At 40.4% G+C, this 112,447-nt stretch overlaps 1 protein-coding gene across 5 annotated transcripts; it reads left to right on the forward strand.

The window, feature by feature from the left end:
• Positions 1 to 2,715: 2,715 nt before the first annotated feature.
• On the forward strand, positions 2,716 to 55,044 carry GPATCH2L (G-patch domain containing 2 like; the record flags this gene model as incomplete). Of its 5 annotated transcripts, XM_081289061.1 has the most annotated exons (11): positions 2,716 to 2,814; positions 3,339 to 3,474; positions 5,041 to 5,712; positions 19,620 to 19,684; positions 24,452 to 24,628; positions 26,368 to 26,447; positions 29,958 to 30,025; positions 31,096 to 31,150; positions 33,199 to 33,284; positions 45,340 to 45,434; positions 51,001 to 55,044. In XM_081289061.1, 9 exons carry the CDS (start codon positions 5,051 to 5,053, stop codon positions 51,159 to 51,161), a joined length of 1,449 nt encoding a protein of 482 aa, XP_081145187.1. In that variant the 3' UTR covers positions 51,162 to 55,044. The 5 variants fall into 5 exon arrangements, 4 of the variants coding, with proteins under 4 accessions (XP_081145187.1, XP_081145186.1, XP_081145185.1 ...); XM_081289060.1 differs by lacking the exon at positions 3,339 to 3,474 and having other exon boundaries at positions 2,732 to 2,814; XM_081289059.1 differs by lacking the exons at positions 3,339 to 3,474; positions 31,096 to 31,150 and adding an exon at positions 31,000 to 31,039 and having other exon boundaries at positions 2,737 to 2,798.
• Between the last annotated feature and the right edge of the window lie 57,403 nt (positions 55,045 to 112,447).

The raw sequence follows: 112,447 nt of genomic DNA on the forward strand, positions 1-112,447 counted from the left end.
TGGCCTGCTTGCAGTCAGCTCAAACTCATCGCCATTAGTGACCTCCTCAATTGCCAAGTGTGTGGCCTTTTCTTTGAACTATTTATTCCCATTGGTTCTTTGGGTCTTCTTTTTCTTTAAACTCTCCCTCCTCTGGCTTTTATCCCATGGTTATCTTCAACTTCCCTCTTCCTTCTGAGCCATTCCCTTAATCCCCTGCAGATTTCCTCTGTTTCCATCCTCTTATGTAGCTCCGCCCATGGCTTCCATATCCCACCAAGGTGGAGCTTTCATTAAAATTTTCTCTTAGGATTGAGGCAAGTACTTTTAATTTCCTGATCCAGCATTTAGTAAACAAGCATTTAGGTTTTTTTGGGGGGTGGGTGGGTGAGTATTGGGGATTGAACCCAAGGGTGCTTAACCACTGAGCCACATCCCCAGCACCCCCCCCCCCCTTTTTTTGTATTTTATGTAGAGACAGGGTCTTGCTGAGTTGCTTAGGTTCTCACTAAGTTATTGGGGCTGGCTTTGAACTTGCAATCCTCCTGCCTCAGCCTCTCCAGCCACTGGGATAACAGGCAAGTGCCACCACGCCTGGCTTAGTTTTTAATCTATTGAGCACTTGCCATATGCAAAGAACTGTGCCAGGCACTGGTGAGAAGGTGATAGTACAGCTGGGCCTCTGGTACAATGGAGGAAGCTTTGCTGTAGAGCTCAGCACTGGGCCAGGTATTTGTAGGTGCTCAGTAAATATTTGCTGGATGAGTGATTTTATTAGGGAGGCAAACTTGCATGTAGTTGCCTCTAATTCAAAGTTGATTGAAGAAAGTGCTGTATAAAGATTCTGGCCCGTGGAGGTGGGGGAAGATTGCTTGCCAAACGAGTGGGAAATCTTCAGGGAAGTGATATTAACTCTGAGCCTTTAAATCACCTCAAATCCCAAGGATGTTCAAGAAGCAGCAAGTGGTATGGCGTGCTGAAGCATGATTCAAGAAGGTTGAAGGGACATGATCCAGACTGTGTTTAGAAAGCTCACTGGGTGCTTATTGTAGAGAATGGCTTTTTTGAAAACAAACAGAAATGGAAAGACCACTGAGGTTGCTGCATCATCCAGAAGAGTGGTTGCTTACCCAGATGAGGCCAATAGCAGAGCAAAAACCAGAGAGAGGATGGATGCAGGAATGGTGTAGGAGTGGAATCTATGAGCTTAGGTCTAGCACTGAACTAAATAAAGGGGAATAAGGAAGAAGAAGGAATCTTTTAAAAATGGTTTTGACTGTGAACCAAAATACCTTCAACTGTCATGTATAACAAATTAGAACAAATAAATTGATTTAAAAAATGGTTTTGAGTTTTCTTATTGAATAGTGGTGGTGAAGTTTCTCAAACAGGAAACAGAGGAGAAGGGGCAGATTTGATAGGAACTATGGTAGAAACTGAGATTTATGTTGATAAATTTCAGAGATGCTGAGGAGCACATAAAATGGAGGCATCTTGCTGAGACCAGAAAATCAAAGCTGGATTTCAAGAAATTGGGAACCTTCAGTCCTCAAGGAGGCAACTGACATCACCGGATCTGATGTCATTTGTGGGAGAGAATATTCACTTAAGCAAAAAAGAGGGTTGCTGGCTGTGGACACCTGTTGAATATTTCCATATTTCTGTCCTGTGGGAGTCGCAAATTCAGCACATGGAAAGTAGAATTAATTACTTGTCACGTCTCCTCAGGCTCCTCTTGGCTGTGACAATTTCTGAGACTTTTCTTGTCTTTGAAGATCTTAACAATATCAAGAAATGCTGATCAGGCATTCTGTAGGCTGTCTCTCTGCTGGGGTTTGATTTTTTTTTTCCCTGCTTGTGATTAGGTTAGGGTTATGGGTTATAGAAGGTAAGTGCCATAAAGTGCCAATCTCATCACATCGAGTTCCTACACTATGATTTAGCACTGTTGACATTAACCTTGGTCACCAGAGTGATAGTGTCTGTCAGGTTTCTCCACTGTAAAGTTACTCATTTTTGCTGCATTTTCACACTGTCCTCTTCGGAAGGAAGTCACTATGCACTATGCACAGCTCACACTTAAGGAGTTGGGAATTATGCTTCAGCGTGGGGTAGCTACATAAATTACTTGGGGGATTTCTCTTCCTCATTTATTTTTTCACGTACTTAAGTCTGTATGGAAGGAAGACTATTTCTTTATACTTTGCTATAATTCAACATTTGTTTTATAGCTCAAGACATGTATTATTTTATAAATTTTTTTTTAGCTGTAGATGGACACAATATCTTTGTTTACTTTTTTTATGTGGTGCTGAGAATCGAACCCAGTGCCTCGCACATGCTAGGCAAGCGCGCAACCACTGAGTCACAACCTCAGCCAAAGACAAATAATTCAATGCAAAATCGCCCCCTCTCAAAGGTCGTATTAACAATTGTTAAGAACAAAGATCCATTTCTTCCCAACCTCACAAACCCTCAGCGTCCAACTTGCTGCCTCCCCCAACAGAGACCAGGCCAGCTCTCATTCTCTTCCCCAAGGCCCCGCAACGCCCCGCTGTGCCTCACCTGGCCATCCAGCTAACCCTATTTGCTCCCTTCTTTGCTCCCTGCCCCACTTCCCAGCTTCCCCGTGGCCCCGCCCACCGAGGGGCGGAAGTGGGAGAGGCCGCGGGACGGAAGCGCTGGTCCTGGGCGGGCCCTTTAGCAACAAACCCCTCCCACTCCGCCACTGCCCCACCCCTCCGGCCCAGACCGGAAATGAGGTCAGAGAGGGAAACCCCGGCGGGGAGACTCGGCCCAAAAAGCGGCGCCCGTTGGAGGTGGCTGTGGCAGCCGGTGAGGGGGAGGCGTGGGTTGAGAGGGTTGGGGTCCAGGGCCAAAGACAGAGGGCATCAGCACTCTGGGATGCGGCTGGGCGGCAAAGGGCGCCAGGGGGCCGCGGTGGCCGGCGGGAGCGACGTGGGTGGTGGGGCCTAGTTTTTCAGGGCCTGTCTCCCCCATCCCAGGCGTTGAGGGTCCGGCGGCCTCCAGGGCAACAGTTTCCGTCTCTCCTCTCTCTATTTCTGTTGGGTCGGCAACAGCGTGGGCGTGGTGTTCTTAGCCGTGGTCGCCCCAGCCCTCGGGGTCGGGTGGGTATGGTGGGGAATCCTTCTAAACATGGTTTTTCACACATATGTGGTCCTTTTGCGGCCCTCGAACTCGGAGGGAGCCCCGTCACCAGCAGTTGCTGTTTGGCAGTTTTTGCCTTAGAAGGGCTGACTCCCGTGTCCCAGGTCCAAATGAGAAGTTACCTTCCTGCCTCCCAACCTCCCACCCCTTGGACTCACCGCTTGGCCCTCTTCTGACTTGCTGACCACTAGCTTCCTATGTGTGATTTGGACGGCTTGCTTCTCCTCCGGGGCGTGCCTGGACTCGGGGTCCTCTCGGGCATCCCAGAGCGATTGGAGGTGTGGGAGTCTCTCTTCTATTACCTGCGTTCCAATTGCAGTTTTTGAGGTAGGGTGGGATTCTGCACAAGCATTTGACTACTTTGGTAATTTCATTCCACGTTTGTTTACTCAGTGCGGCCTGTTTTTAAAGCAGTAGCCCTTTATTGGGGAACGAGATTTAGATGTGCTTTTCCCACTTGTTTATCTGTTTTATATATCTATATCTATATCTATCTTAGGAACAGTTGTCTTCCAAATCCCTATCATGGCATTTAAAACAACTTATTGCTTAAAAGGATATGGCCTTTATATATATGTGGCTTTTGACACTTTAAGAAGTTTTGTTTGGGTGGTACTTTTGGAACTAGTTGTCTCCTTCCTCCCACGTTGGGTCGCATAAACCAGAAGACTTTTCCTGCCTTTGAATTCTTTGGCCATTTATCCAAATAGGAACAGAGTGAGAGTAGGTTTTAGAAAGCCCTTTGCAAAATATAAACTGCATGAACGGAAGTATGGTCTGAGAGTGGTGCCACACAGTTTTAAGCTCTAATTATGGTCTTGAAATACTTTGGGCTTAACAAGGGCTAAGGAGAAAGTGCTAATTTTGTGTGTGTGTGTGTGTGTGTGTATTTTTTTATTAGGTATTGTACAGATTATATTGGACATTTCCTTTTATGAGGCAGTTTTGAAAATTGCCTCTGCCACTCTCATCCCTTCAAAGGTTTGCCTCTGATAGTTTGACAAGAATGAGTAGAAAACTAGGAAATTTTGGAAAGCAGTTAGTTAAAAATTTGAAGAGACTCTGTCCCATCCCTGTCATTTCATTTTTCATTTATTTCCTATTTTTGTGTGATTATGTGGCATTAAAGTACATAATTAGGATGATCAGGTTGGGGAATGGAGCCTAAAAGTTTCTAAGTATCAAAAAATAATAATGACATCTGTAAGGTTTTGTACCCAGTAGCTTCCAGATGGTACCCAAATGGTACCAAACTTAGGCTCTTCTTTCTGTTCTGACTACAAAACTGGGTCGCTACAAATTCTTGAATCACTAAAACTGCAAGCAGTCTTCCTTGAAGTGTGTCCCCAAGTTCTCTCTTTATTCCTGCCACATGCATTCTCAGTAGTGATCCCAGACCACAGAGTAGTTCTTTATCTATTCTCAATATCTTGGTGTCACTGGGTCCCACCCTTGTTCTCCCATCTCTACCATGGTTTTAAAGTTGTCTGTTCTATTCCTATCTGATGAAACATTTTTAATCTTTTTGGGTCTTTTCAACAGATAATTCACTGACAAATTTAGTTGGGGAGAAAGGAGAAAGAGAGTTTGCTTGTTTTTGCTAATATCCCAGTTGCTATCTGGTGAATAGTTGAGTTTTTGAATTTAAGGAAATGTTAACTTGACATTTAACAAAAACAAACACCCATTTTTAATGCCTTAATGGATCATGAATGGTAAGAACAGAGACTTACATGTAGTTAGTAAAAGGTATCTTTATTTTTTATAGATAGATTGGAGATTGGACTCTGAATTGCTGTAATCTGTTTTATAAAATTATTTGAAAACAACAGAGCCTATTCAGGTGTTTTTTTCTTTTCATTTTTTTCAATATTGAACTTTTTTTTTTTGCAGATGTGGCCTCATGGATGAGCTGGTACATGACTTAGCCTCAGCCTTGGAGCAGACATCTGAGCAGAATAAACTTGGTGAGCTGTGGGAGGAAATGGCCCTGAGCCCTCGGCAGCAGAGGCGGCAGCTTCGGAAGCGCCGGGGCCGGAAACGCAGGTCTGACTTTACTCACCTGGCAGAACATACTTGCTGCTATAGTGAGGCCTCTGAATCAAGTCTGGATGAGGCCATTAAGGATTGTCGAGAAGTGGCCCCAGTCACCAATTTCAGTGACTCTGATGACACAATGGTAGTGAAACGGCACCCAGCTCTCAATGCCCTAGTTAAGAGTAAGCAACATTCTTGGCATGAATCTGACTCCTTTACTGAAAATGCACCTTGTCGACCACTCAGGCGCCGGCGGAAGGTAAAACGAGTGACATCAGAGGTGGCTGCCAGCCTTCAGCAGAAGTTGAAGGTATCAGATTGGAGCTATGAGAGAGGCTGTAGGTTCAAGTCTGCTAAGAAGCAACGTCTGTCCCGCTGGAAGGAGAATACTCCCTGGACCTCATCAGGCCATGGGTTGTGTGAATCAGCAGAAAACAGGACTTTCCTAAGCAAAACAGGAAGGAAAGAAAGAATGGAATGTGAAGCAGATGAACAAAAACAGGGCTCTGATGAGAACATGTCGGAATGGTGAGATCTCCCTTGCATGGATGCTGTTTATGTCACATAGTTCATACGTAGATACTGTCCTGTTGCACCACAGTCTCAGTAGAGGCTGGAGTGTGTATGTGTGTGTGGGAAAATGCACAGGTGCCAGGCATATGCAGTTAATAAATGTTCCTGGTATGACGCTTTTCCCCTTTAAAAATTATGGTTTTAGGTACTCTTGAGGTGTAATTCTATGCTCTGCTACTTACAATTTGACTATATTGAGTATATTTTTTGTAGCAGATGTTCAAGTTGTCTGAACACATGGTGGGCTTTAAAAATAACAGTGTTCAGTCCCATTAATCTTAGACCAAATATGTCAAGCCAGAGAAATTTGTCTCCAGTGGGTACATGCTTAAAATATTGGTATGGTTTTGGATGACTTTTAGTTTTTCTATATTTCAGATAGTTGTAGGAACATTAATACTTTCCAGCTTTAATATTAATTTGTGATACCTGTTTCTCAGCAAGAAATGCTACTGGCCTTTGGGAGTGACAGTTCTTTGTGGTGCACTGCAGGATATTTAGCATCCCTACTTTGGTCCATCCAATTTTCATTGTATCAACCCAAAAGAGTTGAGTTTTCCAGGATGAGACTGTTTCTATTCTTATTAATATTGGTTAACGTTTACTAAGCAATAACTGTGTGTGGCAGGCACTGTGCTATATGCTTTGTTAATATTCCTATTTAATGTTCATAGTTCTACTGTATAATAAAATTGTACTATTTGTATTGTATGGAAGAGGAAACTGAGATTAAGACTTTAGATTGTCCAAGATCACCCCGTGCCAAAATGGAGAATCAAACCCGATTTCAAAGCTCATATTTCACCATGTTTTGTGGCCCTCTGAGTTTGTGCCTTTTCCATGACCCTTTTCTGTCTCATCTTAACTTTTATAGCTGTAGAACATATGACCTTTCTTAGTACTTGGCTTCTGAAGTTTGTCTTAAAAACAAAGACATAAATCTTGGGTACCTTGAGGTGAGGCTGTTTTGGTAACAGGATAAGCTATGTAGGTCTGTCTCCATGTTTTATGGGTGGTTTTGATCCAGCTTTTAAACTTTTCCTAACTTTATATTTGTCAGTCTATTCAACTATATTGAGATGGGCTCCTGGTTTGGCTTTCTTCATTTTCCTCTAAGCCTAATTTGTTTTTAGGTCTGCTTACTCAACAGATGTATATTTTTGGATTATAAAGGTATTTTTCTTCCTCATCATGCCTTTTATTTTTTCTCCTGAGAATTTGAACCCAGGGCCTCACCCATGCTAGACAAGTGCTCTTCTGCTGAGCTACATCTCTAGCTCTTTTTATTTTGACACAGGGTCTGCTAAATTATCCAGGCTGGCTTCAAACTTGCTTGTCCTCCTGCCTCAGTTTTCTCAGATAAGCTGGGAATACAGGCCTGTGCCTCTGCGCTTGACTTATCATGCCATTTTTAATCAAACAAGAACTGCTTAGTCAACTTCTATCCTTTCATGATATTGAAACTCTCTGTTGAGATATTCAAGTTTGTTTTAATATGAAGCATATATAGCTTATAATCTTGTTACTATTGAAAATGGCAGTTTTACTCCAGTGCTGCAAAAAAAAGAAAATGGTGGTTTAAAAGAATAGTCTGTTGGCTATTCGAATTTCTTGTTAAACTGTGAAATAATTGTATATGTTAGATACTTTTAACTGTCTACTCTAAGATACATAGCTCCAAATGCAGAGCCTGTGGTTTTACTGTTACTTCTGTCTTTCTTTCTCTGAACCTAGACCATCAATTGTGGTCAGGTTGTGATGATATAAATTCTAGTCATCTGAGAGCTGGAGAAATTGAAGTAGACAGGAGTTCTTATGAAATTGTTAACTGTCTTCAAATTAAGGAGAACTCATTCTCCCATTTGGGCTATCTCTGTGGTCCGTGACTTCAGAGTTCTTTCAGTAATACAGATGCCAGAGTGCTCGTAGCTGTGAAGGAATAATGGGCAGAGTTACAGCAGACATGATCTGAGAAAAAGTCTTTTAAATCTTCTAATTATTTAAGATGCCCAAATTCCCCTTTTATCTGTAGTTACAAAAACAGAAGTGCTTTGTATTTTTTCCCCCTGAATCCATTCTGTAAGGAAAGAGGGGTCATCCTTTTTTATTCTTTGATTTCTTATGATGTTCAGCTTTTATTCAGTAGTAAAGTGGAGCTAAAATCTTTTCATTTTTAAGCTCAGTTATTATTATTTTTTATTTTTTGTGATGCTGAAGATTTAACTCAGGGTTTTGTGCATGCTAGGCAAGTGCTGTACCACTGAGCTACATTCCCAGCCCAGCTAAACAGGACTAGCTTTAGAATGTAAAGTAGATAATAGTTTATGATTTGATATGATTATTCTCTCTTGATGAGTTGATTCTGTCAAAAATTTTCTACTTTCTTTCTCTTGCATTAAAAGAAATACTTTCAAGAACCCTCTTGCTTATTCTCTAATAAATCTGTTTAGATGTGCCACAGTTTATTTACATATAGATCAAAGTGTAAAACTTTGCTTTTTATCAGTGGTGTTGAGAGTTGTCAGAGTCACCATCCATTTTGTAGAATTATTAAGATGAGGTTAATCATTAAGAGTAGCTTTAGCTTGATCAGTAGTTAGAGTTTTCAAAAAAATATATTAGGTGCTTTAGATATGAAAATGTCCATCTTAATCAGCTTATTTCTGATTCCCTTAAATTCTCTTTTTGCGAACTAAACAGAGTAGTTTTAAGTTTATGTATAAAGTTTGGTATATTTGATGTATTTACTTTTCTGTATTTACTTTCTGATGTATTTACTTTTCTGATCTCCCTTCAATTCTATACCAACTAATCCTTCATGGGTTCTGAGGAACTCAGTTATGATATAATAGGTTTTTTTTTAATGTTTGTATAAAGATCAAATTACGATCTATTGAATCTTTGTGTATTTATGTTTGTGAATACTTTAAAATGGGATGACTCTTATAAATGTATTTTTTACTAATCCTTATTCAAATTGTCTGTATAGCACCTATTAATTAGATGCCTGAAGTCTAATTTTGCTCTTTCTTCACTAACATATTATTTGTTTGTTTTCCTTAAATGTAGTTTACCTTCTTTTTCTTTTATAAGCGCATTGGTTGGGTGATGGCCTGAAGTCACATTCAGAAGCCTTTCTTAGGTGATGTATTAGAGGCCTATCTCACAGGAAAGAAAATATTCCCTTCTCTTGGAAGGCAAGTGACAGAGATAGAGTGCTAAACCTCCCCCCTCCTTCTGCAGCCCAAGCTGACCTTCTGCGGCCCCTTGGTGCCTCTTGTTTTCTTATTTTTATAGAAAATCAATATCCTTTCCGACACAAACAATAGCTCAGAAGCAAGAATAAATGGGAGAAAGCTGAGATCTCTGTCTATCACCTCTCACTTGAACTCTCCCAAACTCTTTAATTATGAGTATGCTTTGCTCCAGGTGTTTGTGACAGTGAAATTGCTAAATGAGGACCATTTTAACCAAAGATTGGGTGATCAATAACACTCTATAGCAGTAGCTTGTTGGATCAATAACATTCATTATTTCATGGTTAAGGTAAGTAGCCTCCTTTGCAAGTGGAGGTCATTAATCAGGGGTTCTAGGAGCTGTGGAAAAGAATATATGTAGTAGGTTGAAGATGTTCTGTTTTCTATTCTGTAAATAAGGATGCTGACCAAGAGTGTATTTACCATTGTTGCAAGTGGTAGTATTCACTTCAGAGTATTGAATAGCTAGCTTAGTGTGCATATTTAGATTTAATCAAGGTTCTGCTAGGAACAACTATAAAAGACAGCATGGGAAGTGGTATAATACTACTGTATTTGGAAGTCTCTCTATTGAGAAAAAAGGACTATCCCTTGAAAGTTCCTTCTTGGAAGAAATGTTAGGATTATTCCAGAGAATTAGGACTCTGTGATTAAAAAGTACATAGAGTTAAATATTTGCTTCAGTATAAAATATAACATTCTAAAAATTAGAACTCTGTAAAAACAAAGTGAATTGTTTTACTAAGTAATGAGTTCCAGATCACTAGAGGGAGTCAAGCATGGGCCTGAGGACCCCTTAGTGTTACTTTAGAGTTGAGAAGGCTGAATTGAAATACTTTTAAGGACCCTTGCAACAAAAGGTCCTGTGATTCTTAACAATCACAACTTATTCCCACCTTTGTGACTTCTTAACAGGTATTTGAAGAGTAACCTCAACTTTCTACTACAGTACTTAAAATAAAAAATAAACATTTGCACATTCACATCATCATAAACTAGTACTACTTGACCCATTGTCAAGATTTCTTCAAACTGCAAGGCTAAGAACTGCACTGGAAAATGTAGTTAGAAGCTGATGTTGGCAGTGCTGATCCTGCCATGAAGGTTCGAGACCCTGAGTCCTTCTCCACAGGCAGCCCTTGGTTCAGAAGTACAAGGCCTGTCTCAGTCAGAAAATCGAGTAGTTGCACTTTTGTTCCATCCTGCACTTCCCGATCTGTATCTTTTAGTTTTTGTTTAGAGCCTGTGACTTCCAGCATACCCTTGGGTAGGGAAGTGTAATGTTTTCTGTGTGTGTGTTTGTATTTGGGTATAGCAGGCAGCTGCAGGGTGTTGAGTCCAAGAATAAAGTTTACTATTGGCCTGGCCAGAGAAGGAAAAAACCCTTTTTTTTAGTGAACCTAGAGGTTGTAATGTTTTATTTATTTATTTTTCCACATTTTTATTGGTCCACTATACATAATAGATTTGTTATTTAAAACTTTTCTTTTTTAAATTGAAGATGGACACAATATCTTTATTTTATCTATTTATTTTTTTATGTGGTGCTGAGAATCTAATCCATTGCCTCACACTTGCTAGGCAAGTGCTCTACCACTGAACTATAACCGTAGTCCCTTGTTATTTCTTATTACATATTCATACATGCACAAGGCATATAATAATATAATTTGGTTAATTTTGTTTCCCAGAACTTTCCCTTTCCCTTTCCTCCTCCTTCCCACTGGTCCCTTTCTTCTATTCTACTTGTCTCCCTTTGATTACCACAAGACCCACCTCTCACCTTTCTTTTCCTTTTTCTTCTCTAACTTCCACACGTAAGAGAAAATGTTTATATGACCCTTGACTTCCTGCTTAACATAATGCTCTCAAGTTCCACCCATTTTTCTACAAATGACATAATTTCATTCTTTACGACTGAATACAACTCCATTGTGTGTGTGTGTATCACATTTTCTTTATCCATTAATCCATTGACAGATACCTGGGCTGGTTCCATTGTTTATTTATTAGGAATTGTGGTGCTGTATGCATGGAGGTGCATGTATCACTATAGTTTGATGACATTTATGCTTTAGGGTAAATACCAAGGAGTCATATAACTAGGTCATATGGTGATTCCATTCCTAGTTTTTTGAGGAACCTCCATACTGATCTCTGTAGTGGTTGTACTAATTTAGAAATTATCCTTGAGTGGGGTCAGAATCAGTGAGGGTTTGGAGAAGATTCTGTTGTAGTCTGGCATATCTGCCTAGGGTAAAAGCTCACCAGCAACACTGAGAATTAGGCTAGGGGCTCTGCATGTCTCAGTGAGTTGTAGATCTGAGAAGAGCACATTATCCAAATCTGTGGAAGTAGAGAATGGAATTAATGAGAATCTGCGCACCCTTTTTGTTGGCAAATACAGAGAAACTTTTGAACACATTTTGCAGAATAAAGGCAAGGGAATAGCATTCTGAAATTTCAGAGGAAGAACAAATCTTTGAAGGTGATTGTTGATGGGAACCAGAAGAATACTTTGAAAAATCTTCATTGGGATATAAGAAGATATGATCATGTTGAAATAAGATCAGTTAAAAGGAGAGACAAATGGCTGTTCAAAAATCCAGTAGATTGGGAGAAAAAAATAATAGGGAAATTTAAGATGTAATTACAATATTAAAATGAAAGACAATTCACTCTGCAGAAAATTAAGTTGATGATGTGGAAAACTTTGGAAGCCCTCCCAAAATGCAAAGGCAAGTGATAAAAATGAGAGAAAATTGGGCCTGAAGGATGGAGAATAGAGGCCAATCTGAGTAAGTAAATATTCCCAGGGAAGAAATCAAAACATTGGAAAAAAATTTAAGAGAAATGTTGAAAAAGTTAAATCTAAAGATTAAAAAGGGGCTGGGGATGTGGCTCAAGCAGTAGCGCGCTCGCCTGGCGTGCGTGCGGCCCGGGTTCGATCCTCAGCACCACATACAAACAAAGACGTTGTATCCGCCGAAAACTAAAAAATAAATATTAAAATTCTCTCTCTCCCTCTCTCTCTCTCTCTCTCTCTCTCTCTCTCTCTCTTTAAAAAAAAAATAAAATAAAGATTAAAAAGGAAAACCCTGAAAAGAGACCTCTGCCTAAATATATCCTGTCAATAGTTTTTGCATTCTGCATTGGTGGTGGGAGTGGAGCAAGTCTGAATACAAATCTTAAGGATGAAAATATGACTGGCATTCATCCTTACAGTACTAAATGTGGGGGGCTTTGTTTGTCTATAGAAGTGTTTTTGTTGTTGTTTGTTTGTTTTTATTTTTTAGTACTGGGGGTTGAACCCAGAGGTGCTTTTCCACAGAGCTACATCCCCCCACCCCCTTTTCAAAAAAAAATTTGAGACAGTGTCTAAATTGCTGAGGGTCTCACTGAGTTGCTGAGGTTAGCCTTGAACTTGTGATTCTCTTGCTTCAGCCTCCTGAATTGCTGGGTTTACATGATGGCATATGCCATCATGCCTGGCTTTGCCTGTAGAGTTTTTTTGTTTTGTTTTTTTAAAGAGAGAGAGAGAGAGAGAAAATTTTTAATATTCATTTTTCAGTTTTTGGCGGACACAACATGTTTGTTTGTATGTGGTGCTGAGGATCGAACCTGGGCCGCACGCATGCCAGGCTATTGCTTGAGCCACATCCCAGCCCTGCCTGTAGAGTTTTGAGGAGAAGGGAGTTGCTCTCTCACCGCACCGCATCCTGAAATTTGTGTATAGTAAAGATATATTTCATGTCAAAAGGCAGCAGAAGGACATTCTTAGAGATATAAGACTTAAAAATATATTCTTTAAAAAAATCTGCTCTGGGCTGGGGATGTGGCTCAAGCGGTAGCGCGCTCGCCTGGCATGCGTGCGGCCCGGGTTCGATCCTCAGCACCACATACAAAGATGTTGTGTCTGCCGAAAACTAAAAAATAAATATTAAAATTCTCTCTCTCTCTCTCTCTCTCTCTCTCTCATTAAAAAAATTGTTCTATAAAAAAAAAGAATGGCTCTTTAAAAAAAAAAATCTGCTCTGGAAAGAAATTTCATCCACTTCAAGGTAAATCATTTTTAGCTCGAAGAACTGTAAGTCTTAAAAAGGTAGATGGACTTTTATGAGGCCTATCCCCCAGCTCAACAGCAGAGGCCTGAGGAAGGTCATGAGCTTGGCAAAGTATAACTGACTGTACTCATCACATTGATGAACTTGTAGGCTGGAGAGCTTGTTGCCTTCTTTTATGGCACCACCTGAATGAAACTGAAAAACTCCTTCATTATCCCTTTTCTTAACTTAATGGAATAATTTTGGAAATGGATGAGAGAGATTTCCCTGAATAACTTTTCTTTTACTTCTGTTTACCACCAGATTCAGAACTCTTGATTTCATGTGGTGGCATATGTACCACTTTCACTCAAGGAAAAAATGGGGAGGAAAATGTAAAAGCAAAGATGTCTTGGGCAGTGGATCTAAGAGCAATGTTTTTCTAAATGTGTAGTCTTCTATGGTTAGGAATATGAGAGAATTGGCCAACTCTCAGGTCAGAGGGCAAGCTGTGCTTTCCTTTCTTCTCCCAACTATGGGAATTTAGAGAGATTTGTTTAAACCAGAAGCTATCGTTTAGGAATAGTAAAGGGGAATTATTTATACCATATTACCTATTGTGAGAGATGAATGTCCTAAGACTTAGTAGCTCCAAACAGCAAACATGTTGTCTTCAGTTCCTGAGGTCAAGAGTCTGGGAGTTGCTTTGGTTCAGAGTCTCTCATGAAGTCCCAGTCAGGCAAAACTTGACTGGGGGTGAAGGGTCCTGGTAAGTTCCTTTTCACGTGAGCCTCCACAGTGCTGTCAGTTTCCTAGAGACATGGTAGTTGGCTTCCCCTTGAGTGAGGGATCTGAGAGAGGTGGGTTCAGGGGAGGGGAGTCCAAGATGGAAGCCACATATATCTGATCTCAGAAGTGACATCCTGTATCTTCTGTTGTATGGTGTCAGTTACACAGACCAACCCTGGTGCAATGTGAGAAAGACTGTGCCAGGGTATGGAATAGCTGGGGGCTGGGGTCCAGAAGTCTGGTTACCACAGATGGCTACTGGCTCTCTAAAATTTTTCCCTAATCTAGTATGATGCTAAATTAAGGAATTAGTATCACCTTATCCTCAGGTGATACCTGAAGCCATGGATAATACTGAACCTGATATATTTTTTTTTCTATACATACATACTTATGATAATTCTCATGTTTTGTTTACTAATCTAGGTCAGGATTCTCACTTTGGGCAGTACTGAGATTTTGGGCCACATAATTCTCTGTTGTGAGACTGCCCTGTACATTGTAGAATGTTTAACAGCATCCCTAGTCTTTACCCACTAGATGCCAGTAGTTCAACAGCTCCCCCTCCTACTCCCCCTAAAGTTGTAGCTATCAAAAGTGTTTCCAGACATTGCCAAATGACCCTGAGTTGGGGGCAAAATTACCTCCAGTTAACCACAGTTGTAGATATTTCTGGTATTGAGGTTGTTTTTTTGTTTTTTTTTTAAGAGAAGAGAGAGAGAATATTTTAATATTTATTTTTCAGTTTTCGGTGGACACAACATCTTTATTTTATTTTTATGTGGTGCTGAGGATCGAACCCAGCGCCCGGCTCATGCCAGGCGAGCGCATTACGGCTTGAGCCACATCCCCAGCCCAGTATACTATAGTTTTAAAACTAGAGTTTTGGTTAATTTGAAAAATTATATCCTTTAATTGCTCCTCTAAAGGACAAACAATTCATTTTCAGAACTTGAAAGGAGAACATTTCAGATAAAAGCATTTTTAAGTTAGTACCAGGATTTATAATGTTTGGCTAACATTATTCCTGTTGTCCTTACTGGCTCCATGTTGTTCCTTTTCTGTCTTCCTGACTGAGTTTTAGGGGACCACATATGTGACGGACATTAAAGGTAGGATCAGTTTTTTCTTAAAAAATCTGGGTGGAATTGTTTTATTGGACAAAGGGTGTCTCTATTGTTTTATTGGGCTCCATTCCTGTGATAATGTACTTCTGTGGAAGTGAATTCTGTGCCCAATCATCTGGTCCACTCAGAGTGCCTCTCATTACAAAGAAGCTCTGATGGGAAGGTTAGATGGATAGATGTATAATAAAGTAAAGAAAGCAGAATGTTACTTGTGGAATTGAAATCCTTGTTAACTAACTACTTTTAAACAGTTTATGTGTTTGAAAATTTTCATAATAAAAGGTCTATGGGAGAATCAGCCTTTTGAACTGCTGGTTAAGTTGACTTTTTTTTTTTTTTTTTTTACACTTCTATTATTTTAGTTGGATGTGGCTTAGTTGCTTTTCTTACAGTATTATAGTAATTAGGTAGTAGAATTGGTGGTCCAAAATCTAGATTGTAATTTTGTTTGTATCTTATTTAAATGGTGATTATATTACTGAATAAAGTATGGAAACATTTGAGCTATATGCTTTGTATGGAAGTGTCAAGTATTAGTACTACTTTTATTCATATATGAATATTTTTAAGACATTTCTTGGCTTCTAAAATGGGATGATTTTTCTCAGGACTGTAAAGTTAAATTCTAGGCTTACACCACCCCTTATTAATTGTATAGTGTTTGTCATTGGAAAGCATTTTTCTTCTATCTCTTCATAATCTTTCTTCCACTGTGTTGACTAGTTTTTAATTTTTTAATCAAGAAGTCATTTAAATTGGGAGTGAATGTTTCTTTGTTAGTTTTAAGTGCTGGTTATAGCAGTGTTTGGTATATGGCAAATAATAAATACTTCCTAAATGAATGAATTAAAATTTAGGAGAAACATGGGTGGGAATCTTTCCTCCTCCTTTTTCCTGTTAGAGATTTTTCATTTATTTGTTTTTTATTTGTTTTGGTACTGAAGATATAACCCAGGGGCGTTTTATCACTGAGCCATATCCTCAGCTTTTAAAAATTTAATTATTATTATTATTATTTTAGTTATACACGACAGTAGTATGTATTTTGACATATTGTATACATACATGGAGTATAACTTCCTATTCTTGTGGTTGAACATAATGTGGAGTTACACTGGGCTTGTATTCATATATGAACATAGGAAAGTTATGGCAAATTCATTCTACTGTCTTTTCTATTCTCATTCACCCTCCCTTCCCTTCATTCCCCAGCCCTTTTTGTTTTTTATTTTGAGACAGGGTCTCACGAGTTGCTTAGGGCCTTGCTAAATTGCTGAGGCTGGCCTTGAACTTGTGATTCTCCTGCTTCAGCTTTCTGAGCACTGGCATTACATGCATGCACCACCATGCTTGGTTTGGGATTAGATTTCTTTAAAAAAAAAAAAAGTACACATTTTTGTAAGGTTGAAAATAGTTCTCCAGCATATTTTAGAAGTAGTCTAGGAAGATTTTTGTATGCAAACAATTCATAGGTTAGAAGCTCATAAATTATGAGGCACAGGGAATATGGAACAATTCCTGAAGTAAAGTGGGGAGGCATGGATGCTTCTAGGAGTTGCTGTCATTTTGAGATAGTACAAAGTACAGGATTTCATTACCTGCTGCTGTTGTTGACTCTATCTTGTTCCTTTATATCTAAAGATTCATAATATGTGACCTTATTTGTAACTGAATATTAAATTGAAGTAACTAAATTAACATTTTATAGTTGACTAAATATTAAAATCATACTGATCTGATTTTTTTTTTTTTTAATCATAGTCTAAGAGTCAGGAGTGAGTGAGGGATGCATGACAAGAAACTTGGACTTGAAACTCGGAAGGAAAAATATTTATATTTACCTTTATTTTTTATTTAGTACTACATTTTTGCAAACTTTTTTTATAGTGTTTATGTGCAAGCATGCCATGGAACTCCTCACGTTTTTCCTTAGCAAATCATGTTAACTTTTTTTTTATACATTGATTGCATTTTCATATTATAAATTATTCTGAGGGAATAAATAAAATTAGCAATGCCATCAGATGATGCATTTGTTTCCAGACATTGGTAAAAGGATGGTACTTACTTGCATGGAATAAATTTTATAGAAAAAATTTTTTTGTGAAGAAAATACATATCTCTCTTGATCATAGTCTTAACGTCCTGAGGATAATTCCATGCTATTATTGTCATTAATTTACTATATAGAACAAACTCTTTGAGACAAGTTCATTCTCAAGTTTTTTCAAGAAGATTGATTCTCTTGAAACGCTATTGAGGGGCTGGGGATGTGGCTCAAGCGGTAGCGCACTTGCCTGGCATGCGTGCGGCCCGGATTCGATCCTCAGCACCGCATACAAACAAAGATGTTGTGTCCGCCAAAAACTAAAAAATAAATATTAAAGTTTAAGAAAAAAAGAAATGCTATTGATAAAACAATAAAAAATGTATGCTGACAGTTACTATCACCTTTCTTGATTTAGCAGATATTCTTTGAGACTGCCTTTTTATTTAGAATATTAGGAGAGACTGGATTCCATGTAAAAAGATCTAGGAAGCACTGTATCTTGTAGTACCTACAAGTGGCTGGAAATGAATGGGGAAGAGAATTGACAGATTTTGTGATAGAGTAATTGTTTTAACTTTCTAATGGAAATATTCAAACGAGACCATAGTCATTAAACAAGAATCCACAAACTTTCTCTATAAAGAGATAGATAATAAATATTTTAGGGTCTTCTGGACTATATAATCTCTGCAGATGAGTACAAAAGAGGTTGTAGAAGATGTATTAATGAGTGAGTATGGTTGATTTCAATAAAACTTTATTGACATGTACTGAAATTTGAATTTCACATCATCTCTACACATCACAAAATATTTACATTTTGATGTTTCCCTAACAATTTGCTGTAAAAACCATCCTGAATTCATAGGTCATATAAAAACAGGTGATAGGACATAAGTTTCAGTAGTGATGCTAACTAGTGAAGTGTAAAATATGATGGTGAAATAGCATATATCCCACAACCTAATGTGCTTTGTATCTCTCCTTAAAATTCTTTTTTTTTTTTAAAGAGAGAGTGAGAGAGGGGGGAGAGAGAGAGAGAATTTTTAATATTTATTTTTTAGTTCTCGGTGGACACAACATCTTTGTTGGTATGTGGTGCTGAGGATCGAACCCGGGCCGCACGCATGCCAGGCGAGTGTGCTACCGCTTGAGCCACATCCCCAGCCCCTCTCTCCTTAAAATTCTGAGCATTGCAAAAGAAAATAAAAAATATGCTTTATCCTTGAGGTAAGATGAGAATAATAAAGTAGTAATATGAGAGAGACTGTGTTGTAAGACTTGATGGAATTAGACCACTAGTGATTTTCAGATTTGCTGAAAATACGAATAGCCAGTTTCTTAAGTTCAAGAACAGGCACAGTTCCTTAAATTCAGAAGTAGGAAGAATGTAGTCCTCTATATGGATGCTTCTGGATTTTACTGTAGAGCTCTTTGAGGATTCAAAGGATATAGTGGTATAGTTTTGTGAGACATTTCTTAAAATGACCCTTGAGAATATATAAGTGCACAAGAAAATAAAGTGAAAGAACCTGTATAGAATCCAAGTATGTTTTGGTTTTTGGCTCTTGCTGTGAAAGGTCTCTTGCCATCTGTTATTCAGAAACAAGCTTAAGCTTGTGAGGAAAGCATTGCTACTAATTTAACCAGCATTTTGAGGATTTAGTGTTGGCAAGATATTTGAAAATGTTGCAAAATACAAAATATTTTCAGAGTTTTGATCTAGGACTATAGGTTGGGATTTTGCCAGGCCTGTTCCTTTTTCACCATAGTGAAAATGCTTTTTCCCTTGCTTTGGTTTCTTGCATCGTCTAGAGCAGGTGAAACAAAATTGACTAACTCGGAAGCAAACACTCCCAATCAAGGAAATAGCTAATATTGTAAATAAAGAAAATTTTCTTGAACCAGGTAAAGCACATTTGATGAAGATTGGGTGAAAGAAAATAGCACAAGAAGTGGAATCAATTGTTAGGTCAAAAGTTTTATTTCAGTGAGTCTGAATGGAGTTTGTTTTTTATTTTTATTTTAACCTTAACTCCTTTTTTTCCCCCCAAAATAAGCTTTGTATATCTACTTGATGTCAAGGAAGACATGAAATTTTGGAAAATATAACTGACCATATTAATTTATTTTCTGCTTATGAATGTTTACTGCTTTGCAAGTGGGAGAAATTTTAAGAGATGTTAAATGTCAAAGTTGATTATCTTCATTTGAAATTAATAGTTAGCAATATTTAAAAAATAAAATTGATAAATTTGTGTTGGTTAATATGCCAAACCAGGTTGAGATTACTTGTATGAGTTTCAATAAATATTTTAGATCCTAAACTAACAAAGTAATCTTAGATTTTTTTTTAAGTACTTGTAAATTTTAGCATTTTTCTTTTACATATTTTTTTGTTGTTGTTGTTTGTGGGTAAAGAAACTTTACCTATGGCTTCCCTGTGAAATTTACCTACACAATTGGTTAATGGACTGGAGTGAAATTAGGAAAGCTTGAGGTCTTTTCTTTGGAAAATCAGAAGAATGTACAGTGGTTTTTGACTGGAGTTGATGAGTTCTCTGAGTTTTACTCTGTTTTTTTTTTTTTTTTTCAGTGAAACCAGCAGTGTGTGTAGTAGCAGTGACACTGGGCTCTTCACCAATGATGAAGGACGGCAAGGTAATTTGGATCCCAGCTTTGGGACACGGGTTCATTATTGATGGGAAGATGCAAATGACTAGGGGTGACTCACTGACAGTAGAATGATTGTTTGTGGTAGTGGTTCTCAAGCTTTATGGCATGGAGAGTCACCTGAGGGACTGCTAAAATTGTAGATTCCTGACTTAGAAATCAAGTAGGTCTAGAATTGGCTCTGGAATCTGCATTTTCTTTTCTTTTTTTTTTTTTTTTTTAAATTTTTAATATTTATTTTTTTAGTTTTTGGCGGCACAACAAGCATCTTTATTTGTACGTGGTGCTGAGGATCAAACCCAGGGCTGTGTGCATGCCAGGCGAGCACGCTACCACTTGAGCCACATCCCCAGCCCGGGGAATCTGCATTTTCCACAAGCATGATTTTTATGCAGGTAATTCAGATTTTGAGAATCATTGTTTGGGGGTTTAGAACCAAGAAGTATCCTCATGCACTACTGTCTTTTTTTTTTTTTTTGCTGAGATATATGAGATATTTTTATTACAGAGGGAGAATTTTACTTTATTTATAATGTTTATAGCGTTCCGGGTGAATATATTATATAAAATGTTTTTCTCAAGTTAAAACTCCTGAAGGTTAGTATAGAGACCTATGAAGAAGACTAGTGTATGTTAATTGTCAGTTCTTTATTTTTACTACATAAGTAGTAATTTGAGATTTTGCAGTGGTCTAAGGGTATTTACAAAATTCTTGTTCTCTTGCTTAGTGTGCCAATAAGAATTTCACGTAATCTTTTTGGATAGTTTTCTTAATTTACAATAAGAATTCATAGATTTCTTTTTTAATAGAGAAGAAAGAATTTTTTAATATTTATTTTTCAGCTTTTGGTGGACACAACATCTTTATTTTTAGGTGGTGCTGAGGGTCGAACCCAGTGCCCCGCGCATGCCAGGCGATCGCGTTACCGCTTGAGCCACATCCCCAGCCCGAATTCATAGATTTCTAAAGTCTCTTTTAGTTCTGAAATCTAATAATTTTTCTCCAAGAATTAAGTGTTTAAATAACAGAGGCACAGTGGCCACATTTCTAGGTTGATCCAGTTAGGCTTCCCAGTAACTCAAGCATCCAAGTTCTGATTTTGAAAAGGTACTGTGTTTAAAAAAAAAAGAAAGAAAGAAAAGAAAAGGTACTGTGTGGGGGGCATCTCATTCATACCTCAGAGTAATTGGCATAGAAACAGATGAAACTGTTTTATCCCTGTGGAGTTATTGAGCTTCCTACCATAAGGGAGGTTCTTATGAGTAAATTTCTCTTTCTCTGATTCTGAGGGATAAAGGGTGCCTTAGGAACTGTGTGCATGTACAGGTTGGTTCTAGCTAGGATCTTAATTCTTTTCTCATACTGAGAAAAATCTGGTTGTCTTCCATTCATGATATGGTGATATCATTCAGAGTTACTAATATTTCTCTTTTTTCTTTGCTTTTACTATAGTGCTGTGAAGTAGCATGATATACCTTTTTATGCTTTATTAGTGCATTATAGCTATGTATAATACTGGGATTCATTGTGACATAACATATACCTAGAATGTAATTTCCTCCACTTTAGTACCTGGTACTTCCTCTTTTCCTCCTCTCCTCCTTATCGATTCTCCTTCCTCTAGTCTACTGGTCTTCTTTCTCTTTATTTATTTATATATTTTTAAATTAGTGCTTTATAGATATAACATAAAGGTGAAATTCATTGTGGCATATTTATATATGTACATAGCATAATTTGGTCAATTTCAGTCAACCATTCTTCCCTTTTCCTGTCCTTCCTTCCTCCTCATTAGTCCCTTTCTCTGCTTCACTGATCTCCCTTCTATTTTCATGGAATTCTCTCTCCCTTTTTTCCTTATTTTGATCTGTTTTCCACATATGAGAGAAAACATTGAACCCTTGACTTTCTGAGTCTGGCTTATTTCACTTCGCATGTTTTTCAGTTCCATCCATTTATCAACAGGTGCTATAATTTTATCCTTCTTTATGGCTGAGTAAAACTTCATTGTTAATATATACCACATTTTCTTTATCCATTCATGTGTTGATAGGCACTTGGGCTGGTTCCATAACTTGACCATTAAGTTGCACTGTTATAAACATTGATGTGTGTGCATCACTATAGTATGCTGATTTTAGTTTTTTAGGATAAATACCAATAACTGGGTCATATGGTGTTTCCATTCCTAGTCTTTTGAAGAATCGCTATGCTGCATTCCAGAGCAGTTGTACTAATTTGCAGTCCCACCAAAAGTACAAGAAATAAAACCAAGAATCAGTAAGAGGGATGGCATCGAATTAAAAAGCTTCTGCACAGCAAAGGAGAGGGCCTACAGAATGGGAGAAACCTTTGCCTGCTGCTTCCTGACAGAGGATTAGTATCCAGAATATATAAGGAACTCAAAAAATTTTAACACTAAAGAAAAAAAAAACCCAATTAATAAATGGGCATAGAGCTTAACGGACACTTCTCAAAAGATGCAATGCAGATGGCCAACAAAAATATGAAAAAATGTTTATACTATTCTTTTTAAAGACTATGATACATAATTATACAGAGTTGGAACAAAGTGTGGACCCATTACAGCAGGTAAAGTTTTTGGGCCTTTGAAAGTCTTTCCATTAATAAGAATTGCTTGATTTATCATGAAAGATGTAGAATATTCTGTAGCCCAGCTCTCCACTTTGTCTCTGCCTCAACTTTGCACATTCTGGTGATACTTAGATGTTTAAGAGTTCTCAGCACAAAAAGCCATGTTATTGCCTGCTTCTGTGCCTTTGTTCACATGGGTCTTTCTCTCTGAAATCTCACCCTCATCTTTCCTTGAATGGCTGGTCATCCACCAAGAAAGAGTACTCCTTTTGAGCCCCTCCAGGGCAAAGTCATGGACTGTATCAGTGTCTCGTCTCCCCCTCCCCCAATTTCTTGTTGAGCATCTGCAGAAGTTTAGAGAGAGGTATATGAGATTTGTTGTTATTTATCAAGTTTTTATTGTGATAATGCTACGTAACAGCCCCCAGATATCAGTAGTTTACATTTATTTCTTGCTGTGGGTTTATGGGTTGGCTGTAGTTCAACTGATCTTGCCTGGGCTCATCTTTTTAGGGTAATGGAGCTGGCTAAATGCAGCATTCACTTCTTATGGCAGAAGACAATTGCCAAGTGACCCATCCAGACCATGTTTGTGTGCATAGTTAAAGTCTTTGTTGAATCACGTCTGTTAATGTTCTGCTTCTTATAGCAAGTGAATTGACCAAGTCCAGTTCAGCAGGTTAAGGAAGCATGCTCTGCCCCAGGAGAAGGCACTGTAGATTCCACTGGTGAAGGGCAGAGGACAAGGATAAATTATTCTGTTGTAGGGGCAGTCAGAACTTGGAAAACTACCACATTTCATGATAGCTTTCTCTGGCTCCCTGTTAGGTGGCCTATTGGCACTGATTTTGTTTCTCTACAGAAGAATATCACTCCTGTTTGGCAATGTGCACCAATGGCTACAGTTCTTTCTGTAGTCCTTGTTAACCATTCTTTTCCTTGCCACTCCATGTCGAGTACTTGTAAAATGCCCTTCTGTGCTGGCTCTGGGCTTTAGCATCCCTTGGTGTTTTCCTTATCTGTACATCTATACCTTTGTAAATAGTCACTTCTTTAAATTGTCCTCAGGCACCCAATTTAAATGTGCATGCTTCCTAAAGGATTCTAACTGATAATCTTTATAGTCTTTATGCTCTTGTGGTTCCTTGTATTTATTGCTTTTTTATCATTTGCCATATTAAGTTATTATTTATAGTATTCTTTCCTTTGAAGCTTTCCAAAGGGAGGAATTGTGTGATTATTTGCAACCATAATACCTAACACATTGCCTAGCATATAGGGACTTCCTAATAGTATTGAGAAATGCAGATAAAGAGAGCACTCTCCTTTTTCTTCTCGAAACAGAACTATATATAGAATCTCAAATTATAAGACAGCTGAGCCTCTTTGGTTAAAGCATGATTCCAGAAGAACTGGAGGTTGGTAGCCCAATCCACTCAGCCTCTTCTTATGCCTTGGCAGCGTTCTTTTAGGGAGCTCCTGTGCCAGGCATCTAGTGAACACAGGTTGAAGTCTGCTGGTTTATAGATAATCTCACAAGTTACTTCTAGTTCAGTTTTTTTTTTTTTTTTGTGTGTGTGTGTGTGTGTGTGTGTGTGTCTGTCTATTATTGGAAATCTTGAGCAAATACTTGAGAACCAAGAGAAAAAAAAAATCCTCAGAAACAACTAGTTTGAATTGGATTTTGAGCCCCTAGGTTTATCTATGCCATGGAAAATGGGAAGGGGGCAGTTTATTTTTTTGTGGAAAAGACATCAGGCTTTGGAATTAATTAGGCTTTTGTTTCAAATTCTTGCTTCATCATTTACTAACAACCATAATTTCTCATTGTACGTTAGAGTTAGTGTAGGACTTGGAAGAAATAACATATTTATAGATTTTCAGCATGGATTCTTATAGACTGTAAAGTCTTAGTAAGTGTAGTCTTATTAGTTTTTATTATTAAAGTTGTCCAGTCTAGCATAATATGACATTCAGGGGAACTAGTTTGATGTCCCAGTTTTCATCATAATGTTTTCCAGAACAATTTTTTGGTACTTTGATTTATTTAAAAATATAATAAAAACTGTAGTGCTGAGAAGTCATCTTCCTCCCCGCCCCCCCCCCCCCCCCCCATGGATGTTAAAATTCCAGCTCATGATATGGTCTGTTTGCTTTAGGGGATGATGAACAGAGTGATTGGTTCTATGAAGGAGAATGTGTTCCAGGATTCACTGTCCCTAATCTTCTGCCTAAGTGGACTTCTGATCGTTGCGCTGAAGTAGAAAGAATGGATTCTGGACTGGATAAACTTTCAGATTCCACGTTCCTTTTACCTTCTCGACCAGCTCAAAGAGGTAAGTTTGGAGAAAACTAAAATATAATTCATGCCTTCGTAGTTCTTTTTGGGAGGAATCATGTCATTGTCAAGGATACTCATGCCTCTAAGCATGCGGTACTATCTGAATGGTGGAGATAGTACACCATTCAGGGGTTTCTGGAGGATTCAAGGGTGAGTCTTAGCTTGAGATTCTCTGCATTCTTACCTGATTCAATCTGTGAAGATTCTTAGAATATATATTAACAAGGCATTTCTTCAGCTTGCCAAGCTGCTTGCTCTGCTGTAATGATGGGTTATTGACTATTCATTGGAAATCTGTCTCTTGGAAAAGAACAGATTTCAGTAAGAACATCCACCTACAAGGTGCAATGGTACTTTTTAAATGGATGATTTTTATTTTAATGATTCTGTTATTGCATACTTAAGCATAAATATATGTCCTTTTCTTTTGCTTTTTTTTTTTCAATTGTGAAGGTAGCACAGTGGGGTGAAAAACCCAGCCCAGGACGGGGAGAAGGAAATGTCATGTTATTCTTTGGTACTTTCTGCTACCTCTGTGGTTGCTTCATTTCCTTCAGTTTCAGGGGCCTTGCTTAAGATATGTGAAGTTGAACAAAACTGGTTTTTTTTTTTTTGGGGGGGGGGTTCTTTAGTTCTGTAAATTTATAACTTTAGGATTCCCAGTAACCAATAATCAACCTATTAGTCAGTTATCAAGTATTTGTTGATTATTGTAGGTGGTCAGGGTTACACTAAGAGCTATAAATACCTGTGAAATAGGATTTTATTTTGATGAATTTTGGAGTTTGGTAGACTTTCTCAAAGCAGTGGATACTTGGTAAAGATTATTGCCTGGCTGAGGCACATTCTTTGCTACCCTATTAAATTCTATCAAACATTTCAATGAACATTTCTTTTTTTCTTCTCTTTTTTATTTTTCCTGTTTTATGGTGCTGGAGATTGAACCCAGGGCCTTGTGCATGCTAGGCAAGCACCCTGTCAACTGAGCTATATCCCCAGCCCCCTTCAATGAACATTTCTATAAGTTCTTTTTGGACCACTTAACATAGGCACAAAAAGTAAAAAAAAAAAACAAAAAACAAATGGCTTGCAATCCCAGATCCAGAAACCATGTCATTGATAACATTGTTGTGTGAATTCTTCCTGTTCTTTCTGTGTGGGGAACACATAGAACAGTTAAGAAAATGGGGTTTTTAGGGCTGGGGTTGTGGCTCAGCGGTAGAGCGCTTGCCTAGCATGTGCGAGGTCCTGGATTTGATCCTTAGCACCACATAAAAATAAATAAAATAAGGATATCATGTCTAACTACAACTAAAAAATAAATATTAAAAAAAAAAAAAAAGAAAATGGGGTTTTAGTGTACATTCTCTTTTCACCATTACTTTGTAATATTAGAATGCTTTTGAGATTGTAACTAGCATTTAATTTAAAATTAAAAATTGTTAATATACCTTATATTTACATAGCATTTGCAGTTTATAAAGAACCTTCCATATGCTATTTCATTGGGTCTTCAAAACAACTCTATAAAGTAGGACCAAGTATGTAGGTGCGGATGCCTAGGTAAAAGGTGAATGGTGTGCCTAAGATCATTCAGCTAGTGACAAAGACATGGGAACAAGTCCTTGGCAAATAACATTGTGAAGATCCTGGGTGTAAGGGCTCCAGTGTACTAGAAACATCTCCCTGTGTATGGATTTTCCACATTCAGTAACCGAGGCCTTCTTTTTCCAGGATACCATGCTCGTTTGAATCGTCTGCCAGGGGCTGCAGCACGATGCCTCAGAAAGGGGCGAAGAAGGCTGGTTGGGAAGGTGACAGCTTTCATGGTTTCCTGGGTGCCCTAGGAAGATGAAACTCCCCATGGGATTTGTGTATCCTATTGGTGATCAAAGATGCTATAGAACTCCCTGGTGTTAGGGAAGCCAACTGGAATGTTTGGGGAGTTTGCAAGAGTGAACATTATGTAGGATTTAAGTTTATACACACATAAATGATAAAAATGTAATCCACACAGGAGTTCTGACAAAGCAGATATTCTCTTCACAGCCTCTATTGTGAATGCATCTACAGGCCTGATCTCTTGTCTCTCTGCACTTTTGATTATTCATCATTATTATGGTTTAAGTTAAAATACTCTTGGCCCTTTAACAACTTGTGTGTTAAGGAATGTTTCTTTGTTATATTCTAACTTTGGTCTTTTTATCCTAGAATTCATTAAAACAAAACAAAAATCTCTGTTATCAAATTACAATATCCCTTCCTTGGCCACAAGAGAGGAGTCTCTACGGTCTCTAGTTCTGCTTAGCCAAGACTGTGATAGACACTTGGCTTATTTCACTCCTCCCTACGATCTTGTCAAAATGTTAATAGTTTCTTTTTTTAAAAAAATATTTATTTGGGGCTGGGGATGTGGCTCAAGCGGTAGCGCGCTCGCCTGGCATGCGTGCGGCCCGGGTTCGATCCTCAGCACCACATACAAACAAAGATGTTGTGTCCGCCGAGAACTAAAAAATAAATATTAAAAAAAATTCTAAAAAAAAAAAAAAAAAAAAAAAAATTTATTTTTTAGGTGTAGTTGGACACAATGCCTTTATTTTATTTACTTATTTTTATGTGGTGCTGAGGGTCAAACCCAGGACCTCGCACATGCTAGGCGAGCGCTTTGCCGCTGAGTTACAACCCCAGCCCTGAAAGTTCCTTTTATGGATGAGGAAAACTTAGGTTCAAAGAATTTAAGTAATGTCTGATGTTACCTGGATTGTAGTGACAGAATAGATATTGGAATCCAGAGCTACTTTATTTATTTTTTTTTATTTTTTACTCTAGCTTTGAGACCAAGAGACAGGCAAAGACAAGGGCTAATACTTACTTGAAGATGAAGGTAGGTGAGGGATAAGAAGGAGAGACATTTGAGAGCATTGATTTGTTTGTTCTCTCAGCATTTAGAATGCCTGCTATATAGGCTCTGTGCTGAGCTAGGTATATAGCAGTCGGCCATAGTCTGACTTCTCTTAAGGGACTGGTGCACCCTGCCCCAGTACTGGGGATTGAACCCAGGGGTGCTTTATCACTGAGCTACATCTCTAGTCTCCTTTACATTTTTTTTTTTTTTAAGATGGGGTCTTACTGAGTTGCCCAGGTTCACTCAAACGTGTGATCCTTCTGCCTCAGCCTCATAGCTAGGATTACAGGTGTGTGCCACTATGCCAGGCTTCAGGGAACTGTATTCTGAAATTTTAGCCATGCAAAAGAAATGAGGCTGTTTATTTGTAGACAACTCAGATTCTTACTCCTTATTTTTAAATTCTAATTTGAATCTCACTAAGTAGTAAGATTTGATTATTGGAAGAATGATAACTTGATCTTTTTGGATCATTCACTTTTGAGACTATTAATAGAGTGCTGTGTTTGCTGTTTTGGGAGTTTATAGGACAGCTACTGGAATAGAAGTATATATGGTTGAGGGAGGTAAGAGGTTAGGAGTGGGGAACACTTTTTCTCTTTATTGGTTAGGTTGGACAGATGAGGTTCTCCCTACCACCTGCTTTTCTTTCTTTCAGCTCTTATAAAATAAGAGCCTTCTACTTCCATGGAAGTGAGTCAGTTCATCACCAACTGACTTCAGCTTGCCTGGGAGGGAACTAGGGCCTATTGGACAAGCCTCTAATGATTTCAAATGAATAGGATAATATTTACTTGTTTAATTCATCTTCATCACCTTAAAGGGATATTTGTCATTTCTAGCAGAGGTCACTGCTCTGCCCCCCTTTTTCCCCTTCCCCAGCCTCTCTCCTCTTTTTCTAAATTGTAATCATAAATAATGAGTTTCATTCACAGCTCCTTGCCAGCGAGCTGCTAATTACGCAAAGTACTGCTTGTAATTTACACAGTAATAAACTGTAAATTTAAACATTACGGCATTTTAAGTTAATAATTTTTCTGCTGTAGCAAATGGCTCATTTTTCACCCATCTTTTCCCTTGGCCCCCTACCATTCTGTGTCTGTAAGTTGGAGGTATAGCTGTAGGAATAAGAAATATGAAAAATGCATGTGTGAAACCTGGTCATTTAGCTACACTCTTTTCCAGAATCTGACCTCAGATTAATTTTTCTATAGCCAGGGGTTCTGTTAAAATATGTATCCTAATGTTTAGGCTAGTCCATACACATAATGAGTACAGATAACAATACTTGTCCAGAAACAAATGTGTTTGAGTAACAGTCTTGCCAATCTTGACATTCATGACTCATGTTCTCTTAACACACACAAGTGTGTAACCATTATTCACATAGGGGTTGGTGTCCTTTTTTAGGTAATAGATAGTCATTATGAACGTACTCAAGATCAATGAACAGTGAGTGCCTTCTGCTATTTTCCAATTTTTTGGAGATGATTAGTTTCTGAATTGCTTATAGTGTTATGGGTAAGTGTTCACATTATAGTCTTGACAATCCTGAATTTACAAGTCAGCTTTTACAAGTTTAAGTTTCTGTTTTTACTTTGAGATGTTGTTAAATGGATTAGGTACAGGGTGACAATTTTTATAAATCACAAAAGTCCTGTGATATGTATTCATTTAGTTAGCAGCTATTTAGGGTTTACCAGTGAGAACTCATTTATTTTCCCACTGTGAAATTTTCTCACGTGAGTGGGGCTACACTCACATGGCTGACTCAACTTGGTGTGCTGGCCTGTTAAATATTGGCTGCTGTTGAATTTTCTGCAAAAGTGTTTCTGCTATATACGTTAGTAACCACAGTATGCATAAAGAAACGATGTATACATGTATTGAAGTATCACTATGGTACCTACTAATGTGTATAATTTTTAGGTTGTATATATCAATTAGAATAAAAATCACATTAAACACTATTTATAATGTCTTTGGATCAGTAGAGAATTAATAAGGATAACATGTAATACTTTTCAGATAGATTCCCATTAAAAAAAATTAGAGTTGCTATTGGGTTACAAGATTGACATTTGAACTGGGTCCTATGGCACACACCTGTAATCCCAGCTACTCAGGAGGCTGAGGCAAGAGATTGCAAATGTGAACCTAGCTTGGGAGATTTAGCAAGACCTTGTCTCAATATAGAGAGGGCTGGAAGTGTAGCTTAGTGGTAGAGCATTTGTCTAGCATTGTGAGGCCCTGGGCTTGATCCCCAAGGGTAACAAAAAAAAAAAAAAAGACATTTGAGCTGTTCATTTGAGGTTGCTTCAGGTGGCACAATTATGGGAAAGTGTGAGCTTAGAAACATTGTACTTTGTATATTTGCTTCTGTGGTGGGATATTACTCTTTTTTTCCTTGCCTTTTTAGGAGTCCAGCATAAGTACTCTGGGTACTGAGAGGATAAGCCATATCATCAGTGACCCCCGGCAGAAAGAGTAAGTGCTGAAGTGTTTACTGGCTGTGCACACTGTTCTTTGGAGAAGGAAGTAGAGGAGGTTTTATGAAGCAACCTAGTGTCAGGCTACAGAGCTGAAAGAGGTGATCTAAAAGATACGTTCTTTATAATAGTTAAGATGGCCAGAACCATGACAATGATTTTCTTTCTAGACTAGTTTGTATTTTCTTGGTTTTTATGTTTCTAGGTGTTACATTAATGCCTGCCAACATTTCTACCTCTTGTTTTTAAATGAGTGATTTTTCTCTATTCTGTATTTTTTCCCATTTTCAGAGCTCTTTATAGAGAAAATCTCTTCTGTCTAATCACTTTGATAAGTGCAGTGGAAAGCCTGTATGTAGCTATAGGAGAATCATCTACACATTCTTAATGAGAGCCTTGTCACCTAGCATGGTTGGCTCTGCCATGTTTCTTGCCTGTATGACTTATGGTTAGTACCCAGTTATGATCTTGTAATTCAGCCCAGTCTGATTTTTAATTTATAAAATAGGAAAAAAAAATAGGCAAGATGTGTACATGGTTTATGCCCCTTTAAGCCCCTCTTGAACTGAAACTCCCATTGTCATTGCACAGCAGAGAGAACATTGATGTTGCTCTGTGACCTTGGGTTTATTGTAGTCTGCCCAGTCATTTACATTCCATTATGAGGCTTTGAAGAGTTACTTTTTTTTTTAACCCTTATTTTATTTATTTTTACGTGGTGCTGAGGATTGAACCCAGCGCCCTGCACGTGCCAGGTGGCAGACATTTACCACTGAGCCACAACCCCAGCCCTGAAGAGTTTCTTTCAGCCAAAAAATTCACATATAGTCTTTGTCCTTTCTCCTCCAGTTGTGTCTTCTCCCATTTTCTTTGTCTTCACTTCATTATTCCATCTGTTTATCTTCTCCCCTCTGTAATTTTCTACCACTTCTTTTATTGTTTTCTTCCCTGTTATTCTCTCCCTCTCTTTAGTTTCTGGTTACCATCAGCTGGGAAAAGAGATCGAAATCAGGTAAGATCACTTTTCCTTATCATCTTTATTTTGTCATTTGATTTCCTTTTCTTTAGAAAGAATAAAACATTGGCTTCTGATTTTCCTCACATTTCTGCCTGTGCACAAGAGGTAAGGTTTCCTTTTCCCTACGTTATTCTGACTTTCTCAGAGGACTGTTCCCCAAGAATATCTGATACTTACTGATGAGAATCGTAGACACTTCCTCCTTTTGAGGTTTACCCATGATTGTCAGTTTCTTACTTTTCAAGGGGATTCTGTTTTTATTTTTATTTTTTAATTTGTAGTAAGAAAGTAGAGTGAATCTTATCTGCTTATGGTTTAGTTTAGCACCAGAATCCTGTACTGTGAAGTTGTGAAGTCCTTTACTGAATGAAACCTTGACATCTGAAGCAGAAGAGGGTAGAGCTGCTAGAGTTCACTATCTAAAAATTGCTCATAGTGGCTACTGTTAGGTTTATTCATGTTTGAAACTCTTTCATTTTGGGCGGGATAGGGGTTTCTTTATCTTAGTAATGAGTTGTAGAATTGATGAAGACTGATGGGTAAAAATTTTCAGGCTTCTGTTGCTCAGTGGTTGGTTTGTTTTTTGGACTACTTAGTAGCATACCAAATTGACGTACATTTTAGACTTGGAACTTTCATTGTAAAGTTGCTGTTTCAAAACGTACTAAAGCAGTGAAAGATGTAATCATCTCACGAGTTGATTTCACATAATTTTAAGTTATGTATTCAAAGAAATGTAATCACTACATCAAACTTGTCACTTCTTGGAAACATAGTTAGGACAAGTCCATGTTAAAATAATTGGCATAAAGAAAAGTACTAGGTAAACAGTATGTAGTAGGGAGTCAGGTAAGGAAAAAATCACGAAGGCAACATGTGACAGACTGCTGTTTAGGTATTCTTAAGTTAGAGCTCTGATCATGTTCATATCAGAGAATTCAAAGGCAGAAGGATACCTGTGGTCATCACCTACTACAGATCTGTTAAGTACAAATGAGGAACTGGAGGTCCATGTATTGTAAAATGTTTGCCCAAAGTCATACAGCAAGTAGAACTGGGTCCAGCACCTTTATGGCTTAGTATACATTCTTATATTCTTTGAAGTTGTCATTCAGAGTTCTTCCAATCTTTTTTAGAAATTGTTTTGTAGTTGTAGATGGACAGAATGCCTTTATTTTATCTGTTCATTTTTATGTGGTGCTAAGGATTGAACCCAGTGCCTCTCACATGCTAGGAAGTGCTCTGCCACTGAACTATAGCCCAACCCTCTTTCAATCTTAAGATGCATTAAGTTGCTGACAATGGGCTATTTTGGGAAAAGTCCAAAGAAAGCTAACAAACATAAAGCAAGGTACTTTTACACATACTGTATTCCATTTGACCCTCACAGCCCCCTTTTTGTTTTTGTGCTGGAGATGAACCCAAGGCTTTGCACATGCTAAGCGTGTACTCCACCACTGAACTATTACTCTGTTCCTCATGGCTTACCTTTTGAGGTCAGTAAATGTTTACAGATGAAAAGTTGAAATTATTTTGAAACCTTAAAGCAACATTTCAGTTAGCCTTTAAAAAACAAACAAACAAACAAAAACCCTGTAACATATAATCTGCAGATGAGGATAATACAACTCAAAGAGGCTTTGTCATTTTAAACACTGAGCGACTTGATGGACTGAGATTAGGTATTTCAATTCTAGTGTAGTGTAGTATAGTCTCTTTTTGCTATACTGTGCTGCTGGTCTGTGCTCACTAGTTACTGTTAAAAACATTTGTCAGAATAAAGGAACAAAAAAGGTAATTTTGCACTAGTCTTCTTGGGAAAGGGGGCTGATAAACAGTTGATAATCATTAGATGTAAGTTCCTGTGATGCTAGTTGGGAAAATACACTCTTGTGCCATTTAAATATTTACTGGGTATCAGAAGTTTTTGAAGAACTATTGTTTAACAAGGAAGTTTTTTCTTTGGAGATGTGCTAGATGAGTTATGCCACACTCCTGGGCACACTATTAACTGTGCACAACCTTATGGAATGGTGTCTATGTTAGTACGACAGAGAATTGGATAGTCAAAGAAAAGTAAATAGTAGGCTGCCCTTTGGGAACAGGTCTCTTTCATTTAAACCTTACTAAAAAAATCTTATTTATCCCCACAGTTTAATCCCCTTTCTCCTCTTTACTCCCTGGATGTTCTTGCTGATGCTTCTCATCGAAGATGTTCACCAGCACACTGCTCTGCCAGGTATTGTTGTTTAGTGACTGTTATTTTCTTCTGGACATTATTTTCTTCTTTTATAACACTTCAGATTATAAAGTTTGTATATAGGTCCAATTTTATCCATACAACCTTCAGAGATAAATAGATGTTTTACAGATGCAGAAACTGAGGCTGAGGGCTGAGGTGTCTTTGCTGTGGTCACATGGCTAGTATGTGATTAAGTCTCAACTGTGACCTCAGTCTTCTGGCTCATATTCCATATTATTTCTGCTGCTAAAAGCCCCATCTTCAAAGAACATTATTAATGTTCCTTGCCATGACCTGCAAAACCCTGCATAATCTGATTTCTGCCTACTTGTCCAGCCTCCTTTCATATAATTCTTCCCCCTCTCTGGGGAAGAGATCCATCTGCACTGGAGAGCTCCATTTTGTTCTTCAAAAAGAACAGGCTTTTCCTGCCTCAGACCTTCACTCTTGTTTCTTTTGCTTGGAAATCTCTTCGAGGTCCTACTCACCACAACTCAGTTGTTACCTCTTCAGGGAGGACCACTCAGACCACCTTCCTAAAGGGGCAACCTGCAGTACTCTCTGCTCATTGTGTTTCCTTCCTGTTTAGCTCTTACCACAATCTGTAATGCTTTTACGTATTAGGTGTTTTTTTTTTCCCCCACATGTCTCTTGCACTAGAATAGCAGCTTCAAAGGGCAGGGATCTTGCCTTATTGTCTAATAATTCCCCCTAGCATCTGTGTCTGGCACTTGTTAGGTGTCTGGTATTGTCAAATGAATGAATCTTATGCCTCTCATTGTGAATTTTCTTAATTTAGGTTTCATGGAAAGTACATATAGTTTTATAGAATTCCTCAGCAGGCTTATTGTGGACAAAAGAGCAGCTAACTGGTGGACCTTAGAATTATTATTTCTGGTAACATAAAGAATTTATTTTCAAGTTCTGATGATTTTCCTTCTTTCTAATAAATTCTTAAATAGATATACTCATAAATTTTGGGTGCAGGCTACACAAAGAAGTTGTTCTTTTATAGAAGTAGTTGGAACTGTGTACCATAACCTACTGCCAGCTCTTTCTACTTGGAGAAGTAGCATTTCAGTGGGGAAAAATCTTTTGAAAAGAGACAATTAGGAGTTGGGGTTGTGGCTCAGTGATAGGGCGCTTGCCTACCATGTGTGAGGCACTGGGTTCAATCCTCAGCACCACATAAAAATAAATCAAGATATTGTTTCCATCTACAACTTAAAAAAAAGAGAGTTCATCGTAAATGGTGTTAATAAGAATGTAGAAAATTGTGGGCCTATGTAAACTGCCACCGTAAGGCCTTTCCTTCAGTATCATGCTGTTTACTCATCACTCATTCGTTCAACATTTGCTGACTCCCTACCATGTGCCAGCCTCTTTTTCAGGTACTTCCCTAAAGGAGCTTATATTCTTGTGGGAAAGTCAGTTATAGAAACTGACAGTTGCAATAGTGATTTGTATCTGGATGATACAAAGTACAGAGGAGAGCCCTAACTTAAAGGTTTAGGGGAGATTTTCTTAGAGGTGGTGATGCTCAGAAAGCCTCAAGAGTTCACTCCAAGCCAAGTGTGGTGGCACACACCTGTAATACCCTGAGGTAGGAGGATGGTGAGTTCAAAGTTAGCCTCAGCAACTTAGCAAGTCCCTGAGCAACTTGGTGAGATTCTGTCTCTAAATAAAATATGAAAAGGCTGGGGATGTGGCTCAGTGGTTGAGTGCCCTTGGGTTCAATCCCCAGTAACCAAAAAAAAAAAAAAAAAAAAAAAAGTTCACTGCATGGGAGAGCAGTCCTCTAGCTTTTTGTCTTGATACCAAACAAATTAATGGCTGTGTATACTCTGGGAAGAAGGTATGAGCTTATGAGCTTCACCCTGTCATATCCAGTACTCAAAGCAGATTACTTTGCCCTCTTCCCTTTTCCTCTGCTGCCTAGAGCTGTGCTGTGCTAGGGTCAATATCAGTACTTTCCTTGGATTTTAATTCCTTTAAAAGTCTCAGCCCTCTGGCTGGGATAGGTGGCAGTTTCTTATTTCTTTGTGTATCTCATTATCCACATCATTATCTTCATTCCTTTACCTGGCTTGCTTGTGGATGGGCTTGGAAATACTAGGAAGTCTCAGCCGAGCTTTGGTACACTTGGCTCTAGGGAAATACTGGCTATTGCTTTAGACCACTGCTAAAAGCAAAGGAGAGAAACTGTGAACAATTATGGATAATCTTTGTCCTTACTCCTGGGTAGCATTCCCAGGCTGGTGAGTTCTAAGTTGCATGCAAGAAGTTCTTGAAGGTAGGGGTAAAAAACTTTTTTAAACTTCACATTTATTTATTAGTTTATCTTTGAAGTTTTTTTGTTTTAAACTGTATACCTATTTGTCTACTAGCACATGTTTAATGTGTACGTACATAATATGCACACACATAATGTATTATATATAATAACTATTTCCTCAGAGTTTTTACTGAATGAGGATCAGTCAGTCAAGCTTAGCAACCACTTCTCTGTGGGAAATAATCAGCACAAGTGACCTCTATGCAGTTTCCAGGAAATGTGAATGATGAAAGACTTAAATTCTTGGGGGTACCCCCGCCTAGCAAGAGGTCAGTGGAGAAGGTGCAGTCCATCTCCAGTGTGAGGGACTGAGGAGATTGGACTTGGAACAGGGCAGTGGGTTTTGTGAAGAGGTGACCATTTAACAAAAGCCTGGCCCCAAGGAGGGAATGTAAACGAGGAGTGATGGCAGAGAAGAGGCAGCTGAGTGACTATGTTAAAAAGTGTTTTGAATGGAAATTTTTTCTTTTTCTTGTCCCATTTTATTTGTAGTAAGAAAATATTTCTTTCAAAGCATTTAGGCAGCAGTGGGAATTTTACACCCATCATTAGAACAATTCGTGTGTGTGGTGACTATGTTATCATTAGTGGTATAATTTTATTTTGCAAAGAGAGAAGTGTTTCCTGTTTTATCACAGCTTTCCCCGAGGAGGGCTGGTGTATTAATTTGCTGTATTGCCTCCTGGCTGTTCCCAGGCTGTTTTTCCTCTTCATCATGGAATTTTTAATGGCCCTCATGCCTCTTGGGAAGCATGTGAGGAAGAGTTCCTCCGGGAGAGCTTCCCTTTTTTCACATGCCTATAATTACTCTCCTTTAAGAGCACAAAGAGTCTGATAATCATGCCTGAACTATGAAGGTTCCCTCCTGTCCTGGAACTGAGCTGAGGCTGCTGCTTGCCTGGACACTGCCAGTTGCACTCTACCAAGCACTCAGCTATTGCATGAGAACAAGGCCACCTCAAGATCCACATGTAGCTCGGGGTTCTCAGCATAGGCCTGGGGGCATCTGGAGGGAGGCAGCGATGAATAACCTCTTTTTTAGTATTTCATTGCTATAAACAAAAAGTAATGGGACTGTAATTTTAAGATAACACTATGGATGTATCATTTTAATGCAGCTCAGATGGCCGGGCAGTGGGTGCAGGGGGAATTTTGTGGTCTTTATACCATCTAATAGATTTGTGAATTAAGGGGTTTTCAGAAATACCACTCTAAAAATACTTAGTTTAGGGTTTTCAACCCTGGAATTGCCCTTTGGAATCACCTGAGAAGCTTTAAAAAATATATCCATGCTGGGCCCCACCTCCAGAGATTCTGATTTAGTTGGTCTGGAATGAGACCCAGGCATTGGCATTATTTTAAAGCTCTTCAGGTGGCTAATATGCAGCCAGGGTTAAGAACTGTCATCCCAAATGCATATGGTTTGAATGACGATGCTTTGTAGTTTGCTTAATAAGGACTCACGTTGCAGAATTGGCACAATCTCTGTACTTTGGCATCATGAGCATGACTCCTCACGGGAGGTAGGCCTCTAGACTTCGCTTTGGAGAAGCCACTGGAGATGAAGGAAAGTGTTAATATCTAGCACAGTGCCCAGCACATAGTGATAAATGGGGAGGTTGGAGGCTTGTTGGATAGATGAGTGGACAGTTATATAGTTGGCTGGGTGTGTGGATAAAATTCACAAACTAACTGTTTTGTTTGTTTGTTTTGGTTGCTAGTACTGAGATTTACCATTAAAGTAGTAATACTTTGTGTTTAAAATTGCTGCTGCTCAAACAGCAGATGGTGTGATTGGTGCTCTGATAGAGGCAGGGGTATTGTTGTCAAGGGCACAGTCACAGATTTGTGATGAGACTAGAGCTATAGCTATAGGCAGCCTTTCCCAAAATGAGAGATTGATTGTGATGGATAGCTTTTCTTACCATTATTATCTATAGGAAACACTAACTAGAACTTACCAATTGCTACTGTCTGCTCTTTGTAAAATGTACAAGTCACCAGTTGTCATTATTGAGTATTTCATAGCAGTTAGATTTTTCTCCAACTTTCATGACTTTTCCTCTGTTTTGGATGGTGATTGGTAATGCACCACTATTTCCATTTCTTCTTTCTTAAATTCTAAAATAGCAAAGCAATTGTTTTATATCTTATTTTCATAGGTCAGTTCCTTTGTAAATAGACAGCTTTTCATTTGAGAAATCTCATTTTCATTTCCAGTAAGAGTGGCAGATGCCAGCTTGGTATGCAGATATTATATGTGTTCTTTAATGAACAAATGAAAAGTCTCATAGTTTTTGTGGGTTTTTTTCTTTGTTGTGATATCCTGGCAAAGTCAGTATGAGATTAAGAGTGTGGGTATGAATGTGAGGCAGACACAGGTAAGAATCTTGGCTTCACTTGGGCAAATGACAACCTCCCCATTCTCCAGTTACTTATGTTTAAAGTGAAAGTACTAATACTTTTCTTACTGGGCTGGTGAGGATTGAAATGAAATAATATACATGAATATTTGATATCCTGGTACCAAACATTATTTTTCTTATAGAGTTTCTTCCCTATCCTGTCCTTAGGGTAATTGTAATTTTAAGAACTTTGAATTAGCTTCCAGAGTCATTTGCTAATAAGATGTAGTACAGATTCTTGAGAACCTTAAATGGCCTCAAATAGCCTATACAAGGAGGCATTTGGACAGTGTTGGGTAAAGAAGAGAGACACCTTCCTGCCCATTAGAGAGTTGAAATATGATAGGCTGCACTCATTGTAATTCATTTTATCTGTTCAAAACCGTTATGATCTGCATATCAGAGTTGTGTGCCCAGCTGGCTGTGCCATTTGACAAGGAGTTTCAAAGAACAAGAAGACGACCCAATTCATGCTATTAATTTTGACCTTTGGAGCCATAATAAACAGCCTCAGGTTTTACCCCAGGGCTTGGGGGAAGGAACCTTTAGTTAGTTCTTTGTCAAGAGTCTGGGATGCTGGGATGCCGGGGTGTTGGGATGCTAGGATGTGCAGAAGCTCTTGCTCACCTCTGGTGCCTTAGTTTTAGCTGTGTGTGAAGTAATGCTTCTGCTAAAATGTTGTCCTTAAAACTGCTCAAGCCTATTGAAACCTCTCAATATACTGAGCAGTCCTTGGGTCTTTTGTCCTCTGTTGGAAGGTCTTGTTTACAGCAGCTCTCAGCTGGCTGGCATCTTACTGCCTAGGTGGAGTGATAAAAGAATTCTCTTCCAGTTTTTCTGTTGTGGTTTACCCATGTTCCAAGTGGATGCCAAGTGATTCTGCTCCTTTGGCTGGAATAAGCCAGCTTGATGTTGTCCTGTCTTGGTGCAGCTGACAGAAGTAGATTAAAGAGGCTTTTCAGGGGCTAGTGAGCAGTTTGTCACAGATTGCTGAGTGTTAGATTTGAGTGAAAGACATTGAGGCTCTCTTCCGCCGAAACAAACCCTCTCTGTTCCCTATGGTAATTGTGAAGTGGTTTTCTCTCTCTAGCTGCTCCTGGTGTCCTAGACTGGATCTTCCCATGCACAAGTCCGTGAAAGTCTTTCCTGTACTGGGTGTTTAATAAATGACAGTTAACTTCGAATGTAAAAATCACAGCTTAGTGAGGGATGTCTCTTCCCTAAGTTTAATCCTCTCCCTCATTTTACCCTAGCACTTGACTTGTTCCTTACATCTCACTGTCTCTGATTATTACTTATGTAGTTACAAATAAACCTTCCCCCATGTCATGAGCTCCTGGGGAACAGGGCCGTAGCTCAGTTATTATGTGCCTCCCCTTTCCACAGCCAACATAGTATTTTACAACCAGGGTGGGCCCCTATAATTTTTTTTACAATAATTGAGGTGAATAGATGAGTAATTAAAGAGAATAGTTGGAGTATATGATAGATAGACCTTTGGTCCTTAAAAACATCACATTTTTCCCCTTGATAGTAGTAGTTATTTGTTTATATTTAAGAAAAGGTACAGCAATACTTTTTACATTAAATTTTATTTCTACTTCATACAAAAGTGAACTTCTCAGTGGCTTTTAAAAAAACAAGTGATTTTTTGAAGGTGAACTATTCCTTAAATTAGTGTGCCATTGGCAGAAAAAGACTGTTTTTGCTCCTTAGGAGTGACTCAACATCTTTGTTCTAAACTGAAAGCAGTCACTTCAGTTATTTTTTGCCAACATTGGTTCTATTAAACATGCATGTATTTCTCAAAGTATTTTTTTTTTTTTTTTCACCTAAAAGTACATTCCTGCCCCAGGGACATGGTGATCTGCCCCGTTTCCTAAGTAACACTGCAGTTTAAACAACTCACCTGATCTTTCAGTTCCCTGCAGTAAATATGAAGTAGAAATGTTGTGTTTATGTGTAGATGTAAAGAATACTCTTTCAATTAATTGTTAATCTTCAGCATTCACCTTCACACTTATAAGAATTTAGTGACCATTTCTGAAGTAAGAATTTTTTAAGAAGATATATTTATTGCTTTTAATGCTCATTTCCTCTGCCTTCTCTGCATCCTTTCTGGCAAATGCCGCCGCAGTGAAGAATGCAGCCTTCAGAGGGAAAGCCTGGAGCCCAGTACTCACACTAGAAAAGAAGCCTGTGCCCCAAGTGTTCACTGGCCTGAGTGTAGATTGTCCCTGAGGCCCTGATCAGATGAAATGGAGCAAGTGAAGCCTGTCTTTTCTCTAGGTTAATTGCTTGTGTACCAGGGAGCAATATTTTTATCTAAATTTATATTCATTTAATCATTCTATTATTCTTTAGGCTAAATAGTTAGATCTTTTTTATTGACTAGGTTGGCTTTGGGAATTTGGTAGATTTTTTAACTCAGTAATTTCTACAGTAAGTAGGCACTTAACCAGAATTATCTCAGGACAAATTTCAAAACAAGTATATTACTGATTCTATTCCTACTCCAGCCTACTAAATAAGGAGTTTGATGGGACATATGTATTTTATAAATGCTCTATATATTATATGATTCTGGTAACCATTTACCACTCTAATTTAGGGAAGTTTTATAAGGTGGTAGAGCTCTTAGCTCAATTTCTACTTAGCTTCTATTGTATCCTGAATGGCTGAAAGATCCTTCCCCTGATGGACATGGTTTGCAGTACAAGAACAACAGTATATAGTTATATACTTCTCTTGCAAGAGAATTTTTAAAAATCTGGTTAAATCTTCTGCCTTTTCTGTCTGCAGGAAAGGTCTTTGTGTTGGGGAAGCTTCAACTCTTTTTTTTTTTTTTTTTAATTCTTTCTGCTACCTCATTTCTTCATTGTCCCTTTTTAGTTTCCATTTTGTGATGGTAAAAAGTTACACACATTGAGTAAGTAATATATTATAAAGAAAGGGAGCCAGGTAGTTGTGTATGTCTAAATGAAAATGGTATGAGGAGGAAATCAACCTCTTTATTTTTCTTCTCCTTCCTAAATTTTTATGTATACACTTGATGATATGGAATTATTTGGGAATTTAAAATGAACCTGGAACAGCCTCTTGAATAGGAGGTGGAGACTGCAGTAATTGCCCACCCACATGCTTAGGTTCTACAAAATAACATGACGGGCCCATCCAGTACACACTTAATATTCTTTACTCCCAAGCAGGGCCTTTTTGGTGTTCTTGGTGTGCTCTACGGCCTGCTGGTTCCACTTCTAGTTGCCTTCACATCCTTTTGCTCCAAGCACCCAGATTCTTTTTTATTTTTCCCAGGCTTATTCTGGGTCCACTTCCTTCTTTGTCCTGTGACGTTCTTCCCAAGCACATGGAGCCCTCATGTGGGTTATAAATACAACCTAAATATAAGCATTTACTTAAAATCAAAAAAGAAGAAAAATATCCTAATTGTCCTTTTGTAACAATTCAACAGTTTCTCTTCTTTCCTCTCAAATATAGGAAAGGGCATAGAAAATGAAAAATTTTCATCATCTGCTCAGCCCAGAGCTATGTTGTTGTGTTCTGCCTCCTGTGATATATAGCTCTTCAACCTGGAGATGAGTCTTGAGAGAAGTGTTTTAAGAGGAAAGACATATTTAAGCTGAGTTTTAGGAATGAACTTGCCCCTCTTTATTGCCACCTCTCTTTCTCCATTATTTGTTTCCTGTAACCAGAAAAACTATGCGGCTGCTCATACTACTAGGTTAAAACCCATGAAAGCAGAGATTGTCTGCTTTGTAACTGTATCCTCGCATTTAGTACAATGCTTGGCACAGAGGAGGTGTTCAGTAAAAACTTAGTGAATAGAGAAAGAACCAAAACTGCTGAGTAGAAAGAAAACAGTCCACACAAAAATAACATACTATTACAACAAAATAAGCTTATTGTCTTAATAAGCTTTGTTACCTGGTTTCTTTAGGAGATGGCAGTTTTTTCCTAAGTTTTAACCAGAGGAATTTATAAAATGTGAAGGATTTAGAGTGCTCAAGGCAACAATTAGAAGTGGGAATGACATGGTAAATGTAGACAATTTACTGCCAAGAGAAATAATAGGCTGGTGGCTTAGTAGTCAGGGTTCATTCAATGTAGAGTTGTTAACACTAAAGTGCTTAGTGTTACTGAGTATAGAGCATGGATGAACCATCACCTTCAGGCAGGGAAATGTGAGGACTGGCTGAGCCAGTGAGTCCACAGGTGGCCCCCAGAGAATGTTACACAGTGTAATACCGTTTAATAACTTGTGTGCATAATAATAGGTAGACAATACTTATTTTCATTTTGCTAAAATGTTTTTTAAAACACCAAAATTTATGAACATTTTGGTACATTAATAGTTTCATCTTTTTACTTCCTTGAAATTGTGAGGTAAGTGTTACTGACTAGATCCATAAAGAATTCTAGAATATGGACCCTGAACCTTGTTACTGACATAATGAAACATGCAAAGCTGGGAAAATGATGGAGGAAATGTAGAAAAAACGCCAGGACTTATTGAGTTTGGCCTAAGTTGATCTTCTAGGAATTAATGTCTTAACATTCTCTTGAGTACTTCTCTTATGCTTCTCATTTTGCTTTTCACATAAAACTCAGAATATTGTAAATATTGATCTCAAAGAAACAATTTTTAATTAAAATTTTAAATATACACAAAAAAATATACAAAGAAATATACACTCGATGACTTGTCAAAGTCACAACTAAGTTAATCAGCATCCAGATCAAGAAAATGAACATTACCAGAAAAGAACCCTTCTAGTCCTTTCGGTCTCACACCTTACTGAAGTCTAATAACATAGTTTGGGTTGAAGGAATGGTGTTAACACTTACTCTGAGGAGTTCTGGAGATTTCTTTAGTGAGCTTGGTTAAAGAAGAAAGAAGTATGAATACAGACAGTTATCTTTTGACTTTATTTCCCTTTCTGTAATATTTGCAGCTAAGCATGACTGAATTAGGTAAAAGCTCTTGGGAGTTTGAGTTTGGGTCCCATGTACCTTGTTGATGGAAAAAATGGAAGCTCTTTTCTGCACATTTTCTCCTCTCTTTGGCTGAGGAACACAATTTTGTAGTGCCACTTTCTTTTCTGCCTGTTCCTTGGCTTCAAGGGGAGTTACCACCTCTGTTCAGTCAGAAGTAACTTTGATGCTCTGTCATCTGTGTTAATTTATTACTAAATCAACATGCTGAATTTAGACTCATTCCCTGGATTTGCATAGGATATGAGAAATGAACTGTTTTCTCTACACATTTATTCAGAATTAATTATTTCAGCTTTGAGAATTAACTACTCATGGAGTATATAACTTAAAATGAACTCTTTTTCCATGTGGGGGGACTGATCGATAAAAGGTGATCTGGATGGAATTTTCATGACCACTGGCCTTATATTGTAAATCTCATCATATAACATTCTTTGCATTCTAAAAATCTTGCTAAGATTCCAGTCAGATACTTATATTTTTCTGTTTATAAATTGAATCAACTCTTAAGCTTTTGCTCTTTAGAGAAACATACATATGTGTACATGTGCTGTGGAAATTGCCAGATTGAGGGCCTGCTGAATAGGAAAATTTGTTCATTTGACTTTTGTCTTATTATTATTCCCTTATTACCTAGGTTCTCTTAGATTTGAGGTTCTAGTTTTAAGACTATTCAGCCATGAGACTTGATCCCCAATTGGGACTACAAATTAGGAGTTCATCTTGTATAATTTTATTAAATTCATTTTTATATGTGTTTTTTTCGGGGGAGGGTGAGGGGGTGTACCAGGGATTGAACTCAGGGGCATTTGACCACTGAGCCATATTCCCAGCCCTATTTTGTATTTAATTTAGAGACAGGGTCTCACTGAATTGCTTAGTGCTTTGCTTTTGCTGAGGGTGGATTTGAACTCTTGATCCTTCTGCCTCAGCCTCCCAAGCTGCTGGGATTATAGGCGTGCGGCACCCAGCTCCTTTTTACGTTTTATACTTTGGCTAATTTTTAATATTGTGGTAAAACATATTTAAAATTTACTGTATTTACCATTTAAACCACTTTTAAGTATTCTGTTGGCCATTTGATTTTTAGAATTTTTTTTCTTTTTATTTTTGTGGTGCTGGGGATGGAACTCCAGGGCCTCATTCATGCCAAGAAAGTGTTCTCCCACTGAATCATTATCCCCAGCTCACTAAAATTTTTATTCTAGTCAATACGTACCTGACAAACATCAAGGATGTGCCTTGTGTTGATGTTGGTAGATCATGGGAAAATTGTGAAAGAAGTATAAATAAATATGGTTCTTGTTCTCAGGATCCCTGTTCTTAATTTCAGGAGATTAAGCTTCATTAGGAAAACAAGATATATGTACACCAGTTAAGTAATGACTCATGGTAGATAAGGCCTTAGATGTTTGAAAGGTTTATGTAAAGGTGAAACTCTACTTGGTCCTTTAACAGGGGCAGGATCTGTCTAGTACAAGAGAAAGGAGAAAGTGAGGAACAGTGAGGAACTAAAATAGTATATAAGCTATTTCATTGTTAAGTCTATCATCTTTCAGAGAATCTTTTTTTTCCCCCCAAGATTTAAGTTCTCAGTCTATTGTTTTTAAAAATAAACTAAATATTTGGATGAGGGAGCATAATATTGGTACATAATTTATATTTTTAAAAGTCTCAGAAACTGAGCTGGGATTGTGGTTCAGTTGTAGAGTGCTCACCTAGCACATGCAAGGCCCTGGGTTTGATTCTCAGCACCACATAAAAATAAATAAATAAAGGTATTGTGTCCAACTACAAATATATTTTTAAAAAAGTCTCAGACACCAATTTATTTAACTTGTGATATATATAGTATTAAAAATCCAGATATGTAGTAGAAGAAGGGTTAAACTTTCTATTAAAATTCTGTGCAAATATCTATGTTCATGCAGCATTAAACTTTTCAATATATTATCACTTGGGAATAGGTATTTCATTAGTGAATTTAGAACAATTGCAGTTATCATTTTCATGAAAAATAATTTTATAAAAATCAGCATGTGATAAAACATTTATTGAAATTAATCTTGAATGTCTGCTACTCTGAGAGCAGGTAAAAATATTTAGAGTGGTGTGTATTATGGGTAAAGAGTGAATTTTGATTAATTTCTGAATAATCTTGTGCTAATGCTCAATGGCACATGGTGCCCGTTTTGTTTGTAACGGGTCATGGATTTCATCTGGGTTAAACATAATGTCTTTCAGACAATAAGAAGTACAAAGTTAAAAGCACATTTTTCTCTTTTCATTTCTGCAGGCAGCCAAATGTACATTGGGGACCACCATGTTCACGTGACATCAAGAGGAAACGGAAACCTGTGGCTGCAGCATCTCTATCCAGCCCCAGTGCAGGTGATTATATGTAGTTACCAGTTATTGAGTACCTTCTGTGTTTCAGGGACTAAATTATATTATGTGTTTCATATACCTTTTTGTGTAATCTTTACAAATTAGGTAGGTCATTTTATTCCCATTTTACATAGGAAAACAGATTGTGAGAAGTAATCTGCCCCATTCTCTCTAATCCCAAAGTCTGTACCTTTCACTTTGTCATGTGGCTTTCTAGATTTTGAAACCTTATATTCCACTATTAGCAGTCTTCAGTTATCTGACTCTTGTTCTGACATAGACAGGAAATTGGGTTCGTGTTAATGAAAATCCATTTGGGGTGGCAGTTTGGTAAGTAGACAGGGAATTGTGGTTTCATTTACATTCTTATTTTTGTGTGTAGTGTGATACAGTCTTACTATCTTTATGTATAGTAGAGTGATAGTATTTTACAAGTCATGAAATTTTTAATAAACAAACAATTTTTTCAGGTTAAAACTTTTTAGTTTGTTGTTCAAAACTAATACTAGTTGGTAGGAGCCAAAATAGTGGTTATATTTGGTGTGGGAGGTAATGACCAAGAAAGAATACCAAAAAACCTGGGATGCTGGAAATGCTACATATCATGAACCAGGCAGGGATTACCTGGATATTTATATATCTGCATAATTTCTGTGAAGATTATTGAGCTAGACATTTAAGATTTATGTAATTCACTACATGCATATTGTTAAAAATGTCAGATATTAAAGATACTTGGGAGACTGAGGTAGAAGGATTGCAAGTTTAAGGCCAGCCTGGGCAATTTAGTGATACCCTATCTCAAAATAAAATTTAAAAGAAAGGCTGGGAATGTAGCTCAATGGTAGAGCATTGCCTACCACATGTAAGGACCTGGGTTCAAATACAGTACTGTTAAAAATATACATTGAATATTGAGCACATAATAAATTGTTTTATTCTCCTTAGAAAATACAGATTGAACACCCCAAATTCAAAAATCTGAAATCTGAAATGCTCCAAAATCTGAAACTTTTCTGAGCATTGACGTGATACACCATAAATGGATTATTCTATACTTGATCTCATGTGACAGGTTGCGGCCAAAATGCAGATGCAGTAAAAATATTGTATAAGTTACTTTTAGGCTATGCATATAAAGTGTTCATAAAATAAAAATGAATTTTGTTGTTTGAACTTGGGTTCCATCCTAAATGTTCCATATATGCAAATGTTCCAAAATCTGAAAAAAAAATCTCAAATCGGAAACACTCTGGTCCCAAGCATCTTTAGAAAGGGATACTCAGTCTGTACCATACAGTATAGCATGATTGACAGCTGAATGAAGAGTAAACCTTAGGCAGGTATGGAATTCTATCTGCCTGCCTTTACTTAGTGAGTTTCAGCATACTCTGGTATCAACCTCTTTGAGCTTCTGTTTGAGATGATTGCCTGTTGGTGGTTCATATAGGACAATCTTAAATTACAGGTTTAATGATTATGATAAGTTTATATAGTGCTTTTCGTATGGCCATATGGCCAGGCCCTTCACTGAATACTTTGCATGCATTATTTGATTTAAACTATGCAACATCTTCATAAGATAGATACTATTTTTATTCCCATTTATACATGAGAAAACTGAGGCTTAAATCACTTCTGCAAGTTCACGTGATTGATTAATATTAGAGTCTAGCGCCTGTAGAGCTGCCCTTTAAACACTGTGGATGTTCTGGTTTTTAATATATGAGCAGGATTGGTTCCAGATTGTGACCCTGCATCAAAACCCATGTCCTCATCCAGTCTGTGGTATTTGAAGTATTAAACAAAACTTCCTCTCTTATCTTTTTTTCTCCTTAATATCAATTTCTTTTTTTTTAGCTTTTAATTCTTTATAAAAACAGAACCATTGGGATGAGTATAAAATACTTATTCCATATTCAAATCAGGAAATGTAGTGGGGGAATTAAACAAGACCTTAGTGTTAAACATTTCCCCTACTGAACCCAACTGCTCTCATCTCACTTGTTGACTAAGCCCTGCTTCACTGAGCATTTTTTTTTTCTACCTACAACCTGAGTGCCCCATGGAGGTGAAGGACATAGCCCAAGCCTGCGCCATCAGTCAGTAGAACAAATGGGCTTGCTCTGCCTAACATCGGGCCATCTCGGATTCCACCTCTTTTATAGAAATGAGTGATGAAGAGAGGTGCGTCCTGCTTTGCCGCTGTATTAATACACATCAGGGGCCAGCTCCTGGCACTAAATCACACTCCTGCATACATCTGTTATCGGACTCTTCACCAGTGTGATGAACAAGACTGCAGATAGAGGCTTCCTTGTGTCATTCTTTATAGGATTTTCCTAAAAGAATAAATAGCTCAGATCTCTGCCAACACTCTCCCCTGTCATTGTGATGAATTCAGCTTCTTTCTTAAACATGCAGCCACAAATCTTTTCTCTTTCCTCCCTCCCCCTCTGGTAGAAAGTTTTGAGTTGAAATTGACTGAATTTAAAGATATTAATAAGGCTATAGAGGTAAAGAGTGAGAAAGAACAGTGAGTCTTCTTTGTCTTTTCGTCTAATAGTAACAAAAGGCCATGAAAAGGCCCCTTTCATAATGCTATTTATGTAGAACCTTCCTGAAAGAGCAGCACCTTTATTTTCTTCTTTTTAATCCCCCCCCCCCCCTTATTGCATGCAGGTATCTAGTGCACAGAGCCACACCCTGGACCTTAGTGAGTAAGCATGCAAACCTGCTTCCAAGACTGATACCCAGGATAGGGATTGCCCAGCAAGTCTGGATCTCATGTTAAAGTGAACTTCTGAATATGCTCTTACGAGTGTACTTGGAAAAGAAAAAAAAAATTGAGTATTTTCTCCCAAATTTGAGACTAAGTAGCTTAAAGGAACATAACTTGGTTGAAAACCAGGCTTCATTTCCTTGAAATGATTTTCTTTATCAGAGAAGTAAATCAGAGCTGCTGGCATGCAAATTCCATTTCTTCACAAAGTAAACACATGGTACCCACCCCCTCCCCTTTTTCCAGTGCTGGGGATTGAACCCAGGGAAAGAAGAGAATAGGCAGTTATTGCTTAATGGTTGCAGAGTTGCCGTTTGAGATTTCTGGCAATGTAGATGCGGTGATGGTATAAAATGAACTTAATACTACTAAACTCTGCTTAAAAATGGTTAAGACAGTAAATATTATGAATATTTTATCATAATAAAAAATGACAATTGGGGGCTAGGGCTGGGGCTCAGTGGTAGAACACTTGCCTCACATATGTGAGGCACTGCGTTCAATCCTCAGTACCAGGGTTGGGTAGAATGCTGGCCTAGCGGGGGTGAGGCCCTGCCTGAATTTAATCCCCACTTCTGCAAAAAATTTTAAATTAAAATTTTAAAAGGGAACACACACACACACACACAAAAAAAAAAAAACTGATTTTTTTTTGAGGGTTAATGTTTCACTGGGTGAATTTTATTTTCTGTTAAATATGAATATGTATGCATGAGTTTGTGTGAGTGTGTGTGTGTGTGTGTGTGTGAGAGAGTGACAGAGAGACATAAAGATAGATTTGAACTGTTCATATGTATTTCTTGCTGCTATAGTTGAGATTCCAAATACATTTTACATAGTCATTGATTTTAAAAACTTTTATGTATGTGCTGTAAAGTAAGAGCTTTCAAGATGCTTTTATATTTATTGACTGTAGTAAAAAATTTGTGTTTGAATATGTTTGTGATGTACATGTAAATCTGAAATAAATTCAGGGTATGTTCTGATATTTTTTTTTTCACTGAGGAAAGAAAAAGGGAATACTGGTCATGACCCATTAAGTTAATTTTTCAATTCAAGTTTGAAAATTACTATTCTAGGTTACATTTCTGAGAGTAGGATTATTGAGTGATAGGGTAAAATTTAAACTTTACTGTATTTTGTTATATTTGTTCTCAATGGAGTGAGTGGTGACAATGGTAGTTTGTACTACTCTGTTTAGAAACATTTGGAAATGTGAAGAAAATGTTTGGTTGTCATAGTAGGAGGCGGGGAAATGCTATTGGCATTCAGTAGATAGGATCCAGAATCCTGAATGTTTTGAAACACCCAGTGCTGAGGGCCATTGCCAAGTAGAAATGACGCATCGAAATTCCTTGCTAGCGTACCCCATGTTAAATGGATTTCGCTGTTGACATTGCATGTAAGGTGACCTTGCTCAAGGAAGGCGGATCCGGGTTTAGAGCTGATCAGGTTTGAGGAAGTATCCCGCTCCTTGGGTTTAGGGCGTTCCCGGTTTAAGACAATAGGGGTTTTAGGGAAGTTGGAGGTTGAAGATTATTGCTGCCGGGATTAGGGTGTTCCTGCTGCTTGTTCCCGTTGAGTTCTCGTGAGATTCAAAGGAGATTGGAAAAAAGCCTCGTGGAGTAGGTGAATTGGGCGGAGGAGAACTGGGATTGCCCCAGAGAGTGTGTGGAGGCCGGTGTGAGTTCGGGAATAAAGAATTGCTGTTTGAATCTACAAAGCTGTGTGGTGGCTCGTGATTCTGTGCCAGGCCGAGACATTGGCAACCCAGCACAACCAAGCACCCGCAATGATTATTCTGTCCAGAATGTCTTTAGTAACTTTGTTGAAAAATATTGTGCCTGATTGTGGGGTTTTTTGTTTGTTTGTTTTGTTTTTTTGGGTACTGGGTATTGAACTCAGGGGCACTCAACCACTGAGCCACATCCCCAACCTATTTCTTTGTATTCTATTTAGAGACAGAGTCTCACTGAGTTGCTTAGCACCTCACTGTTGCTGAGGCTGGCTTTGAACTTATAATTCTCCTGCCTTAGCCTCCCAAGCTGGGGGGATCACAGGTGTGCACCTGGCCTGATTGTATTATTTTTGTATCATTTTCCTTGTATAGTATTTGTTGGGGACACTGTCACCTTGGTGGCCTGAGGTATGGCATAAAGAGCACAGGATGTAGATCAAGTATCTGTTGCTACTTAACCAGTTTTGTTGAATTACTGAACAAGTTATGTGATCTCTCCATGTCTCAGTTTCTTGATCCAAAAAATGGAAGTGATTATTTCTACTTCTGAGAGTTTGCATTAAGAAATAGGGTCATGAGTGTTCAGTATTTAGAGATATACAGTGCCTGGCACTTAAGTGTTCAATAAGTGATGTTTACTACACTATGAATCTGTACTGCCCAATTTATTAATTGGTTCAGTTGAACCCATTTTTCTTTTCATGTTTTACTTGCCTTTTGGTTTCCATAAAGAAAAAAGAGCCGGTTACCTTGGCACATGCCTATAATATCAGCTACTTGAAACCAAAAGGCTGAGACAGAAGCATCACAAGACTGAGGCCAGCCTCAGCAGGTTAGGCTGTGTTTCAAAATGGAATGAATGTACATATGCATGAATTGAGTGAGTGAATGAATGAATGAAGGAAAAAACTTTATGGGCCACTTGGTTAACAGGACACGAAATGTAAGGATTAAAAAAATTTTATTTCCAAATATTTTTCATTCTGATTTCTCATTCTGTTTTGTCTCCCCTTGATTGTTTTCCTTGTTGCTTTTATTGTTGCACCCAGTTCACTTGGATTCGATGGAGCCAGCCACACCAGCAGCACAAGCCCAGAAGACTCCACACCCTGAGTGGTTGGTCAGGACCTCTGCCACAGAGAAAGCCACTGACTCAATTCCAGCTACATTTTTTAAAATGCCACAAGAAAAGAGTCCTGGATGCAGCTAGAGAGCACTGTTCACCCACCTGGAGCTGACTTGGTGTTGAAAGAAGCATTAGCCTTCCTAACGTGTAGTCCTTTCCAGTCTTTTTATCACCAGGATGGACGACTCCTCACACAGCTGCAAACTCTTAGAAAATCATGTTGTGGGAATCTTTTTTTTTTTTTTTTTTTTTTTTTTTTTTTTTTTTTAAGCTAGTGAAGTATTGAGGCAACAATGTAAAGAGAAAAAAAAGAAAAAAAAAGGTCATCCTATTATGCCCCATCTGGTACATTATTGCTATCCCATCATTTACCTATAGCTCCATTTACAGAGCTGTTGCCTTTTTGCAGGTATGTCTTTGTTCTTGAAAAACTGATAACTGCTTTTGCATACCTTTTGTGAAGAGCTTTTAATATCACTTGATGAAGTCCCAAATTTGCAGCCAGTTCCACATTCCTAAATGGAATTGTGTTTGCAGGAGATTAGGTTCACCTTGGAGCCAGGTCTTGATTCATTCAGAGTGCCAATAAGCTGTATCTGTCATGTTCTAAAAAGAGACACCAGCAGTGTGGCGGTTGGGAACTTCAGTTTTTCTGCAGATGATCTAGGGGATCAGCAGCAGCTGCATGGTACTTCACCTCATCTTCAAAGTTTATGTTTTAGTGAAAGAGGATGTATCCATACTTAAAGATGAGGAAGATGGTTTAGGTGTACAGCAAACTTAAAATAGTCATGGATTGTGTCTACTTCATGTTACAGTGTAAGCCTTTATGTTCTAAGTGGGACTTTATTGCTAGTGTTATAAGTCAGTAACCTATAGCAGAAATTTATACTCTATTATAATTATGGCTTCTCGGGGCCATGCTTTGGTGAGAAAAAGTGTCTTTTTGACATACCTTTATAGTTGGCGTGTTTATGACGGCTCAGCTGCATGCAGAGGTAGATATACAGTCGTGCCTGAAGTTGGAAGCTACTTTGTCAAAATGAGGAATAAGTGATTGCCTGGAGCTGCTGGAGAAAAGCCACACTTTCTCAAAAAGTATTATCAAGAGTGTCATTCAGGGGCCTGGTTGACAGAAGGGCTCTTTTTTTTGTACGAATTGAGTGTTTTTACTCTGAAATACATGGAGACTGTTTGTTAAATGCTCACCGCTATGGTCACATGGGTGAGGAGCATCCATCCACCCCAGCACCTGGATATTTTCTGTCTTAAAAAGAGGTGCTGAGTGGAGCAGCACCTCCTTCCCCCAAAGTGTGATTCTCTCTTCCTCCCACACAGAATATAATAGTGGGTTGTTTTATTGTGTACCCTTTAAAAATTGTTCTTATCAGTAGAAACTCCAGAGTGTCTTGGTGAATGAGGTGGGCAGGTGGACGGGTATGAATCTAGTTGAAAAGGGGGAACTTGAAGATGAGTTTACATAGCACTTTATGTAAGACTGAGAACATGACAGTTAACCATAACAAGGAAAATGAGGGAGGGGCTGGTGGAGATCTTGAAATGACTGAAGCCAGCCCAGCACCCTGGGAATCATCCCTGGCTCTCAGGCAGGAGTGAGTGTACCGACAGAAGTCTAAGGCTATACTCAAGAAATATAGAGAATGTAATGTCTGTTGGATATAAAATGGCACTGCTGAATTTTCTTAATGAAGATGGTAGGTTTTGTGGCCGTGTGCTGTCTCCCCATAGTGGCCAGGGGCACATTAATCCAACCTACATAGTTTGATTTAAGGGAGAAATCTGTGGATATAACTTTTTTTGTTAGTGCCAAGCTCTGTGATTCATGCAGTGATTGGTCATGTCATGACCTGGTAAGACCTCTACAGTTCAGGTGCAAAGGTGTTCCAGCATCTTTTTTTAATGACATGTTGCCTACCTTTCTACCTATGATTTAAAATAATTTATATATACAGCCTTATTTACATTTTAAACATCTCTGTGAAGTTATGCCATTTTACAGAGATGAAAACAGTCATGGAGTTGAGTGACCTGCCTATCACATGACTAAGCCAGGACTAAAATTCCATAGTTTCAGACTTTTCTCCCTTGGGTTATAATCTGATTTTTCCTTTGTAGACCCAAATAATCAGTCTTAGACCCATGTTTATGAAACAGTTTGCCATGAATGTTTATCATCTGTCTTGGGCATGCTTTGCTATACAGTTTGAATACTTTCAACAGCACTCACTCAAGAATGCAACATCTACCTGTAATAAATGGGAAGATAAAATTAGTTGACTGTGAGAATAGAAATTTAAGCACACAAATACTTTCCAATACAGGGTGGAAAATTGTGCTCCTCATTTTAAGGTGCTGAATGTGCATGCAAAATTATTAATCAACTTATTCTGCTTGTTTTTTTGTATTAACCAATACCAGAGGCTCGCCATGGAATCAAGTGTATTTTAAATCTTAAATTTTAATATATTATACAATGTTATAAATTAAGACAAATCTGTTGCCTTTTGAGAAAAGATGTAGTTTCAAAATCAGATTTTGTAATCAGTTTTGAAAAAAAAATGAAAGCAGGACATACTTTGAGAATAATCATGAACTCACATGTTTGATCTGATCAAAAGTATAACTGAAGCTGAGTTTCATGGTTTTTATTTCTGGGTCTGGCTACACAAATTCTCTGAACTCTGCTCTTATGAGTGTTCCACAATGGGCAGAAGTCAAGACATTATCCACTTGCATGAGGACCATTCATAAAAAAGTAAGTTTTACTTATGAGTTTAAGGGAATTTCACATTGTTTCTCGGATGCAATATTTTAGAGGAAAAACTTAATTTGTATCAAAACTCTGTTTCACTTGTTGGTAAGACTTGATGAGAAGAGGAAATTAGTTTACATGTTTCCAAATATGGAAGAGGCAGAATATAATTTTTACTGAGTGGTAGGTGGTTGTAAAATAGGCCACATTTAGCCTTGAGTTTTTTAGAAATCAATTTTAGTTACAGATTTCAGATAATACTGTTTTTCTGGGCTGTGAAATAGGCTCCAAGCAAGCTAGTTCTTGCAGCCAAATGACCCAAAACTGAAGTAAAGCTTAATCTGCTGTGCTTGTGGTTGGCATACTTTGTTAAATAAAGCTCAACACCTAGAATAGTAATTATTCTAGTTAAGAATCTCAGATAGTTTAATCTGACATAGCTCTGCATTTCGGGATTAGAGATGCTATGCACATAGCTATATATCATTCTCCCTTGGCCTAGAAAGTTCTGATGCTGCTGAGTTATCCCTGAAGCCACTTGGAGTTGAGAAAGCCAGTGTTGCGACAAAGGAGCTAGACTGGTTCAGTCTTCGCTGATGTGCTGGGTGCTTCACTTGGGCTCCAGGTGAAGGTTCCTGGTGATGCATGATTCATTTTAGGTCTTTGCTTTCTTTGGTTTTCATTACTGTGGTTCCAAGCCACAGTTTCCTACCCCCACTTCCTGGGGGTGAAGGCCATGTGAAAGTCTCCACGTTAGAAGCTATATGCAGTGTCCTGTGTCTTGTGAATCTTACCTGAGCTGAGGGCAGAGTGGCTTACGCTAGCAGCTGTGGATGCAATCTGGTTGAGACATAGTTTAGATGGGTCATGGGTTGTGGGATGGTGGCGGGATAATTTGCTCTTGTCGGCTGCTTTCTTTGCTGATGCTTGAGCTGCCAATTTTACTTGTCAGTATTTCCTTATCTCTTATTCCTCTTAGCAGAATTACTCTTGCAGGCAATAGTCAGTGGAGTTCCTAATCCATCAGAAAACTACAATAGAGGGGCTGAGGTTGGGGCTCACTGGTAGAGCGCTCGTCTAGCATGTGTGAAGCGCTGGGTTTGATCCTCAGCACCACATAGAAATGAATAAATAAAATAAAGGTATTGTGTCCAAGTATAACTAAAATAATATTTTTAAAAAATAAAAAGAAAACTACAATAGAAGGCAAAGGTGAGGAAAATGGTAAGTTCTACCACCAGGCGCTAAACAAAGGACACAGATGTGTTCTCCTGGAAACATCACTATGATAGCAAAATAAAGATGATGAGCAATGTTGTTGGAGTGTAGATTATAAGATTTTTAATAAGCCAGGTAAAAGATATTATGGTCAAAAAAAATTTTTGTGTAAATCACTTAGCACAATGGTCAGATTTGGTGACTAAGAAATTTCCAAAGTATAGTATTGAAAGATCCTGATGTAATATTAAAACATTCTTATATTCACTGACCATCTCACCTTGGCGAGATAAAGATGTGGGAAGGCAAAAGGAGAAGGGGAGATACATAGAGCAGAGGTTCTCAGAGTATGGTCCCTAGATTATGTTTTCATTGCCAGACCTACTGAATCAAAAACAGGGTTAGCCCAGCAAGCCTTTAGCTTGCCTTCCTGTGCATGCCAACATCTGAGAACCACAGGCTTTGCCACAATGAAGTGTTTTAATGGTGCCTAAGCTCTGAGGCGCTCTTTTCTTCCCTGTATAAGTAAAGGGATGTTTTGTGTATGCTGCTTTGCAGAAATTATTCATGTCTTCATTTCCCATGTTTTTTCCTCCACGAGCACTTGAAAGATTGAAAATATCGAGAAAGGATGATATGGAGGAGAATGGCATTAAGGCCATATTCAGGTGGATGGAAATAACCTTTTTTAAATGGGTATAAATATAGCAGTAGATTTTTAGCCTTTGAATGATAGTCATTTTCACAATTCACAGTAAAAACATTATTTGTATAAGATACTACCACTTATTGGTTTAACATATTTGTTCATTAAATTTTAGTTTCAAGGGAATATCACGTATCCAGCATGATAATGACGAATCCTTTAAAGTGTGGCTTATAAAAATGAAAAAGTTGGCTGCCTGTATCTCAGTGACTCAGAACGCTGAGACAGGAGGATAGCAAGTTCAAAGCCAGCCTTAACAAAGGATTGAGGATGTGGCTTCTTGGTTAAGTGCCCCTGGGTTCAATCCTTGGTACCAAAAAAAAAAAAAAAAAAAAAAAAGAAGGAAAAAACTCCTAGGGTACATTGCATACATATAATCAATATCTATTCTGTTTTTGGTAATCATCTGCTAATTCTTTATCTCAGTACCTCAGAGCATACAAAAATGAGTTTTCCACAATTCCATTAACATTCTTTTGTCTTTGTTTTACATTGCAGCTAGTTGAGTCTTCAGGGGTTGGAAACCTAACAGCAATATCATGCTATTTCTGTTGTCTGACTCTGGATTCAACATTTCAAAATGATACTGTAATCTTAAAGCTTCGAAAAGACACAATGACCATTTTTGTATTTTATTTTTAGTAATTAGGCTGGATCCTAGCTTGTTGCCAAAGCCTAGGAAACCAAGTCCCCTTTCAGAAGATATGTGTGGTTAAGGAGTTCTTGTATTTGCAGAGATGTACTAGGAGTTCTGTAATATGTTTCCTTAGGTGTTTATGATGAGTTATTTAAATGTCATTTCAATTGTTGCAGTCTACACCAATTTTTCTTTTCCTCCTTAAAGATCAGTTAAAACTACCTCTGGCCAAAAATACTCAGTTTTACTAGAAATTATCAAGAAGCCCTTTATGATATGAATTATGTAGATTAATGTTTTCATTCTCTGAAAGTTGTGACCCTTGTAGCCTGTTCAGTCAAATATTTTTAATTGGAAAAGTGAAAGCAAATATTAGAAAACTTTAAAATGGCCGTGGTAGGTTTAACTTAAAATCAACCTGCTTTACTGTGTATAGATTCTATATCTTGTTCCTCCTGGTAGTCCATGGAAGAAATTTTATGACCAAGCAAACTGATGCCACCCCAAAATCATGGTGATTGAGATTGGATTGCTCCATTTTTAATCTCAGTCAACACCTCTCCTGTTGATAGGAGTTTTTATACAGCCATTCCAAATCCTTGTTACCTCCACCTGCTCTGAGGCAGCACTAGGCAGTACTTCTTGCTCACTCGTCCTCCCATGCACATGTCTTTGCCTGTTCTTACAAGTCTTACAAGTGCCCATCCTGCCCAGGAGAACCTTTCTCTACCCCTTGCACTCTCACTCTGGCTACAGCCTGTCCACTCACACACAGCTTTACATTCTAATGTGTTAAAAAAGACTCTCTTCAAACAAAAATTCCTCAGCTCTGAACCCCTGCTACCATTGAAGACCACGGAAGTATACCACCCTTACCTGTGAGTCCACTCATTCTGCAGTCCACTGAAGCAGTGGGTTTTTTTTAACCCCAGGTGCACATGGGGATCACCTGGAGAGCATTAATAAAAGTTGAATTCCCCAACTGGACCAATTATATCAGAGAAAGAGAGAACAGACTATGCTTTTAAAAACTGCAGCAAGGGCTGAGAACTACTATAAAACCTGCCTGTTACCCTTGTCACCATTGAAGTTGTTCTTGCTGGGTTCAGCAGTAACTTTTCACTTCGAATATTTAGCCCTTGGGTTGATCTTTATGATGCTGGTGTTGTTAGACTACTTTCTTTATCCGGAGCAAGGTCAGAAAAGGAAGAATTTTAGAAGGAAGTGGTTTGCACTTTCTCCATTTGCACAAACAGGCAGATTGGTTGGTAGGTGAGTCCAGCACAGACTGGATGTCTTGTCTCTGACTCCACCTGTTATTTTAATTGATGCCCATAGGCTAATGAATTCCTTTGCCCTACCACCTTAGTGCATCAACTTAAAGCATGGGTTTAGAATGAGGCACTTAGATACATTAATAATTATTGTAAGCTTTGAGGAAAGCATATTCAGGGTCTCCTATGCTTCTTTACAAGTGCCCATCCTGCCCAGGAGTTTCTCCAAATCATAAGGTAGGATTTGCTAATCAGATTAGAATCTAAGAGATCACCCTGTAGACTAGAGGGTAGAGCTGCTATTCATGAAAAGTCAGACTTGAACAGTACCCTCCCCCATCACATGCTCTTTTCACTCGTGACTTACTGGGGTTTTAGACACTGGCCCTCCCGCTTGGCCATCTCTGCATGCTGCCCTGGACATGTAGGGGTTCCATTTAGAAGGGACCTTATATGTACCTGGCTCCTTCAAATTACTAATTTCTAATTCAATATCTAGGGTAGGTGGGTATGCCTAGTAGTCATGTCCTAGCCGTAGAAAGTGAGAAGCCTTCTGCAGTGTTTAACTTCCACTGGAGATGGGAAACTAGCAAACACAGGAAGGTACCTCACATGCGGGACAGCCAAAATAAAACAGGTCCACTGGAGTCATTGCCCTAGTCCCTCATTCAGCTGAACACTCACACTAATCCAGTCCTCAGGAACCTCTTAGGGAAGGGAGTAGCTGCCCCAGAGGGGAATATTCTAGGGTCCCTTAGATATACGCCTTTGAAACCACTAGAACCTATCCGCTGTCCTTTATAATTATAATGGAGAATATTTACCAAGTGATTATTATATGCCATCTATAAGCATTTCATTTATTTCTCAACAACTAAGGTTGGTATTTATCCATTTTAAAGTAAGGAAATAGTTACAGATTAACTTGCTGAAAGTCGTAGTTATGAAGTGTCTACCTGGATTCAAGCTCATCTGTTTGATATTAGAGTGACTGATCCCAACCAGTACCTATGCTGCCTCTTCACAATACAAATGAACTGTTGGAGGCCATACGTGGAAGAAATACACTGTGGGTCACTGGGCCAGGGCCAGGTGTCTGGTGAAACCCCGTAAACCTTTGGCTTGTTGCTCCTGGTAGGCTATTTATCCGCTAATTGTGAGGGGATTCATTCTCTCTGTCTACACCATTGAAAGGAAATAGACAATTTCTGGGACATTGTCTTATTACAACCCATTTTTTTGTTTTTGTTTCAAAGGTGGCCAGAGCAAAGGAAAAGACAATAAAATCAAGTCTGGCAATAAAAAAGTACTGCCCTGTGCTGGGTGTAGTGGTGCACACTTGTAACCTTAGTATCGTGTGAGGCTGAGGCAGGAGGATTGTGAGTTCAAAGCCAACCTCAGCAACTTAGGGAGACACTGTCTGAAAAAAAGAAAAGAGAAGTATTGTCCTTTGTGTACTAAGGTTCAACAGATTTCTCAGCCAGAATGACATGTATTTCAAGTTGTTAATGGTAGTGATGGACTGTTAAACATCTTGCTAGACATCTCTTTGCTAGCAAAACAGCTGTCTTAAAGTCTTGGTTTTTAGGAATGCTCTTTATTCAGTAGATGTGTAAAGAATACATTTTATGCCAAACCATACATAATAGGAGCTGAGTACTCTGGAATTCCTGCTTTCATAAAGTTCATAGTCTGATGAGGAAGAGAGTAGAAAAACAAGTATTATGTTGGGGGTTTGTGCGGGAGGAGAATATCAGTATTTTGGCAGTGCAGTTGAGGGCACTTTAATTAAAACTGGGCAGAAGAGGAGTCAAAAAAATATAACTCTGAGTCTCGAGCAACAAACGGGAGTTAAATGGAAAAAAAAGTTGAAGTCTTCCGAGGGTGGAAGCATGCTTTGTTCAGAGCACGGCACATATTTTGGTGTGGCCAGTATATAAAACAGGGAGAGGTAGAGGGAGCGATGGGCCCTTGTGCTTGAGGTAGATGGTAGTGGCGGGCTGGCTTGTTGATTTGGAGAGCTGTGGTATTCAGCTAAGTTCAGCTGTGGTTATGGAAACCCTGCTACTGCTTGGCCATTGTGCAAAGCTGGAACTGAGAACTGAACAGGTTTGCATTCCCTTGATCACCTTCCCTGGGACATAGAACCAGCCCACCTATTGGTAGGAACTACTGATATGTTTAAGATTGAAATGAATTGGGAATAAGATTTATCCCATGACTTGTCTGATTGCCTTACATATTCTAGCATGATACTAGTCTGAGATTATTCCCTTGGAACCACGTACTTATTTTGGTAGAATTTAATGTACATTGTGATGGTCCTTGTTCCTATACTGTTCTTCAGTAACAAAGTTGTTACTATCTGTAAAGCATTTTTAGTTTGTTTCTCAGTAGTGACAATAAATTTGTGTTGATCCATTTACACCTTTTCAGTCATTGATATTTTAAGCCTGCATAAAGTACTCCATCCATAGAGTAAAACCAATTCAGCTGGCCCACACTAATCTCTGATCCCTTAATTTCCACCTCATTAGTACCATGCTGTAAGCAAAGTTTTCTAAGTCCTCTAGAACTAAAAGTGAAATAAGCGTGAGGTTTTTAGTCATTATTTTTGCTGAACAGCTTCTGACCAGCATTTAAATTAGCAGCTTTTGTATATAGAAATAGGAAAATGACTTTTATGCCCCATTATTAAGATAGTAGGGAGAATAAATAATCATTGCTTATTGTAGGGAATTAAGAAATAGAGAATTTTAGGGGATTCTGTGAAAAAGCATTTAAAATAGTTTGCTAGAAGGAAAATTCAGACTATTAATTATGAGAAAAAAAAAACAACACATGTATACACAACCAAGCCACACAAGTTATTTTTTAAAACTAGAATAAGGCCAAACAAATCTGTCACATTAAAGTAAAATTACCAATAAATAGAAGACAAAAATATCAAACATTAATTCCATGTTGTAAGATTCAGAATGGTTCAGAAAGGTTGAGCAAAATAAACCAATAAGAAAACCAGTGATAGACTTTAATATCAGAAAAGGTTGAACTAAAGAAGAATTAAAAGAAAAAAAGAGCATTATATAATGTGAAAGAAGGCACTTAACACTGAAAATATAATAGATACCTGCATATATAACAGAGTAGCCATTCATATATTACCAACCATAGGAGATAAGGAAGAAACATACAATGTTAGAGATTTTAATGCAATCATCAATTCATGACAGATCAAGTGATAAAAACTAGAACATGGGAACATTTAAATAAAGTATTTTATATATTTAGACTGTGCCCTAAAACAGTGACTACACCTTATTTTCAAGTGTTCATGAACTTTTCCCCCTAATTTATTGTATATTGTATATACATAAATTCCAGAATGGAGAAGTAGTACCAATGGCATTTAGTGATATGAATGCAATAGAATATAACTGGAAAACAATGTCCATCTGCAATCTAAAGTGTTTTTAAGCTCTTGAACTTGGATTGAAGAGGAACTGCAGAGCATTAAAGAGCATTATTTTATACCTAAAAATACACTTGTTCCTATCAGATTCAAATGAAGCAGTGCCTAGAGGAAAATTCATAGCCCTAATATTGTGTACCAAAAAATTAAAAATTTAAACACTGCTCAAGATATTAGGAAAAAGATGCAAAATGAATCTTTTAAAAGACAAAAAGTAAAGAAATTAATTTTTTAAATGGGAAGATAGATTTAATAGAGCTCATTTTTAAAAATATGTGATAAAATGATAACAGAACACAGGTGAAATAAGGTAGAACCATGAGACACTAAAATGGATTGAGTCATAAATTATACTTTGCCCAACTATATGCAAATAATTTTGAAAACTTGGGCTAGAGGATAATTTTTTAAGGAAAATATAATTTTCCAAAAATGACTTGGAAAGAGAGAAGTCTAATGTACTGATTATTATGAAAGAAATAAAAGTATTATTTGTATTAATATGACATACCTCAAATGACCCTCTCAAAAAATATATATATGGAAAAATTTTAAAAACTTTTTGTTGTATTAGTTTTCAGCATGAAATAGAATTTATTTGAAAGATGTGTATTTTAGAGTCCAAGCAAAAGTTCAGTCAGAATTGAAGTAAGAACAGTTTAGGGAACATGAGCAGTGATGATTTATGGTCCTTCTCGTGTCCACATTAGTGTGACACAGAGCCTCCTCTCGACATTTCTTAAGCCCTTCTCCCAGCTTCTCCTAATGTTAACTACCCCTGTTGCAGTTACCAAACTAGGAAATTAACATTGACACAATCCTATGAACTACATACTTTATTAGAATTCACCAGTTTTCTCACTAATGTTCTTTTTTCTGGCTCAGGATTCAGTGCAAGATCCATATGTACTTGTGTTTTCTGGGATTGATATTCTGCTCCATGGTCTACTTGTCTACTTTTGACAGGACCACACTGTTGAATTTTAGAGACTTTAATAATATGTTTTAATGACCAATAGAGTTCGTCCCATTCATAATTTTTCTTTTTTAGTGTGTTCCTGCCTATTCTTACATGTTTATTTTTCCATATGAAATTTAGTATCAACTTGTCTGACTCCATTAAAATAAAGTGTGTTGGCTTTTTATTGATATTGTTTTGTAGTTAACTAATTAAGGTGAACCGACCCCTTTGCCATGACCCCAAACACATCTCCAAGAACAGAGGATGTGTTTTCATTTGTTCAAGTCTATCTTTGTTCCTTTTTGGTAGTATTTTAAAATATCACTTTTATAGGTGTTGCGTACTTCTAGTTAACTTTATCCCTGAATATTTAAATCTCTTTATTTCTGGTAAGTGGGAGGTTTTCTCTGCCTTTTTAGTTTCTAACTGGTTATATAGGAAAAAAATTTATATATATATATATATATATATATATGTATATATATATATATGTATGTATATATATATATATGTATGTATATATATATATATAAAACAATATTGATTTTTGTATCTAATTTTATACCCTGCCTCTTTACTAAATTGTTTTACTGTTTGGATTAGTTGTATCATTGATCCCCAGTGTTAAATTTTTTTTTTCCTAAGTGCACATAAGAAATGAAAGCATGGGAATGTGTCTTAGTGGAGAGTACTTGCCTAGCCTGTATAGGACTTTGGTTTGATCCCTAGTGCCACAAAAAACAAATACACACACAAAAAGAAGAACTTCCACAGATAGTCGTGTAGCATATAAATAACTGTTAAAAACCACAAACCAAAGAAGGAAATAATTATAGATACCACTGATTAAAATATTAATAAAATAATACCATGATCAACCTTACCCAATGAATTTGAAAACTTAGTGAAAGGGACAAATTCCCAGGCAAAAATATAGTTTACCAAAATTCAATCAGAAAGGAAAAGCTTGATCAGTCCTATAACATTAAACAAATCTAATCAGTAGTTTAAAAAATCTGGGACTGTGTAGAAAGATTTTAAATGATCCTTAAAATATTATCAGTTCTTTTTCTGGAGCTGAACATTTATTGATGATAAGGTTCATTTGGTAGAACAAATGTGCAAGACTAGTACGAAACAGCCCTGAAAAGGCCTGGGAAATATAATGTACTAAAGTGTGAAACCTGTAACTGAGTGTGGTGTAGGCATAGAATAGATAGATGAATGGACCAAAAGAAGCAATTCAGAAATAGGCCCAATTGCATGTGAATATTCAGGACAAAATAAAAGTCCAAAGTCAATGGGGGAGAAGATAGACCATAAGAGAGAATGGTGTTGAGGTAATGGGATAGACTTCTATAGCTCTATAGAGATCTACAGCCACCTAGACAAAGTTAGATCTGATTCTCACGCTATGACAGGATAATCTTCAATTGATTAGAGATTTGTACAGTTTTAACCACAGAATTACTAGAGAAGAAGCAGATGAATTCCTTAGTAACAGGGGTCAGTCAACTATGGCCTGTGGGCCAAACTGTGCCCAAGGGACATTGTGAGCTGCTATGGTCTAAGAATGACTTTTGCACATTTAAATGATTCAGTAAAAGGAGGACATGAGACAGACATTGTATGGTTGCAAGCCCTAAAATATTTACTATCTGACCTATAAAAAAGAGATGGTTCTGTAGCTGGGGAGTGGATCCCCCCCCCCTCACACATACACTTATTGTGAGCTATTGTGTAATAATAATGCCACCCAGCTCAGCTGATGGAGCTAGGCCCCAGGGTCTCCTTCCCCTTGGGCCACTTAGGAAATGGGCTCTGTTGCTTTGGTGTGGAAGGTATTGTAAATTCATATAGCAAAGGGTACAGATACAGGGGAGGGCGAAGGATTAGGGCCAAAATATAATCCCCTACACCAAATACTACTTAAAATGCAGATACAATCAGATACATTTGACTTCATTCAAAAAAACAAAAAAAAAAAAAAACTTTTACATGCACATATACTGTAAGCAAGACAAAATAAAGTGATAACTTATAAACATGTTTGCAATTTATGTCACAAATTATTGGCACATTATTCATATATAAAGATTATTTTTGTGGTCCTGGGGATTGAACCCAGCGGCCCTCTTAGCTACATCCCAGCCCTTTTAATTTTTTATTTTGAGTCAGGGTTTCACTAAGTTTCCCAGGCTGACCTGGAACTTAGGATCTTCCTGCCTCTGCCTCCTGAATCACTGGGATTATAGACATGCATCACTGTACCCAGTTTAAAAATAACTTCCAAAAATAGAGGATATTCTATAGGGAAAAAATGGGGAAGAGATATGAACAGACTACTCATGGGAAAAAATGCAAATAATTCTTAAATCGATGCTCAACTTTCCATATAGTTAGTACAAAACCTAATGAGTGGATATTCTTATTATCCCCATTTTAAAAGAAACAGAGTCATAAGAGGTAAAGTGTTTTGCCTGAATACAAATAAATGGTGGTGCTAGGATCTGAACCAAGTCAGAAGGCTCTAGATATAAGCAATTCACCATGACTAAGTGACGTTTATTTCAGGAATGCAAGGATCATTTAATATTAGGAATAGCTGGGTGTTTCCTTAATATAATAAAATATATTTATCTCAATCAGAAGTCAGCGTTGTGCTTAATTGAGAATACCAGAAGCAATTTCATTAAAGCCAGGAACAAGACAAAGATGTCCACTAATCATCACCATTATTTAAAATTGTTCTGCAGGTCTTAAAACAATTAGACAAGAGAAAGAAATTAAAGATAAAGAAATTAGAAGGTAAGAGAGAATAAAATTATAATTTTCAGATGACATGATTAGATTGTTTACCTAGAAACTAAAGAGGACTAACCCAAAACTTACAATGTAAGAATTTAATAATTTTCAGAAATAAATAATTTTTGTATATACAACGTCCAATTCCATGCTGTATGGGAAGAAAATTTCTTTGTAAAATAGCAGAAGAAAGCTTAAAGAACAAAATTCTTAGAAATGAACTTACAGTATTTATAGACAACTTTAAAATGCAAATGAGGAACACAAAATAAGACCCAAACAAATGGAAAGACATACCAGATTCTTACATAGGAATGATCAGTATCATGAGTATTAAATACCTTTAGTTAATCTATAAATTTAATGAGGTCTCCAGTAAGTATATCAGTAGGAGTTATTTTAAGTTATATAAGCTGATTCTTACAGAAAAATAAATAAGTGTGAATAACCAAGATGGAGATGGTTAATAGACTAACTCTTCTAGACATTTAAATTGATAACACCTATAGCAACTAACACAGTGTGGTAATAACTTGTGACTAGACAGATGAGGAGAATAGAACAGTTCAGAAATAGATCTAAATACATATGAGAATTGGGGATATGATAAAGATAGCTTTTCAATGGGGTGGGGGGAGATTATTCAGTAAATTGGGTAAGGACCACTGTGTAGTGCTCTGCAAAATGGTTAATTTGGATCCGTATATCACTCCTTACACCAAACAAACTGCATATAGACCAGACATTTAGACATTAAATGAAATTCAAAAAGCACTAGGAAAAAATGAAATTCTTTTATAACCTAAGATTTGGAAGCCCTGTGTGATGCAAAACCCAGAAGCCATAAAAGAAAAGATAGCTGGATTAGATTTCATAAAAAAGTGTCTTCATGATAATAGTAAAATAAGCAAATGCAAATGAGAACCATGGAAAAATATTTGTAATTCCATCAAGATGAGCAGCTAATTTATCTAACATAGAAGAGCCCCAACAAATCAAAAAGAAATAGATAAGCAATCATATGTAAAATTGAGCCAAGAAAATTAATAGAGACATTTCATAGAAGAGAGAATACAAATAACCCTTAAGCATATTAAAATGTTTAATAATAAGAGAAAACTTTTACCTATTGATAATAATAAAATTTGATAATGCACTATAATAGCAAGCATGTGGCTAAAACATGTGAGGCCCTGGTTTTGATCCCCAGCACTGTGGATGAGAAAAAAGACATAACAAAACCTGAACAATTAAAAATGGCTAAAAAATCAGTTTGTCTCAAGAAGTAGAAAAAGAATAGCAGCAAATCCAGCAATTGATTCTTTGAGATGACTAATAAAATTGGCAAGCCTCTAACAGAACTGAACAAAAACAATAATGGCAGACAGTGAAGAAAGCAAGCCACAGACTGGTAGAAAATATTTGCAAAAGATACTTCTTATAAAAGTCTATTATTCAAAACAGAATTTTTAGCAGGGCACAGTGACACATCCCTATAATCCCAGCTATTTTAAGAGGCTGAGGCAGAAGGATCATGAATTCAAGTCTAACCTGGGCAACACAGTTAGACCTTGTCTTATAATAATAAATAATTATTAACAATAACAAATAAAAACAAAATATGAAAGAGAACTCTTGAAACTCAACAATAAGAAAATAACCAGATACAAAAATGAGAAAAGATCTAAACAGTCACCTCATTAAAAAAGACATACAGATGGCAAATCAGTACATGATAAGATGCTTATGATATATCATTAGGAAATTGCAAATAAAAACATAATGAAATACCATTGCAGTGGTAAGTACCAAAAACACTGACAAAATCAAATGCTAGTGAGGATGTGGAGCAATAGGAATGTTCATTCATTGTGGAGAGTAAAAATGGCATAGTCAATATGTTCCACAGTTGTCAGTTTCTTATAAAATGAAGTGGACTCTTACCATTTGGTGTGGAAACTGGTACTTATCCAAATGAGCTAAAAACTCATATCTACATGAAAACCTTCATTTGGGTATGTATAGCTACTTAATTCATAATTGCCAGACTCGGAAGCAATTAAGATGTCTTTTAGTAGGTATGTCCACACAATGCAATATTATTTGGTGCTATGAAGAAGTATGCTATATCAAGACATGGAGGAAATTTAAATCCATATTTTTGAGAGAAGCTACTTAGAAAAGTCTAAATATACTGTATGACTCCATTCTCATGACATTCTAGAAAAGACAAAGCAATGGAGACTGTTTTTGCCAGGGGTAAGGAGGTGTAAAAGATGAAAAAGTGGAGCACAGAGGAATTTTAGGGTAGTGACAGTACCTCCATATGATTCTATAATGTAGATAATTGTCATTATCACATTTTCAAAATCCATAAAATGTATGACAACAAGCGTGAGCCTTAGTATAAACTATGGACTCTAGGTGGTAATGAAGTTTCAGTACAGGTTCGTCAACCATAAAGAATATATACCAGTCTGGTGGGGAATGTCAACAGAGGAGGAGTCTGTGTGTATGGGGAAAGGGAGTATGTGTGAACTCTACTTTCAGCTCAGTTTATCTGTGAGCTGCTCTAAAAAATAAGGTCTGTTAATAAGAAAGAAAGAAGTCACAATTACCATAAGAAGATGGTACAGAGAATGTTATACCAGTAAATTTAAACATCCAAAATAAATGGTATTCCTCAAAAAGCATAATTTAACAATGTAAGAATAAATAGAAAATTTAAATGGTTTACATCTATTTAAGGAGTTGAATTTATAACTAAAACTTTCACACAAACCTCCAAGTCCATATTCTTCACTAGTTAATTCTTTTCAACACTTAAATAAATGACACTAATCTTATATAAACTCTTATCGCCATCTATCCTAGCTGGTGACCTAATGCTGGGTTCACAAAATCTGACTATACCAATAACTTAAGAAAACAAAAAAGAAAGCACACAAACACACAGAAGTACCTTTTCAATAATCCAGGGATGGCTCTTGCGACCTTAAGGGTCCATGGAAAGAGAGCGAGCCACTGGAATTCTTTATTCTTATATAGAATAAAGGCAGAAGGAGTAGGATTACAAGGGAACTTGTAACTCAACCCCACAGGTATGCCTGTGCCTGGAGCCATGCCTTGTTATCCAAGCTGGGATAACACCCAAGTCACTATGGAATATAGTAATTGGTCAGAGTCCCCTGCATCAGGACTTAAAGGTATGTTCATCCAGGGCAGCTCCTGACAAACTCTTCCAAATAATAGGAAAAGAAAAATAATCTTCAATTCATTTTGAGACCACCATGATTTTAATATCAAAGTGTGACAAGTCTGTTATAAGAAAGGAAAATTCTAGGTCAGCACCTCTCATGATCATTCTCATAAATATCTTTAAAAAATAACCACAAGTAAGGTCTAATGATAAGATTAATTTTAAGAATGTAACATTGACTTAATATTACGCAATCAATATTTTCTTTTTTTTAAGAGAGAGAATTTTTTAATATTTAGTTTTTGGTGGACACAACATCTTTATTTTTATGTGGTGCTGAGGATCGAACCCAGTGCCCTGCTCATGCCAGGTGAGCGAGCTACCGCTTGAGCCATATCCCCAGCTCACACAATATTTTCAACAGATCAGTTGAGACTACCAGATATCCACATGCAAATAATGAAGTTAGCTTCCTCCTGACATAAGCAAAATTTATTCAAAGTGGTTTAAAGACTTATATGTAAGTGCTAATACCATAAAACTCTTAGAAGAAAACATAGGCATAAGTCTTTATGGAATTGAATGAAGCAGTGGATTTTTAGATATGATACCAAAAGCAGAAGCTACCAAAGTTTTATCAAACTTCATAAAAACTTAAAGCTTGTGCTCAAAAAGACACTAGCAAGAAAATTAGGGGTCAGGGTGTAATTCAGTAGTAGAACACTTGCCTAGCTGTTCCAAAGCCCTCAATTCAATGCCCAGTACTGGGAAAACACACACACACACACACACACACACACACACACACACACACGGAGAAAATATTGGCAAATTGTATAAGGGTCCGGAATCCAGAACACATGCAGAATATGACTCAGCAACACAAAGGTAAACAACCCAATTTTAAAATAGGAAAAGGGCTTGAATAAACATTTTTTCCAAAGATGATATACAAATGGCCAATAAGCGTATGAAAGATGCTCAGTATTATTAATCATTAGGAAAATGCATCAAAACCAGAAGATACCTTTTTATACCCACTCCAAGGTATATATTCAAGAGAATTGAAAACATATGTCCCCATAGGAAGTTGTGCACAAGTGTTTATACCAAAATTATTTAATGTCTGTCAACTACTGAATGGATAAGTGAAGTGTGGTGTATCTACACAATAGAACATTATTCAGCTGCAAAAAGGAATGAAGTACTGATTCATACTACAGCATGGATATAGAGGATATATGCTAAGTTTGAGAACAGCCAGACTCAAAATGGCACATGTTATGATTCCTCCTATATGAAATGTCCAGAACAGGCAAATTCATAGAGACAGAAGGTAAACTTGGAGTTTCCAGGGGCAGGGGCAAGGTGAAAGAGCAGTGAATACTAAGAGGGCTGGGGTTTGGGTTCTGGAACTGGATATGGTGACACATGCCTCTAATCCTAGTAATTCAGGGGGCTGAGGCAGGAGGATCATATGTTCAAGGCCAGCATTACAACTTAGTGAGATCCTGTCTCAAAATAAATATAAAAAGGACTGGGGATGTAGCTCAGTGGTAGAGTGTCTCTTGGTTCAAACCCCAGTACAAAAATTAAATATTCATGATGGAATTAAATAGTCCAGATGATCGGACAACTTTGTGAATATATGGAAAATTACTGAATTTTACTATCTGAAAAGATAAATTTTATGATATATTAATTAAATCTCAGTTTTACATTAATGTATTTTACTTAGCATTATAAGAAGAAAAATAAAGTTATCTCAAAAAATGATGGAAGAAAACGTAATTTAGCAAACCAAATACTTAATTTATAATAAACACTAGGAATACATGGAAACTTCCTTAAACTGGCAAGATAGATAATCAATAAAAATCTTACAGAACCATCATAGTTGATAGTGAGATATCAGAAGCTTTCTCCCCGAGATAGGAATGCCTCCTATTACTACTTATATTCAACATTCTAACCATTACAATAAGACTAGGAAAAAAAGTTATAGACTGTAAAGAAAGAAATAGAACTGTCCTGATTCACAAATGATATGATTGTTTAGGTAAAAAATCCAAAAGTATCTACAGTTAATCTATTATATTTATTAGAAATAAGTAAATTTAGGCTGGGGCTGGGGCTCAGCAGTAATGCACTTGCCTGGCATGTGTGAGACACTGGGTTCGATTCTCAGCACCACATATAAATAAATAAAGGTCTATCAACAACTAGAAAAATACTTTTTAAAAAGAAAGAAATTTAAAAGGCCAATGGATACAGTCATCATACAAAATCACTTATATTCCTCTGTATCTGCAATAAATAATTCTAAAATGAAAAATTTGAATACCATTTACAATAGTATCAAAGATATAAAATACTGGCAATAGACCTAATAAAATATGTGAAAAAAACTTTTATTAAAAAATTATAGAAAGGAAATAAAGAAGACCTAAATAATATATCTGTTGATTTATGAATTAATTGAAATGTTCACTATTCTGAAGATGTCAGTTTTTTTCCAAATTGGTCTATTGCATCACTGAAATCCCAGTAAATATTAAAGCAGATATTTTGGGGGAAATTAACAAGCTGATTCTAAAGTTTAATTAAAATGTTAAAGACCAGGAATAGACAAGATAGTGTTGCAGGAACAAAGCTGGAAGACTTACTGCCAGGTATTAAGATTTCTTATGTTATAGCAATTGATATCATGTTGTATGGGTGCAAGGATAGACAGATACACCAAAGGAACAGAAAAGAGTCCAGAAACTGTCCCACATGCATGGAGTCACTTGACTAAGGACAAAAGTGATGATGTGGTGCCGTGAAGAATGCTTAACCTTTCCAATAGGCTCTGTTGACTCAGGCGGACGGTCATTTGTTATATGAATCTCGATCCCTATTTTCACAACTTAAACATGACCAAGTCTGCTACATTGCATAAATAAGGGCAAGCAATAAAGCTTGCAGGAAAAGATCTTCATTACTTTTGAGGTAGGGAAAGACTTCTTAAAATACAAAAAGCACTATCCAAAAAAAAAAAAAAAAAGACATTCTTTGGATTGTATTAACATTAAATTTTCTTTCATTTATCAAAAACCCCTATAAGATTTAAAAGACAAACCTTAGAGTAGGAGATTCCATCTGCAATACATTTGCCTGACAAAGGACTTTCATCCAGAATCTATTTTTCAAACTATTACAAATTAAGCAAATAAGTCGACAGAATAATGGGCAAATGAGCTGCAGAATACATTACAAAAAAGAATATTCAAATGGACAATAAATATATGAAAAAGTGCCTAAACATCATTAGCCATCAATAAAATGCAAATTAAAATGACAGTGTGATACTACTACACACTCAACAGGATGGCTGAAATTAAAAAAAAAAAAAATCACACCACTGGACTAGAAAGAAGGCCGAGCAATAGACGCTTCCATATTCGGCTGGCCAGGGTGTTCATTGGTACAACAATCTTGGAAAGGTATTTGGCAATGTCCATTAAACATATGCAAACCCAGTGCACTAGAACCCATTCTTAAGTATACACCCAATAGAGATCTCTACCTACACATGTGCACCGGGACGCACAGAGCAAATGGACACACTGGGAATGGCATCAGAGCCCATCAGCAGGGTGACGAATTCATAAACCATGGTATGTTCGTACTATAGAAAGTATACAGGAAGGAAGGTAAACAAATTATATGCAGCAACATGGCAAACCTCAGAAATACAGTGCTCAGCAAAGTAGCCACAGAGGAGAACACAGGTTATTTAAGATCCAAACCGTAACACTTACATAAGGTTAAGAACAAGTGTCATGGTTTGGATCTTAAATGTTCTGCCAAAGGCCCACGTGCTAAAGGCACGGGTGCCAGCCTGGGCCCTGCTGGGAGGTGCTGGGACCCTTCAGAATGTAATGCCTTGGCTCAGTCATTTTGCCATCATTGTAAGAAAGCACATGAGATGATCCATTTATAAGTAAGGAAGATTTATTTTGGTTCACGGCTTCAGAGATTTCAGCCCATGCTTGGTTGCCTTGTGCTTTGGGGCCATGGCAGGGCAGCGGGTTTTCGGGGGGGAGTGCATGGTAGAGCAAAACTCGCTCATGGTGACCGAGAAGGAAAAAGAGGGAGAAAGGGGCCAGAGTCCCAACATCCCCTCCAATGACATGTCCCAGTGACCTACTTCCTCATTGTAGTAACCTGCAATGCCACAGGCTAGCAACCAAGCATTTAGCATGAGCCTGTGGGAGGTAGTTCAGATCTAAGCCATAAGAGGCACAGTGGGAGGAATTGAGGTCGCTGGGGGCAAGCCCTTCAAGGGGACATTGCAACCCTGGCTCTTTCCTGCCTTGCTGTTTTCTTTCCTGTTACCATGAGACAAACAGGTCTCCTTCACCTTGTGTTCCCACCATTATATACTGTACAGGGCCAAGTGAACATGGACTGAAACCTCTGAAATCAGGAGTCAAAATAAACTTTTCCTCCTTATAAGTTGCTTATCTCAGGAATTTTGTCACAGTTAAAGAAAGCTGACTAACACAATTAGCAAAACTGAACTTTGCTGTGATAAATCAGGGTCATCCTGTGCATAGGTGTGAACAGTAACTGGGCAGATACAGAAGGACCCTAGAAATTGAGGTAATGCTCTGTGCCTTGGTCTGTGGGATGTGTTTAAGAAGGTTCTGAATATGTCACCACAGTTCAAGGGTTGGAAACTCAATGCCCAATGCACCAATATGGGGAGGTGGACCTAAAAGATGTATTTGGATCATGAAGCCTTCACCCTCATGTCTTGGTTAATGTCACTATCAAAAGGGACTGTGGGGCTGAGTCCAACCCCTTCTGCCTTCTACCATGTGAGGTTGCAGCAAGAAGGTCCTCACAGCTGCCAGAATGCTCAGCTTAGAATTTCCAGCCTCTAGAACTGAGAATCAGTCAATTTCTGTTATTATAACAACACAAATGGACCAAGTTCTCTTTGTGAAAATTCATGAAGCTATACGCTTTTGATTGTGCTTTTTCCCCAGGAAGTATGTTGTTTTTAATGAAAACTGACAAATTGTATGTGTGTGTATGTGTGTGTGTGTGTTTGTGGGGGGAGGGTACCAGAGATTGAACTCAGGGCACTGAACCACTGAGCCACATCCCCAGCTCTATTTTGTATAATTTTATTTAGAGGCAGGGTCTCACTGAGTTGCTTAGTGCCTCGCTTTTGCTAAGGCTGGCTTTGAACTCATGATCCTCCTGCCTCAGCCTCCAGAGCCACAGGGATTATAGGCGTGTGACACGGCACTGGCACGGGCTGGATAAGTGTTTGTGAATGCAGGGAATGTGCAAGAGCTTGGATAGGCGTCTACAGGCCCGCTACCCCCCACCCCAAGCCCAGGCCCTGGGCTGGAAGTGCTGCACAGAGGCTTCCTCCTGGGCTCTCTCAGGGGTCCTCTGGCCATTTGTTTCATGGATCCTTGAGGGCCCCTGCTGTTTCTTTCCCAACAGGTCATGAAGCCATTTGTCATCCCACATGTTGTTTGAAAAGGAACTTGTACAGCGAAGCACATGGGGCTCCTGACCTCTGGTCTGGCCAGCATCTGTTTTCATCCAGGAACTTCCCCTTCCCACCCAGCAAAACCCCTGGTGTGGGACACATGGCTGCCCATGGAGGCCTTTAGCACCCTTCTTCCCCTAATCTCAGAGGACCTGGGCTCCCGTCTGGCCAGTGGGGAGTGGATAAAGGAGTCAGGCAGCAGGGGAGTGACTATGAGTGGCTGATGGGTTAGATCCAAAGCATGAGGTGGATCCCTGAGGGTGGGGTGCATAGAAACACTGTCTCCAGACCATTCTAAGATGTTCATATTCCACAGCCCCAGTGGCAGCATCCTTGCAGATTATTTGTGAATTGAGTAGCATCAAATGGATCATGTTCTGCTATGACCAATGCTTCAAGATATTAAAAGATCCTATACATTTAGAATTGCTTTGGACAAAGTTCTACTTGTAAGAACTCTCATAGAATTATTATCCACAATGGGTAGTGTATTAGTCCATTTTTTATTACTGTAACAAAGTACCAGAGGCAGGCTAATTTTATAAAGAAAAGAGGTTTGCTTTGGCTCACAGTCACAGAGGTGCAAGTTAATGAGGCTACATCTGGTTGTGGCTTTCTTGCTGGCAGAATCCTGAGCAGCACAGGGCATCACTTGGCAAGACAGGAGGTATGTGTATGTGTCTTTTCTGGTCTCTTACCTTTTTCTTGTACAGTTATTAGTCTTTATTCAATCATAGGGACTCAACCCTAATGATGTTGTCTCATCCTAATCACCTCTTAAAGGCCCACCTTTAAATATAATAGGATCAACTTTCCACCCTCTTAATTCACCACAATGGGGGTTCAATTTCAATACGTGACCCCTTGGGGGACACACTCAAACCCTATCAAATCATGGCAGCCAGGTGTGTAAAACACGAATTAATTCTCTCTACAAGCAATAAACGGAAAGCTGACCTGGTACAGCTTCTCCCAGACAGAGGGTTCAGTCCATGATGCCTGGCCCCGGAGAGCAAGAAAAATGGGAAAACCTCTCCCTCTCCTCCCCGGAGGCCACCTCTTCACTAAGGGGCTAGCAATGGACAATCCTGGCAGTTTCTAGAAGCAACAGAGTGCTGTGGTCGGTGCGGCTGCAGGCCTGAGCGGCTAAAAGCTGATTAGGAAGCCCTGTCGGAAATGATGGCTGAGGCAGGCTCTGGGAACCTGGATGTTACTGTTTTGCATCCCCATTGAAAAGATCATTAGGTAGTTTTGCTTCCTCTTCACCCTGAGATCCCGGAGGCAACAGAACTTCCCCTTTCTGTCACATCCAAGATTCTCAAGAGTTTTGTTTTGAATGTTGAGTTCCTTCTGGGGAAGGGGGAACATCGACTCTTTTGGTGTTTGATGTGTGTGTGTGTGTGTGTGTGCGCGCGCGCGCGTGCGCGCACGCGTGTGTGTGCGCGTGGTGTGTACACAAAGAGAGAGGTTGCCTCTTCCCTCTCACCTCCCTGCACCCCAGCCTTTGCCTCTTGCTCTGCTCTTGTAACTGTCAGCGTCGTGCCAAGGGGCATACAGTTTCTAGGCTGTCGGTTTTCCAAGGTCATCCTCTGAGAGGAGCTGGCTGCTGGATGCATCTGTAATAAGTCAGACGCGGGTTTCTCAGCTGCCTCCGTGGGCTCTTCCCCTCTGATCTGAAACTGCAGAGGAAGCCCGAGTGGGATGTTTAGTTGCTATAAAATCCTAAAAGAAAATGAAAGCAGTGTTTAATCGTCCCCGGTAGCCATTTCCTCTCTGCCTCTCCTCCCGGCTCTGGTGGGGCGAGAGGCTGCGTGGCTCTCTGGTGGAGTTGGTGGAGAGGAAGCGGTGGCCTGTGGGCTGCCGCTTGGAGGGAGAGGTTATCCTAGGATGAAATATCAAACCAGATCACATTGATTTTCCCTCCGGGGGGCCCGGATATCACATCCTTCCATTTCCCCCTCGTCCCTGCCTGCCATCGACGGGGAAGCATTAACGGGGAATAATCAATGATGCTCTGTCCTGAAAATAAAAGGCTTGTCATGTCTCTCCATTTGGTGGAATGGATGTGGGACCAGGGGTCATGTGGCCGCTTCCATCTGTCTCCTGACAGAGGCACTGACTCAGACAAGCTTTCTGCCCAGAGGGCTGCAGCCCACAGCCAGGTGACCGCGAGCTCTCCATGAGCATCAGGAAAAACAAGACTTCAATTTCTTTGAACTCTTGTGTCAGGAGCTTGGCTAACTATCAAACATGGCAGCTGAGGAGAGGCTTTCGAGAACTTCCATTTCTGAGTTCCATCATGAATTGATGTTTCCTAACAGGCTGGAGGCTGCACTTGGAGTCCAAAGGAGGCCATGTGTTCATGGCTTCATGTTGGAATCACAGAAATTCAGAGCTGACGGGGCCTGAAATCTGTGGTGCAGCCCCGTCCCCTACCTGACCTGTGAACTTGCTGCTGGTTCCTTGACCATGAAGCACCGCTACTGCCTCCGATGGCTGCTCATCGTTGTCAGAAAGCTCAACTTGCAGAAAGCATTGTTGACATTTGACCAAAAATTTACTTTCTGGTGCTTCTAGGTGGTCACCTCTCCGTAGAGTCCCATCTCTTACCCTTGGTCCCTAGCTCCTTGCTATCCCACTGCATCCCTTTAAGCCTTCTGGTATCATCCATTAAAACTTCTATTCATTTGAAAGCATGCCAGGGGCCTGTCTCCTCTTAGCTCCTTGGTAGCATCCCTGATCCTGTCTGGCCTTCCACCTGCAGCCCAGGCACATGGGGAGCATGTGCTTCTGCTTCCCAAGCTTGTACTTGCATAGCTGAAGGCCGGCTTTGCTGGTCTTGGGAGATTGTTTTGAGTACCTGTATGGTTCAGTTTTATTTGGCCCTACAGTAAGAACCTAAAATTGTTTAACGTACAATTAGGTTTTATGTTGTTAGATCGGTTTGTTGATCTACCTTTAGGAGCTTTTTAAAAATCTAGTTCTGCCATTGAAAGCATGGTGGGGGGCTTCCATGTTAAAAGCACTCTCATTAGGAGGGAGGGGAGTGCTTTCCCTCCGAGGTGCCCCGCAGGTTAACATGGACTCTAGAAGCAGAGGTGTTCCCAGTGAGCTGTCCTGTTTGGGACACTGCTCAAGAGTCAATAAGATGAGCTGGGTGTGGTGGTGCATGCCTATAATTCTAGTGGCTCAGGAGGCTGAGGCAGAAGGATCACAAGTTCAAAGCCAGCTTCAGGAACTTAGTGAGGCCCTATGCAAATCATTGAAACCCTGCCTCTAAATAAAATATTTTAAAAGGGCTGGGGATGTGGCTCAGTGGTTAAGTGCCCCTGGGTTCAATTCCTGGTACCAAAAAAAAAAAAAAAAAAAGTCAATAAGGTGGTTCATTCACCTCAATTCCAGCAATAACCTGATTTTGTTTGGGGGGAGTCTCCTCCGCTCTGCTCTTGCTTCATGAGGTTTAAATGAAGTCCCTCCACTTCTTTCTCCAAATGCAAGGGATGAGCATAATTACTAAAGCTAAGTCTCCCTGTCTCCTCATCAAGCCAACACAGGCTTGTGCATTCCAGGGAGAAAGCTGTGACCAGACAGTTCCAAAGGAGTCCTGCCCATCCTGCGCTGCCCATTTTTCCTATCAGGTCTGAGAGTTCTACAGTGTTTTCCCAGAAAAGTCTCTTTCCCTTAAATGCCTGAGAGGTACACTCAATTTCTTACAGCAATATAATTACAAGCAAAACAAAATACAGTATCTATAGTAACCAGGCTCCCGCCCAGCCCCTGTGGGCTGGGCGTCTATCCCCACAAACACAACTTTCCAGTTTTCTTAGTTGACACCTCAAGCTGCCACTATCCATCGGGGAATAGCCCAGCCTCGTGCCTGATAGGGGAAGGGTTCGAAAAGCCTTTGCTGAAATACGGATGTACCATGTCCAAGACAGACATGATGCCATCTGACGTTACGTGTGCGTGTACCCTGTCATGAACCCGTGGGTTTTCCCACTGTTCACCACTTTGCTTTCTAGGAATATTTATGTTCTTTGGAATCAGAGGCTTCGTCTGGGGGGCATTAGTAAGCTCCTGTATTTGCAGATTGGGACCATGGCCAAGTCTATTGGAACCTCAGCTCCCCAAACTGGAAGACGGTCTGCCTAATTATATTCACCCCGTCGTCGTGAACACAAGCCTCTGTGTAGGTCTCCGTCATTTATGGTCATATTTACTCTTTCATTCGATCCAAATTTCTTTGCTGTAGGGACAAATAGTTTGTGTGAAAATACACAGTGGAATGTAATGCATTTCATCCGAGCTGTAATCTGTCTGTTATGTGCATCAACCTTCATCTTCTAGAATCTGCTGTTGTTTTCCTGGTTGCCTCCAAGATGGTGACAGCAGTTTAGCAATGCCATTTGCAAGAGTTATCAGCTTCCTGGATAGTAATTCATTGAGGTAAGTGATTTTAATTCATTAGTGTAGCTAAAGTGGCCCCGTTTATAATCTCTTCCTCGGAGCTTTAATTTCCTCTTATCATTTCTGTTACCCATTTCATGGTAAAAGATTTTATTTGACAGGAAAGATGGAAGCAAATTAGGGGTATAGAGGTTCTGCCTTCTTTCTGATAAAAATCGCTGCTATTCCTAAACAGCGAACCTGTCTCATCTTTTTTTCTTATTACCCTCAACTTAACTTTAGAGTCATTTTTGATGCCTTGGGCTCTTTTTGCAAGTCTCATCTCATTACGGGCTTCAGCCTTCCAACACTTTACACCAAAAATCATCTTCTTTAGTAAAGGTTGTGTTCATCAGCTTTCTGTCGCCATGACAAGTGCCCAAGATAATCAGCTTATAAAGAGGAATAGTCTATTATGGCTCACAGTTTAGAGGTCCTAGTGTATAATCAATTGGCCCTGTTGCTTTTGAGTCTATGGTGGCCTATCATGGTGGGAGTATGTGGTGCAGCCAAATCATTCATCTCATGGCCAGGAACAGGAGAGAGAGAGAGAGAGAGAGAGAGAGAGAGAGAGAGAGGGGTTCGGATCCCACAATCCCCTTCAAGGTCCTGCCCCCAGTGACCTAAAGACCTCCCTCTAGGCCCCACCTCTTAAAATTTCCATCAGCTCCCAACAGCCCCATGCTGGAGGGCAGGCCTTTGACACAGAAGGCTTTCGGGGGCATTTCAGATATGAACTCAGCAAAGTTTTTATTCACCTTCCACTCTGCCAGGATTCTAAATAACAGAAGCCCATGAGACTAGAGGCAATATTTAGCAAACTGTTTTGAACATGCTATCAATTTAATACCCCTCTGCCTCCCTCAAGGAATGAGGTCCTTGCTGTTGGGGTTTCATTTATTTATATTGAACTCAGGGGCACTCGCCTACTGAGCCACATCCCCAGCCTTATTTTCTATTTTATTTAAAGACAGGGTCTCACTGAATTTCTGGGCACCTTGCTTTTGCTGAGGCTGCCTTTGAACTTGAGATCCTCCTGCCTCAGCCTCCTGAGCTGCTGGGATTACAAGTGTGTGCCACTGTGCCTGGCACTGTTGGTGTTTTTAAAACCCCAAACAAAACCCAAACAAACAAAAAACTCAAATGCCTGTGTTTGAGCTTTCTGTTACTTTATGTTACTGATAAAATACCTCGAACAATCAACTTAAAAGGGAGAAAGGTTAATTTTGTCTCATAGTTTCAAAGGTTTGCTTTGGGCCTGGGGTGGCAGCTGGGGATTGGACTAGAGCCTCACACATGCTAGACGAGCAACGTACATTGAGTACTTTGTGGAGGGACCACATAGTAGAGGGACCTCTTCATCTCTTGGTGACCAGAAAGTTAAACAGCAAAGTCCAGGAAAGTTGCAGACATAGAAGTTTCCAGTCGTCCTTTACCCACGGAGCCATAGACAGTGTGGGTTCCCTGTCACTGAGGTGCTACAACGGGCACAGTATATTACCAACCAGGGAAGCTCGTTCAAGCTTGGTGTCCAGAGTATCTGCTGGGGCTCCAGCGTTGACTGCCCTTGAGGCTGTCCTTAGTCTCTGGTGCCTCTAGAGGTAGAGCAGGTACCGCAAGGCTCAAGTTCCCAGCATAAATCATAGCATTAACCTGTCCAGTGGCCCCGGCCTCAGGCAAAGGATGGCAGTCTCTTTAGGCAGGAACTATCCAGCTGAGGGCCTAAAGATGACCCCCTGCTGCTGGGGGCAATGTCCAGACTATAATTTGGGGAAGATAAATTCTTTACTACTGATCCTGCAGTGAATATCTTTGTGCAAAAGCATTTCCCATCTTGAAGGTTATTTTTAAGAGTAAATTCCTGGGAGTGGAATTATTATACCAAAGAATACAAACATTTTTAAGAATCTTGATGTATATTGCCAACATGCTTTCCAGGGAGTGTACCAATTTATTTTCCATGCCTTCCACCCCACACAGCAATATATCAGAATATCTGTTCTAGCTCACCTATATGTGCAATTGGGTATCATCTTTTAGGAAAAAAAAAATCCTGAGTCTAGCATAGTGGCCCACACCTGTAATCCCAGTGACTCAGAAGGCTGAGGCAGGAGTTTTGCAAGTTCGAGGCCAACCTCAGCAACATAGTGAGACCCTGTCTAAAAATAAAAAATAAAAAGGCCTGGAGTTGGAGCTCAGTGGTAAAGCAACCCTGGGATCAATCCCCAGTACCAAAAATAAAAATAAAAATAATTCTGGCAATTTCATAGACAAAAAGTGGCTTTAACATGTTTTCCATCTGTGTTTCTGATTACTACTGAAGGCAAATACTTGCTCATTTTTAAAAGATTATGGACGATTTTGAATACCCACAAAAGTTCACAGAATATTTTAATAAGTTCCCACATGTCTACCACCCCAGCCCCACAGCCATCAACTCCAGATATCCTACCTCATCCACAGCCCCATCTTCTCCCAACCCCCTCATTTTTCTTTAAAGAAAGTCTCTTGAACATACCATTTTATCTTTAATATTTCATTGTGAATTTCTAAAAGACAGGGCTCTTAATTAAAAGTCCACAGTATAATTACTACACTTTAAAAATTAAAAATAATTCCTTTATGTCATATTATAACCAGTTAGCAGTCAAATTTCCAATTGTCTCATAAATATCAGGTTCTTTTGTCATTTAAAAAATCGGGATTCAAATGAGGATCAGAATCTGAGATTCGCTGAGATTCGTAGGAGATGTCTTTTAATTTAACATGTCCTTTAATCCTCTAATCTATGCATGCACTCTCTCTCCATCTCCCTCTCCAGTTGTCTCCCTTTAAGACATGACTAAGATGTCCCCATGATCCCTGTTGGTGTTGACTGCCAGGTGGAATCCCCTCCCCTGACTTCGACTTGCTTCTAACCAGCAGAATGTGGCAAAGGTGATGGGAGGTCACACCCACGATCATATTAGTTAAGAATCCATCTCGCTGGCAGCTTAACTCTGTTTCTGACTTTGAAAGAGCATGCTGCCAGGAAGTAAATGGCCACACTGGGGAAGCCCATGTGGCCAGCAACTGTGAACCGTCTCTAGTTGCTTAGGTGAGACTCCAACAAGAGACCGAAACTTGCAGTCTGGCAGTTTTGGGCAAGGAAATAAATTCTGCCAACAACCTGAGACAGCTTGGAAGCAGATGTTCCCTCAGTCGAGCCTCTGATGAGAATACAGCCCCCCCCTGGCAACATCTGGATTGCAGCCCTGTGAGACCCTGAAGAAGAGAAACCAGCCAGGCTGGGTGCAGACATCTGACCTGCAGAAACTAGAGAGAGTAAGTGTGGGTGGTCTGGAGCTGCTCCATCCGTGGAGGTCAGCTAAGCCCTGCTGACTTGGCCAGGCCCGCTCTGGTCCACTGACTGTGGTCTACTCTAGCACTTGCTTTACCACTTGCTCCTCCCCCAGGATCTCTCTGCTAGCCTACACTGACCTTCAGATGCTTCTCTGGAGGGCTCTGGCCTAGGGTGTGCATCCTCTCAATAGACCCAGAACTTTCTTTGCCAGTGTGGACAACATCGAGTGTATGATCTCTGGGCATCTACCTGCACCTTCTTTACCCTGTGAAAATTTCTGTCTTTGGTATCATTGACCTTCTACTCTGCACACAACTCCCTCAGTCTAATGTCTGGATGGTGTAAATTACTCCCAACAAAAAGCTTTTGAACAGAAGCATCCAGCTCCAAGCTGACCCTGTGTGGTCCCTGAGCAGATCAAGCCACCCGGGACACCTCCTCACCCTTCCACCCTGCAGGGGCAGCTCTCTTTGTGATTCCCCATGGTCCTTCTTCATGACAGGGGTCACAAAGGCTTCACAAACCCAGGGCTTCACAAACCTTCCGTTCTCTTTCTAGCGTTCTCTCTGCCACCTCCTCCGTCGCAGCAGCCTCACGGTCTGAAAACAATCATTGTCAGAATATGCCATCGGATCTGTTTTCATATTTTATTGTAAAAAGAGGAAGCGAGGATGAGCCGTAAGATTGCAGATGAGTAATGAGAGAATTCCTCACAGCTGTTCAGGGATATATATTTTTTCTGCAGTGGAGCGAGACGGATTCCCATCACAGCTCGGGGACATGTTCCATGAAACCCCTCATCTGTCATGCTATGGGGGTGGGGGGCAGGGGAGAAGTGTCATTATGGATGTAACTGGGCTCAGAAGTGACTGGTCAAGGTTGACACTGCAGTCCTGACAGAGCTGTTTATGGAAATTTTCCTGGGGGGCACCGCTGGCTGGTGGGGCAGGTCATTCCATGCAGTCCCTGCTCTATGGCTGACTCCCATTCCTTCCCAATCAGACTGCCATGGAGTTGAAATAAGTCCCTCCAGGGTAGCAACTCAAGGAAGGTGCACTTTTACCTCCTCCAAATTAGATAAATGGGAGCTCAAAACATAAAGGTTCTCAGTTTTTAAAAATAAGCTTGAGTCAGGGGCTCCTGCTGGTCAGTACTTTGCTGCCCTGACACCCCTGTCCTGTCACACAGACCTTGGAGCAGAGGGGCGTCCGGTGGTCTAGATCAAAGGCTGGTGCATGACACCAACAGGGAGACGTGCCTGGACCTGGGTCACCTGCTGTGTGGATACTGATTTAGTCTCCAGGTGGGGAGGACAGACATTGATCCACCTCAGAAGACCCGGAAACTGGGACGGCAGTTTTCTCTCTCTCCTCCCTTTTCCTAATTCCAAGAAACAACTTGTGCAAGGAGGTTTCCTGCTACTAATAGCCATTCTGTCCCCTCTCTGCAGGCTGATGGCAGCAGCCACAGCACAGGTGAGGCCCAGGGAAGGAATGTGTGCCCTAGTGAGCCAATGGCTGTCTCCATGCTTCGCCTCCCAGGTTTTCAATTTGCTTGGAGGAAAAAAACTTTCTCTTTTTTCCCCCCTTTTAAATGTGTCCACTTATGGCTGGCCTGGTTCCTAAAAGGATTTGGAATGTCTAACAAAAATAGAAACAGTGCACAAGGTAGATGTAAGGGAAGGAAATCAGGCAGAGGAAATAGAGACAGGGGAAGTGACACAAAGCCAGGTGAGGCTCTATTTCCAAAGGCTGATTGACATCTACTTGCTGATTTGGTTCCAAGTTTTTGGGAAGAAGGAAACATGATCAGTGATTCCCTTCACAGCGTCATGACATAAAACCTCAGACTTTCACATCTGTGTCCACCAGCTTAAAATTATTTCCCAGCTCAACAAAATTATTTTTGAGAACCTCAACCAAATGTTCCCCTGTTCATTCTCTTATAATGATTAGAATATGGCAGAAATAATATTTTACCTGAATGTGTACACCCCAAAAGTCTAAATATTTGCTCCCTTGGGATTCCAATGTGAGTTGCCCTATTGAACTTGACCACTTCAGAAAGGAGGTCATGAAAGTCATGGCGGTTTCCTCTTTCCCCATCTCTAGGATTACTAACTCTAGAGGAAACTAGCTGCCACATTGTGAGGAAGCTCAAGCAGCCCTGTGGAGAGATTCATGTAGCAAGCAGCTCAAATCTTTTGTCAACATCCCTGTGAATGAAGAACCTCCAATGTGCACCCTCTAGCGCCAATCACACCTTCAGAGGACTGCAACCCCAGAAAATATCTTGACTATGCCATCATGAAAGACCATGAAATAGAACCGCCAGGTAAGCTACTCCCAAATTCTTGACTTGAAGAAACTATGACATAATAAAGCTTTGTTGTTGTGAGGCACTAACTTTTGGAGATAATTGGTTACACAGCAATAGATGACAAATATATTATTATCAGACAAACCTTTACACCACTGCTGCAAGACTCTTCATCATGTGACATTCCTTCTAAGAAACTCTCAGTAACTTTATGTTACCTTAAATCAAGTGCTTATTGCCCTGTTAAGTGACCAAAACCATCCTATATTATCTCCCACATCTTCCCTAAAAAGACCCAACCTGATATTTACTGTGCCAGGCACACCTCAGACTTTCACATTTGTGTCCACCAGCTTAAAATTACTTCCCAGCTCAACAAAATTATTTTTGAGTATCTCAACGAAATGTTCCCCTGTTCACCCAACCTCCATTGTGTTTTGTGCTCCCGTGATTGCAGATCCAGTAGCCTTTCCTCCTTTGCACCTGCTAGCAGAGTCCAGGTTTAGTTTCAGTATCCATCCCTTATTTTGACTCAGGGCAAATCCTGATTAGTTGAAACCATTCACAGTGACCCTGATCCCCTTGGCAATGACTAGTGACAGAGTGGTCACGTGATATAGTTCTGACCAATGAATGCTGAGGAAATGTCTGCTAGATAAGAGCATCACACTCTGGGAAAGACTTAAAAGACGTTATGATAGATACAGTTCCAGTTAATGTTACCTGTGTGGATATGATTTCTGGAGTTGTGGCTTCATTTTATAAACACAAAGAGAGTAGCCCAAGGATGGATGGATAGCCACAGAGAGGAAGAACCAGGATCTTTTATGATTTTTATTACACCATGAATAAGCCAATCCTATCTCTGAACTTTAGATATTCTGGAACAAACTGTTTGAGTTGGTCTTTTTGTTACTTGCAGCTGAAAATGTCCTAATTAGCACAAAAACTCTGATGATAGTTTTTAGATTTATGTCAAAATTATCATTGTACTGATTTTTCTTGGATTCTGTTGTAATCTGGAGGGCAATGATTTATTCTATTGGAGTAAGATAAACAGAGAAAAATACATAAAATTAAAGTTTAAGCTTGATGAATGCTCACAGAGTAGCACACTTCTCTAACCAGCACCCAGACACCATTCTTCTACATGTCCCCTTTTAGTCAACAGCCAAGATCACCACCAGCCTTATTTCCAGAATAAGCATCAGTGTGGCGTTTTAAAACTTCACCTAAGAGGAATCACACAGTCTGTACTTTTTTGGTCTGGCTTCTTGCATTCACTGTTTTTGAGGTTCATCCAATGTGTTGTATGTGTCAATACTTTGTTCATTCTTCTTAAGCTGGACCATCCCGTTTATAAACATACCACTATATACATAGTTAGTGTGCTGTTGATGGACAGTAGCCCCCAGTTTGGGGCATTACAGGTGGTGTTGCTCTGAACTGTCTATGCATTCTCTTGGGAAATATGTGTATGTACTTAGGGGCTGGATTGATGACTTACAGGGCCAGTGTGTTTACTTTTGTTATGTATATTGCCATGTGGTTTTTCAGGTGCTGTCCTTTTATTTACCCTTGCGTTTCTACTCACCTACATTCCTTGATCTCCTGTCCTTCTTCACTCAAAGAACCTACTTTGCATGTAATGGATTCATAACAAATAATCATAATATCATCATATGCATCCGTAGACAATTATAGATTCACATGTATACATGTATATATAAATACGTGTGTCTATACATGACATACATGTGTGCACGCACATGTATGTATACATGTGTGTACATGCTGTACATAATAGAATTCAATATAACCCTCATAAGCCAGCGATGCTGAAATTCCAAAAGGTCTGTGGTTGCTGGGTGGTGACCAGGGATCTCCATTCCCATCTGAGACTGGTTCCTCAAAGGTTCATCCACCGGTTTGCTTCACTACAACTTGTGTCTTTCTTATGTAGTTGACAAAATGTAAACAGCCCTTTGTGAGATGGGGATTAATGAAGAATGGGGTTATTCTTCTTCCATAGTACCGGAAAAGAGGAAGGATGAGCCATAGTAGGCTGTTTGGAACAGAGAAAAATATTTTTGGTGTAAAAAGAGTCCAGCAAAGACTGGCAGGCCAAGGTTTAGAGGTGGTGTTGATTTTCTTAGAGTCATTTCTGTCTCAGTGAGTTGCCTTTCCCTGAATGCTTTTCCCCATTCAACCACCGGAAAGAACTTGGGTTGTAAAGTGATAGTAACACAGCTCTTCTGTGAACTGTCTCTCAAAACCAGAAACAACTTTCAGAATTTCTACAAAAGAAAACACTACAATGTTGAGGGTTCTTTGTAAACCACAGGAGGACTCTAAAATAGGTGCTGCAGTTTACTTCAATCTTGATTGGTCTCGTGGAAAAATTCAATGCTGTTAATATATAACTTCCCATAGACATTACTTTTCTGATATTAAAACCATTAATATGGGCCAAGGACCTGAACAGACACTTCTCAGAGGAGGACATACAATCAATCAACAAGTACATGAAAAAATGCTCAACATCGCTAGCAGTCAGAGAAATGCAAATCAAAACCACCCTAAGGTACCATCTCACTCCAGTAAGATTGGCAGCCATTAAGAAGTCCAACAACAACAAGTGCTGGCGAGGATGCGGGGAAATGGGTACACTTGTTCATTGTTGGTGGGACTGCAAAATGGTGCAGCCAATTTGGAAAGCAGTATGGAGATTTCTTGGAAAGCTGGGAATGGAACCACCATTTGACCCAGCTATTCCCCTTCTTGGTCTATTCCCTAAAGACCTAACAAGAGCATGCTACAGGGACACTGCTACATCGATGTTCATAGCAGCACAATTCACGATAGCAAGACTGTGGAACCAACCTAGATGCCCTTCAATAGATGAATGGATTAAAAAAATGTGGCATTTATACACAATGGAGTATTACTCTGCAATAAGAAATGACAAAATCATAGAATTTGGAGGGAAATGGATGGCATTAGAGCAGATTATGCTAAGTGAAGCTAGCCAATCCTTAAAAAACAAATGTCAAATGTCTTCTTTGATATAAGGGGAGTAACCAAGGACAGGGTAGAGATGAAGAGCTGGAGAAGAAGATTAACATTAAACAGGGATGATAGGCGAGAGGGAAAGTGAGAGTTAAGGGAAATTGCATGGAATTGGAAGGTGATCCTCAGGGTTATACACAATTACATATAAGAGGAAAGGAGGAGTAGGAGAAAAATTATATAAGTGGAAGAAACGATTTATAGTAGAGGGGATGGAGAGAGAGAAGGGGAGGGGAGGGGAGGGGAGGGGAGGGGGGACAGTGGAGAATGGGATAGACAGCAGAATACATCAGTCACTAGAAAGGCAATTTGTAAATCAATGGAAATGTAACTGATGTGACACAGCAATCTGTATACGGGGTAAAAATGGGAGTTCATAACCCACTTGAATCAATCTGTGAAATATGGTATATTAAGAACTATGTAATGTTTTGAACGACCAACAATAAAATAATTTAAAAAAAAAAAGAAAAAGAAAAAAAACCATTAATATCTGGGAAACTGTGTGCTTATGGAAAGGTCCAAAATCCATGACTTCAACTAACCACTTACTATTCCCAGTTTTTCTAATGGGGAAAAAAAAAGTTCAGGGTCTCTATCTAAGGAAATTGTCCGGGAAGGGGTGGGTCTAGTTCCCAAATCTCTTTTATCATGAAGGCTGTGGATTATAATCATCTGAACGAACAGGTCTGTGAGTAAGTAGTTGGAAAAAAGCTAGACTCAAAGTAGACTGCATACATGTATCAGAAAACATTACAGGATTCAAACTAACTTGATATGTTTGAAGCCAAACCAATAGTAATTAATAATTTAAAGGAAAGAATGACAACCATTGAAAACCCTGAGCGAATCGTGACAACACCGGTGACTAATGGGGCACTGGTAATAAATTGTCCTTCTTGAAAGCAGCAGGAGTCCTGATTCCGTGCAAGTGTGTTCAGGAGTTGCTGTCCCTGTGGCCGAGGACTGTGCAGATGCCAGATGGCTTAGCAGACCCTGGGCTAGAAGTCCCTAGTGAACTCTGAGAGTGGGCTAATGTAAGCTTATGAATATGAAATTCTCTAATTCTTAATAGCCCTCTCAGGAGGCTATGAGTATGAACCCTGTAGTCATATGGGGAAAAAGTCTTAATAGTTGCTCATCCTTTGCCCTGAAAAACCAAGCAAGGAGTCTTACTGACTCTTGACCCAACAGGAGACTAAACAGTGTAACAGAGAATCAGAGTCCTATGCCAACAGAGTAAGATACCAGTAGAGGTCCTCCATCTCTTTGCGCAGATTGGTTTAAATTCTCCAGTACCCTTGGGTTCGATGGGGTGAGCTCAAAGGACACATCCCTGAGGAGCAGTCACAGAGCAAAGTGCTTGCCACATTGTGCAGGCCACAGAGTATTTGCAGCCAAGTGTTTGGTTAAGGGTAGGCTGTGGGGTGATCTATTACCATATATGTCATAGTGGAGTGTGTGTGAGGGTAACTGTTAGAGGTGGCTTGGGTTGTTAGAGGCCAGGCCAGTTCATTGTCTATTTATTTTTAGTCTCTTTTACTACTAAAAGACTTTTGATCACCTTTTATGGATACATTTAGTTTCCAGATAATTGCCTAAAAAATTAGGAAGCCTGGAATTGATTTATAACTGAAGTCAGAGTCTAGGTAAGTTGCTTGGTTCCAAATATATATTTAAAAGCTCTGCATGATGTACAGAACCATAGAGAGATCAGAAAACATCCAAAGAACAGATCTTGTCATCTGTGAATTTGGTGAATAAAAATTTGAATCACCACTTGAAGGTTTATTGTAGTACAAGCCTTACGTATTTCTCAAAATAGGGAGGCCTTCGGACACCCAGGTGTACAAATACCTCTCATGTTCAGCAACTTAATAGATTTTGCATTAATCTCCTCTTTGCCTTTCTTAGTCCTGGACAGCTAAGCATTTCTCTAACCAGATTCCCAGTTGATTATGTTTTAAACGCATGTGTCTCTGCTTGTGAAGGTTGCTTATAAAGATAGTTGCACATCCTGAGCTCCTGCAGAATTTCAAAAGACAGAATTAGACATGAGCCTCTCCCTCTGTGCTCACCAGGAAAATATTAAATAGGATAGAGAGATGAGGAAGACACACGAACACACACCTTTGTAGTTGTGTTTTTCTACCGGAGCCTGTGGATCTGTCTTCATTTTGTGAAATATTTTTACAAATGTGTTTATTGACTGGGTTTTAGAAAGGTAGATGTACCTGTGGCTTGTTCTATGTTAGCTATCAGTAGGTTTAGGGTTTCCTGCCTGATGTGTTAAGTAGGTGTCATGAACCTGTCACACCTAGTAAGCAATAGAAGGCCACCGGAACCTGAGGAAATGCCCAGTGCAGGGGCCGCTCTGATTGACTTGTTGACATATCTAGTTTGGTCTTGGAACAAATATGGACAAATTTAGAAAGTCTTTTTCATTTCTGCAGTTGGTATGTCTTTATTCTTCACTCTAAACTACTAAGCACCAGTCTATCAAACTCTATTTTTTTTGGCAATTCAACCTGTTGTCATGACATTAGAAATAGTCAGATACCTCATCATTATTCTTTATACCTCATCATTATTCTTATTCTTATTTCTCATACAGAGAACTTGGAGGCAGAACCAGTTTCTAAACTGGCAGGGGGGAGTGTGAACTTTGTCCTCTCCCCTCCCGAAGGCCCTGGGCTCTCCAAAGCTTGATTGAAAGGTACTTGATGAGTGTGAGAGCCTCCTGGGAAGGCAGATGGGAATGAGAATATTTGGAGTTGGAGAAAGATGGCAGAGAATTGTGTAGAGGAGGAGGCTGCCATGATGAGGGGGTTAGTCCTTGGAATGTGGGAGCGGGACTGGGCTCAGAGCATGAGCACAGGTGTACTGACACTCGGGGCAGAGAGGATTCTGGGACCATGGGCCCTCATAAAAGCCTTCTTACTCTCCATGTGCACATCCCCTCTGCCCAGTGGTGAGGGAGCCTTTGCATTCTAAAGAAAGGGGAGATCATTAAGCAATGGGCATGGGGGAGAGGCAGGATAAGGGCACCAAAGCAGGGGTAGAGAGGAGGGCTACTTCTAGTTTCTCACAGCACAATAGAGTAACTTTTGACTATAATAATCTATGATAGATTCCAAAATACCTAGGAAAAGGGAGTATGAATGTCCTTAGCATATCAAGATAATGACTGTTTGAGGTGGAAGTTCTAACCCCTGCTCTGATCATTATACGTTGTATATACATATCAAGTTATTATACTGTACCCCACAAAAATGTGCAGATATGTGTCTCAATATAAACAACAACAACAACAAACAAATCATGAGAGCCATGTCTCATCCTCCCAAAGCCCTTTTCTATCTGTAGGAAAGCGCCCATTGACTGCTCTTCAGAGCTCACCGTTCTAGGGTCAGTTACGGTTGGAGAAAAGGGAAGGAAGGGGACCTGGTGCCACTGTTTCCACGCTCCCTAGAATGCTTCAGTACCAGCTCCATCCCCGGCATCTGAGCGACTTTTTGTTTTTGTCAAGAGTGCTCGCAGAAGGTCTTGACGCTCCTTGCCGATGGAGTTTTCGATTTGTTTCTAACTGCACTTTAGTGACCAAGGATCCAAGAAAGATGATGAATTAATTAGTGTTATTGACTTCTTAAAAGGGTAAGCAGTTCACCTCTCAGAAGCCAGTCGTTTTCTACAGCGTGAGGGAAGGTTTTGCACACACAGAGGCATGCGTACATCATGAACTTCCAGATGTGCTGGATGGAACACACCCTGGGGCCATTTTGAGAAAATTAAGCCAAGTTTTCTTTAGTTTTGTCACATATTTGATCAGGCCTGAGAAATGGCTGAGAAACTTGTCTGTTAAGTAAGTACTTGTCCCTGTTCCAGAACCAGTGTTCAGTTGGGCTTCTAATGGAGAGAGACGAGTAAACACACAAACAACCCAACAACACACACCATCTTAACTAACAGATTGGACGGTTTCTCTGTTCCCTCCAACCTACCTACCTTAGGCAGCATCTCTCAACTCTTTAACTGAAGGCACTAATGATAATATGAACAAATTTGGGGCTCATTTCCTCTCTCTTTCCTGTCTGTTCTTCAGTGGATATTCTGGGGTATAGAAAAATAATCGAAAGCAAATCATAGGTGATCTTCAGAGAGGACAATCTCCTTGGGAACCTTTGGAGTAAGGGTGCCTTTCTCCTGGGATAAGTTATATGCACTTAGGAAATATACAGTCAGTCCCTTACCTTGGTCTCCTTCCTTTCTCCAATAAACCCATTCCTCTGCCCCAACTCTGTCCCCAGACTTAGTCACTGTTGATCATCTTAAAATGGAAATCATGAATGAGGAGGGGAGAGCCCCCACCTCCACATAACTAGTTCTGACCTTGTTTGCTTATGGTGTGCGCGTTTGTGTGTGTGCGCCTGTACATGCGTATTTCTTTATTCTCTTTGCATGTACCTCTAATTGATCTTGAAAAGAAGGGACAGTTAAAGAAGACGTTAAGGTGAAATGAAGCCATAACTGCAGCTGGAGACTTTTATTAAGTGTGGCAAAGTTCCCTGGGCTGCGCTGAAATTGTTTATTGATTTTGGTATGGCTGGGTGCTCGGGAGTAATCGCCCAGAATGCCGCTGGAGACAGCGTCTTGTTAGCCGCTGCTCAGCATGCCTCAGCACCCTCTCGCTCGGCGCTTGCCTCTTTAACCTGTAAATAAATACCCCGTTAACTCCTGAGGTGCCTCTACCGAGACCAGAGGTGCACCCCACCCCCCAGCAGCCTTTCAATGATGCAGGAGGTTTACTTCTTCCATTGGAAAGGGATGTCTCCAAGGCGAGGGGAAACAAGGCTCGGTTGGACATTAGGGACGCATGTCATCTTCCATCTTTGTATTTTTCTCATTTCCCTTCAGTGGTAAGGTTGGACGCTTAAAGAAACAAAGTAAATTGAGATTTTTATTTTTTCTGGTGGTGGTCTCATCCTTCCATCTCTTCGTCTCTCCTTGTGCGTTGATCAGTTTCAGGGTTCTGTCCAGGCCTGGGCTTTCCTGGGTTTCCCATTCCTATAACTAAACTTTCTCTGGGATCTTTATAGAGGCAGAGGTGGGCCTGAAGCCAGGCCTGCTCTCCAGTGAGCGACCCTGTGTAGGGCACTGTGTGAAAGGGTGAGGTGTCCACATGGTCACAGGTCCATGCCCTCCCTCAGTTCATGAGGAGAGGGAAGGGATGCCCAGTTCCAGCATCATCCAAGAGATTGCTCCAAATGGGGGAAAGAGAGTGGGTTTAACCTGGGACGTCCCACTCCCAAGACAAGGAAGGTCGATGTGTCTTGGAGTCCCCAGGCTGACTCTGTACAGTCACATTCCTGAAGCTCCTCTGCTTTAGAATGAGGATTGGTAGTGTTGGGGAGACTGCCATCATTTGTTTTGGTGGATTTTATTCCATTTTATCCAATGAAATACCTTCATGGCTCTTTTTTCTCTGCCTTCTGTATTTCCAGGCACTACTCTTTCCAAGCTCCATGACCACACTCTTGTCAGGCTTACTTACAACAAGGTACACCACAGTTCCAAAATCGCAGAGCTTCACAACACCTGGGTACAGGGTCTTCCCTTAGTCCTTAGGAACCAGTAGCTATTCAAAGATCACATGTCTGGGCACTGTCCAATTCTCCTTAAACAATCTCTCTCAAGATGCTGATTTAGTTTTCTGTTCTTTGTGGGCCCTTCTGTATTTGCCTCTTCCGTCCCACCAAATCACTCTTTTCTCCTGAAATCAAGAGCCTATTTCCTCTTTTATCCTGACTGCAGTGAGTTTCCCCCTGTGAATTATAGAAAGAATCAGAGATTCTTTGGAAAGCATTGAATTCTGAATATTTCTACAATCTCACACCTCCCTCAGCCTGAATGTTGTATCAGACCTGCCCAATGTCTTAGGGAATGACAATCTCCAGGGAAGGGAATAAAGATGAAAGAAGACAGAACCCTTGGGCTTCCTCCCCAAATCACTATAGATTATATACCTTGGCATCTTATCTGTTTTCTGTTACTATAACCAAATACTTTAGACAAAGGAATTCAAAGAGGTCTATTTATATAATGACTCTGGAGCTTGGGAGCATGGTGTCAGCACCCACTGGCTTCTGGGGAGTGCTTCCTGTTACATCGTAACATGGCGGAGGGCATCACGTTAGCTCAGGTCTCTCTTCCTCTGTTACAGCCACCAGTCCCATCATGGAGACCCTGATGATCTTATCTAATTCCGATAATTTTCCACAGACCCCACCACATCCAGATATCATCAATATATATGTTTGGGATTAAGTTTCTAACACATGAAGTTTAGGACACACATCCAAAACCATGTCACTTGGCATTGAGTTTTCATGCCTCTACTTTACCTTTACTTGTCCCCATCCAATTGGTCAGTGTTGGTCAAGAGGAAGGAGGAATTATATACCATCAAGAGGACAGGAACTGTAAGTTGATGCTACAACAAGAGCCATTACCCTGAAATTGCAGTAGAACCAAAGGATTTCTAAATCGAGGATGGTATCTTAACCTCAAAAACAACTCGACTGAATGATGTTTTAGGGAAACAGTGGGATTTGAACAGTCCTTGAACCAAATTTGACTTGTATGGAGACTGATGCCCTGTAGAGATGTTTGACTTGTGTAGACGATTATTTTAGTAATGATCATAGTGTGTCTCCTTTGGAAAGTAACACACATCTCAGGAAAATGTTTTGCATTATGCAGATCTGTATTCAAATCCAGCACCATCTTTAAATCAGATGCTGAGCAAGTTACTAATCCCTGTATGTTAAATCTTCCTCACAGAAAAATGGGGATGTGAGCATTAGCTGAGAGCCTGTAGATCATGGGTTTGGAAATGTTTTCTATAACAGGCCAGATACAATGTACTGAAGGCTTCTCAGGCCCAGCGATCTGAGTTATCATTCATCAACTCTACCATCAGAGCAAAACAGGCAGAGACCAACTCATGAACATGGGCATCACTGCATTCCAACAAAACTTTATTTATAAAAACAACCAGTGGGACATATGGGAATGGGAAAGACAGAAGAATGAATCGGATATAACTTTCCTATGTTCACATATGAATACATGATCAGTGTAACTCCACATCATGTTCAACCACAAGAATGGGATGCTATACTCTATGCATGTAGGTCAAAATACACTCTACTGCCATGCATACTAAAAAGAACAAATTAGAATTAAAACAAAACAGTGGTTGAATTTGATCACAGTTTGCCAAACCCTGCTATGATGAAATATCTGACCAATGATTTGGCATTCATAAATGCAAAGTGCTGACCATTTCAATGATCATAGAATAATTGGCTAATAGACCATGTTCAGCAAACTGATTTGGTCAGTATGAAAGACTGATTTTTAAAAACCTTCTAGAAGTTTGGACTGGCAGTTAGTACTAACTTGTAATCTATTCTAACTCCCTAGTTAATTTTTTTTTCTCTTCTCCCTAAGCTTGAAATTGCAGATTTCATTCCAACCCTTCCTGCCCTCAGCCTCTGATTTGGCACTGGGACACCTCGGTCTTCCATTACTTCCCCAGCCCACACCTTTTAGAGAATTTAGAATTCCTGTTAGAATTCCTCAGTCTGTTGCCTCCATTGGCAAGAGTTATTTTTGACCTACTCTGACCCCGTCTTGAACAACAATAAAATGGGGATTGGGAGAACTGTGACACAAATCAATAGGTTATCCCAACAGACGTGATCTTCGAAGCTGTTTTTTCTTGGACACTTGCAGCAGTAACAAAGATAAATAGCGGCTCCCTCACATTGTCATCTGAGCAGTAGGTGGCTTAGCGAATCACAACGTAACCTCTGGGGCTGGTGAGCAGCAGGTTTGAGCAGGATGAGGAACAGGGAAGAACCAAGGTCCTGGCCACAAGGAGAGAAAAGGAGGCCAAAGGACAATGGGTACCTCCGTTTCTCTTGTTCTGCACGTGGGTCTCCTGCCTACTTTTCAGTTTGCTCCGCTCACTCGCGTTCTCATTTATTCTCATCTCTTAGTTTCCCTTGATGCAATAAACACTTACTGAGCACCTACTACGTTCAGGGCACTGGCGTGGTAATGTGAATGTCAACAGTGGCTCAAATGTGGACTTTGCCTGCCTCTGAGGAAAGAGTGGCGATGAATTGATTGCTGTGCTTGATTGCAGGACCCTGGAGGAAGAGCGGGGACAGCAACCCTCTTCTTGGGTACACCAGCTGGCTGGAGAGCAGTGAAGAGCAGATGGAACAGATGAAACTCCACTGTCCTTTGTGGGGGTCGTGTGCCCCTCCATGACCTCCCCTGGTGGTTGGAGTAGAGGTGGCACTAGTAGTGGTGGTAGCAATAGTGAGGGGGGACTGACAGTGACAATAATGTCCACCAACAAAATCCTCCATCCACTGCCCCTTGTAGACAGAGCAGATTCCAGCTGTATTATCTGTATTACTCACTTATTCCTCTCAGCAATCCCACGAGGCAGGGATGGTTGTCATCCCATTTTATACAACAGAATAAGGCTGAGAGAGTCACGGTCACTTGTACTCACCTGACGACTAGGCGATGGCAGAGCTGGGATGGGAAACCAGGCAGCCTGGCTCATGGGAGCGTTGATTTCACTGTTCCAGTGACACTTGTTGAACTTTCTGTTTCTACAACTTGACTGTGAACTGGCTGGTACCATGGACCTCTGTGTGTGTGTGTGTGTGTGTGTGTGTGTGTGTGTGTGTGTGTGCCTTTATAAACACATACGTAATATACAGACATATATATTTTAAAATACTGTAAAGAATGGTGTGTACAAAAACCTACAGTATAAAATGCCACGGTGCAATAAGTCATTATGCAGTGAACACTTGTGTGTTTCTGCCCAGAAAATACCAGCATCTAGAACCCCTCCACACACCGGGCCTCTTTAAATTCTGGCTCTTCTTGCCCCCAAGTAACAACTCTCTCGACTTGTAGCCCTGCAGTTAGCTTTGTCTATTTCTGAACTAGAGATACGTGGGATCATAAGGCAGATTCTCTCTGTGTCTGGCCTCTTTCGTGCAACTTCACGTCTGTGAGCTTTACCCGTGTCATCAGGTGTAGTTGTAAGTCATTTACATCCATTTCAGGATCGTACTCTGGGGTAGGAACACACCGTGATTTATCAACTGGTCCAATGTTGATGGACACCTGGGTAGATCCTAGCTTTTGGATCTCATGATGAGTGCCCCTGTCAATACTGTTGTCCATGTTGGTGTTCTTGCATGTATATTTCTTTTAAATATAGGAATGGATTTTTTCAGGTCAAAGTATATTCCTATGATAGACATTTTTTTCTTTTCTTTCAAATTTTCCCCCACCTGCAGTGCACAAGAGTCCTTGCTGCTCACACCTCACTGACACGAGGTTTTCTAGGTAGATTCTGGTAACTCATTCTGACCTTAGTTTTCATCTTCCCAAGATGATGTAATCCGTCAACATTTCCATATATCTATTGTCTCTTTGGAATCTTCTTTCGGAAGTGCTGGTTGAAGTCTCTTGCCCATATTTTGTTTTTCTTCTTTCTTTTTTGGTACTGGGCATTGAACCCAGAGGCACTCAACCACTAAGCCACATCCCCAGCCATTTTTTGATATTTTATTTAGAGACAAAATCTCATTGAGTTACTTAGAACCTTCCTAAGTTGCTGAGGCTGGCTTTGAACTTGCGATCCTCCTGCCTCAGCCTGCCGAGTTGCTGGGATTACAGGTGTGCACCACCATGCCTGGCCCGTTTTTCTTTTGTGTTTGCCTTTTTTTTTAAACTGTTTTTTTATTCTGAATACAAACCCTCTGCTGGTGATTGCTGTGTACTCTCTTGCTGGTATTTTTAAATAATCTCACTTTTAAAATTAAATTGTGTGTGTGTGAAATTGCAGTGCTGGGGATCAAACCCAGGGCTTTGTGCATGCTAAGCAAATGCTCTACCACTGAGTAGCACCCCCAGCCCTTTGCTTGAGTGAAACTCTTAATTTTATGGTTAAGTTCACCAATCTTTTCCTTTATTATCACTGTTACTCTTATTAAAATTATCATTTTATTATTATTTATTTGATTAATTTATTATTATTTCTTATTATTAAAAGCTTCATTGTTCTGCTTTTCTTTGTAGATCTGAAGTCTAGTTGGAGGTGATTTTTATGTATGGCATAACATCAGAGTCATATTTCTTGCTTTTTATTTTCCATATTGATATTTACCCAGCATCCTTATTCAACAAACTATCCTTCCCCCATTGTTCTGCAGGTTCACAATGTCTTTTTTCTTTTTCTTTTTAAAAATAAACCCAGCAGGCCATGTGTATGGGTCTGTTTCTGGACTGTTTTGTTCACAGTCCATCTTAACTGTTGAGGCGTGCCCACCTGGATCTGACCTTAATCCTGCCCTGGCATCCCCAGTGCCCATCATGTGCTTCACATAACAGATGCTCATTAATATTTGTTGGGTGGAAAGACCTCTAGAACTGGTTTCTGTGTGTTTTAGTCAGTATTTTGGCTGCTGTGACTAAAGAACCTGACCAGAACAACTGTAAAGGAGGAAAGATTTATTCAGAGGCTCACAGTTTCAGAGGTCTTAGTCCATAGAAGATTGGCTCCATTCCTCAGGCTCAAGCTGAGGCAGAACATCCAGGTGAGGTGGGAGAGTGTGGCAGAGGGAAGCTGCTCACATGATGATCAGAAAGCAGAGAGAGAGCGAGACTCCCTCACCAGATAGAAAATATATATCCCATAGTCACACCCTCAATGAACCACCTCCTCCAGCCACACCCCACTTGCTTCCAGCTACCACCCAATTAATCCCATCAGGGATTAATTCACAGATTGGGTTAAGGCTATAAACCCAACCATTTCTCTAAACCATCTTGCATTGTCTCACACAAGAGCTTTTGGGGGACATCACATCTAAGCCAAAACACTGTGGACTTGCCATTGTGGAGGCTGTGGTGGGGTAGAAGGAGGATGGCCTCACTGACTCTCAGGATGGAGGCTGGGCTTGGACAGGGCTCTAGACCTACCAGTGTTTTGTTGGGGTAGTAAGATCTCAATGTCTGAAGAGTTATATTCCAAAAGGCCGGAGGTGAGTGGAGCTGGGAATGTGGCAGATGTCAGAGGTGACACAACACCTGGTGTTTCCCATTTCTGAAACTTGTGGTGTGTTCATATCCAGTACCCCAAAGTTTCCACTTATAATTCTCCCTACAGATGGCAAGAAGGGAAAGCTGTATCCATCAGGATCCTCTGGGTTGCTGTGTTGGTTGACTAGGGATGCCATACAAAATGTCACAGTTTAGGTAGCAAAGGCAACAGAAATGCACTTTCTCTCAATTCTGGAGACTAAAAGTCCAAGCCTAAGGTGTGGGCCATTTTGGTTTCTTTTGAGGCCTCCTGGGTTTGCACATGTCCTTCTTACTGTGTCCTCACATGGCCTTTCTCCTGCTCAGCTCCCCAGGGTCTCTCTGTGTCCAATTCCTCTTACAAGGACACCAGGCCCAACCTGATGGACCATCTTAACTTAATCCTCTCTTTAAAGGCCTTATCTCCCAAACTTCACATTCCGAAGGTTAGGGCTTCATTGTGAATTGAGGTGGGGGGGGGGCAGACACATTTCAGCCCCTAATGGGAGCCACAGAGGATAAAGCCAAAGAGAATTTATCACCTCTGGCATCCAAAAAGTTAGAGTTGTTCAAACTGGTTACAGCTGTATCTAAGTGTCCCAAGTTATCTAGAACTGTGGGAGACCAACCTTGCACTTGACTGAGTCACACTCCCTGGCTGGGTGCTGAGGCGCTCAGTCACAGAAAAGTAACAGAGCTTTCCCCACCCTTCTTGGGTTCGAGGGTCAGTGTCTCATGCATGGGCGTGCCTTCCTACATCCCCATGGGTGAAGCTACGCTCACCTGTTCCTTTGTAATATAACCCCTTGCCCTGTTTAGGATAGAATCTTCCATGGAAGAGCCTTGTGTGTGTCCCCTCCTCTTACTCTGTCCTTGGGTGTGGCCTACCCAGGTGTCAGTCAACCTGCTGACAGTGGACATCATGAAGACAGACTCGGCCCCCTGAAACCTGACCCCTTACCTCATTTGAATAGCTTCTCCTCAATAAAAGGGGTCAGTGCGTGCTCTCGTTCTCTCTCTTCCTGCGGACCCTTAAGGTCAGAGGAGCCGTCACAACGACCCCAAAGAAAAAGGTATTTGTGTCTCTCGTGTGGTAGTTTTGCGCAGCCCAGTTAGCCCAGTTCAACTGGAGTGACCCCTGAGCCTTTTAGTCGTGAGAACAGAAACCCGGCATAGAACCATGCTCTCTCCCTCCCTCTGTCATCTCTATTTGCTTCTATGTTCTCCATGAAGTTCCCCTTCCATTGTGGCAAGATGGCAGCCATAGCATTCAACTTGCATCTACCGACTCAGCAATCCAGGAACAGAATGGCCCAATGGTACCGGGAGCCAATTCTCATTGGCTCTGACTTAGTCATGTGCTCATCGTTTAGCCAATCACTGTTAATCTAATTGGCCTGATTTGGCTTAAGCCAAACAAAAATGAGAATGGCCCAAAGAAACACAGACTAAGGAGAGAGCAGTGATCCCCCACCGAAAAGCCAAAACACTGTGGTAGACAAGAGGAACAGGCTAAAGAGCAAGGAAAACAAGAAATATGCATCCCCAGGCTTTCTTATTTGTCATGTGTTGATCTACACATTGACCCCAAGAAGTAGATTTTATTATTCTCATTTTCACAATAAAGAAAATGAGTCTCAGCTCAAGGAGGATCAGTCAAGTCAAATAGCTCATAAACTCAGATCTCGATTTAAGTCCTGATCTGACTCCAAAACCCACATCCTGTCTTCCACTCCACTAACTCAACTTCTGGGAAGGGATTTAGCTGCTCACATCCTCGATGATTGACACAGCCGGGAGAAGTCACGGCGTTCAGTTACCTGTGGAGGCTACAGGTTGATTACAGTTGGTTGCACTTTGGACACGCTGCTGAGTGCACTAAACCTCAGACCTGGGGATGGGCAGTAAGGCTCAGGGCTGGGAACAGAGTGTGCCAATAAGGGATTCCAGGCAGTCAGCAAAGGAGGTTGAGAGGAGGAACCTGGGAAGGATGTGCAGATAGCAGTTCAGTCAAAGTAGCAGGTGCAGCTTAGTTCTCAGGCTTTGCCTGGGGCGTGTGTGGCTCTCCTGGGGACTCTCCTGCTCTCTCTCATTTCTCTACCCCAGGACTTGAGTTTTTCTGTGTAGCGAGGGCAGATCTGCCTGGCTCCTTCAGATCTTCCTCTTTGTTCCTCTTCTTTGCAGATACCTTTTTAGACTTCCAAACACTAGAGCGTTCAATTCTGAGACTGCTCAGCTTATTGCCAGAGTGGGGTGATTGAGAAAGCAGCCAGAGGCGGTCTACCTGGCACTGCTGCTTAGTTGCTGTGTGATCTTGGATGGGTTTTTAACTTCTCTGAGCTTCAGTTTCTTAATGTGTAGAAAGGAGATAAAAAGAGATTGACATCAAAGAGCCAAGGTCAAAGATCTCAGCACAATGCCCGATGCATGGCATATGCCCATAAATAAAAATGCCAAGCATAAATAAAAATGACTGAGGCATTCCTGAAGTACATCCCAGAACAAGGACCCAGGTGAGCAGAGGCGAACTCTCATTTTTCAAGAATGTGGAACATCTTGAAATCACAGTATTAGTATCAGCTCAGAGTCACAGTATCCTGGGACTGAGAGTTCATGGGTCAGGCAGGTCAAGAGTTACATCAAACTGCTTCTCAAAACAAGTGAGTCTTTAGGGATGATTTTTTTTTTTTTGTTATTTCTTTCATACAGGACAATAGTGGAATGCATTACATTCATGATTTTAAGAAAGGCAAGTTGCTGATTAATAGCATGCATAAAATTCAAATGCTGAACTTCATAAAAATCTAACTAGGTGCTGGGGATATAGCTCAATTGGACAGTGCTTGCCTCAAATGCACAAGGCCCTAGGTTCAATCCCCAGCACCACACACACACTAACTAGTAAAAATGGGGTGATTTTACAACCCACCATAATAATGAAGGGCTCCTTTTGCATAGAAATATATATATCCAAATGTACCTCGGATTTGTGTGTGTGTGTGTGTGTGTGTGTGTGTGTGTGTGTGTGTGTGTGTGTGTTTGGCAGTAGATTTAGTTCCTAATCATGTTCATAGCTTAAATTAATATAGAAGTTAACCCGGAAACCCCAGACCATTTCAAAGCCCTGAATTTTGCAGACTTTCAACCACTTTAAAATAAATGTTGAAAATGTGCACTGCATGAGAAACAAAGCTGATGGTATTAATTTAATTTAATCTCCATTAAAGATATCAGGAATTATTGAGTTTTTAAAAGGAAAAAGGCATTTGCTCTGATATAGGCAAGTGCCACTTATAGAAACAGGTTATTTGAATGAAAAATAATGCTTCTGCCAGATATTAGTTTATGGCTGGATCCCAACCAGGAATAAAGTTGTGTGGGTTTCACTTTAATGTTTTTTTCCCCCTAGGCAGGCTCTACCACTGAGCTACATCCCTACCACTTTTTTAATGGTGATCGCTATGAATGTGTCTTTGTGCAGAAATGTTTCACATCTTTAACAACATAGAGCTTCCTACCAGGTTGCATCACGTGTTCCAGTTTCTGCAATCAGAGGATGCCCTGAGAGTGGGGAGAATAAGCTTTAAGTCGTGTTTATGAAGAATGCGAATGTGTTCACTCACAAACATTTATTGAGGGGTCACCCCGTGCCACACACTGCATTATGTGCTTCCCGAGAACAGTGGGAGAAGAGAGCTGATCCTCTGCCTCCGTGGGATTAGCAGCCTAGGGAGAGAGGAAGACAGGAAATAAATGGCCCAAGTGAACACACAATAATCATTTGGCATCAGTGTGCTTGAGAGGGAAAGGGCCTTGGTTCCTGAAAGGGTCTGAGAAGAAACTGACATTGAGCCTGGGATGCACAGAAAGCCGAGGACTTTGCCTGTTGGTCCCATAGGCAAAGGTCGTGTGTGCGTGTCCGCACGTCCATGCCTTTCTGCATAGGGATTTTACTGTGGTGGCACTGAGTTTGCAGGGATCCTCCGTCAGCCCTGTGGTTAACTCAGAGGTGGAGGTTTGTGGGTAGGGCTAGGGACTTTCAGCACTTGCTCTAGGTCCTCTCTTCCTATCAGCCTTCCTTCCACCTTTGCTGGTTCAGTAACAGCTGGGATCTGAACCAGGTCTCTGTGTCAAAGCCTGTGTTCTTTCTCCACACTGCGAGACCTCTCAAGAAGCGCCCCCTCCTGTGCCCTTCACTTCCAAGTGCTTCATGGAGTGCTTCTCTGCAGGCGGTTGGAATTTCAGCTGCCTCCTTCAGTTTAGGCTGAGACAAATGGGTCTTTCTTTTTTTCAAAGGGATGCTGGGGAGTAGAAGACCGGAGCTACCTATTTCACCCTGGCGGAGGGGGCGGGCAGGGATGGGGGATGCATCTGTCAGCATCAGAGTCCTGATGGATGGGCCATTTGCACGGAGCAATGTAACCAGAGCTCAGGAATTCCTTGGGAGGCAGAGAGGTTTCTTCAGCCCTTTTCCTCTCAGCTAGAAGTAGCTGAAGAGGCACAAAAGGGATAAATGAACTTACCTGAGGACAAGGAGCAGGTCTGGGGAGTGCCAGGTGTCATCCAAGGGCTGCCACATCTGTGGGAGGAGGGAGAGACATGGTGGTGTCCTAAGCCTCAAAGATCAACTTCCAGTCTTTATTCTTTTTAATTGACATTTTAAAAAAATTAGACATAATTATATAGAGTCATTCCACTTTCCTTGATTTTAGCTCCCCATAGTCAACTGTGATTATGTGCTGGAGAGTCAACCAAGTAATGAATCCACTACTTAGATCAGCTTTTTATTTTGTTTTGTTTTGAGACAGATTCTTGCTGTGTTGCCCAGGCTGGCCCTTAAGATCAGTTTGAGGAATGGGAGAGGGTCTACCTTATTGCCAAGAGAGCTCATCACTTTGTAAATTGAGCCACAAAAATGCAGGAGCCCTTTAAGCCAAGTCTTCTCTCAAGTTGATGGAGGACAAAGACTCTCAGACAGAGCAGGGCACAGTCCCCAGCCTTTCCACTCTGACATTTGCAAAAACACTCATTCACTATTATCGCGGATGTTGTTTTAAATGCAAAATCACCTAAAGAGCAGGCGTTGGAGTTCAGTTCTGCCTGCTGACTTCAAGAAGATTTATTCCTCACATTAGTGACTGTTAGCATAGCAGAGTGAGGGCACCGAGGAGACTGGGAGTAGTTATGATGCTGGTGTGACCCACGCTGACGGCAGGATGCTCGTGGGGAGAGCAGAAACAGGGGTCCACGGCTTCGGCATCTAGGGGTTTTAGGCATTGCTTTTGAAAGCCTCACGGGCATCTGATACTAGCCAATGGGGAAGGTGAAGCTCCAGAAATAAAACAAAGGCCCTGTGCAAGGGAAGCGGCAGGACAGATTTTGGAAGAGCTTGGATACCAAGGAGTGTGTGTTGTAGGTTCTGCAAGGTGTGAAGATGCGGCCGGGTGGAGAGGATGAGGGTGGGGTGACTGAGCGCGGTGGCCTCAGTTCCTGGACAAAGAAGGTCAGCTTTGTAAGGCGGGGGGGGGGGGGGTGGAGGGGCAAGTGCATAGCACTTCACCTCTATTCACATGGTTGTCCTTCATAAGTGGGTGGAGTAGTTGTCATATTCCCGTCGTGCATATGGAGAAACTGAGGCTCAGAGTAGCCACGTAAGTGTGATTTACCGGAGGGGACATGGAGCCTTCTCCCCACACTGATGCTGCCCCTGCTCAGATGCTGCAGCTATGCTGGCTCAGGAGGAACGAGAGGCACAGAGGGTGGGGATGGTGAGAGAGCCCTTAACCCCTCACGCCACCTGGCCCCTGTCTCTGTGCAAATGGAGTGGCAGGATTTTGGGGGTGCCCAGGCCAGTTCTTGTTTTCACCTGGGGTTGTGGTGGCAGAAGTAGCTGATCCTTTCATCCAGGTTTTCTGTGCTCTGTGCTCTGAAGAAATGCTCTCCCCAAGGCTAGGATTTGAGGATTGCTGAGCTAGCCAAAGGATCATCCTTCCCTCGTCCACTGTTCGCCCCTCGCATATTTCCTAGGCACCTGCCATACCCAGGCCGGGGCAGAGTCCCGTAGTGACACAAGCAGATGCAGACCTTCTCCTGCAGAAGCTTAGGGTCCATACAATATATGGTCTTGGGCATCTGTCTGCTTTCACATAGCATAACGGTTTCCAGCTTTATCTAGGTTCTCCTCTATGGCTTCCTCCCCACCCTGCCCCATTGTGCATGATGCTCTCCCCTGAGCTTACACCCCAGGTCCTCCCTGCAGGCAGACATGCTGGGCTGCTTGTCAAAGAATCCATTGAGAGTTGGCCACCACGTGAGAAAGCAGCAGGCCCTGAACCTGACCCCAGGATGGGTAGCTGTTGTCAGTGGTGCGTTGACAGCAGGTGTCTGTCTGTCCTCTGTTTTCCTCCCCCCCCTAAAGTTTTTAGCCAGTTTCAAAGTGTCATTTCCATTTGGAAGGCAGGGAGGAAGTGAGGTGGTGAGAGGAACCAGTCATCACTCCTCCTGAAGGCCAGTGGAGGCCAGGCACGCCCAGGGGACAAATGGCACCTGTGCTGGAACACCCCAGGAGCAGAGTGGCTGATACAGGGAGCTGGAGCCACAGGCCCCCTGCTGCAGCCCCTTCTTCTCTCTACCTGTGACTTTGAGTAGGGTGTGGTTTCCCCCCCCATCATCAATGTGTCACCCAGTAGAAACTGTAACGTGTCACTAGGTAGGGAGGAGTGGCAGGGAATGTCCTGGCTAAGGACTTGAACTATTGCTCAGCATGAGGAAGGCGGTAACTTAAGGTAGGAAGACTTAAGCTTTGGTGTCTGATGGATTCAGACTCAAATCCTAACTATAATCCAACAATTGCACTGCTAGAGGTAAACCCAAGAGGAATGAAAACATCTGTCCCCATTAGGACATGTATGCTAAGGTTCACAGCAGCATTATTCATAATAGCTAAAAATGGAAACAATCCAAATGTCCAGCTGATGAATGGATGAATAAAACATAGGGTGTCCATGCAGTGGACTGCATTCATCCACAAATAAGAATGAATGACCAGTACATGCTACAACCTAGATAAAGTTGGAAACCCTTATGCTATGTGAAAGCAGCCAGATGCCCAAGACCATATATTGTATGATTCATTTATATGAAAGGTCCAAAGAAGGAAAATCCATAGATACAGAGAGTGGCTGCCTAGGGCTGGAGAAGGAGGACAGGGAGTGACTACAAATGATCAGAGGATGACCCTTTGAAGGGGAAGGAAATGTTCTAGAACTGACTGATGGTCAGCCATTGGATTATATGCTTAAAGTTATAGGTAAATTATACCCCAATAAATCTGTGATAAAAATCTAATATACCACTTACAAACTGATAGACCTTGGGAAAGTTACTTAATGACTGAGTCTGTTTCTTCATCTGTAAAATGGGGATAGGAACAACTACTTCATAAACTCATTGTGAGAATTAGGGCCCCATTCATAATGAGCGCTTAGTAGATGTAAATGATAGAAGTTGACAGTTGTTATTGCTAGTCCTGTTAAAAAAGAATAAATGATTAAAAGAGAGAGAGGTGGGGGACAGGAATCTTGCATAGCAATGACATGGCAGTTCAGGGGTTGAGGGCTTTTGAGACTCTGCCTTCTCTCTGTTCCTGGTGGATGTTTGGAATGGACTGTCTCCATAATACATTCCTGAATGTTCCTCTCAATGCCAGAATGTTCCCATCAAGAGATCCAGAGATGCTGAACTGGGCTGGAGAAAAGATGAGGCAGCCTTGGGGAGCCAAGTGGAGTCTAGCGTTCCCAGTGTCTCCCTTCCTCCTCCAGCTCTTCGATTTTATATATGAATCCAAAGATGTCTTTGAAATTTACTGTGAAGCCAAGAGGAGCTGAGATCCCCCTCTACCTCTTGGTTCTGTTTTGCTGGGGATCAGCTCCATGCCCCTTAGGTGACACCAGGGTTTCCAGCACCCCAGGCCCATGGTCACTCAGCTCAACAACTGGGGACAACATACGTCTTTCCCAATAGTTCCAGAGAAATCCTAGGATTCATTCTCATTGAGTACTTAGCTCTTCCACTTATTTACTTCTTTCTTTCTTTATTAATTTATTTGGTACTGGAGATTGAACTCAGGAGTACTCGACCACTGAGCCACATTCCCAGCCCTTTTTTGTATTTTATTTAAGACAGAATCTCACTGAGTTGCTGAGGGCCTCGCTTTTGCTGAGGCTGGCTTTAAACTTGCCATCCTCCTGTCTTAGCCTCCTAAGCCACTTCTTTTGAGTCAATCCCTGAGGCCTAGGGAATGCAGCATGCTGATTGGTCAGGCCTGGGTCACATGTCCTGTGGGAAGTGATAGAAAGAGGAGGTGGGGGAGGTCCCTAATGGGAAACTAGGGATTCTTACCAGAGGAAGAGGGGATAACTCTGATGGGCAGATAAATCATAGACGTTCAGTATGGCCGTCCATCTTGGGCCTCCACCTGTCTTGGGCCAGTCTTGGAGGGATTCAGGAACTGTTGTTTATGGAACGTCCTGGTCCTGCCTGATGGACACACTAGTCAACTGTTTTCTAGAGGCCTCAAAGCTGTCCTTCTGTTCAAGGAGAGAAATTGTTGCAACTTCATTTTCATAAGAGAATGTTAATTCCATTTCTCATCTGGCTCATTTTCAAAGCATATGTTTCAATACTTAATGGAAACAGAATGTAGCGTCTCTACTACAGATTCTTGGTAAGGAATATAACCCCAATGATTTAGCTGGCCAACACTTTGATTTCTAAAAGTCATTCCCATGGAGGACTGTGTGGAGCATTTATAGCCTAGTAGTTCCTCTAGATGTTCCCAAGTGCACCTCTGGGTCAAGCCAGGGCCACCTGAGAGCCATACTTGCTGACTAGATGGCTTTGGCCCCACTATGCAACTTTGTACTGGGAATACTTTCTTGGCGTTAGCTGAAATAAAGCAGTTTATCAGCCAGGACGTTCCAGTCCGTGATGCAACCACGAACTCTTAGCTCTCAACACAGTGAATCTTGCCCCTGTGTTCACCTCACAGTGTGATGCAGTCAGATAGATCTCCCCCAAAGGGACGGAGTTCTAGCCTGCTCACCCCTGTCATCTCGCTGTCTCCGAGTCTTTCCCTTCATTCTAAAATGAGAGAGGGAGTTGGAGATTACATTTAGCAGAGTTCACAGACGTGTCCCCATTCCTGAGGATCTAGCTTCGTGATCCCAACCAACTATAGGGGAGTCTGGGAAACACAGTCTCCTGAACGCCTAAGAGAAAGCAGGACGGTGAGCCCACAGCACGGCCTCTCCACACTGGTTGTAGGAAATCCGAGGACATACTGATTACAGGAAGGCCACTGAAACACAAGATTCAGCAGAGCTGATGGCAATGTGTGCATTTATTGCCTTCCCTTCACCCCAACCCCCTCAACTATGGTCAATAGATTTTCAGAAGGCACGGACCTGTAAGGATAAACAAAAATGAAAAGGAGATGATAGCAATGAAATATTGGAATTTGGAAAGCAAATGAATAAGTGGTTACTGACCTAGCAGAACCTGAAGCCAAAAGTTGGGGTGCAGATAGGGGTGTGAGAGAGAAGTGTAGGGTCAGGTTACATGAGATTCCTGACCCCCAGAAAGGCTGAACCATCAAAGGCACCAGGTATCATTGAAAATGAGAGGGTAGATGGGACTATCAGAAGGATTAGTTTGCTGGACACAGTGGAAAACTATGCCTGTAATCCCAGCAGCTTGGGAGGCTGAGGCAGGAGGATCTCGAGTTCATAGCCAGCCTCAGCAAAAGCAAGGCGCTAAGCAACTCAGTGAGATCCTATCTCTAAATAAAATACAAAAAAGGGCTGGGGATGTAGCTTAGTGGCCAAGTGCCCCTGAGTTCAATCCCTGGTACCAGCCCCTCAAAAAAAAAAGAAGGATTAGTTGAATTTCGAAAAGCAGCCATTAGCAAACTTCATACAAACTCCTGTACCCCTTTCCCCTCCCCCCCTACAATGGACAACTGATTTTCTATCACTCCAGCAAATGGAGTCAGGTTCATCCTAGAAAAAGTTAGCCAGGCTCTAGATTCTCCACTCTCCACCCCGGCTGAGAGAGGAATCCTGTGTTGGAGACAGGAGCATTGAGTGGCAATTTCTACACTGAAAAGTGATAGCCTCAGGGCTGGGGCTACAGCTCAGTTGGTAGAGTGCTTGCCTCACATGCACAAGGCCCTGGGTTCAATCCCCAGCACCACACACACACAAAAGTGATGCCCTCTGTTCTCCCCCATTTGACTCATTATTCCAGCAGTCAGACTTTTATCACTCAAATTGGAGAGGGAGAGGTCCTCTCCGAGGAAACCAGTGAACCAAGAGGACAGACCTACAGGAGCTTGGCACTCCTCATGATGCATCTTTTTTTTTTTTAAATTTTTTGTAGTTGTAGATGGACAGAATGCCTTTATTTGTTTATTTTTATGTGGTGCTAAGGATCAAACCCAGTGCCTCACACATAGGCAAGCACTCTGCCACTAAGCCACAACCCCAGCCCCTTCATGGCACCATCTGGATGGGGCTCAGGAGAAATCTTTCTGACTCACTTGTACTCCTGTTGGAGGGCTGAGGGGCACAACCTTAGGAACACTGAATCTCTTAAGGAAATATCTCCTGCTTTGCTTTGTCTCTAGGAAACTTAACTCCAAAATTTTCTGCCCATCTGAAACAATGTGTGTGAATTCTGTTAGGGTTCTAAATTTACGCCTGGTTTTACTATGCTACCACACTTTAGTTTCACCCTGATTTCCACCCTTTGATTCATTCACTCACACAACTAATACGGGTAGGTTGAGTGTACTTTGTGTTCCAAACAAACTCATTGCTGCGGAACCTGCATTAGTTCTCAGAGACCTTCCACATTGGCCTATATGCATTTGGTAAGTATTCTCAAATCCATTTTGAAAATATGTGTGGGTGTATGAGTGTTATAAATAAATACACACATTAGGTATCCTTATCTGAGATTTTGCTTTTCATAGTTTCTGTTATTGCTGGTCTACTGCAGTCCAAAAATATTAACGAGAAAATTCCAGAAAGGAACAATTCAGAAGTTTTAAATTGCATGGCATCTTGAGAAGCATGATGTGATCTTATGTCATCATGCTCCCTTTTGCCTGGGGTGGGACTCACTCCTTTGTCCAGCGTGTCCATACTGTATATGCTACCCACCTGTTAGTCACTAAGTAGCCATCTCAGTTATCAGATTGACTGTCATGATATTGCAGTACTTGTGTTCAGACAGCCCTGTTTTACTTAATATTAGTCCCAAAGCACAAGAATAGTCACGTTATCCACTCAGATATGCCAAAAGAGAAGTCAGAAAATGCTTTCTTAAATGAAAGTTCTCTATGTATATCTAGGGTTCCATGGTTTCAGGCATCAACTGTGGATCTTGGAATGTATCTCTCAGGGATAAGGGATACCTACTGCACACAAAGCACAGAGCTGATCATCCTTGTGATATGCCTTGTCATATGCCTTGTGCAATGTAAAGTTTTAAATGTCCATCCAAATGGTCATGTGTCCAAATTTCAGTAACATTTTATTGTATCTGCATGGAGGGTACCCTGTGGAGGGGAGGATTCTGGGGATGGTGTGGCTTCTTGTGGAGAGACATCATGCCTCTGGAAATGGAAATGAGAGAGGCAAAGGAATGGGCTCTTGTTTTTACCACTCAGGTATCTCTTTAAAGAGTCTTCACCCTACATTCATCCATCTCCTGGCCTGAGAACCTGCAGGGCCAGAGCATTGCAGAGAATGGCCAGCCAGCGTCAGGAGCATCAGTGTGCGTCTGGTCAGTGTTTCTCTCAATGGCAGATCTTGGCTGTGAGGAGGGGGGTCACACTGCCCAGACCCTCCCCCATCGCCCCTAGGCTGGCAGAGCCTGGGGGCGCAGAACACAGGTGACCGCCCTCTGGATGCACCTGCTGTGGTCTGCATGTGGTCTAAAGCCAGCAGGGCTCAGAGCCGTGTTGTGCCCCCTCGCAGGTGCCCACCCGTGTGCGCCCTCCTACAGGAAGCTAATAGAGATCTACAGCCCGCCCTCGTTACCATTTGCTTTCATAAATAAATATGTTAAATCGGGCAGCCAAATTTATTTCTGGCCTCAGCGGGGACACCTCTCCCTCTGACTTGCAGTTCCTGAGGCAACCCCGGCCTCTTCCGCCCCACCCCCAGGCTAGACTTTCTCTCTTAAAATTTTATTTTTAATTTGTTGTGATGAATGAGTGACACCTCTGACAGCTGATTCGCAGAGATTAATAGAAACGACACAATATTTACGTCGGCGCTACGAACAATTATCCTGCCATCTATCTCTGAGATTATCTTCCTGATTGAAAACTACTCATCCGTGTAATCGGAATTATTTGGAATTAGAAGGGAATTTATAGCCCCCTGAGCAGGCTCTCGTCCTCGGTCTACACCGCGGCCTCCATCACTCTCTTGTCTCCCCTCTGGGCCTTTGGCCTCCTCTCCCATCCTGGGGATGGGGCAGGGGAAAAGCCTCTCCCCTCTCGGAGGGCTGCTTGTCAACGGCAGGGACATGTCTCTGGGTGGCATGGGAGTGCAGAAGGTGGGGCCTAGAAGTGGCACCTGGTAGGAGGGGGCCTTGTGTGTTGGAGGGTCAGTGAGGCCAGCTCAGATGGACCAGAGAGGAATACAAGCTTGGGGAAGAGGTTTCACAGGAAGGTGGAGAAGAAAGGTGACTTTGAAAGGGTGTCAGGTCAGATTGTGACAACTGTGAGATGTCTGAAGGAGCCGGCTAGGACTCAAAAGGGGTGACGAGATGGTCATTAAGACCCAGTTTCAGTCAGCTCAGCTGTCATAGCAAATACCACAGGCTGTATTCCCAGTGACTCTGGAGGGCGAGGCAGGAGGATCGCAAGTTCAAGGCCAGCCTCAGCAACTTAGTAAGATCCTGTCTCAAAATAAATAAGAAAGATGACCAGGGATGTAGCTTAGTGGTAGAGCATAGGCCGGGGGTTTAGACACCATTATTTCTTTCAGTTCTGGGGACTGAATGTTGTATTACCTTTTTTCTTTCTTTGTTTTCTTTCTAAGATTGGGTCTTGCTAAGTTACCCAGACTGGTCTTGAATTTGCAATCCTCCTGCCTCAGCTTCCCGAGTTGCTGGGATTACAGGTGTGCACCACTACAATTCCTGATTGACAGAGGGCTGCCTTTTTGTGCTTTCTCATAGGGTAGAGAGGTGGGGGACCCGTTCCTGTTCTAAGAGCACTAATCCCGCCATGAGGGCTCCACCCTCACCACTTAGTTTCTCCCCAAAGACACCATGTCCAGCCAGATGTCGTCACGCTGGGATTAGGGTTTCAACATGTGAATCTTGGGGAGACGCAAACATTGAGTCCTGGTGGTCTGGCGTGAGGAGCCGAGGAGGGGTTCAGGTGGTCTGGACCCTTGACTGTATCAGGGCTCACATTTGGGTTGTGGGGTGGAGACAGGGACAGCAACATATGCAGCTCTGGAGACACCAGTGGTCCTGCAGGTCAGGCTGAGGAGTCCAGAGGGTGGGAGATAAAGTGGGACTGAATGGAGCGGCCACGAGTGCCCACTCTGTTCTCGGCCCAGCTCCTGCTGTTAGCCCAGTGGCTATAAGGTTGAGCTCCAGGTCAGGCAGACCTCAAATTGACTCCCTGTTCTGTTACTTCCAAGATGTGTGACCCCAGGCAAGTTTCTTAACCTCTCTGTGCTTCAGTTTTCACTGCAAATTCCTAATTTATAATCTTCCCTGTTAGAATGCACATGATCTTATAAATTGTGGGGGAGGGGGGAGCAACAGAACCTACCTTACAAGGATATCGTGGGGGGTTAAGTGTGATGGTGCGTGGAGAGCACTTTGCACAATTCCTGGTACTTAGGAAAGTACCAGTTCCGCTTTATCTCATCCATAGCATCTACATACTGTAGATGCTATGGATGAGATAAAGCAGAACTCTGGGCCTCATGAGAAGATGGAGAGCTGGGTTCTGGGGAGCGGCCCAGCTCGCCAGAATCCTTTCCCACCCTGGCATCAAGCTTCTTGAAGACCTGTCCACCTGCAGCCTTCTCCCCCTCCCTTTCCATGATTCTAGATTGTCTTCTACAGCAGCAGAGTAGGCAGGACCCTTGATTAATGGACTAGCACCTCTAAACCACTCTCCGGTGCACATCTGTAATCGCAGCGACTCAGGAGGAGGCAGGAGGATCAGGAGTTCAAAGCCAGCCTCAGCGACTTAGCGAGGCCCTAAGAACTCAGTGGGACCCTGTCTCTAAATAAGGCCTGGGGATGTGGTTCAGTGGCCAAGTGCCCCTAAGTTCAATCCCTGGTACCCAACAAACAAACAAAAAACCACTCTCTG

The sequence above is a fragment of the Spermophilus citellus genome, assembly GCF_964194105.1.
Source record: "Spermophilus citellus genome assembly, chromosome: 4".
NCBI classification, from domain to species: domain Eukaryota; kingdom Metazoa; phylum Chordata; class Mammalia; order Rodentia; family Sciuridae; genus Spermophilus; species Spermophilus citellus.